The sequence below is a fragment of the Myotis yumanensis genome, unplaced genomic scaffold, assembly GCF_028538775.1.
Source record: "Myotis yumanensis isolate MYYU_CA2020_CCGP unplaced genomic scaffold, mMyoYum1.0.hap1 SCAF_18, whole genome shotgun sequence".
Lineage (NCBI taxonomy): Eukaryota > Metazoa > Chordata > Mammalia > Chiroptera > Vespertilionidae > Myotis > Myotis yumanensis.
The window spans coordinates 8701288-8833141 of record NW_027223769.1 but is presented as its reverse complement, the minus strand read 5'-3'; the positions used below and the strand labels follow the sequence as shown (position 1 = coordinate 8833141).

General features: G+C 48.8%; 5 protein-coding genes across 12 annotated transcripts; 4 read left to right on the top strand and 1 right to left on the bottom strand.

The window, feature by feature from the left end:
• Positions 1-33471: 33471 nt before the first annotated feature.
• On the top strand, positions 33472-69786 carry FXYD3 (FXYD domain containing ion transport regulator 3). Its single transcript, XM_070398851.1, is given in 8 exon segments — positions 33472-33514; positions 66710-66764; positions 67858-67890; positions 68004-68027; positions 68889-68977; positions 68979-69079; positions 69394-69431; positions 69580-69786. Coding segments are annotated over 7 exon segments (348 nt in total). The 5' UTR covers positions 33472-33514; positions 66710-66721; the 3' UTR covers positions 69600-69786.
• Positions 69787-70929: 1143 nt separating this feature from the next.
• LGI4 (leucine rich repeat LGI family member 4) lies at positions 70930-79500 on the bottom strand. The gene is made up of 9 exons (XM_070398850.1): positions 78705-79500; positions 78226-78297; positions 77874-77945; positions 76425-76496; positions 76223-76294; positions 75832-76001; positions 73033-73197; positions 72426-72931; positions 70930-71543 (listed from the first exon to the last, which is right to left on the bottom strand). Exons 1-9 carry the CDS (start codon positions 78881-78883, stop codon positions 71229-71231), a joined length of 1623 nt encoding a protein of 540 aa, XP_070254951.1. The 5' UTR covers positions 78884-79500; the 3' UTR covers positions 70930-71228.
• A 4029-nt stretch (positions 79501-83529) lies between these two features.
• Positions 83530-87499, top strand: FXYD1 (FXYD domain containing ion transport regulator 1). 5 transcript variants are annotated; one of them, XM_070398855.1, is made up of 8 exons: positions 83530-83636; positions 84738-84802; positions 85262-85294; positions 85782-85856; positions 86131-86167; positions 86980-87029; positions 87217-87268; positions 87367-87499. In XM_070398855.1, the coding sequence occupies exons 2-7, from the start codon at positions 84742-84744 to the stop codon at positions 87237-87239; spliced, it is 279 nt and encodes a 92-aa protein (XP_070254956.1). In that variant the 5' UTR covers positions 83530-83636; positions 84738-84741; the 3' UTR covers positions 87240-87268; positions 87367-87499. The 5 variants fall into 5 exon arrangements, with proteins under 5 accessions (XP_070254956.1, XP_070254954.1, XP_070254953.1 ...); XM_070398853.1 differs by lacking the exon at positions 83530-83636 and adding an exon at positions 83735-83756; XM_070398852.1 differs by lacking the exon at positions 83530-83636 and adding an exon at positions 84065-84126.
• Positions 87500-87667: 168 nt separating this feature from the next.
• FXYD7 (FXYD domain containing ion transport regulator 7) lies at positions 87668-95393 on the top strand. Of its 2 annotated transcripts, none has more exons than XM_070398859.1 (6): positions 87668-87820; positions 91304-91333; positions 92936-93010; positions 93160-93193; positions 93395-93435; positions 94987-95393. In XM_070398859.1, the coding sequence occupies exons 1-6, from the start codon at positions 87790-87792 to the stop codon at positions 95007-95009; spliced, it is 234 nt and encodes a 77-aa protein (XP_070254960.1). In that variant the 5' UTR covers positions 87668-87789; the 3' UTR covers positions 95010-95393. The 2 variants fall into 2 exon arrangements, with proteins under 2 accessions (XP_070254960.1, XP_070254959.1); XM_070398858.1 differs by having other exon boundaries at positions 87669-87820; positions 93160-93202.
• A 427-nt stretch (positions 95394-95820) lies between these two features.
• FXYD5 (FXYD domain containing ion transport regulator 5) lies at positions 95821-107730 on the top strand. Of its 3 annotated transcripts, none has more exons than XM_070398512.1 (10): positions 95821-95965; positions 96611-96671; positions 98212-98292; positions 99047-99103; positions 100724-100807; positions 103827-103892; positions 104907-104936; positions 105016-105090; positions 107433-107478; positions 107547-107730. In XM_070398512.1, exons 2-10 carry the CDS (start codon positions 96611-96613, stop codon positions 107650-107652), a joined length of 606 nt encoding a protein of 201 aa, XP_070254613.1. In that variant the 5' UTR covers positions 95821-95965; the 3' UTR covers positions 107653-107730. The 3 variants fall into 3 exon arrangements, with proteins under 3 accessions (XP_070254613.1, XP_070254611.1, XP_070254612.1); XM_070398510.1 differs by having other exon boundaries at positions 95823-95965; positions 100721-100807; XM_070398511.1 differs by lacking the exon at positions 95821-95965 and adding an exon at positions 96256-96318 and having other exon boundaries at positions 100721-100807.
• The last annotated feature ends 24124 nt before the right edge of the window (positions 107731-131854 follow it).

Genomic DNA, 131854 nt, shown 5'->3' with positions numbered 1-131854 from the left:
TTTCCTCGCAAATCTGCTTTACTCTGGGTCAGCTTCACATCCAAGCAGCCTCCCCTACAAGCAGAGACAGAGATGCCCCGCTTCCCCCCCAAAAACAACAAACAACTCTGCGCTTACACACCATAGACCACTTAGTGCCGGTGGGAAGGGAATGCTTCTTTCCCAACAGCCATAGCAAAAAAGCCCCAGGCCTGCTCTCACTGGACAGATCTGGGCCATATGCTCATCCCTTATCAAGTCATGCACACCTGACACATGAGCTGGGAGGGAGGTTTGACCCTCAAGAATTACATGAGTGGGAGTGGGGGGTTCCCAAAGGAAAATGGGTTGCTATTTCCAGAAAAAATGAATGTAGATGCCCAATAAGAAAAAAAGACATCCACCTTTGGCCAACACAGGAAAAGGCCCCGTAGGATGGAGACAGGAGCACCAGGCCCTGTGAGCACAGCCTGAGACCCACCTCTTCCTTCATCCAGGCTGGAGGTTGGGTCCCAGCTTCTGACACCCGCTGTTTTTTCTAGAGCATCTGCCTCTCTTGTGGGGGCCCACCAGGGGGCGCTGCTGCCTCTAAACTGAGAGGAAATTAAGGGCCTTTTTGGTTAGTCTTGCCCACTGTTGCTGAAAACCAGATACTCTGCAGGATAACGCTAATTGAGTGCAGGTTTCCCATAACTTTCAATGGCAACAATTATAATGTTTTGCCCATCAACTACAAGCCCCCAAACAATTTCCTAAAACATTAATCGACACCGGAAAGCACCTCTGAATAACTCACTATCTTGGAAAATGCTCCAAGCATCACTCGCTGCACACCAAACTGTGCATGGTTGATCCCCACCCTGCTTAGTCCATCGGAGCACCCAGGTACCTGTCTGGTTGGCAGAGCTCCACGCATTTTTCCAGATGCCTGCCTGTGGCTGGCAGTCTTGACCATCCTGTTTGAGGTGTAATTGAAGACCTGACTCATGTGGCTTTGTTAGAAATGCATTGAGTTACAGAGCTGTGACTATACACTTTCCTTTGTAATTGTCAGCCGGAAAGTGTACTGTACATATGTTTTATGAAGTTCTGGGACTCAGAGAATATGGCCCACCTGCGGGTTCTGAGCAGACATGATCACGTCCTGGAGCGTCTGAGAGGACACAGTTCAGCTGGCCAGGAAGGAGCGGTCTAGGAGGAGAGGCTGCTGCTCCGTGGGGACTGAAGGGGCCACGACCCTGCCCTGGGGGAGCTGAAGAATGTGGCCCTATTTCAGGGTATCTGTCCGAAGTTTGGGCATTAAAAGTCAATAGGCAGCCTACTAGGAAAATGTCAATCAGGGGGCCCCTGTGGCTTCTGCCAGCATCATTGCTGCCTTGGAGGGGAAAGGGGTGGGGAGATTATGATTCACTCAACAGCCAGTTTCCTTTGTATGCTAGGGGTCAGCAGCCCCAGTTTCTCCTCCTGTTCCCACCAACCTGCCACGTCCCACCCCAGAAGTCCCAAAGAGATTAGAAAAATAATAACAACCACAGGGCTGCTTTGAAGTAGTGCTGGAATTTTGGTCTTCAGAATAATTGCCTATCAAAACTCTCACTTCCATGTCATTGCTGTGCATCTCTGAGCCAGAGCATTTGACCAGTCTTATCTAATTACTGTAACCACATCAGGAACAGCAGCAAGGCTCTGCACTCATTGTTATGTTTATAGCTGAATATTCACTTTCAAATATAGAAAAGCCTCCTGGGTGTAACTTGGATGGAGAGCTCTGTATGCGGTTTATAAGTTGGCATTCTCCAGTCAAATTCAAGGAGAAATGTACAATTATTCTTTCACAACAGCTATTCTGAAAGTAAAATGGCACCATGATTAACAATGATTGTGATGGGCATTCATTTTATATTCAGAAATAATTATTGTGCATGTTCAAATAGTGGTGTGAGTAGGGAATGGATTTTTGTTTCTGCAAAAAAGGAATACTACTTAAATCCTGCAGTTATTAAGTGAGCAGCTGTTCCAGTTCTACTGCTGTATAACAAACCGCCCTAAACTCAGTGATATGAAATAGCAACCATTTATTATGCTCAAGATTATGTAGCTCAGAAAGTCAGACTGAGAGCAGCAGGGGCCGCTTGTCTCTGCTTCGTGATGTCCAGGTCCTCATCTAGGAGACGTAAAGGGCAGAGTGGCTCAGTGAGAAGGGATGGGTTGTGAGCTTCCTTACAAGCCTGGTGTCTGGGCTGGAAGGATCAAAGACTGGGCTCAGTTGGGACTTCCAACTTAGCGTCTGTCCAAGCGGCTTGCGCATCCTCCCAGCGTGGCTGTCCCAGGACATTTGAATTTCTTGCATGGCTCGGCTCCAGAGTGAGCATTCCAGTAAATGCTGCCTTTTGCACCCAGTCTCACTTCTGCTTTACTCTGTGGTTGAAGCAGTCACACACCTGCCCAGACCCAATGAGAGGAGACAGAGACAGACCCCCAACTCTCTACCTGTTGAAAAAATTTTGGCCATGTTTTAGAACTGCTACAGGAACTATTGACTGTGAAGCACGTTGGCAGCTGACAGAAGAGGAATTATACTAAATTATCACTGAAGTGTTCAGCCTGAAAGATTCACCTGCTATAATCCTATATAATAAAAGCCTAATATGCAAATCGACTGAACGGTGGAACCACTGGTGGAATGACTGCTTGCTATGACGCACACTGACCACCAGGGGGGCAGACGCTCAACACAGGAGCTGCCCCTAGCCTGCAGGCCCCAGGCCAGCCAAGGCAGGCGCCAGGCCAGCCAAGGCGGGGGGAGGGGAGGCCCCCCAATCACCCCACCAGTTGCCCTGCAGAAGGAAGCGACCAGCGGTGGTGGGGCAATCAAAGGGGCAGGGCTGGCCAGCGAGTGGTCTGGTGCCACCCCCCAATCACCCCACGGGTCACCCTGCAGATCGGCCCTGATTGCCGGCCAGGCCTAGGGACTCTACCCATGCATGAATTTCATCCATTAGGCCTCTAGTGTGGATAATAAAATTCTGACAGTAATACACGTCTAATACATTTTCTGATTTGTTTGTATATCTTAGAAATTCATTCTTAGATAGTGATATCCATTCAGCTTTGGCCATATCTCTTTAAGTTTAAAAAAATTTTTTTAAATTACAGTGGACATCCAATATTATATTAGTTTCAGGTGTGCAGCATAGTACATTTATATTACTTACAAAGTGATCCCCTTGATAAGTCCTGCACCCATCTGGCATGATATAGTTATTACAACATTATCGACAACATTCCCTGTGCTGTATTTTACATCCCCATGACTAATTTGTAACTATCTATCTTAAAGGTCCCAAGCACAGATCCACTTACTCACAAACATTCACCCTAAGCTCCAGAGAAGTAACATCAGCTGGAAGAGCTGCAGGGACAGCAAGGGTGAAACTGAATTATCTGGCATCAGGGCAAGAGCTGGAAGAGCAGCTCTTCTGGGACAGAAGTGCCATCAGGCACCATTGTTCCTTTGTGGAGATCTCCCCAACACAGCCTGCAGGCCCAGACAGGTGCCAAAATCTGAGCCTCCATTAACCTAACACTGCTCTTGCCCCACCTGGTGATTCTCTGAGACCCCATCCCACCCAATTCAAGTGCACACCAGAGATCTTTCTGAGGCTGCTCCACACAGGTGGCTGTCCTGGGCCCACACTGCAGACTCTCCTAAAATCTCTCGAAGGCCCACAAATCCCAAACAAGCAGCAGCTGGCCTCAGGACACCCTGTACCTCTTGCCAAATGGCCCCAAGCTCAGCACTAGTGCAACCAACCTCCATTCACAGCATAACCACCCCCAGGCACCTTCAAGCCCAGCACAGGCAGCTACCACCAAACTGCAGATCCTTTGTAACCCCTATCAGGTGGCCCTAGGTCAGATACAGGTAGCAGCTGACCTTGACCTGTACCAGAGCCCCTCCCAAGAGGCACCTGAACCACCATACCTGGTGGCCAGCTTCAAACCACACCTGAGCACTACCCAGTTAGTGCCACAAAAAAAACACACACCTAAAGGGTGGACTCAGCAGGCACCAGAGCCCTGCTAAAGCAAGGGGCCAGCCTTCACACAACAGTTTGTCCTCTGTAGTCACAACCAGTCAGCCCACCCATGGATGTGCCAATAGCAATCAAGGCTCCATCACAACAGGAGAGCACACACAACCCACACAAGGGACACCCCTGGAGCACCCATCTCAGGTAAATAGGAAGACTGTGCCACTGGGCCTCACAGGACACCTACTACATAAGGACGCCTGCCAAAACTGGGAGACGTAGCAGATCTACCTAATATGTAGAAACAAACACAGGCAAACAGCCAAAATGAGGAGACAGAGAAACATGTCCCAAATGAAAGAACAAGACAACACTCCGGGGAAGGAACTATACAAAATGGAGGCAAGCAATCTACCAGATGCAGAGTTCAAAACACTGGTTATAAGAATGCTCAATAAACTTAGGGGAAGAATAGATGATCTCAGTGAGAACTTCAACAAAGAGATAGGAAATATTAAAAAAGAAGACAGAATACATAAAAAAGAACCAGTCAGAAATAAGGAATACAATAACTGAAATGAAAGATACATTAGATGGAATCAAAAGCAGATTAGATGAAGCACAGGAACAAATCAGCAATTTGGAATACAAGTTAACAGAAAACACCTAATCAGAATGGTAGAAGGAAAAACAAATGTTTAAATGAGGATAGTTTAAAGGGCCTCTGGGACAACAAAATGTGTATCAAAATGCCCATCATAGGGATACCAGAAGGAGAAGAGAGAGAGCAAGGGATTATTTCTATTTGAAGAAATAATGGCTGAAAACTTTCCTAACCTGGTGAAGAAAATAGACATACAAATTCAGGAAGCACAGAGAATCACAAACAAGGTGAGCCCAAAGAGGCCCACTCTAAATCACATCATAATTAAAATGCCAAAGGTTAAAGAAAAAAGAAGAGATTTTTATTTATTTATTTTTAAATATATTTTTAATTCACTTCAGAGAGGAAGGGAGAGGGAGAGAGAGAGATAGAAACATCAATGATGAGAGAGAATCATTGACTGGCTGCCTCCTGCACGCCCCCTACTGGGTTTTGAGCCCTCAACCCTGGCATGTACCTTTGACCAGAATTGAACCCAGGATCCTTCAGTCTGCAAGCTGACACTCTATTCACTGAGCCAAACCAGCTAGGAAAAAAAAAAAAAAAAAAGAGGGAGATTTTTAAAAGCAGCAAGAGAAAAGCAGTTAGTTACCAACAAAGGAGCTCTTATAAGACTGTTAGCTGATTTCTCAACAGAAACATTGCAGGCCAGAAGGGATTGGCATGAAATATACAAATGACCTATAACCAATTCTACTCTCTCCAGCAAAGCTATAATTTAGAATCAAATAACAGAGATAAAGACATTTCCAGACAAGAAGAAGCTAAAGGACTCAATCATTGCCAAACCAAGAAATGTTAAAAGGAACTTTTAAAGCAGCGGTTCTCAATCTTCTGGCCCTTTAAATACAGTTCCTCGTGTTGTGACCCAACCATAAAATTATTTTTGTTGCTATTTCATAACTGTAATGTTGCTACTGTTATGAATCGTAATGTAAATATCTGATATGCAGGATGGTCTTAGGCGACCCCTGTGAAAGGGTCGTTGGACCGCCAAAGGGGTCGCGACCCACAGGTTGAGAACCGCTGTTTTAAAGAATGAAAGAAAGGAACATAAATAAAATGGGAATAACTATGTACATATCAATAATCACTTTAAATATAAACAGATTAAGTCTCCAATCAAAAGATATAGGATAGGATGTCAGAGGAATGGCAGTGTGATAGGTTACCCTAGTCTCTCTCCTTGAAGTTACAACTATTTGAACAGCTATAATTCAACAAAGGATTCCCTGCTCAACACACAAACACATCTGAGAGATCCGCATATTGAAACATCTTAAGGTGGGTGCGTCAGAACAAGGAGGGAGGAGGAAAGGAAAAAGAGCAGAGATAGGTACTATGGATGCAGTCCAAAGCTCACTGTGAGTCTCAGGAGAGGGGAGGAATCAAGATGCTGCCTGCACTCCCTGCCGCCTAGAGTAGCAAAGAGATAGAGTGAGTATTCCTGCCTGTGTGGTTGGTAGATGCTGTGGCTAAACCCAGTGACCCGGGGAGAGACAAAGTGCAGAGGTGCTGCTGTGGTCGTCCAGTGACTGCCACTGCCAGGCAGGAAAACAAAGCCAACAAACTTGGCTGCCATCCCTCACCCTCCCAGCGCCCCCCTCCCCTCATCCTTCCAGAGCTAGCAGCAGGCACCAAAGAAGCTGCAGAAGTGTGTCAGGCTACAGAGCACATTATCTACAACCTTGGAAAGTGGAGAAAAAGAAGCATTTTCCCCTGAGTGACAATATACTGCAATTCATCCCAGTTATGGGATGGAGATACAGAGGGAAAGCAGCTGAGGCCTGGCAGTCTCCGTTAGTCGGAGTGCAAAGTCACAAATGCACCAGTCAGGCTCTCCCACTTCATCCTGCCCCTACGCATTGTGGTTACACTGCCCGTCTCATCTGGCTGCAGGGGATAGCACTGGGATTTCACAGGCTTGGAACTCCATCACCAACTGCATTGCCCCACAGGGGTAGTCCCCTGAGACAAGGCAACCTGATCACAAAGATGCCCACCTCCCCATGGAATACAGGGTATTTTCCACAACCCTACAGAGATCTGAGAGGCTAGAGCAGTGTAAAAAAAAGAAAGGAAGAAAAAAAAGAAAAGAAATAATTTGCACTTCAGCCCCTCCTTCTGGAATTAAAGAAAGAGCAGATTTCTGTCCCATAAATGCTTAGATAGAAAAATAATCCATCAAATACCATGAATAACCAAAGTAAGGCAGCTAAGAAATTATTTCTTTTAATCTCTAGAAAATAAATGCAAACACATGGAAATATGGGATTTAAATGACAGAGAAAAGATGATTGCAGTTCTGAAAATGTTCAATGAGATATAAGAAAACACAGATAGGCAGTTTAATGAACTCAGAAATAAAATGAACAAAGGGAGTACTTTACCAAGGAGATTGAAACTTAAAAAAAAAAAAAAAGAAATTCTGTAGCTGAAGAACTCAATAGAAGAGATGAAGAATGAACTAGCAAGCTTAGGAAATACTGTAGAGCTGACCAGATGGAGGGAAGAATTAGTGATATTGAAGATATAAATCTAAAATTGATGGAGAAGGAATACTTGAGAGTAAAAAAATTTAAATAATTCAATAAGAACTCTCTGACTCCACCAGAAAGAGCAGTACTATATAATAAAAGCCTAATATGCAAATTGACTGAATGGCAGAATGACTGGTGGAACGATTGGTCACTAAGATGCACACTGACCACCAGGGGGCAGACACTCAATGCAGGAGCTGCTGTCAGCCCACAGGCCCCAGGCCAGCCAAGATGGGTGCCAGCAGGGGCCCCCCCATCGGCCCCGCTGATCGCCCCACAGAGAGAGGCGACTAGCAGCAGAAGGAGGGGCTGGTGAGCGGGTGGCGCCAGGCCGGCCAAGGCAGGTGCCAGTGGGGGCCCCGATCACCCCGCCAGTTGCCCCACAGATAAGCCCTGATCGCCGGCCAGGCCTAGGGACCCTACCCATGCACGAATTTTGTGCATTGAGCCTCTAATATAAGAATAATGGGTATACCAAAGGACAGGAGAGAGAGATTGGCACAGAGAGCCGATTCAAGCAAATAGTTGGCAGAACTTCCCAAACCTATGGAGAAAAGCTAAATCCTCAAATCTAGGAGGAAACAGAACACCTAATTATCTCAATCAAAAAAGCCTTCTCCAAGGCACATTATATTAAAATTGTCAAAAATTAATGAGGGAGATCCAAGATGGTGGTGGATTAGGTGGAAGCTACACTCAAACTGGAATAACAACTTAAGTATTAGAAAATCATCCTGAATAATCAACTGAAGACTATCTGGAGAGAAGCTTTATAACCAAGGACTTGCCGAGGAGGCCACATCGAGATTGGCAGGAGATACGGAGGTACGAGAGGGCTGGCTGGGCCCTCATGGCTGGCAGCTGATGTTCTGGAGGGATTTATCAGCTGTGGGTGATTCCCTCTGAGAAGTGTGGGGTCTAAACCCCATGCTGTGCTCCCCAGCCCAGAGCCCCAGAGTCAGTAATGGCACTCACATAACATCTGGCTGTGAAAAGCAGTGGGGTTTCTGTCCACCAGGGAGAGAAATGCAAGCACCTTCTTAAAGTGCCATGCACATTTCATTCTCAGCCACTCATTTTGGGTACAAGTAGAAGGAGGGCAGAACTGACTAGAGCTGCATGAGGCAAGTATGGGGTTGGTGGCTCTGGGGAAAGAACTGAGAGGGCAGCTGCCAGGATCCCTGTGCCAAGTCATTCCTCCATACTGCAGAAGCCAACTTTCTCAGGCAGAGCATTCCCCTCCATGCAGCATCAGCCTGAGGGGAAGCAATAGTCCCACCCATTGGAATCCCTCTTGCCCTTTCCTGTGGAGCTTACACCCTTTTGAGGAGTACAGCCAGGGACTCTTTAAGAGACTAAGCCTAGCCCTAGCCAGTTTGGCTCAGTGGATAGAATATCGACCTGTGAACTGAAAGGTCCCAGGTTCGATTCCGGTCAAGGGCACATGCCCGGGTTGTGGGCTCGATCCCCAGTGAGGGACTTGCAGGAGGCAGCCAATCCATGATTCTCTCTCATCATGGATGTTTCTATCTCTCTCTTCCTTCCTCTCTGAAATCAATAAAAATATATTTAGAGAGAGAGAGAGAGAGAGAGAAAGAGAGAGAGAGACTAAGCCTATCAGAGAGCCTGCAGACAGAGGCAGATCTCTGAATGCTTTGAGACTTTTGCAGACCTAACTCTGGGCCCAGTGCTAGTAAAAGCTGGCCTTAATGTAAAGCTTGGTCCATGCACCTAGGCCCAGCAGAGGGAACCACAAGCTGTGGATCACTGATAGCTCCAAACAGGTTGCCCAGGGCCAATCACAGACAACATCTGACATTGGCCTACACCAGAGGCCTTCAGAAGAGACTCAGAACCAAGATAGCCAGTGGCCAGCTCCATACAACAATAGAGCAGGATCTAAAAAACTTCATAAGCAGCATATCCACGGAACCCTGCTGAAGCGAATTCTGCTTCATATGATCAGCACCTGCACAGCAGCTTACATGCTGTGTTGGAGGCTGAGCCTCACTGTCAGCCAGGCTGAGGGTCAATCCCACCCACGACTGGGTAAATAGCAATTAAGACTCAATTACAACATAAGGGCCCATACCATGTACATTCTTATAGCATTCAGCTCAGGAGATCAGAGAGACTGAGTTACTGGGTCCAACAGGTCACCTACTACATAAGGCCACCCTACCAAGACTGGAAATTGTAGTAGATCTATCTAATACATAGAAACAAACAGAAAGAGGCAGCCAAAATAGGGAGACAAAGAAACAGGCCCCAAATTAAAGAACAATATAATTTTCCAGAAGAAGAGCTAAACGAAATTGAGGTAAGCAATTTATCAGATGTAGAGTTGAGAGTAATAATTATAAGAATCCTCAACAGTATGAAAACAACAACAACATAGAAGCCATAAAAAAGAACCAGTCAAAAATGAAGAATGCCATATCTGAAATAAAGAATCACTGGAAAGAATAAACATTTAGCTTGATGAAGGAGAGGACCGAATCAGTGATTTGGAAGACAAAGTAGAAAAAAAACACTCAATCAGAGCAGCCAAAGGAAAAATGAATTTGACCTCAAAGGCAAGAGAAAAAAAAAAAAAAAAAAGAATGGGACTATATCAAATGAAAAATCTTCTGTACGGCAAAAGAATCCATCACAAAACAAAAAGGCAGAAGGAGAAGTCATCTGCAAGCAACACATCTGATAATGGGATAATATCCAAAATATATAAAGAACTCATACAGCTCAACAACGATGACAAAAAAATTCAATTAAAAATGGGCAGAAGACCTGAAGAGACAGTTCTCCCCAGAAGACATACAAATGGCCTACAGGTATATGGAAAAAATGCTCAACTTTAATAGTTATGCAAATCAACACTACAATAATACCACCTCATACCTATTAGAATGGCTACTATCAATAAGACAAGTGTTGGAGAGGTGGTGGGAAAAAAGAAACCATGAGCCCTGGCCAGTGTTTCTCCATGGTTAGAGCACCACCCCACACACTGAAGGGTCACCTTTTCGATTCCAGATTCCAGATTCGGTCAAGGGCATAAGTTCAATCCCCAGCCCCATTTGGGGCCTGTTTGAGAGGCAACCAATCAATGTGTTTCTCTTTCTCTGCCTCTCTCTCTCACTCTACCTCTCTCTTTCTCCCCTCCCTTTCACTCTTTCTAAAACTTGAAAAAATGTCCTTGGGTGAGGATTAACAAAAAGAAGAAAAAAAAGAAAGAAAGAAACCTTGATTCACTGCTGGTGAAAATGTAAAGTTGTACAGCCTCTATGAAAAACAGTATGGAGGTTCCTAAAAAAATTAAGAAGAGAGTTAACATATGACCCAGTTACCTCTCTTCGGGAATCCCTACTGGAAGAAATTTAAAAGTATTTATTTGTAAAGTTGTTTGTGCTCCTATATTCATTACAGCACTATTCAATAGCCAAGACATGGAAACAACTAAAGTGTTCTTCAATAGATAATTGGATAAAGAAGATGTGGTACAATGGATTACTACTCAGCCATAAGAAAAAACGAAATACTGTCATTTGCAAAAACCTGGATGGATCTTGAGACTATCATGCTACGTGAAATAATTCAGATGAAAAAGTCAAGAGCCATGTGATTTCACTCAGATGTGGGATATAAAACTGAAAGTAACAAATGAACTAATAAGACAAACAAACAAACAAACAAAAATTCATAGACACTGACAAAGTATGGTGGTTACCAGAGTAAAGGTGGGTGGGGGAGAAGTAAAGGGTAAATGTATGTCGACAAAAGGAGATTTGACTTTGGGTAATAAGCACACAATGCAATATTCAGATGATGTGTTATAGAAATGTATAGTTGAGATCAATATAATTTTATTAATCAGTGTCACCCAATAAAATTAATAAAAATTTTTTTAAATGACACAGGGTAGCTGAATAAGAAAACAAGACCCATACATATGCTGAATACAAGACATCCACCTCAGATCAAAAGACACATAGACTGAAAGTAAAGGGATGGAAAAAGATATTTCATGCAAATGGAAATGAAAAAAAATATCTGGGGTAGGAATACTTATATCAGACAAAATAGACTTTAAAACAAAGGCTATAACAAGAGACAAAGAAAAACAATTTATAATGAAAAAGGGATCAATCCAACAAAAAAATATCCCTGTAAACATTTATGCACCCACGGTAGGAGCACCTACTAGTAAATATATAAACCAAATACTGGCAGACATAAGAGAGATGGACAGTAATATAGCAATTGTAGGAGATGCTAACACCCCTTCAACATCTTCCAGACAGAAAATTAACAAGAAAACAGTGACCTTAAATGAAACACCAGACCAGACACATTTAATTGATACTTTCAGATAATTTCACCCCAAAGCAGCAGAATATACATTCTTTTCAAGCACGCGTGGAACATTTTCCAGGACAGACCACATGTTAGGCTACAAGACAAGTCTCAATAAATTTAAGACAATTAAAATCATATTAAACATTTTCTCTAACTACAATGGGATGGAACTAGAAATCAATTACAAGAAAAAAACTGAAAATACATGGATGCTAAATAACATGCTTTAAATAATGAATGGGTTAACAATGAGATCAAGGAGGAAATAAAAAGATATCTTGAAAGAAATGAAAATGAAAACACAACCCAAAATTTATGGAACTAACAAAAGCAGTTGTAAGAGGGAAATTCATGGTAATACAGGCCAAACTCAAGAAATAAGAAAAATCTCAAATAAACAATATAACCTTATACCTAAGGGAACTAGAAAAAACAACCACAAAGCCCAAAGTGAGTAGAAGGAAACAGATCAAAGCAGAAATAAAATAGTCTAAAAAATTAATACAAAATATCAATGAAACCAAGAGCTGGTTCTTTGAAAAGATAAACAAGATGAATAACCCTTTAACCAGACTCATCAAGAAAAAAAAAGAGAGGACCCAGATAAATAAAATCAGAAATGAAAGAGAAGTAACACCTGACACCACAGAAATACAAAGGATTATAAGAAAATATTATAAATGACTATATACCAATAAATTGAACCATCTGGGAAAAAATGGATAAATTCCTGGAAACATACAGTTTTCCAAGACTAAACCAAGAAGAAACAGAAAATCTGAACAGACTGATTACTACTAATGACACTGAAACAGTAATTAAAAAAAAAAACCTCCCAACAAACAAAAGTCCTGTACTGGATGGTTTCACAGGTGAGTTTTACCAAATATTCAAAGAAGAGTTAACACCTATTCTTCTCAAACGGTGCCAAAAAAGTTAAGAGAAGGGAAGTTTCCCAAGCTTGTTGTACTAGGTCAGCATTACTCTGACTCCAAAACCAGCCAAAGACATTATTTAAAAAAATTAAAAATTATAGGCCAATATCCCAGATAAACATAGATGCAAAAATCCTCAACAAAATAATAGCAAACTGAATTCAGCAATACATTAAAAAGATCATACATGATGATTAAGTTGGACTTATTCCTGGGAGGAAAGGTTGGTTCGATATCCACAAATAAATTAATGTGATACACCACATAAAAAATGAGAAATAAAAATTATATGATCATATCAATTGATGCATAAAGAGAATTTGACAAAACCCAGCACTCATTTATGAAAAAACTCTCAGCAAAGTGGGAATAGAGAGAACATATCTGGACATAATAAAAGCTTTATATGACAAATACACAGCTCACATCATACTCAACAGGGAAATGCTAAAAGTGTTTTCCCTAAGTCCAGGAATAAGCAAGGACGTCCCCTTTCACCACTATTATTCAACACTAGAGGCCCGGTGCACAAAAATTTGTGCACTTGCGGGGGAAGGGGGTTCCTCATTCCATCCTGTGCCCTCTCTCAGTCTGGGACCCCTCGGGAGATAATGACCTGCTGGCTTAGGCCTGCTCCCAGGTGGCAGAGGGCAGGCCCAATCCCTGGATGCAGCCCCTGGTCGGGCTCAGAGCAGGGCCAATTGGGGAGTTGGGGCGCCGCCCCCTGATATGCACAGAGCAGGGCCCATCAGGGGGGTTGGGGCTCCGTACCCTATCACCCACAGAGCAGGGCCCATCAGGGGGTTGGGGAGCTCCCCCCTGTCACACACAGAGCAGGGACCATCAGGGGGTTGAGGAGCTCCCCTCTGTCACTCACAGAGTAGGGCCGATAGGGGAGTTGGGGCACTGCCCCCTGTCACACACAGAGCAGGGCGGATCAGGGGGTTGGGGTGCCGCCACTGTCACACTCAGGGCAGGGCCGATGGGGAGGTTATGGTTCTACCCTGTCACACACAGAGCAGGGCCCGTGGGGCGGGTGGGGGGGGGGCGGAGTTGGGGTGCTGCACCCTGTCACACACAGAGCAGGGCCCGTGGGGGGGTGGGAGTTGGGGCGCCGCACCCTGTCACACACAGAGCAGGGCCGATCAGGGGGTTGGGGCGCAGCCACTGTCACACTCAGGGCAGGGCCGATGGGGAGGTTATGGCTCTACCCTGTCACACACAGAGCAGGGCCTGTGGTGGTGGTGGTGGTGGGGGGGGGTGGTTGGGGCGCCGCACCCTGTCACACACAGAGCAGGGCCGATCAGGGGGTTGGGACGCCACACCCTGTCACACACAGAGCAGGGCCGATCAGGGGGTTTGGGCACTTCCCCCTGTCACGCTGATCCGGTGCCAGAAGGCCTCTCGGCTCCGCTGATCCCGGTGCTGGGAGGCATATTACCCTTTTACTATATAGGCTAGAGGCCAGGAGGCCGGCTGGTTTGCCCTGAAGGGTGTCCTGGATCAGGGTGGGGGTCCCCACTGGGGTGCCTGGCCAGCCTGGATGAGGGGATGATGGCTGTTTGCAGCTGGTCACACACCCTTCAGGGTGGGGGTCCCCACTGGGGTGCCTGGCCAGTCTGGGTGAGGGGCTGAGGGCTGCTTTCAGGCTGGCGGTTGTTGATTGAAGCTCCCAACCGCTCCTTTTTTTAATTTTATTCTGGGCCAGCTTTAGCTCTGGCTCTAGCTCTGAGAGCAGGTATCTGGTTTGTTTCGGTTCTATAATCGAAACAATGTATAACTTCAGCTCTGAGATCCTGGCCTATATTTGTTAGAATGTTTCAAACTGCCAGCTCAGAGGCTGGCAAGTCAGGTGGGGAACGTTGGAGTCTGCAGTCACTGGAGCAAGCAAGCCTCATGTTCGCTTCCAGCTGCCTGGCTGCCGGGCGCCATCTTGGCTGACAGTTAATTTGCATAAGGATATGCTGATTAGCCAATGGGAAGGGTAGCGGTCGTACGCCAATTACCATGTTTCTCTTTTATTAGTGTAGATAGTATTGGAAGTCCTAGCCACAGCAATTAGACAAGAAAGAGAAATAAAAAGCATCCAAATAGAAAATGAAGAAGTAACTGTTTCTTGGAGATGACATGATACTATATACAGAAAACCCTAAAGATTCCACTGAAAACAAACAAACAAAACAAAAACAAAAACAAAAAACTATGAGAACTGACCAATGAATCCAGTAAAGCAGCAAGATATAAAATTAATATTCAAAAATTGGTTGCATTTTTATACACCAATAAAGAACAATCAGAAAGAGAAATCAAGGAAACAATTCTATTTACAATTTCATTAAAGACACTAGGAATAAATTTAACTAAGGAAGTAAAAGACCTGTATTTGGAAAATTACAGGGCATTGAAGAAAAAAAATTGAAGACAGAAAGGTGTATGTATCATGCTCATGGATAGGAAGAATTATTATCGTTCAAATGTCCATACTACCCAAAGCAATCTACAGATTCAAAGCAATCCCTATGAAAATATCAATGGCATTTTTCACAGAACTAGAACAAATAATTTTAAAATTTATGTAGAACCACGAAAACCTTGAATAGCCATAGCAAATTTGAGAAAAAGGAACAAAGTTATCAAACTATACTACCAGGCTATAGCAATCAAAACAGCATGGTACTGACAGATACAGAGATCAATGGAACAGAATACAAAGCTCAGAAATAAACCCACACCAATATGGTCAATTAATCCATGACAAAAGAAGCAAGAGTAAACAATATGGTAAAGATAGTCTCTTCAATAAATGGTGTGAAAACTAGACCAATACATGAAAAAAAAAAAAGAGAGAGAAACTAAACCACATTCTTATACCAAATATAAGAATAGACTCAAAATGAATGAAAGACTTAAATATAGGACCGCAAACCATAAAACTCCTAAAAGAAAACATAGGCAGCACACTCTTCTGACCAGCAACCCCTGAATGACAGATGAACAGATTACTCCAACACAGTTTCACTGTGGGGGAGAGGGCTAAGGCACAGCCTGGTTGATAGCAGCCAGGCAGCCTTGATTGCCTGCCTTGTTAGGCTTTTATTGGAATTTTTATCTTTAGATACAATCAGTAGAGTGAGTAATCTTGGGAGGACACAGGTGTCTGCAGGGTCCTCTAAACAAGGGCACTTACGGATTAAGATAAGGATTCCAGTAAACACCCAGGGTTCTGCACATGCACAGAAAGGTCAAGGAATAATTAGGGGTGCCGCCTTTGACACTCCCCTAAGTCTCCTCTAAGTTAGAATTCCAATAAAAAGGGCAGGTGGCCTTCCACACACTTCCCTCTTATCAGAATGTCCTCCTTACAACTTTCCAGCCAAGTCTCTTGTGCTCCTCAACACTCTTTAACGTTGTTCTTAGTAATATTTTTTGATATATCCCTTGGTCAAAGGAAACAAAATAAAACAATAAACAAATGAGACTGCATCAAACTAAAAACATTTTGCAGAACAACACAAACCATCAACAAAATGAAAAGACAACCTACCAAATGGGAGAACATATTTGTCAAAAATACATCTGATAAGGGGTTAATATCCAAAATTTATATAGAGTTCATACAACTTAACACCAAAAAACCCCCCAAATAATCCAATTAAAAAATGGGCAAAGAATCTGAGTAGACATTTTTCCAAAGAGGACATACAGATGACCAAAAGACATATGAAAAGATGCACAGTGTCAGTAATTATCAGACAAAGGCAAATTAAAACCACAATGAGATACCAGCTTACACCTGTCAGAATGCCTATCATCAATAAGTCAACAAACAGTAAGTGTTGGTGAGAATGTGGAGAAAGGGGTACCCTTATGCACTTTTGGTGGGTTTGCAAATTGGTGCAGCCACTATGGAAAACATTGTGGAGATTTTTCAAATAATTAAAAAATAGAACTACCTTATGACACAGCAATTCTACTCTGGGAATTTATCCAAAAAATTCTAAAGCACTATTTTGAAAAGATATATACATCCCTATGTTCATTGCTGCATTACTTACAATAGCCAAGATATAAAAGCAACCTACATATCCATCAATATTTGATTGGAAAAAGCAGTTGTGGCACTTATATACAATAAAATATTACTCGGCTATAAAAAGAATGAAATTTTACCATGGATAGACCTAGAGGGTATTATGTTGAGTGAAATAAGTCACACAGAGAAAGACAAGTATCATATGATTTCATTTATATGTGGAGTCTAAAAGAACAAAATAAACAGAAACAGACTCATAGATACAGACAACAAAGTGATGGTTGTCAAATGGGAAGTGGTTTGGGGGGTTGGGTCAAAAAGGTGAAGAGATTAAGAAGTAACAAATTGGCACTGGAATGTAAAGTACAGTATTGGGAATATCCTATCTAATAAAAGGGTAATATGCAAATATGATAGCCTGATGGGGAACTGGAAACCGGGGGTGGGTGGTGCCAGACCAAGGCCTCTGCCCTGCCAGTCGCCCCACACACAGAGGCGACCAGGGGTGGAGGAGCCGGAGAGCAGGTGGGAAAGGGCAACCTCTTGGTCCCTCCCCCAGCCCACAGGCTCGATCCCTGGATGGCAAACAGGGGGCGGAGCCAGCTGCCAACAGCCCGGGAAGATGGCCCTGATCGCAGGCCAAGCCTATTTTGTGTGCAGGGCCTCTAGTAGTAAATAATATTGTAATAACTATGTACGGTGCCAGATGGGTATTAGATTTATGGGGGGATCATTTTGTATGTTATATAAATGTCTAACCACTATGCTGTACACCTGACACTAATAAAATAGTGAATGTCAACTGTAATTGAAAATATTAAAATTAAAATGGAAAGAAAAGGTACAGGTAAATACACAGATTAGATAGAATGTCAGCAAAATGAAGCAGGATGAGGGCTGGGGAGTGCTGGAGCAGGGCCATATATTGAAGCCAAGGATGGCCCACGGTGTGTGAGAAGTGCCAAGAGAGAGAACGGAGGGAGCCATGTGGACTGAGTGGGGCATTCAAGGCAGCTGGAACCAGGAAAATGGCCCAGGAAGGGTGCAGTTAATTCCTCCTCCCCAGAACTTTGGGTGCGTAAATCAAGATGAATTTTGAGCTGAAAAAAAAAACACCTCCCCTGGCCCTGGCTGGTTTGGCTCAGTGGATGGAGCATTGGCCTGTGGTCTGAAGGGTTCTGGGTTCGATTCCAGTCAAGGGGACATGCCCGGATTATGGACTTGATCCCCAGTAGGGAGTGTGCAGGAGCCAGCGGATCAATGATATTCTCTCTCTCTCTCTTTTCCTCTCTGAAATCAATAAAAATACATTAAAAACAAACAAACAAAAGCTCCCCTGTTCCATCCCAGAGCATTTCTTCTCTTCTGACTTCCTTTATTAATTCTGAGACTGGGAGGGAGACACTCCCTTCCCCAACACACACACACACACACACACACACACACACACAAGCTTGCTCACCTCCTCAGTAATCTCTTCTCCATTATCTTTCCCCTGAGCTTTGAAACTACAGTCCATTGTTCCCCATCACTCTAGGCATGAAATTTGGCCTTCACACATCTTCCTAAGAGACCCCCAAGTGCTGCTGCTGCTTCTTGTTCAACAGCTCCCTTCACCTCGTACACTCCTTTCCCCTCTAGCTCAGCCAGCTCCTGCCACACTGGCCCCTGCTGTTCCAGATCATTCGTACCGCAGGACTTCTGCATTTGCTGTTCCCTCTCCTGGAATGCTCTTCCCCAGACATCACCTGGCTGGCTCCTTCTCTCATACAGGTTTCAGCTCAGATGTTACCTCCACAGAAAGGTTTTCGTGGCCACCGAACTCAAAGCAGCCCTCGAGGCTCGGCCACTCATTGTTACACAACTCAGTTTCTCAATCTGAAATTATCTTCCTTCTTTTGTTACTAATTTTACTGTAAAGGCTCAGATAATAAATATTTTAGGCTTTCTGGGCAACACTTTTCCACAACTACTTAACTTTTCTGTTGTAGTGCAAGAGCAGCCCAGACAACACAAAAACAAACGAGCTGGGTTATATTAAAATGGTGTTTATGAACACTGAGATTTAAATTTTATATAATTTTCATGCCTCACAAAATGTTATTATTTAAAAAATTTTTTTTCAACCACGTGAAAATGTAAAAACCATTCTGAGCTCTTTTTACTCACACTTTTGATGCCAAATGTGTGATGTTTTCACCCCCAGACCAACCTGTTCTCCAGCTCTGCACATACCAGCTGGTGTCCTCCAGTTCAATTCAGTTCTGACACTAACTACCTGGAGTCCCGGCGTCGGACTCCACAGGTTTAAGGGCTCAGTCCATAGGATAATCCTCACCTCAGATGCCAGTCACAGAACCCACAGCCCCACGGGAAAAAATAATTTTCCTCCAATGTTTTCCCATTGTTGCCTCTATGCTATGATTATACTCACTTTTCTATTTATGTTTGTCAGAACACATGTTTAAAACAACAGAAACACCTCTTAAACCAGTTTAAGAAAGAAAGAAATTTCTTGGTTTACATAACTGAAAACAGTCTGCAGGCACAGCTGGGTCCAAGTGCCCAAACCGCCGTCCAGAGCTTGTCTTCATTTCCGGTCGAACTTCCCTCTGTGGCGGACTCCTCTCCGGGCACTGCTGCCCCACATTGTGAGGATGAAGATGGCTGCCAATGAACACGGAGGGCCTCTTCCGGGAAAATCTCAGGGCTGTTCCTCATTGGTCCAGCTTGAGTCATGTGACCACCTCAAGCAGTCATGTGGACTAGCTGATTGGCCGGGCCTGGGTCATGTGCTGGAAGCTCCTGTGGGTCACCTTCCTGTGAACTACATGGACAGATCGAGGGGTGGTTTCCCAAGGAAATCCAAGGAAAGGAGAATAGGACGCTAAGCAGGATAAACCAAGAAATGTTCATTATTATAGTCCCACCTTTGCTTCTTCACTTAAAAATATTTCACATATATTGGAGCATCTACTGTGTGCTAAGCAACACGGAACCAACCCAACGTGGTCCTGTTTTGAGTCTATGTCTGCTCCTGCACCTCGAATGGGTGCCGGCTTGTCTGGGCTGGAGCGCCCCCTCCAGGCGCAGCCTGGCTTTGGCCTGTGGCTCAGCACAGACCTCCCCTACAACCTCATCCTCAGCCTCAGCAGCCGCATGAGGACCACACGGGTGGGCTCTGCGGCAACTTCAAAGGCAACAGTGACTCCAGGGGTGATGCTGAGGCCCGCACTGCCTTGGAGAAGAAGAGCAAGGTGTCCAGTCTGTAGTGAGGAGGGGCAGACTGTCAGCCGGGAGGCGACCCCCAGGGCCCTGTGCCCTCTGCACAGTGAAATCCACCCAGATCCATATGTATCCAGCTGTGTCAGTTGTTAGGTGGCTCAGGAAGCGGCGTAGAGAACAAAGAGAACCAAACGGTTAAAGAGGAGAAAAGGAAAAGGTTTTAATCTGCGTCCCCGGGAGACCCACGAACCCCAAAGACAGGGCCCGTGGATTTGTGCCCACAGGGAGGGGGGCACTTTGTTTTATACTACGGTTGGGTGAGGGGCGGGGGCATGAACTGAGGAAGTCCCTGCCACAGGGAGTCAGCAGGGTATTCAGGAAGGAGTCAGTATCTGTGTGGGGGTTGTGTGGATTCCAGGGAGAAGCCGGGTATCTGTGTCTGGCACGCTGATCTGTTTGAAATTCCGGGGAGAGTCCATTATCTCATCGCATGTCTGCATGTATCCATCCTGGGCCCTCTCCGACCTAACATCAGTCATCTGTGTCTTACTGGGCACAGTGACCGCATCCCCTGCTTGGCCACAGTCTGTCGGGGTGCAAACGTCACTATTGGGCGCTGGCAGAATTCTTCCTCCTGCGCGGAGTCACGGTCAAGCAGGGTGGGAACTCATCCACGTGCCCCACAGACAGAGACACTTCTGCACTCCCGCGTGCCCTCAGCCACTTCCCACATTTCAAAGCTTGGGGTGGCAGGGCCTCCAGACTCTCCCCAGACTTCAGCGGATGCATGCTGATTGGTACAGAGCCTGTGCTCTGCTGGTGGCTATGTACTTTAATACAGCCCCTGCGCTTACTCGACCCTGCGCTGTTCTCCGCCTTCTGCCAAGTGATCTGGGTGTTCTTTTCCACTCTCAGGAAGCCTGGCCTGAGAGGCCCACCTTCCTAATTTCCGGAGATGCCAACATAATCATCAATAGCTGCTAACACTTACTGAGCATCCTCGCTGTCCCAAGCATGGGGCACAGGGCTCCATAGGCTTGTTGCTGTCACCTCCTAAGAAACACCTTGTGAGTGAGAGACAATGACTGTGTTTATCTCCTCTTACAGTTGGGGAAACTGAGGCTTGAAGAGCTAGTCAGTCATTTGTTCACAGCTAATAAAGGACATTGTGAGACTCGAACCCAAGATTTTCTTTTTCCAGGGATGGAAGAAGTTTTATCATACAACATCCTTCAAGTCTTTCTTTTTTATTCACATAATTCTATAGTCTAGAAATTTTCAAACATAATGTTGTAATGTACCCCGCCAATCACAGAAGGACGCCTCAAGAAGTCGAATTAAAGAGTCACATTTATTGCAATCCGGGACTATGAGGGGCCATTCCCCAAATCTCATAGTCACAAGATGGTCTCAGCTCCAAGGTTATATAGGCAAAAAATCACAAAGGTATTGATTACAAAAAGCAGTTTACAGAAGCAGAATTAAGCATGTTAATTATAGTTTTGGGTCTCGGGGTCAAACACATTATCTAGAGCCCTTGGGTCTGGAATGAGGAACCTAGTTTGCAAAAAGCAGTTTACAGAAGCAGAAACAGCATGTTATCTAAATTACAGTTTTGGGTCTAGAGCCCTCTGACCTTGGGATAACTGTGCTGTCCTTCCCAGGTAAAGGAAAATGTGCTTTTTAAGACCAGTATGACCACAACCCATGGGATATTCACATTACAATCAATAAGGCATTTAATCGAATGGGATGATTTATGTAATTCAGAAAATCAAAATAACCTGTCCATTGTTAAAGCAAATAGGTACATAAGCCAAACAGCAGGGTTAAAGGTAAACTATAGTTTCTACCTGAGATGGTTGCTACCATACTTCAATAAACAAAAGTAGAGAGAATAGTATGACAAATGCTCCTGTATCTATCAGGCAGCTCAACCATGGCCAAGTTGTGGTTAACCTTGTTTTATCCACTCACTCCTCACCTTATTTATTTATGCTTGTAAAGTAAATCCCAGACATTGTGTAAACCTGTAAATACTTCAGCATGAGCCTTTAATAAATTAGGATTTAAAAAAAGATCATGATTTGTTCACACCTAACTAATTGAACAATTATTCCCTGATATCATGAAAAACCTAGTCCACATTCAGACCTTTCTGATGTCCCCAAACATGCTGCTCTCTCCCCTGCAGCACAGCTTTTGCTGACTCCCTGGAGCTTGGATATTAGATGTTTGAAATTTAGGGCTGCAATAGGAACAAGGCACATTTTCTGGGGGCCACCACTCCCTTGCCCAACCAACAGGCACCGAGAGCCTCCAGGGACCATCCCAGGGGTCAGAGTACCCCTAAAACCATGCCCTGCCCTATGTTAGAGTCATTATGAATCTGACCCCGAGGCAGCAGGGAGCCCTCAAAAGCTTTGGAGTCAGGGGAGGAGTGGGACAGTGCTCAGGGAGCTGGAAAGGTATGGACGAGGGGCTGTTTCTGGAATAACAATAGGTCACGTTTACCCTGGACTCATGATGTGCCAGGCACTGCCAGAAAAAATTTATTTTACTTGCTTAGTCCTCAAAACACATCTGAGGCCAGTCCTGAAGAGCCCATGTGAGGGATGGGGGTTGCTGGGCTCTAGAGAGGTGAAGCCACAGGTCAGAGGCAGGCCTGGGATTTGAAGCACTGGGGCAGGGAGCAGGGACATCCGGCGTGCAGATCCTAGGCCTCCTTATCTGTTTCCTTCACCCTGCTCAGCGCACATACCCCAAGCACAGCTGCTGCCTGCTCTGCTGGCCCCCCACTTCCCATGTCTCTGCATCTCCACGCAGTGGCACCGGCACCGGCCCAGTGGTGGCCCTGCCTACTCTCATGGCTGTGCCTGCCTCGAAGTGCACCTGTGATTCCCAGACAGGTGTGTATGCCCCCAGCACCTCAGCTGTGAGCACAGCAGCTACTCCTACTAGGTGAGTGGAGGGCTGGGTCTTGCTCCTGTGAGGGGACCAGGCATCTTGAGGATCAGGAACCCCCAAAACATGCCAGGAATAGGTCCCCAATCCAGGACACCCATATTCAACTGGTGTAGATGGCAGACAGGGGATTTACCAGGTGCTACAGCTCACGTCTGTAGTATTGATGATTTTTACTAAGCTCATTCCCGGTGCTCAGCACTGTGTGCTAAGTGCTTCCTTTTTAAAAAAAAATTTTTTTTTATTGATTTCAGAGAGGAAGGGAGGGGGAGAGAGAGATAGAAACATCGATGATGAGAGAGAATCACTGATTGGCTGCCTCCCGCACGCCCCACATTGGGGATCGAGACTGCGACCTGGGCCTGTGCCCGGACCATGCTTTACTATTGCTGTTGCTAGTGTCCAACATTTAAGTCCTGACCATACTACTATTGCTAATAATAATTTTAAAAAAATGTATTGGGTACTTACTTTGTGTCCATACCTGGGCTTTCTGCTGAGGGAAATAGGTGTCACAGTTTGCTGCCCTCTGAGCCCCACAGAGCATCAGGCACTCCCTGTAGTTGACTCTCAGCATCATCTTCACGCCCATCCTCATGCTGAGTCAGCCCTTGGCCTCTGCTCTTTCCAGTCCAGCTGCCAGGCCCATACTTTTGCCTGCCCCAGGCCTCTGGCATGTCACCAGGTCAGGTCTCTCTCCCTCGCTGGGGCCTGGCTGGGTGAACCTATGCCCAGATGCTGCAGCTGTGACAGACCAGGGCTGTTGGGGAGGTCTGTGGTCTGTGGGGTAGCCAGCTGGGTGGCCTGAGCCCCCTAGACACCTGCATGGCCACTGGAGACACTCATTATATTACCCTTCAGTGGGGCTGTGACTCACTTCCAAGGCACCTGCACCTACCACCTGGCCTATTCCTGTAAGCTGGTTCCCATCACTGGGGACTTCTCCTATCGTGTGGAAGCTTCTAACGGGCATTTCTGCAGCCAGCATGTGTCGTTCTTGTACCATGTGGAGGTGGAGCTCAGCACTAAAGACCATGTGCTTCTGGAAAGAGGGCAATAAGTTCAGGTGAGAAGGCAGAAGGGTAAGCCCTACTCTCAGCCCTGTCCAGGTCAGTCTCTCATCTTATCCTCATCCATTTAAGTCCATGCTGCATCCATCCACCTATCCATCAATCCTTACAACATCCTCCCACTTAATTATTCATCTATCCCTTAATTTTTCAATCCATTTATTCACTTTTCCATCCATTTATTGATCCATTCGTTCCTATACCCCTCCATTCTTCTACTCCTCAATTCATCTACTCCTCCATCAACCTACCCCTCCATTGAAACTCCCTTGCATCACATCATCCGGGGCAACTTCAGTGGTAACCCCAACAATATAGCACACCACATACCATTGATCCCGCCATCCTTTGCATCCATTCCTCCATCTATCCATTCATTCTTCCATCCTTCCACCCATCATCCACCCATCCATCCATCATCCGTACATTCAACAAAACTACTGAACATCAATTTTGTGTCAGGCCCTGTTCTAGACTTTGGGGACATAGCAGAGAACAAAACAGTCAGGTCCCTTCCTCCCTGGAGCCTATTCCATAATAGTGTGAGAAAGACAGTAAAAAATTAACATATAATATATTAGATTGTAATAAGTCCCAGAAAAATAAAACTTGAAAATGCATGCATGTATGGGGTGGGGGGCGGTTATAATTTTAAATGGGATGAGGTTCCCTCTGGCTTTGTGTGGAAACAAATTGTTGGGGGCCAAGGGGGCAGGTAGACTGTTTCAGTGGTACAAGCGGAAAGTGTTGGTGTGGTTGGAATCAGGGGGAGGGTAGTAAGGGATGGGGAGAAATGGTGGGATTCTAAAGTAGTTTGAGAGGATCAGATGTGGGGTGAGAGAGGGCAGGTTCCAGAATGACATAGTTTTTGGTCTCTGCATCCTGTCTGTGCCTGAGATGGAAAAGGTGGGGCAGGGGGTGGGGCTGGGGTAAGATTGGAGCTCAGATTTGGACATGTGGAATTGGACGTGCACCTCAGTGCTCCCTCACTCCCCCTGTACCTGTTGTGGGGTCACGAAGGATTGTGAGGATGGCATTGGGCAGGGGTGGGAGATGTCAGGAGAAGGCAGACCCTGATCTCCCCCACCCCCAGGTGGATGGCCAGGTAGTAGGTCTCCTGGTGCAGCTGGGCACTGAGGCCCATGTGTGTCGGGAGCAGAACCTGGTGCTACTGCAGGTGGGTGCCAGCTCAGGTATGATTCAACAGCCTCAAAAGCTATTCCTGCAGGTGGGGCCTGAGTACCTGGCCACAACCGTGGCTTCTGGGGCAACTTCAGTGGTGACCCCAACAATGACAAGGTGCTGCCCAGCAGGGTGCCAGCCCCCAGTGATGCTGACTTTGGCAACCCAGGACAGCTGGCCTTGGTTAGTGGCCACACTGGGTCAGGCAGGCCTGGGCTGCGGGAACGGCTGGGCTGAGGACAGGCAGCAGGCAAGCAGTCAGAGTCCAAGGACAGACAGGATGAAGCAGGCCGCCAGTAGCAAACATATGGGCTTCTTAGTACAGGTGAGGAAACCGAGGCACAGAGGATTAGTATTTGCCCCATTTCCCACAATAGAAAATGGTAAAATGGGGACTGGAACCCAGGCAGCCTAGCTTCAGAGCACTTGATCTCAAATACTCTGCTCTATCACATCTCAAAGAGGGAGCAGGAAATCCCCACCCTCACAGAAACTGTAGTCTGGAGATGACCAGTGCAGCAGCCATTAACCTCATATGCTATTTAAATGTAAATTAATTTAAATCAAATATCTCATTCCTCAGTCACACTAGCTGCATTTCAAGTGCTCAATAGCCACAGGTGGCTGGTGAGCATAGATTTAGATTTACCCAAGTAGCAAAGGTGGGGTTTGAAGCCAACAAGGCTGATTCCAGAATCCATGTTCTGACAACCACTCTGCTGAGCGATGGTATGAAAGTCATTTGTTACTGTGGGTTGGGGTTTTTATAAGTTTATAAAACTGTGTCTGGGGCTGTCAGGGGCTGGAAGGAGGAGGCTGGCGGGGCTGGCCAGGAGGGAAGGCAAGACAGGAGGCTTGGAGGTGGCCAATGTGAGTCCGCAGTATTCCCCAGCCGCCGCAGGACACTGGAGCACCCAGCCCTGTTGAACTTCTTTGGGCCACTGCATTAGCTCCTGTATCCTACACCTGGGCCTGTGTCTTCGACCTCTGTCCCTAGGGCGTGGGCAACGGCATGCTGTGTACCTCCCTGGAGGCCTACGCCAAGCTCTGCACCCTGCACAGCGTCCACCTGCCGGAGTGGAGAGCCAGCCTGCGAGGCAGTAAGTGCCCCTTCACCTTCTGATGATGACCTCACCCCTTAGCCAGCTAGGATTCCAACATCCCTGGCTGATTGGAGCCCTTCATTCCCAGGGAGACCCAAACCCTGTTCCCTGGGATGGTGACCCAAACTTCACACCAGAAACAGGGTTTCTCTCAGCCTTTTTCTAATCCATCTGCCTGCGCTTGATCTCGAGTTGTCCTAATGGTTCGGTATGTGCCACAATTTTTAAGTGACCCCTGGACATGATATTAATAAACCACATGGAAGAAAAGCATTACTCAGGCACAATGGCGGTTTGGGAAGGGTCCTATGGTCCATCCCTGACCGCTCCCTGCCCTGCACCCATCCTAGTTTTTTCTCCCTCTGACGGAGGGATCCAGGGTTTCAGGGTGGTGGCCCCTGCCCATCTGTTTCCTCCCCCAGGTGTGGCATGTCTAGCCAAAAGCTACTGTGACTTCTGTAGACCACCCTGCCCAGCCACTTGGCCAGCCTTAAGTCCTCAGCAACCTGCCCGTGCATGTGCACAACCGGCTGCTTCTGTCACAAGGGCTTTGCCCTGGAGATGGGCATCTGCACGCTACACACTCACTGTGGCTGCCACTGCAGGGCCACTATCCCTCTGGACACCGTGGTGCTGCCTACAACCACCAATATGTGTGTGTCGTGGGCTTGGACACCTGTTTGAGTGCCACCCTCAAGCTGCGCTGCCCACTCAGGAGGGCTGGGAGTTGCCATGCCATGTGCTACAGGACACTGTGCTCTACAGAGACCCCCACCTGAATACCTTCAATGGGACAAACCACGAGTTTCAGGGCATGGCCAGGAAGTGTTGGCCAGAACATGTTAGTCACACTACACTCCATCATCTGGGCTAAGGTTGGGCTCCAAGAGCCCTTGAGTGCCACATGGACCCATCAGGTGGACATGGACATGGCGGAATGGTGGCTATCACTGTGGGCAGGACAGTTTGGGGTGGTCCAAGTAGGCATCACCCAAGTCTAGTCCTGGGTCTCAGAGAACCCTGATGACAAATGAACATAAATAACAGGCTGACGAAATGGTAGCCCAGTGCATGCCCTTTGGAGAGGGAGAGGTGACCTTAGAACTGGGCCCTGCCCTAGCTGTACATGTTCTGACCTCCTCTGACTGTTTTCCTCTCCAGGGGCTGGAGTCCAGGGACCTCTGGGAAGTTCCCCCTGGAGCCCGTGCTCCCTCCCAACCCCCTTCTAGACCATACTCACGGGATCAGGATTCCCTACCTACAAGGCTCTCATTGAGCATTTTCATGGGAATGGACCATGCAGCCAATGTGCACATGACAAGGCCCCATGGCAGGAGCAGGGGGACCCAGCTGGGCTGAGGAGAGCGGGCAGGTAGTATGAGCAGGGAATACTGCAGTGCGGGCCAAAGCCAGGGACAGCAGGAGGCAGGCCTGGGGCAGCCTCTCCTGGGCACCGTATTCTGTCCAGGAACTCTGAGGACTCAAAATCCTAACTTAACAGCTGGCCTCCAGGGCACTGGGAAGGGCATGCGTCAAGGCAGGAAGATGGAACATATGTCATTTAAGAAGTTGGCAGCTTGAAGACATATGAAATGAGAGCCTCATTGGTGCTCTTGTTGTGGCCTCCAAGTGGAGGGCAAATGGATGTGGGCCCACTAAGGTGTCAGTCGATGCTCTAGCAGGCAATGTGGTGAGGTGGCAAAGTAATGAAGCATGTGGTGCTGGACACGGAAGCCTGAGTACCTTGTCCTATTGGCTTTACATCTCTGTGCCTTGGTTTCCCCAGCTGTACAAAGGGGGATAGTGGTGCTGTTCTCTACTCACACAGAGCACTCCTGTGACTAGATGTGTGGGTTTTCCACACCAAGCAATCCTTCACTTCTCTGTGACACTGGCCGAGTGCCCTACAATTCAGGTCAGTGCTGACTTGACCTAGAGATAGCATCAGGCTCCACAAGTTAAAGGCTCGGTCACTTGAGACTGCCCTGGACTTCTGGTGCCAATCACAAGTGGGGGTCCCCAAGTTATCACAACTCTGTCTGACTTGGCTACAAATTGGAGGTTCCCATGACCCTCTCTTCAGTTTCAATAATCTAATCTAATAAAAGAGAAACATGGTAATTAGCGTACGACCACTACCCTTCCCATTGGCTAATCAGGGCGATATGCAAATTCACTGCCAGCCAAGTTGGCGGTTAACCGCCAACAAGATGGCGGCTAATTTGCATATTGAAGGCAGGGTAGGACAGCGTAAGCCACCATCCAGGCCCCCCGTTTGCCATGGGGTCTGCCGGGGGCTGGAGCCAAGGCAAGCGGTGCTGATCACTGCACCGGAGCCCTCCCCAGCCCACCGGAGACACAGGGCCCACCCCCATGTGCGATCTGGGTGGGGTGGGGGCTGGGGCCAAGGCAAGCGGGTGCCGATCACTTCATCCGCCTACCAGAGACAGGGGCCCACTCCCGTGTGCCATCCGCGGGCGGGGGCTGGGGCCAAGGCAAGTGGTGCCAATCGCTTAGCCCGCCTTCCAGAGACAAGACACAACACGGGGCCAGCGGGGGCTGGGGCGAAGGCAAGCGGTGCTGATCGCCTTGCCTGAGCCCTGCCTGCCCACTGCAGACATGTCCCAATGCGATCCAGGGGTGGGCTGGGGCTGGGGCAATGCAATCTGTGCAGATGCCTCGCCTGAACCCTTGCCTGGCCACTGGAAACATCCCAATGCGATCTGGGGGCGGGCGGGGGCTGGGGCAAGGCAATTGGTGCAGATGCCTCGCCGGAGCCCTCGCTTGCCCACCGGTGGGCGGGCAAGGGCTCCAGCAAGGCAATGGGCACCGCTTGCCTTGCCCCAGCCCCCGCCCACCCCTGGATGGCATTGGGACATGTCTCCAGAGGGCAGGCGAGGGCTCAGGCGAGGCGATCTGCATCCCGCATCCCTCCCTGATTGACCACTGTGATTTCAAGCCAGTGAGGGCTGCCTTCAGGACGGTGCTCCACATCCCTCACCCCCACCCCAGGCCCGAGAGCAGTGCTGGGCAGGGGCACCCAGGGGTTTGGGAATGCAGCACGAGATATGTCCCAATGCGATCAGGGGGCGGGCGGGGGCTGGGAGAATGCAAGCGGTGCAGATTGCCTGGCCGGAGCCCTCACCCGCCCACCGGAGACACAGGGCCCACTCTGAGAGAGAGAGAGAGAGAGAGAGAGAGAGAGAGAGAGAGAGAGAGAGAGAGAGAGAGAGAGAGAGAGAGAGAGAGAGAGAAGTGGAATTTTGCATCCAGCATCCCTCCCTGATTGACCGGCACAAGGGGCTGGCACAACGTGGGCTGCCTTCGGGACGGTGGATGGTGGCCCAGTGGAGAGTGGTTTCTCCATGCATGGTGCCCAGGGATGGCTGTGAGCTGCTGCAATCCCGCCCCATGCTTCAGGGTGGGGCAGAAGGCTCGCAGCCACCAGCACCCTAGGCTGCACCTCCTGTGCCTCAGCCTGCCAGGTTGGCAGGGTCCAGAGCAGGTGAGCTGCTCCCTTCCCCCAGTGGTAGAACAGGGAGGAGAGCGCTGGGTGCAGGGAGGGGACCTCAACTGGGATCCTCCTGGTGTGGGGAAGGGGCCCGGCCTGGGCCCAGTGGGGAGCTTAGGAAGTCTGGCTAAGCAGGCGCTGGTTCATACCAACTCTTACTCTGCCATCTTCCTCCAGCTCTTCAAGCTAGCCCCCCTGCCCCACCTGTCCGGGGCAACGGGCTCTGGGTGACCTCCCTGAGCTCAGACTGTGGACCCAGAGACCTCAAGGAAGAGTGCAGGGGCCGGTGCAGAAGTACCAGGGCAGAGTTGCTTCAGTGTCTCGGTGAAGTTTGCAACTGACCCATGGTGGAAGCCCCAGAGGGGAAAGGCCAGGAGGCATGAATTGCCAGCACTTTAGCCACTTGAAAACAGCTCCACTTGGAATGTGAGGCATTTATATGTTCAGCTGAGAAGTGAGAGGGCTGAACTCCACCATCGCTGGGCTCCTGTCAGTCCAAGGCCCAAGCGTCCACCATGACAAGGAAAGAACAGAGTGAGGGGCCTGGAGGAAGGGAGGACAATTAAAGAAAACCATGTCTAGACTTTCCCCAGCCCTCTCCTTCTTCCTGCTGCCTACAAGAACCCCAGGCCCGGCCACAGTTCTGTCTCTACCTTTTAGTCCCCTATTCTCCAACCACAGAGGAAAGAAATAAGGAAGGAGTCTGTGCTGCCTTCAGAAAGTATCTATATACCTGATCGGTCAGTTGCCTTCCACAGAGGGAGGCCAGACTGTGGCTTAGGCCCACTCCCCACAGGGACATCAGTAGGACATCCTGTGAGGGCTCCCAGACTGTTAGAGGGGGCAGGATGGGCTGAGGGATGCCCCCTGAGTGCACAAATTTTTGTGCACCGGGCCACTAGTTTGTTATAATGGCTCACAGAACTCAGGGAAGCACCTACATTTACTGGTTTGTTATAAAGGCTATTATGAGGGATACAGAAGAACAGCCAGATGGAGAGATACATAGGGTGAGGTCCAGGAGGGTCCCCAATGCAGGAGCTTCTGTCACCATGGAGTCAGGCGTGCTGCCCTCCCAGCACATGGATGTGTTCACCAACCCTGACATGCCCCACACCCTGTATTCAGGGCTTTTTACAGAGACTTCATCACATAGGCACCATCAGTGTTAACTCAAAAGCCCCTCTCCCTCCCCAGAGGATGAGGGTGGGACTGAAAGATCCAGGCTTCTAATCAAGGCCTGGTCTTTCTGGTGGCCAGCCCCCATCCGGGAGCCCACCACACATTACTTCATTAGAACAAAAGACACTCCTATCACCTAGAAAATTCCAAGGGACGTAGGAGCTCTGCATCAGGAACTGGAGTCAGAGACCAAATATCAGAACAGAGGGCTCATAGCAGTCCTGTCACTCAGGAAATTATGCAGATGTTAGGAGCTGAGTGCCAGGAACCAGGGGCGGAGGCAATAGAGCTTATTTCCTAATATGTCACGGGTGTTTACCCGTATGAAGATGAAGAAGTGTAGATTGCCTAGGACAGGATACTTAGTAAGGGCATAAAAGTATTTGACTGAGAAATAAAACGTAACTGCAAAGTCAAACCGGCTTTCTGGCAGTGCCCTGCTGGTGGCAGGCAGAATGAAGAGGCAATCTCTAAAACCCTAAATCTGTTCACAAAGCTCCTTTCTCAGAGCCCTCCCATGGCTCCATCTTCCTCAGAGTAAAACTGTGGCATATGTGACCCCACAAAACCAGCCTCTCTGCCCTTCACTCCTCCCACTCACCCCCACTCATGGTCCTCCAGCCACCATGACCTCTCTGTTGCTCCTTCAAAGCTGCAGGCAGGACCCCCATTCAGGACCTTTGCAGCACTGTCACTTCGGCTGTAACTTGTTCCTTGAGTTGCTCACATAGGTGATGCACTCTCATCCTTGAAGTCTTGGTACAAATGTCACCTCCTTTGAGAAGCCTTCCCTGACCACCCCCAAGAAAGGAGCCACCCTTCCCAGTCTCTATTATAACCCCATTTTCTTTCCTTTAAAGTATATCATCTTTTCTATTGATCACTTCTTTATTTCCTTCTGTCTTCCTCTTGACAGAATAGGAGTTCTCCCAGGGCAAGGACTTCATTTATTTTGTTGAAACATAGATAAAAGTCCCTAGAGAAAGACAGCAAGCCAATATATGGTAGTATCCTATATAATACAGAGTGAATATGCAAATCGACCGTCACTCTGCCACAAAGATGGCGGCACCCACAGTGGAGGGGGGTGTGTGGTTTCCGTAACACAAGATGGCTGCACCCACAGCGGAGGCTGAGCTCCCATAACAAGCAATCAGCAGGGACCTGAGGCTGTGCGCCACCCCCCCCCCCCCCCCAGGGGGGCTTGATGGGGACCTCAGGCCACGCCACCCCCAACCTGGTGCCAGGCCGGGAGACCTCAGGCTGTGCCCCAACACCCGACAGGGCTTGATGGGGGACCTCAAGGTGCACCCCTCACCCCAGTGCTGGACCAGGGGACCTGAGGCTGCACCCCCTTCCTGGTGGAGCTTGATGTGGGACCTCATGCCATGCCCCCCACCCAGCGGGGCTTGATGGGCGACCTCAAGGCATGCCCCCCACCCTGGCACCAGGCCAGGGGATCTGAAGCTGCGCCCCCCATCCAGCGGAGCTTGATAAGGGTGGGACCAGCTGGGTCTGGATCTAGCCCAATGGGGAGGGGCCAGCCAGGTCTGGGTCTCGAGCCATTTTGAGGCACACATGGGTGGGTGAGGACTTGACTCTGGTTCCTGTGGCACGCCCCAGACTCTGACAAGAGGAAGATTTTCATGTACATTTTACTAATTTTCTTTGATCTCTGACACTTCTATTATAGAGAAAGGGCAAATAGCAATATTAAAATATTTCCTCTAATTAATCCCTTTTAATGTACATGAATTTCATGCACTGGGCCACTAGTAATTATTATAATGAGATGTAACTTCTAGTAATACAGTTTGCCCTGGAGAAAAATAAAGAAGGGAAGGAGGTAAGAGAGTGCAGTGGGGTGTTACACTTTAAGACAGGGCAGGCAGGGAAGCACGGGGGCAGAGGCTTGAAGGGGATGAGAAAGGGAGTCATGTAGACACTGGCGGGAAGAGCAACCAGGCAGAGGGAACAGCCAGTGTAAAGGCCCAGAGGTTGGAATGGTGTCCATGTGTAGCTGGAGCACTGCATCCCCTCCTCCCACAGACCTGGGCCTCAGGGGCATCTTCAAGTGCCACCCACTTTTCCCTGGCACCTAGCAGGCATCTGGGCACTCACACATCACCACCTTTGATGGGAAGACTGTTGAAGTCCCAGGCACTTATTGTAAGATCAGAGTCGTTCAAGGAATTAGGCAGACTCAGCGAGCAAGTAAGAGGGGACTTTATTAGAGGGAGTGGGGGGATGGAGCCACAATTGGGGAAGGTTAAGACTCAGCCTCTGCTGTCCTTGGGGTTGAATTTTATGTGCCAAAACCACAAGGGGCGGAGGCTGGGGGATGCAAGTGCTCTAGTCTGATTAGATAGAGTTCGTTATCCTTCAACCGATTAGTGCTGGCCCTGGAGGCTGTGGGTTGTAGGCGGCCTGGCCTTATCATTGGCCGGCTGTCTCGCCCTTGGTGCGGTTGCCTCCTGTTGAGCCGGACAGGCTGACTGCAGGCTGTTCCGCGGAAGGAGGCTGGGGCCACTTTCTCATTCAGGGCTTTCTAGTCCACCTGAGCCACAGTCCTCTGCTGGCCGGTCACTTAGCTTCTGTCTCTACCAAGTCCTTGAGTCCCTTGGCTCATTGGCCCTTTTCAAGGTGGAAGTTGGGAAGAACAAGTCCATCTCAAAGACGTCTATCCAGGCAAACGGGACCCAGACTGTCGGCAGAGAGAGCCGTGACCTGGCTGAGGTAAGCACTCACTGGCCTCTGGAGATCTTGGTTTGTTTGAAGCTACAGGAAACGCATTGGCTCAAGCTAAGTAAAACCATGTGACACATGCCCCAGGGCCGTCATTCTGGGCCCGTGGAACTTCTTTGTATACCAGTTTAGCTTTTCTTGGTTATAAATAACAAAAAACACATTAAAACTCACTCAAATAAGTCAGGTTTCTTTATTACATAACTAAACAATCCATAGTGAAACCGGGCGTGGTTTGAACGGGGTGCTGACTGTTTCTCAGCTTTCTCTTGGTCTGTGGCCTCTTTAGCTTTAGCTCTGTCTTCAGGCTGCCTTTCTTGTGGTGGCAAAGTACTGGAATTTCCAGGTCTCCAATGTGCATTCCCCATCGTCCAAAGCAAACCCCAAATCTTTTCTTCCAATTACTAAACAAAACCCCCGAGCTTCACTTTGATTGGACCCCACTGATCCAGTGTTGTGGCCCAGAGATTGTGTTAAACCAGTGGTTCTCAATCTTCTGGCCCTTTAAATACAGTTCCTCATGTTGTAACCCAACCATAAAATTATTTTCGTTGCTACTTCATAACTGTAATGTTGCTACTGTTATGAATCATAATGTAAATATCTGATATGCAGGATGGTCTTAGGCGACCCCTGTGAAAGGGTCATTTGACTGCCAAAGGGGTCTCTACCCACAGGTTGAGAACCGTTGTCTTAAACAAATCCAGTGTTAGCTTCGGAAGCTGCAGGTGGGAGAGATCCCCCCAACCCACACAGCTGCTCATGGCAAGGACAAGGATTCCCAAACCAGTATTTCTTGTTGCAGAAATTCTGCGAATTTACATTTATTTACAAAGAATGTAAATGCCCAGGAAGACCTGCCCTCTGAGACCTGAGACTTTTGTCTGGAATCCTCTGGGGTGGATGTATTTTCCGCGCTTGAGGTCCCCTGCCTACAAGCATTCCATTGTTAACTGTTGGAATACACAGCCGTGCCCCTCCCACCTCACCCCTTCCAGGAAGGGGACAGCTTTCAGAATTAGTCATGCTGTCAGCTTTCCACACAACAGCCCTATTGAATACAAAGGGCAGCCTGTAGAGTGGGTGCTATTTTTATCCCCATTGCACAGATGGGGAAACTGAGGCCAGGAAGGGAGACTTGCTTCCCCCAGATCACATAGTGAGAAAGTGGTGGAGCTAGAATTTGAATCTAAGCTTTCTGGCTCTGACCTCCTTCCCTCTCCATCTGTGGACTTCATGTGTTCCCTCAAAGTGTGATCTACTTAAGGAGAGTTGGGTACCAGGTTCATCTGTTATGGGGCCTGGGATATAGTAACTCTCAAGAATGGTTTTCATTTATTCACTCAACAAATATTTCCTGAGCATGTACTGTGGACCAGACCCTGTGCTCAGTGCTGGGGACACAGAGGGAATAGAATAGACCAGGTCCCTTGCTCACTGAGCTGGCATTCCAAAGGGGAGAGACAATAAACATGGCCGGTATGTGTATAATTGTATAGTATGTCAGGAGGTGATAGATGCCAGTGCTATGAAAAAAATAAAGGACAGAACAGGATAGAGGGGGGAGGGGTGGTAGATTACAGGTGGAAGCTATGGTTAAATAGAGCGACCAAGGAAAGCGTCATCAGGAAAGTGATGTTCGAGCAAAGCCCTGAAGAAAGGAGATGAAGATGGGACATGGGTACATCTGTGGGAAGAGTAAGTCCCTAGAGGAGGGGCAAGAGCAGATTCTGGAGGCTGGAAGGTAGCTGGGGTGTATGAGGAATAGCAGAGAGGCCAGTGTGGTGAGTGAGCAAGCAAGTGAGAGGCTGAGGGAGAGAAAATGAGGCCAGAGAGGTGACAGACAACCAGCTGGAGGGGGCTTATGGGCCGTGGTGAGGACTTTGGCTTTTTACCAGGAATGAGGCACAGCGAAGAGAGCTGAACCAGGAAGGCCCTGACCTGACTCAGCGGTTCACAGGCTCCCTCTGGCTGTGTGTGGGGAGCAGACTGTAGGGCAGGACAGGAGCAGGGGACTAGGGAGGAGGTGGCTGTAATGTCCAGGAGGCAGGGGATGGAGGCTGGGCCAGGGTGGGGCAGTGGAGGGGGGTGGCAGTGGTTAGTTCTGAAAATATTCTCTGGGGTCTTATTCCCTCTTCCCACCCTGCTGTCTGTTCTTCAGACCCTCAAAGTTATGTGGGGCCCTGCTGTCCTTTGTCCCTCCCCCCCCCCCCCCCCCCCCCCACACACACCCGATGTGAAGGCAGACAAAGTTGGCTTGGAATTCCAACTCTGACCCTTAATTAACCGTGTGACTGACCCCTATGTGCCACAGCTTCCTCCACAGAGAGAATAATTGCTGCCTAGCAGGCAGTGTGTCCTGCAGTTGCATTCACCAGGATTGTTCTTTGAAAATGAGAGAGACTGTTAGCAGTAGGCAAATGACTCAGGGATGCGCAGGCCTGTGGAGCTGGCTCTCACTGGGCACAGCACCTTCTTGGACACGGAGGTGCTGGGAAGGGGGGATGGGGATGCTAAGATGTCAGGGTTCTGGCTGCCAGCAGGCTGCTGGGTCAGTGCCTCCCATGGCCACAGAGCCAAGCTCTCAAAACTGCAGACTCATCTCACTGCCTCTGCAGCCAGGCAGGAGCCTGCCAACCCTAGTGCCAAGCCACAGAGCCTGGGGCCCCTCGGGACAGGGCTGGGCAGCTGAGAGGGAGGCTCCACCACTAGGAAGATGCATAAGGGATCAGGGACTGGAAGTTGATCCAAGAGGAGGAAAAGGTAGACATTTTGGGAGGGTTAGGATTAAAAAGGGAAAAAAAAAAAAAAAATATATATATATATATATATATATATATATATATATTTGCATATAGTATGTATTATATATTTCCTATATATAATACATACTATATGCAAAAATACATTTCCTAAGTTCAATTAAATTATTTAACTTTTAAAATAATAATTTATTCATTTTTAGAGAGAAAGAAAGGGAGAGAGAGGAGGAACATTGCTCTACATTGATCAATTGGCTGCCCCCGACATGCCCCTACCAGGGGTCTGACCAGGAATCAAATCAGCAACCCTTCAGTGCCCAGAACGACACCCAACCAACTGAGCCACACTGGCCAGGGCTGCTTATTTAACTTTTAAGTTACCCAATCCTAAATTTACTTTTCCTCTAATCTTTTATTGTTGTTTTTATCTTGTGGCTTATTATTGATTTTCCCAACTTTCCTTTTAAACTTTGTGAACGATAGAGAAGTTGCATAAACAGTGCAGTGAACCCAAATCCCCTGCACAGAGCTTTGCCAGCTCTTCGTGTTTTGCCTCATTTGCTTTATGTCTCTCTATCTGTATCTGTTTATTATTTTTCTGAATTTCTTGCATCTCAGAAATCTCCTGCTCCTCTTTGTGCAGGCATTTCCAAAGACCATTTTCTCTGTTGTTTGCCTGTCAACATCTTTTCCAGAGAGAGTCACAAAGCACGACCAAGCTTTTCCTTAACTGTGCCTTTTCCTCTGACTGAAACCAGACAATGAATGGGTCTGAGCTGCCTGTCACTACTTGAGCCAATTAAGCAGAGACAGGGTTGAATCATACATGAGCACTTTATTTTGTAACTAGAGGCCTAGTGCATGAATTTGTGCACAGGTGGGGTCTGGCCAGCCCGGCCCCCATCAGGGCAGATCGGGGCTGGGCCTGTCAGGAGGAGGAGATGGCAGAAGATTGACTGGCTGGCCTGCCCAGATTGGGCTGATCAGGGCTGTGCTGGCTGGGGGAAGGGGTCTCGGGTGATTAGGGTTGGGGGGGCCGATTGGTGGTGGGGCCAGCCAGGGGAAAGGGCTGTGGGCAGTGGGCTGGCTGGTCCCACCCAAGAATGGGGTGGGTGGGGGTGCTGATCAGGGGCTAGCGGCCTGGGGGTGCGGCCCTATCCCTGATCAGGGTGGGGGGACCAATCTGGGGTGTAGCCAGTTGGGGGGAGGAGATAAAGAGGTTGGCTGGCCAGCCTTGCCCCCTATTGGGGTGGGGGGGTGTCATCAGGAGCGGGTCGGCCGGGGGGAGGGGTTGCGGGCCTATCATGGTGGAGCAGGCTGATCAGGGTCGCGGCTGGTGGTGGGGGGGAGGGGGAATGGGATTGGGGGAAGGAGGGGGCGTTTGGCCAGCAGGCCCCGTTCTTTCTTGTTCGGGGTCGGGGAGTCTGATCAGGGGCAGGCTGGCAGTGGGGAGGGGCCGAGAGGTTGGCCACCGGCCCCACCCCCTGATCCAGCTGGTTCTCTGGTCACAGTGGATGTCATAGCGACCGGTTGTTAGGTCGTTATGGCTGTTATAGTAGCTGCCTTCTTATATATATAGATATTGCAGGCAACATGGGAGAGCAGCAGGTCATCCACAGAAGTTTGCTCTACCCACCACCCCCATAAGCCAGCTGCTTATATTGGTTAGAAGGACAAAGATTACATAGGTATAATGGTTACAGGTTACAGGCGATGTGGGCTGGGGGTTGCAAAGGGCAGACACCTCCGGGACTTCATTGTTTTGGCAAGAAGGTTGTTAATCTTTCCATGAAGAAGGCAGTTCTCAGATAAGGAGAATGGACCACATTTCGAGGTTAACTCCCAGCCATGTCAGAATGCACTTTCTTTAATCAGAACAAAACAATCGGTTAACAGCATGATTAATATCTCTTATAACTATAGCTAGTCCCCACTATTCTATTTCTCCCTCTTGCCCCTAGCATGACCATGGGCAGACTTGATGACAGTCCTGGAAGTCTTTCCTACAGAGAACCTACCCTGATCAACTCTCCAGTGTCTGTGCTGTAATGGTGGCCACAGGGTTGGAAGGTGGGTCTGAGAAGGGAGATGACCTACCAGGCCTGAGCCATAGCCACTGTGAGTCTCCCTCTTCCTCACTTCCTCTCATGAAGCCTCAAACCAGGGCAAGATGGGGCCTTGGTCACTCCAGGGAGACAGACCTACCCCTCCTAAAACTGCCCCCAAAGGGGAATGAGGTCCAGTTAGGACAGGTCTTCTAAGAGAAGCTGGAGATGCAGCCTGTTTTGTTGAAATATCCCAATGTTTACATGTTAGCAACTATTAATTTTCAACACTTTGTGAACTGAAGGAAACATATAAAATAGTTGGCTTTGGCCCTGGAGCTACTAGTTTGAGATCCTTTGATGGGGAAAATGAGACATTTTGGGGGGCTAGCAATCTGAATCTGTGCCATTAACCTAATACACATACTTATTAGCCTATAGTCTAGCGGCTAGACTCTAGCCACTGCCCCTTTAATTGTCTGGTCCGGCAAGACCTGTTTACTCCCATTTTCGAGAGGCCATAAACCATCCCCTTTGGAGTTATCAGTGCTGGTGCCAGGCCAGGCCTTTAGTTGTGGTCTCAAGGTCCTAGCACATGGGGCTCTTTAAAAACTTGCAAAGGGGACCGGAAAACCCTTATTTGGGAGACAAAGGGGTGAAAAGATATAATAGGGAAAGCTTCCTCCATGTTTTTGCTTAGAATTTGAGAAATCTTCCTCTGAGCCTGCTGGCGTAATAAACAATGTAACTCCATTTTTCTGGGTGTTGCTTGGTTTTTCTCCGGTCTTCTGTAACACCTTGTCTTAGTGAGTGAGGCAGGCTGGAAGGGGGCTGCAGGGTTCCCCCTTGACCCCTATCCCAGTTATGTAGCCTTCCCCCTCCTCCTTCCCTGTAATTCCCACTCATACCCAAGACTCCAAGCCATCCCTCCTTCAGTGATGAGGAAACTGGTCCAGGTCTGTCAGCAAATCTGGTCCTCTATGCCCACCTGCCCTCACCACCCCATCTCAACTCCTGCAAGGCCTCTATGATGATCCGTAGAGGGATAAGAGCACTTTCATTATTTAACAGCTACTTCACGAACACCTGCTATAAGCCAGGCATGGTTCTATAATTTAGATGAAATTCCTTGGGAGTGTTACAGGACCAAGGTTCATGTTGAAAGCAAAATGTGGGGTTTGAATCTGAGTTTGTTGTCTCACAAAATCGAAGAATGAAGTTGTGGACAAAAACAGCTAGCAGAACCAAAGTTTCTTGAGAGAAGCCAGTCCTGGAAAAGGTGCAGCTGGGGTTCAGGCCAGTGTCCAGAGCTTCCGTTCCATGTTGTAGCTGGGTGTACTTCAGCATCCATGCAAATGAAAGTCTACTAGTCCATGTGTGGAGGCCCCATATGGCCATAAGCCACGTGGGTGCAGGGGAGCACCCCCCCTCCCCCAGCTCACATCAGAAAAAAGAGAGAGGAGCACGTGCTTTTTTGTATACATACTTGCTAGCTTCTGATTGGTTCTTTCAAAGAATTCTGCCTTAGTAACATTCTTGGGATTGGTTATGCGCCTCACTGCAAGCTGCCTGTCTTAGCAACATTCATATATTTTAATGTTTATGTCTCCCCTGTGCCCTTCTTTCTCCACCCAGCTGGGTTGCCTTTGTAACTTCCACCAGCTGGGTTCCCCAGTTTTACTTCCTCCCCATTATGGCCCCTGTTCCTGCCTACCTAGCTTCTATCTATCTCCTCAGTGTAACTGCTGCTTCAAAATGTCACTGGAAAGGAACTGGGACTGAGGCAGGTCTGCCCAGCACAGTCTAGAATGTGTGGGTTCTTGACTTCGTTCAGGAAAGATTTCAAGATATGAGTCCAGGTGATTGTGAGAGTATGTTTTTAAAGCTGGGACAGTGAAATAAAGGAAGGTCTTAGGATGGAGAAAGCAGGAACACAGCAATAAGAGTAAGCCCAGGCAGAGCTTCTTTTTGACTCACTAAAAGGTTAGGCAAAAGGAGGATCCTTGGAGATAGGATCAGAGGGTTAGCCAGGGACAAGCTGCTGCTGCCCTCTGCTCCCCGAGTTGCAAGTCTCATCGGAACGCTTAGAGCAGCGGTTCTCAACCTGTGGGTCGTGACCCCTTTGGCGGTCCACCGACCCTTTCACAGGGGTCGCCTAAGACCATCCTGCATATCAGATATTTACATTATGATTCATAACAGTAGCAACATTACAGTTATGAAGTAGCAACGAAAATAATTTTATGGTTGGGTCACAACCTGAGGAACTGTATTTAATGGAACCACTGCCTTAGAGCTTAGGAGAAAGAAAGCAAAGATACACCCTGAGGAAGGATGGGGAGGGAGGCTCAAGGGGAAGCAAGCACTGGCATCCTTTGTCTTAAAGAGGTTTTTTTTCTGTTTTCTAATGGTAGGAATTTTAGGGGAGGTTTCAGGTTTTAGGTGAGGGTCTCAATAGAATATTCATCAGCTTTCTAGGTGTTGTTACAGAGTAGGAAAATTTTTAGGCCTGCTTAATTACCTAGCCACCTCAGCCGCTTGACAGCCTGTGCAAAGTTTCTAGGAACTGAGCTCACACACCTGAGCAACAGCTTACAAAGAACGAACAGATCAACACACCTGAGCATCAGCCTACAAAGAACAGACAGATCAAAATTAAGAATAGTCCTGACCTTTAAGTCACCCAGAAATGAATAACAGGAGGATGATGAATAGCTTGGCTAGAACTACGCAATTAGCTTTTGTAACTTGGCTTTGCTTGCTATGGGAACCTGAACACGGATGTAGTTGTCCCCTTTAAATATTGGACTCTGCAGATGGTCGGGGCCGCTTCTCCCTTGGGCTTCCCGAGTGGAGGAGCGGACACTGGCCAGTCAATAAAGGCTCTCTAAATTTTAATCAGTCTGGAGTTCTGGTCATTCTGTCACTCGTGCTCCACAACAGTGTGTACCTTGATATACTGATGAATAAAAATGAGGGTCATTCTCTGGTCAGTTTTTCCTTCAAAGAATGCCGCTGGAAAGGAACCAGAACCAAGGCGGGTCTGCTCCACATGGTCTTGAATGTGTGAACCATTTGCTCCTAAGTGTCTTTGGTTAGGGAAGATATTGCAATTTATTTATTTATTTTTTACATTTTGTTTTATTGCTTAAAGTATTACAAAGAGTATTACATATGTCTCCTTTTTTTTCTCTCTCCCTTTGACCTTCCCCCGGCCTCCCCTACCCCCCAGTGTCTTGTGTCCATTGGTTGTGCTTATATGCATACATAAAAGTCTTTCGGTTGATCTCTTACCCACCCCCCAATCCTCCCCAGACTTCCCGCTGTAGTTTGACAGTCTGTTTGATGTTGTTCTGCCTCTGTATCTATTTTTGTTTATCAGTTTATAATGGTCTTAATTATCCATAAATGAGGGAGATCATGTGGTATTTTTCTTTCATTGACTGGCTTATTTCACTTAGCATAATGCTCTCCAGCTCCATCCATGCTGTTGCAAATAGTAAGAATTCCTTCTTTTTTACAGCAGCATAGTATTCCATCGTGTAGATGTACCAAAGTTTTCTAATCCATTCATCTGCTGATGGGTACTTAGGCTGTTTCTAAATCTTAGCTATGGTGAATTGTGCTGCTATGAACATAGGGGTGCATATATCCTTTCTGATTGGTGTTTCTGTTTTCTTGGGATATATTCCTAGAAGCGGGATCACTGGGTCAAATGGGAGTTCCATTTTTAACTTTTTGAGGAAACTCCATACTGTCTTCCATAGTGGCTGCACCAGTCTACATTCCCACCAGCAGTGCATGAGAGTTCCTTTTTCTCCTTATCCTCTCCAGCACTTGTCGTTTGTTGATTTGTTGATGATAGCCATTCTGACTGTTATGCCCAGATTTCAAGATTCCCAAGAAGCCACCAGGGAGCCATCCAATCCGATGCAAAAGCAAAGAGTCTTTTATTTTAAGCCCGGGCTTAGCTCCTCTACCTTCCTTACTGACGCAGCAGCAGGTGGCAAAAAGAGAGCAGTCTGCTCGAACCAGGGGTTTCATAGAGGGTTGGAGTAGGGGCGGGAGAGGGGGCTGTGCCCCCCGCCGATTGGCCAGGTGCGAGCTGGTGACCCATTACACAGGATGTGGTCATAGTGATGGCGTGCACTTCCCTTGATTACCATTGGTTAGTCCAGAGAAATGGTGGGTGTGGCTAGCAGAGGCTCCTTCCGAGGGGGAAGGAGCCTTCGCTGAGCACATGGTTCCATACAAAATGGAGGTCCCTTAATGGATGGGAAGCCAGCCACTCGGCTCCCATGCAAGGCCTGCCGCCGTGGGCGTCACCGGGAGGCGGGCCGCCCACCACCCCACCTGGCCCTTGGGTCGCCCGCTGCTCGGCCCGAAAGTGACTCGGAGGCCGAGGAGGGCGGCCCGGGTCCTTTTGGGCGTCCGCGGGCCTGCGCCTATCTGGTCAGGTGCTGCCTCGGCCATGGCTGCCCGTCATCCTCCCTGCCGGATGCCTGCGGGGCCACGTGCCCCACCGGCCCTTTCACTGACAGGTGTGAGATGGTACCTCATTGTTGTTTTGATTTGCATCTCTCAGATGATTAGTGACTTTGAGCATGTTTTCATATGTCTCTTGGCTTTCTGAATGTCTTCTTTTGAAAAGTGCCTATTTAGGTCCTTTGCCCATTTTTTGATTGGATATTGCGATTTATTATCTGGCTGTAAATTGTTCAGCCATTTTTAAACCATTTGTCTCAGTTTTCCTCATTCCACTTGCCAAGGAATTTTCCTCGCTTCTTAATAATCTCCTCAAAAATAAAGGCCAATATTCAATAGGTCAGAGTTTGGAGCAAGGAAAGGTTTATTGATCAAGGCCTAGCTCAAGAGGATAGGAGAAATGATTCTCAAATGAATCTTAAGAGTCTCGACTCCAGGCATCTTCTATTGTTAAGGGAAGGGAGGAGGGGAGAGGCAAGGGGTGGGTGCTTCCCTTACACAGTTAGACAGGGAGGTGTCAAAAGGAATCCAAGGAGCCCTAACCCGTTTGACTCAGTGGATAGAGCATCAGCCTGTGGACTGAAGGGTCCCAGGTTTGACTCTGATCAAGGGCATGTACCTTGGTTGCGGGCACATCCCCAGTAGGAGGTGTGCAGGAGGCAGCTGATCGATGTTTCTCTCTCATCGATGTTTCTAACTCTCTATCCCTCTCCCTTCCTCTCTGTAAAAAACAAAAAAAGGAATCCAAGGAATAGTGGGATATTCCTCAATCCCTTTGGTCCTTTGACCCCCCCCCTTACCCCCCTACACACACACACACACACACACACACACACACACTCCTCTTAAGGCAACGGTTCTCAACCTGAGGGTCACAACCCTTTTGGGGGTTGAACGACCCTTTCACAGGGGTCGCCTAAGACCATCGGAAAACACATATATAATTACATATTGTTTTTGTGATTAATCACTATGCTTTAATTATGTTCAATTTGTAACAATGAAATTGGGGGTCACCACAACATGAGGAACTGTATTAAAGGGTCGCGGCATTAGGAAGGTTGAGAACCACTGTCCTAAGGAGAGTCCTGCGAAGCTTTGAAAAAGTCATTACTTCCGCCTCCCTGTTGCCAGGAAATGGGCTGCACCGAGGCCTCAGGGCGAATTGGGGCGCTGCTGCTGCTGCTGCTGCTGCTGCTGCTGCTGCTGCCCTCTAGGAGGACGGGCTGTGGAGCAGTCGCCTACATGCTGAACCACTGAACCGCCCTTGGGTTCACGTGGCCAGCGCCCGCCTGCAGGGACAGCTGGCAGAACAGGCCTTTAGGAAGTCCCTTCCCCTTGACTGAGTACTAGTTGAAAGGAGTGCCGTGGTAACTGCAATCAAAGGAGGCATGATGCTTCCAGAAAAAGCTCAAGGATAAGTATTGCAAGCAACAGTAGTAGACACTGTTGGATCGGGCTCCCAAGGAAAGGGTGGAGATTCAACAAGTTAGCGTGAAAGTTGGAGATAAAGTTCTTCCAGAATATGGAGGCACCAAAGTAGTTTTAGACGACAGGACTATTTCTTATTTGGACATGGTGACATTCTTAGAAAGTATGTAGACTGAAATAAATCACTATTGAGATGGCATCATGTGACGCTGCCCATTCCACTGAAGTTCTAAAATCTTTCCTCATGTGAGTAATTTCCGTGTCTCTTTTATAATAAACTAATGATAACCACACTAATGACATCCAGTGTCTCTTACAATTTAGTTTCACCGTGCTTAAAAATAAAAAGGAGAGAAAAAATAAAATAAAAGAAAAACAGTCATTACTTTGTGCATATTTCCTCACCCCTCTGCTGACAGGCCACTCAAGCCTCCTGCAGAATTCTTCTAGTTAGTGGCATATCTACAGCAGGAGGCATTCGCCTCAGGCCACCAGAGAGAGGAAGCATTTCCTTCTGTTACTGGAGGAGATGACTTGCCAGCAGGGGAAGCAGAAAATCAAAAAAAGCAAAGAGAAGTTTCCTCAAATATGCTTTTAAAGATAGGTAAATCATAAGGGAACAGAAAAGGCTAAGGGTGGGTATGAGTTTAAATAGGGTGACTGTAGGAAATAGGCCTCTGTGGTCCATCTCCAGTTTAGTCAACTTTTCATGGAAATGGTAACTGAATTTCCCCAGGGCAAACAGAATGGAGGGAGGAGGGAAGAGGATACAAGAACAAAGAACTGTGTAGGTGAACCAGCATCTGGGTGGAAACCCCCCAGGCGCCCAGGATGAAACACCTGCCTCAACTAGATTAGGGGGAGGTGGAGACAACTAGAAAAGGCCTCAGCCCATTTTTTTTAAATGGCCCAGTCAGAGACAATAAGACCTAGACCAAGTGTGAGGAAAACTATTAACCCCATAGTACTCAGCCAATGATGAACTGGAGGAGGGACTCTCCCACCCTAGGGATAGATAACCTGTGATCACTGCTCTGTGTGTGCCTATTCAACCAAACACCCACTCTTTCGAGAATGTTCCAGAAATGGAAAAAGACTGGGACAGAGTGACAATGGGGGTGGGGGTGGGTGGGAGGGGTGGGCCAGGGGGCTGAACACCCTCCCCCTCAGCTAGCCTAGTCTTAGTTTCTAAGATGGGGAACACAAACCAGTACCCCCAGGGCCTGATCCAACCATTGGACATATTTTATTTGGTCTTCAAAGTGTTAAATTTAAAAAGTCGGTTGCCAGTACTTAAAAATCAGGAGATAACATCATAAAAACCAACATTTCCAGCTTCTCTTGGTGAGTGATGACATCAAAGTGTGATAGGCAGTTAGACAGATATGAGCAGAGCAAGAACGATGGGCCAGATACAGAAGGTCATCAGAGTGTGAAGCTCTGGGTGTCTAGCAAAGGGCAGTTGTAGGGTGGGACCTCACCCCCAGGGTGACCGTTCCTCCTCTAGCATATCGCCGGTCATTGGGTTTGGCCCCCCTGACCTTTCCTCCCTAGAGATAACTTCTAGGCCTTAGTTGTAAAGGGTGTCCCAAAATTCACGCAAGAAGTAATTTTGATAGAAAACACAGGTTTATAATTAAAAATTGTAAATTTTTATTGATTAATAAAGTATACAGTATAGGGTTATGTATGGAATAGCACACATAAAAAGTGGATTATCATGTCGCGATAGCGAGCACCATTAACTGTTATTGCCTGAGCAGCCACATTTTCGAAAAATGGTCCTATGATGCCTCCAGCCCCAAATCCGCACCAAACAGTGACACGTTGTGGATGCATTTGTTTCTCAACAATCACTCGTGGATTTTCTGAACCCCAAATGTGACAATTTTGTCGATTAACCAAGCCATCAAGATGAAAATGAGCCTCATTGAAATTCAGCCATATTTATGCAAAACCGTCATGGAAAATTTCAACAAAAGAGTGCATATGTGCCAGCAAAGCTGTGGAGGCCATTTACCTGATATGCTATTCCATACATAACCCTATATTGTATACTTTCTGAATCAATAAAAAATTTACAATTTTTAATTATAAACCTGTGTTTTCTATCAAAATTACTTCTTGCGTGAATTTTGGGACACCCTTTATTTCAGCTCCAGGCCCAGAAAAGCAGCAAAACCAGCCACAGCTGACCTCAGGACCAGCTGCATTGGATAATGAGCCCCTGCCCTAGCATAGACCAATCAATCAATGGACACCTAGACCCTGAAAGGACACACCTGGAAAGCTGCTGAATAGTCTATTAAGATCTTCCCCTGGTGGACATAAGACACTGGGGGGTAGGGGAGGCCATGGGATTGTCGAGGGTGGGGGGAAGGACACATATGTAATACCCTTTGTAATACTTTAAGCAATAAAACAATTAAAAAAAAAAGATAGAGGAGAAACCAAGATGGCGGCATAGGTAAACACCGGAGATTGCTGCTGCAAACAACTGAGAGGCGCCAACATAATCAGGAGGGTCAGAAGGGACAGACGGAGCAAACGGCACCAGGGTAATTAGGAAAGGTCAGAAGGGGCAGATGAAACAAACAACTTTTATGGGGGATAGCTGCAGCCAGGGAGGTTACGGGAGATGGCTGCAGCCCGGGAGGGAACTAAAAAGCAAACGCCTGATAAGAAACCAGACAGGCATTAACTCACTTAGAAAGCCAGATCATTAGTGAAAAATTCCAAACTACATTCCCTCCCCGCCAAAAGCAGATAGGTATGTTGACACGGCGCTAGATCTCCAATGGAATGACCCCAGGTTACTTGCCCTGTTTGCTGAAAGGTATATAACCTGTGTTTAAACTCTTGGTCGGGGCTCACGGCCGCTGCTCTGCCGCGTTCAGAGTGAGTTGTTGTGGGCCCCAACATGTTGGAAGCTAAATAAACCCCTTGCGTTTGCATAGAAAGCGTCTCTTGGTTCTTTGTGACAGCGGCTTGCACCCCGGACTTTACACAACCACTTCAAAAATACAACTAAAAGACGGAAAGAACATCACCCAGAACCACAGGAAGGCTGGCTGAGGAGAGATTCTTCAACTAGAAGGAAAGAGAACAGCATACCGAGGCTCAGAGGAGGCGCAGTGTGGAAAATACAAAGGTACGGAGGTGTGCGAGGAGCCGGCTGGTGGCTGAGGGCGCAGTTGTCGTTTTCAATCAGGAGGGAGTCTCAGACTCTGAGCTCCAGATCCAGGCGAGTCTCTAGGGACTCAGACTCAAACGGGAGAAGCGGGATTGTCTGGCATCAGTTGGAACGTGAGGGCAGCTTTCTCTCCGAGGTTTGCAGCAATTGCTGGGGTTCTGAGAAGCAGAGCCTCTGGGAACGGGACTGAGAGCAGCCATAACCACTCCCTCCACCCGCCCTGTTGATCCCGCCCCGCCCAAGCCCTGCGCAGAGCCATTTGCCGGATAGCCTCAGGCAAAGGCTAGATTAGCACCTCTCCAGAGGACAGAAGTTTTCCCACTTCAGATACAGCTGATTCTCACAGCCAGTCGACCTGGTGGTCAAATCCCTCTAGTATTAACTACAACAATTAAGGCTTAACTAGAACAAGACTGCGCACAAAGACCACAAGGGGGTGCACCAAGAAAGCATAAAAAATTCGGAGACAAAAAAACATGACAGAAATGGAGGATATAGAGCTAAAAAACGCAATTTTGAGGGCTTGCAATAATGTGCTAGAAGCTGCCAATAAACTTGATGAGAGCCTCATGAAATCTAATGAGACCCTCGATGTTGTGATAAAGAACCAACTAGAAATTAAGCATACACTGACTGAAATAAAGAATATTATACAGACACCCAGTAGCAGAACAGAGGAGTGCAAGAATCAAGTCAAAGATTTGAAATGTGAAGAAGCAAAAAACACCCAACCAGAAAAGCAAAATGAAAAAAGAACCCAAAAATACGAAGATAGTGTAAGGAGCCTCTGGGACAGCTTCAAGCGCACCAATATCAGAATTATAGGGGTGCCAGAAGATGAGAGACAGCAAGATATTGAAAACCTATTTGAAGAAATAATGACAGAAAACTTCCCCCACCTGGTGAAAGAAAGGGACTTATAGGTCCAAGAAGCGCAGAGAACCCCAAACAAAAGGAATCCAAAGAGGACCACACCAAGACACATCATCATTAAAATGCCAAGAGCAAAAGACAAAGAGAGAATCTTAAAAGCAGCAAGAGAAAGAGACTCAATTACCTACAAGGGAGTACCCATACGACTGTCAGCTGATTTCTCAACAGAAACTTTGCAGCCAGAAGGGAATGGCAAGAAATATTCAAAGTGCTGAATACCAAGAACCTACAACCAAGATTACTTTATCCAGCAAAGCTATCATCCAGAATTGAAGGTCAGATAAAGAGCTTCACAGATAAGGAAAAGCTAAAGGACTTCATCACCACTAAACCAGTATTATACGAAATGCTGAAAGGCATCTTTTAAGAAGAGGAAGAAGAAGAAAAAGGTAAAGATACAAATTATGAACAACAAACATGCATCTATCAACAAGCGAATCTAAGAATCAAGTGAATAAATAATCTGATGTACAGAATGAACTGTTGATTATAATAGAATCAGGGACATAGAAAGGGAATGGACTGACTATTCTTGGGGGCGGGGGGAGAAGGGGTGTGGGAGATGCGGGAAGAGACTGGACAAAAATCGTGCACCTATGGATGAGGACAGTGGGTGGGGAGTGAGGGCGGAGGGTGGGGCGGGAACTGGGAGGAGGGGAGTTATGGGGGGGAAAAAAAAAGAGGAACAAATGTAATCTGAACAATAAAGATTTAATTAAAAAAAAAAGATAACAGGAATAATGCTGATTCTATTTCCTCTTATATCTCTAGTATCTAAACCAGGACCCAGCATGGGTAATTGTACAATAAAATATTTTTGATTGATTAAATGTACGCTTAAATAAAATTAAAAAAAAGAAAATAAAAAAAAGATCTTCCCCTGGGACCTCCCTAAAAATTTCCATCCTTAAAACCCTGGACCCAGCATGCTCCTCCTCCAGGAGCAAGCCCACACCTTTCCCTTTCCCCTCCCCCTCCCTCGGCCCTCAGGCACATTACCATTACCTTCTTCACTCCCAAGCTCCAAGGGTCCTTCCTTTGCCCCTATAACTTGTTTCCCAAGTCCATTTCTTCCACAAATTACTTCTTCTACCTCTGAGATTTTATAAATATACTAGAGGCCTGGTGCACAAATTCGTGCACCAGTGGGGTTCCTTGGCCTGGCCTGCGGGATCGAACTGAAACCTTCTCCAACATCCCCTGAGGGGCCCCAGATTGCAAGAGGGCACAGGCCAGGCTGAGGGATCCCACCAGTGCACGATGGGGGCCGGGAAGAGATGGGGGAGGTTGGACAGTGGGGAGGAACTGTGGGAGGGCTCCAGGGCGTGTCTGGCCCATCTCACTCAGTCCCAATTGGCCAGACCCCAGCAGCAAGCTAACCTACTGGTCAGAGCGCCTGTCCCCTGGTGGTCAGTGCATGTCATAGTGAGCGGTTGAGCAGCTTTAGCATACCATTAGCATATTACGCTTTGATTGGTTGAATGGACGACTGGACGACCAGACACTTAGCATATTAGGCTTTTATTATATAAGACTAGAGGCCCAGTGCATGAATTCGTGCACAGGTGGGAGACCTTGGCCTGGCCAGCGATCGGGGCTGATTGGGGCCATCTTGCCCAGTCCCAATTGGGGTCGATCAGGGCTGGCCAGAGGGGAGGAGGGACTACAGGAGGTTGGCCTCCTATGGGAGGTTGGTTGTGGGAGCGACTGACTACCAAGGGGCAGCTCCTGCGTTGAGTGTCTGCCCCCTGGTGGTCAGTGTGCATCATAGCTCCAGCTGATCATCTGGTTGTCTGGTGGTAATGGTCACTTAGGCTTTTATATATAGAGAGAGTAGAGGCCCAGTGCATGAATTTGTGCATGGGTGGGGTCTACCAGCCTGCCTCCATGGGGCCATTGGGTCAGGTTGGCTGGGGGGAGGGGCCGTGGGAGGTCGGCTGGCCCCAACCCCAATTGGGGTAGGGGGGCTGATCAGGGGCAGGGCCGGCCAGGGGGAGGGGCTGCGGGCAGTTGGTGTACATCCCACCAGGTTCCCCAAGATCAGGAACTGCATAGGCACCCCCAGAGCACCAGTGGGCATTTTCTTTCCTGTGCTCCCTCAGTCTCCTCCATGAGCTTCGGGGCCACAGGAGGTATGGTGCTTCCTGGGAGTTGTAGTGCGCTTCCTCCACAAAGAGCTCTCCTGTAGACTGGGCTCTGGGTTTCCGAGAACTACACCTCCTGGCGTACCCCGCGCCAGGTGAGCCTTATCTGTCAGCGCAGAGTGGAGGACCCAGGAAGCCGGCTGCAGCAGGAAGAGGGAATGTGCTTGCGCACTAGGCCAGCCTGTCCTGTTTGTCCCAATCATTGTAAACAGGCAGAGGCAGGGCGGGGTAAGAATGGAGTGTCTGAGGCCGGCCAGGGGCACAGTGCAGGAGGAGGCTGTGGCGGCAGTGTGAGCGTGAGGAGGCAGTGGCTGCAGCGCAGGTGGGCGGGCACAGGTTAGTGAGGGGCAGCGGTGGTGTGCAGGGGCCGCAGTGCATCCCCCTCAGGTGCCTGGGGAGCCCTCTCCGCACCTGCCTCACAGTAGCGTCTGTCAGAGAGCCTGTGGAGCTGGTTGGAGTTGGGGGTAGAAGGTGTGGCTGCCCCTAGTGCGGGTTCTTTCAGGCAGGCTTTTCCTCAGTTCTCACCTTCTTTGCTGTGCATTCCTCCCACTTCCCAGCCAGGCCTCCCTCGTGACAGCCACATTTGTAATTTGGTGCTCTTGAGGTCTGAAAGAGCACAGCCAGGAACCGAGCCCCTGCCCCCCTGGGGCTCCAGGCCTCAGGGCAGCTCTTGGGCACCTTGGAGTGGGGGGGGGGGGGGAGGGCTAAACGGGGGCGGGGCCAGCTGGGGGGAGGGGCCTAAGGGAGTTGAGGGGGCCAATCGGGGCTAGATCACACTGGTTGGCTGCCATAGCGTGAGTCATAGCCACCAATCATTCTGGTCGTTCTGGTCATTCCACTGTAATGGTCAGTTGGCTTTTATATATATAGATGTTCCTTATAGTTGAAGGCTTGGCTCTGAATCTTTCCTAGGCTGAACTCAAGCACCAAGTGTTAGGGTCACAGAAGGAGGAATGCATGAGGTAGAAAGTGGTAAAGAATTATGAATTTATTAGATCATCTGGAAAACCAGATGGGCTGAGCCCCAAAATGGTGCTGGCAGTCAGGGACTGGGAGTCAGAGATTTTAAATGACTCTAGATAGGCTTTTTCTGGGCAGAGAATTCTCTGGGTAGGTGCAGATCCTGGGAAAGTCCCAAGGGAAAAGATAGTAGTCTTAGCAAGTGAAATGTGGTCTTATTGAAAGGGAATTTAATGGAATGTCAGTTGTGAAGTGGTCTAAAGGTCAGTTCCCAGGGGACAGGGTATCTGTTCAATTATTTAATCCAACCTGTTAGAAATAAGGTGAGCCCATAAACTAGGGGTCCTGATAGAACACAAAGGATAGTCAGGAGCCAGACAGTAAGGCAAATATCTTTACTTCTGCAGGAATATGTGCAGCCAACACTGGGTCTGGCAGCATGCACACTGAGTGAGTGGTCTGCTTGGGTTTTATCCCTTGACACATGCCATCTGTCCCTCACTCTTGATTGGTCAGAGCTTAGGCACACATTCTTTTGTGATTGGCTAATTTAAAGAAAAAAGGGAGGGGTTGCCCTAACTGGTTTGGCTCAGTGGATAGAGCGTTGGTCTGCGGACTAAAAGGTCCCAGGTTTGATTCCGGTCAAGGGCATGTACCTTGGTTGCAGGCACATACCAGTGGGGGGTGTGCAGGAGGCAGCTGATCCATGTTTCTCTCTCATCAATGTTTCTAACTTTCTATCCCTCTCCCTTCCTCTCTGTAAAAAAATCAATAAAATATTTTTTTTTTAAAAGGGAGGGGTTGACCTTTGCCATTTCAAAATGGTGGTTGCCTACACTCCCTTTTTTGACAGAAAAGATTACTTGTTTATTCTTACAATTCCCCCCTTTTCTTAGGGTGGAAGTCTTTTCTTCAAACTCAGCATTAGCTGACTTCATGCTCTGCAGTATTTAGGAGAAGGAGATCATTTTGCTGTTTGGTCAATGTGGTTTCAATTAACCTTTGGATAAGACCTCTCATACAAGGGATGTTATATCATCCCATTACTGTAACTCCTAACCCGATTATCAAAGAGGTGAATATAGAAACCATCATTCTTTTCCACTTTCTGAACCATTGCTCTAGTTGGAGAAAGGATCCTCAATTCCAGGATTCTCAGTGAACTCATTAGCTAAAGTTGCCAATCCCTGTAGGGCCTTAGTAATGGTTCTGTCTGGAGCTGTGTTGTCAGGAATGAATGTACAACATTGCCCACCCCTCCAAACATTACGCATACTCCTCCTTTTTCTGCCAGAATCATATCCAAGGCCAACCTATTCTCCCACATCATTCTGCTGGTGGCATCTAGTTGTTCAGCTATACCTTTAACTGCATCTCGAGTATAGTTAACAAACCTTTTCTGGTTCTAGTAAATATAATTAATCCAATCCACATTTTTATTGACAGTTGACAACCAGAACAGGACAGAGTCAATCCTACAGTGATCTGATTTCTAGCCTTAAACTCATTTGGCACTCCTCCTGAACCCCAATAGAATCTGTGTAAATACGGGGATCAAAGGAGCCCCCTGGACTCTCTCTCTTCTTCCTAGTCTGTCTGTCCATTGAAAAAGGTTATGATATGCCAAAGTGAAAGGGATAGTCAATTGTATCAGAGCACAAGTTCTGCTCCAGTTGCTGGGCAAGGTCGCAAGTAATGGTCCCCCACAATACCACCAGACATCAGCATGGGATATCGACAGTGCAGAATGATTGACTTCTGAGGATACTCGGCCATTTATGCATCTGGATAAATTTTTCATAAACTCTGAATACTGTCCCCCGCCCCCCCCAAACACACTGAGAGGCAAGAGGTATAGTTTACATCAGAAGATGGGGGCTGAATTGTTTTGGGGACCCTTGCTCTTTACCTCTGTTGGATGGGAACAACAGGGATAAAGTTGTACAGGAAGCGTTTCCCCAGGCGGTTTCTCCTGATACGGGCAAGCATACATTCCATCCCATCAGTGTCTGAGGTCCATCCGAATGGAAATGGGACCCCTTGGGCCTCTAGCCTCCGTGCTGCACAAGTATAACAGTCACTCTTATTTAGGGCACATACAGGATATTTAACCCATTCCACCCAGGCATTTGTTTTCTTATATCCTACTTCTATTTGCAGCTGGTGGCAGTGGTCTAGGGCAGTGGTCAGCAAACTGCACTCGCAAGCCACATGCGGCTCTTTGGTCCCTTGAGTGTGGCTCTTCCACAAAATATCATGTGCGGGCATGCACGTACAGTGCGATTGAAACTTCGTGGCCCATGCGCAGAAGTCGGTATTTTGTGGAAGAGCCACACTCAAGGGGCCAAAGAGCCGCATGTGACTCGAGAGCCGCAGTTTGCCGACCACTGGTCTAGGGCAGTGGTTGGCAAACCACGGCTTGCGAGCCACATATGGCTCTTTGGCCTCTTGAGTGTGGCTCTTCCACAAAATACAAAGAACTGTGGAGCTCGAAATTTGAACGTCTTTGTGCTGGTATAGAAATATTGGAGAAAAACAAATGTGAACTTAGTTCACAGCACAAGTGGTCTGCTTTGAAAGACCTGGAGAAGGAAGACATGTTGATTTTTAACACCTGGAATAGTATTCCTGACTCATATAATCAACTGAAAAAACTAGCGTTTGCTGTTCTTTTCTTATTCGGGTCTACATATTTATGCGAATAATCATTTTCAAGCATGAACCTTATCAAGAATAAATTGAGAAGTCATCTTATTGATGAGAACTTGGAATCGTGCCTAAAATTAAAAACAACAACATACAAACCTGACTTACCCAAACTTTCCAAGGAGATGCAAGGCCATTGTTCACATTAGTGTTTGTCAGTCATTGTCATGATTTAATTTTATGGATATTGTAAGGAATTTAATTTTATCAATAAATAATATCGTTATTAAGTATGATATCAAGTTTTATTCAACGTACCTATAGTTTAACTAAGACTTAGAACTTTAAGTAAAGTTTATTAAGTTAATTTTAGGGAACGTTGTGGAGTGAAAGAAGATGTAGTGTCGAGGATTGAGAAAGGTATGTTGAGATGGTTTGGACATATAGAGAGGATGAACGAAAGGAGATAGACAAAACAAGTATACAAGATGAGTGTGGATGGGAGAGTTGGAAGGGGTTGACCTCAGCGAACGTACCTCAATCAGATTGAGGACGTTTTTAGCAAAGGCCAGCTTAGGAGTACCCTAATTAAGTTAATAACAATGTACCTACCTATATAGTTTAAGTTTAAAAAATTTGGCTCTCAAAAGAAATTTCAATCGTTGTACTATTGATATTTGGCTCTGTTGACTAATGAGTTTGCCGACCACTGGTCTAGGGCTGTGGTTGGCAAACCGCAGCTCGCGAGCCACATGCGGCTCTTTGGCCCCTTGAGTGTGGCTCTTCCACAAAATACCATGTGCGGGCGCGCACGTACAGTGCGATTGAAACTCCATGGCCCACGCGCAGAAGTCGGTATTTTGTGGAAGAGCCACACTCAAGGGGCCAAAGAGATGCATGTGGCTCGCGGGTCGCGGTTTGCCAAGCCGCAGTTTGCTGACCACTGGTCTAGGGGATCTTGTCCTGTAACATCTACTCCTAAATGTAGTCCTAGCCAATCTCTTGGCCTAAAGGCTGAAATATCCAAGTCATTCAAGTTATCTATAATCAATAACTTAACTGGGTAAGCATGATCCTGATTATACACATTTCCCCTGCAATTTGCCAGAGGCCTAAAGCAAATAGACAGCTTAAAGTTTCTTTGGTGTTAACTTCAAGGGGCTATGTCCTGAAATGGCCGTCCAAGATGAGGTGTCTCCACCCAGAGAGGCTGGTGGTACACCCCCAACCCAAGTGGGATGGGTCCAATCTTGTTCTGCAGTCCAAACAGCAGTCTCAGTGGTAACGTAGTCTCCTGGTCGATGGTGATGAGCCAGGAACTCAAGAAGAGGGCTTTGAGCCAGGAGGCCTTCTAATCTGAGAGACATTAAAATAGAAGAGCTAGCCAGTACATAGTTCTTAAGAAATTGTCCCTAGTCTTCGTTGTAGGGAGATCTTGAGGCATACCGGGGCCTATTGGAATCACCTAAAGCCAATTCTAAGTCAAGAAAAAGTTTAACTTCATTTGTCCTTGGGTGTGGTCAGCAAATGACACTAATTGGATTTCTGCTACCTGTCTCCCTGAGTACGTTCATATAAACTTTTTATATGAACTCTTGTTAGGGAGGCAAAATGTAAATCACTTACTCTTAAGTGTCCTTGGTTTATGGAAGATGGGATTTACTAAATAGCTCCAAATTGCTGTTTAACCATCTCAGTTTCCCTATTCCACTTGTCCTGGCTTACTGGGCTGTGTCATTTATATAACTTCCTTTCAACAGTTCTCTTTACAAACATTCCTCAACGTTCACAAACCCTTCCTCATAAATCTTACAACTTTCAGAACCCACTTTCTTTTTCCTTCAAAATGACACCAAGACCATAATTTCTTCCCAATTAGTTAGAATTCTTAACCCTTAGAAACCTTAATTTTTAGGTGACATGTAATTAACATTCCTCAGATTAGCAATACATTCACAATTTTAAGAGATATTTTAAATAAAATACAAGACTTATTATTCATTAACAGATTCAAATCTATCCTCTAGATTCTCCATACATGGCAAACTGAGATTAATATTTCAGTATCCTGGTATTTTAAAATACCTAGATATTTAATAATTTTTTTACCACTTAACCCAGCAAACTCAAAGTTTTAAGTTACTAAAACTTTGGAAGTTACTAAAAGTTTTTGGAAAACTATGTTTAGGCATATGTAACTATTATCATATACACTTAATTTTTTTATATTTACAACAACTTTGAGATTTTAAAGCTAACTATTATTACTCAAGGCATTTTATTGGCAATTTTGTAACAGGGACAACTCACCAGCCTTCAGTAGCTTTAATGTGAAAGTACTATTTTATTTTATTTTTCTTTATAAAAATGGGAGTGACCCTGCCTACCTTCCCCCGCCCCATTGCTATCTCTCCAACTTGCTAGAGGGCACTTCTGCAGATCTGTTCCTCCCAGTGTTAGAGGCAAAAATCTGGAAATTGTACGCCCCTGGGACCGGTAGTCAACTTTGGACCTGGGAGTCAACCTTAGAATGTAGTCCATTCTCATTCAAGACCTGCCTATGATCACAGAAAGGTTAACAACGTTGTTGCCCAAACAATGGAGTCCCACCCCAGCCCACATCACTTACTTCCCTAGGCCTGTAATCCCTACTTCCTCATGTAATCTTTGTCCTTATGTTCATAAACCAGCGAAGAGCAAACCAAGCCCCCAAAAGATAGACAGCAAGCAAAGTAAATTGGTAACCTAAATTACATTACAGACACACAGACAAGAACTCTCACTAGCTAAGAGTTTCAGGCAGCTGATGCCCTGAGAGGGAAAGCGAGAAGAGTCCCCAAGATTAAGAATTCTTGGCAGCTGCTGGACGTTCCTGCAATCTCTGCCACATGTTCAGCCTTGCCACAAATAACTGGGCTGCCCCAAAGTGGGACATGCCCTATCTTTAAATAAATTAAACCAAAAAACAAAGAGACACAAAACAGAAACACTCTTATATACAACTAGAGGCCCGGTGCACGACATTCGTGCACTGGGGGTGTGGGGGTCCCTCAGGCCTACCTGCACCCTCTCCAATCTGGGAGCCCTCAGGAGAGCCCTCTCCAATCTGGGAGTTTCTGTCTGTCTTTGCAATCATATGAGCAAATTGTCTGAGACTCCAACTCAGTTTGGTTTGTTGCTCACAGAATAATAGAGGCATTTTTGTTTTTCTTTGCTTCATTGGTGGAGATTTCCTGGAAGTTTTAGGATATCTTCCCTTTAATTTTTCCTAGACACTCTGATTTTACTTATGTCTCTCATCTTTGCTTTCCCTCCATCCCCACCACAACAGTAACCTGCTCCAGGCTCACTTTGCTCTAGTGCAGTGGTTCTCAACCTTCCTAATGCCGTGACCCTTTAATACAGTTCCTCATGTTGTGGTGACCCCCAACCATAAAATTATTTTCGTTGCTACTTCATAACTGTAATTTTGCTACTGTTATGAATCGTAATGTAAATATCTGATATGCAGGATGTATTTTCATTGTTACAAATTGAACATAATTAAAGCATAGTGATTAATCACAAAAACAATATGTAATTATATATGTGTTTTCCAATGGTCTTAGGCGACCCCTGTGAAAGGGTCAGTTGACCCCCAAAAGGGTGGTGACCCACAGGTTGAGAACCGCTACTCTAGTGTCTAGGACAGTGGTTGGCAAACTCATTCGTCAACAGAGCCAAATATCAACAGTACAACGATTGAAATTTCTTTGGAGAGTCAAATTTTTTAAACTTAAACTATATAAGTTATTAGCTTAATTAGGGTACTCCTAAGATGACCTTTGCTAAAAACGTCCTCAATCTGAGGGGTCGACCTCAGCGAAGGTACCCTCACTTCTTCTAATGCCACTTCTTCAAAATAGACTCGCCCAGGCGAAAACCGACTTCTGCACACGGGCCACGAAGTTTCATTCGCACTGTACATGCACGCCCACATGTGGTATTTTGTGGAAGAGCCACACTCAAAGGGTCAAAGAGCCGCATGTGGCTCGCGAGCTGCAGTTTGCCGACCACTGATATAGGATATTTATAGGTGCACATAACCTGCAGATAAAGCTTCTCATCATGCTCCTTGTCTGTCCAGTCAGGCACCACAGAATGCCCTGTATAAAACACCACCAAAGCAGAGCAATCTTTCTTGTCCCTGGTTTGGGGACTGTCCCCCTCCTCCCTGATCCTCAGCATTTTCCTCAATGGACTATCTGGGGGAATGTATTCCCTAGGCCTAGAATTTTTGTTTCCCATCCTCAGAAAGTCCCTTGTGACTATTCTATGTGTCCTGTGTGCTCAATCCCCCATACTGGAGATTTCTCGCACTTCCCAAGATCCACTTCAACCCTCTCTGGACATTACCCTTGTTGGAGATTAGAACCACAGATTAGAATTCCCCACTCACTTTTTGTTCCAGACACATCCCAGTCACATATACTCAACCTCTGAGGATACCCAACCATCAAGGCAGTCCTTATAGTCCAGTTTTCCACCTTGGCTCATGCATGAGGTTACCTGGTTGCACAGTGCTTGCTTGGGCCCTTCCCACATTGCTGGCTGACTCTCCATTCAGAGCTTGTGGTTGGCCCACCACCTACAACAAAAGTAGTACAGAGGGAAGGTTTTAAGGCTGCCCTGTGTGGCATGTCACCCCACCCCAAAATGGCAGGACTGGGCCACTGCCAGCTCCCACTCTTCTCTCACAGGTGTGCAATACAGAGGCCACAGGGAGCAGTTCTAGAGCCCCAGGAGGCCATACTTATCTGCCCATGGGTCTCTCTGTCCTCATCTTGCCCAGGAAATAGGAACTTGGAATATTGCTGCAACCTCACCTCCCCAACCTGAGACAGGACAGTAAGCCAGTAGAACAAGTAGAATAGGGAAACGGAGACAGATAGCTGAACAAACTGCAGAGCGATTTCCAGCCGATACAGAAGGTTGCCTCCCTAGAAATGACATCTAGTCCTCAGTGTATTTCAGCTCCAGACCCAGAAAAACAGCAAAACCAGGGGGTGACACCAGGACCAGCTACAATGACCCCTGCCCTGACACCGACCAATGGGTGGAGACCATCACCCTGGAGGAGCACACCTAGAAAACTGATGACTATTTTGCTGAAACCCTTCCCTAAAAGAAATAAAGCCAGTGAGAAAGAATAAAGTCTCAAGACAAAGGACCTTGCACATGCTCTCCCTCTGGGGAGCAGTTCCCATCATTCCCTTTCCCCCTGTTTCCCCCACTCTTACAGCCATGCATCTCCTAAACTCTAAGAAACCCCACAAAACTTGCAACCAGAGGAGCAATGGGTAGCAACAGCTCATCCCAGGTTAACCCCTGAACCTGATCCCAAGGCCCCCTTTTCTCTGACTTTCCAGAGAACTAGGGCAGCCCACCCTAGACTCTCCTGTTGCTTCTTCCATGCTAAATCCTTTCATATTATACTGTCCTCAGCTTTAATAAACATTTCCTCATAGTCATCTGGACTCATGTTTGAAATTTTCCCTGCACGAAGTCAAGAACCCACACGCTACCAGCTGGTCTGAGGCAGACCTGCTAAGGGCCAGGTCCCCTTTCCGGTAACAAACCCACCAGCCTGGCCTCTCAGTTTCCACCTGGAAAGGTGGGGAACTGGCCCAATAAGAACCCCTCATGAGTCGGGTGCCTCTGGCTCCCACACCCCAGGCTGCCCATCTGGGGCCTATAAATTTGTCGGGAGCCTATGGAAACATGCACAGACTTAAAAGAAGAGCAATAAAATTATTGAGCCTGAATATTAAAACCAAAATCAATAAAACTTTGAATAGGTGACTATAAAACACCCTATGGCCTTGCTTTTGTATTTTTATTCAGCATTCCTGAAAAGTTTGTGATATTCAGAAACTATTTGTAGGTTTGGTTTTTCTCATTTTGCAAAGATTTCCAGGATACTGAGAAATCGCAGCCAATCACAACTTCAACAGGTTCTTCAGGGCCAAAGGATTTCAAAAGCAAAATGAAGGGGAACTATTTCAAATGACATTATTATCTATACACTATATATATAAACTGTAAAGTTAAGAAACATTCAAACCTATAGAGAATTTTTTGTGAGTTTATTTGAGCCAAACTGTCAACAATTTCTGGAAAGCAAAATTTCAATGAATTGAGATAATGCTCCAGTGAATGGCAGTTTTGCACCTTATTTTCTATATATAGACTAGAGACCTGGTGCACGAAATTTGTGCACTGGAGGGGGGGGTCCCTAGCCCAGCCTGTGCTCTCTTGCAGTCTGGGAGCCCTCAGGGGATGTCCAACTGCTGGCATAGGCCTGTTCCCCCTGGGCCTCTACTGTATATATAAATAAATAAATGGACACACTTTAATACTGTTACCAGACCACCTCAGCCCAGCCTGTAGTGTGTGGGTTCTTGACTTCATAGGAGTCCAAGTGATTTTGAGGGTATGTTTATGAAAGCTGGGGACAAGGAAGGGCTTAAGGTAGAAGAAGCAACAGGAGAGAGCCTAGGTGGGGCTGCTTTGGCTCACTGGCAAGTCAGAGAAAAAGGGGGCCTTGGAGATAGGATCGGGGGTTATCTTGGGACAAGCTGCCATTGCCCATTGCTCCTCTGTTTGCAAGTCTTGTAGAAACCATAAGAGCAGGGGTCCTCAAACTACGGCCCGCGGGCCACACGCAAATACAAATATTGTATTTGTTCCAGTTTTGTTTTTTTACTTCAAATTAAGGTATGTGCAGTGAGCATAGGAATTTGTTCATAGTTTTTTTTTAAACTATAGTCCAGCCCTCCAACGGTCTGAGGGACAGTGAACCGGCCCCCTGTTTAAAAAGTTTGAGGACCCCTGCATTAGAGTATAAGAGAAAGAGAGCAGAGATACACGATTCTGTGGGCAGGAATCCTAGGGGAGTTCTCAGGGGAGGTTCTTAACAGAATATTCATTATTCCAGGTGTGTCCTCAATATGTTGATTCATCAGAATGTGTGTATGGAAAGGACAGGGTTTTTTTCTGGTTAGTTTCATTTTTCAAGAACATCATCAAAGAGGGACTGGGACTCAGGCTAGTCTGTCCCAGAATGGTCTAGATTCTACCTGTGGGTCATGACTCTTTTGGGGGTCGAACGACCCTTTCACAGGGGTCACCTAAATACATCCTGCATATCAGATATTTACATTATGATTCATAACAGTAGCAAAATTACAGGTATGAAGTAGCAATGAACATAATTTTATGGTGGGGGTCACCACAGCATTAGGAGCTGTATTAAAGGGTCGCGGCATTAGGAAGGCTGAAAACCACTGGTCTAGAATGTGTAAACCATTTGCTCCTGAGTGTCCTTGGTTAGGGAAGATAAAGCCTTGTGATTCATTAGCTGGCTGTTCATTGCTCAAATTGTTTGGCCTTATTTAGTTATTTTGTCTGTTTCCTTTATTCCACTTGTCAAAGAAATTCCCTAGCTTCTTAAAATCCTGCCTCAAAATGACTGAAATCAAATCGGCCTGGAAGACTCACCAACAGGATGCAAGAGGCTGCACATACCTCACTCTCTGCACACCCTCCCCAGGTCCCAGTGTGCACACTTTCACCCACCCACAGGGGGTCTCTAGTCCTACCCTCCCGGCCAAAAGCCCCGGCCCCAGTCCAGCTCACTCTTGGACATGGCATGTTCCAGTCCAGCCCTGGGGAAAAGCTATGGTTGGCCTGAGTTGGGTATAAGCCTCATAAACATTTGGATATCCAAATGCAAAATCACAGTGACTAAAGATTCTGGAAGTGAAGTTGGCAGAAATCTCTAATTGGTGGTCTTCCCAGGCTAAAACCAGCCCTCAGATGTGTTCTGTTTGATCTGAATAATTTTTTAAAAATCTGACCCAACTTTTAAGATTAGAACTTCCACATAAAGATTCAGATTTCTGATACCTATTAAAAATAGTAGCAATTGGCTGGACCTGTGTACAGCCTATCCCTTACTTTTTTAAAATTAAACTTTTTTTCAAAGTAGCACATTTTTAGGATATATAAGTGAGTGTCTCTTCCCACCCCATCCTGCAGCCTCTCAATCCCCCTCCCCAGAAGCAATAATATTTTATTCATATACAATATTCACATATAAATTATTTTCCTCTTCATTAATGGCAGCACACTTTGATACGTCTTGTTTTTCTCCCAAGGTGTCTGGGAAGTACTTCTTTACCTGTCCATGTGAGCCTGCTCCAGGCTTTTTGGCAGCTGCCATTTAGACAGGACGATAGTTCTCCTATTTGCTGAGTTGTCCCCATACCTTATAATCTCACGTCTGTCCTGCTGTACTCATTCATGATTCTTGCCTGGCCCCTTTGGCATCTGAGTTTGTAGACCAGTGGTTCTCAACCTTCTGGCCCTTTAAACACAGTTCCTCATGTTGTGATCCAACCATAAAATTATTTTCGTTGCTACTTCATAACTGTAATGTTGCTACTGTTTTGAATCGTATTGTAAATATCTGATATGCAGGATGGTCTTAGGCGACCCCTGTGAAAGGGTCATTTGACCGCCAAAGGGGTCGCGACCCACAGGTTGAGAACCACTGTTGTAGACGGTGGCATAGATGAAGGACAGAGCATGCACCCTCCATCCACCACAGTGCACTCAGGCCTTCTCACTCTGAGATGCCTGTAGTTCCCAGACTTCCCAGCAGGGAGAGACACCACTCCACTCCCAAGACCACCAAAGGGGTCTTCCCAGGGATATTACAATCTTGAACTGTCTGTGCAAGAGATGCTATCTGCCCAGACACAAAGACCCCTTAGCTGGACTGGAATCCCCCTCAGGCCTTCCCTTACTCCGTTTCTATCTCCGCCCACCCCGAATTTCCCACTTTGACTGAGCCCCACCTCCCCGAGTGTCCCCTCCACTTCTTGTAGGGACTGGCCCCTCCTGAATGGGAGTGGGGAGAGGTCTTGTCCTAGTTTAGGGCCTGGGACCGAGAAATTGCCTGAGGGAACCACATGAAGAAACCATACAGCTGGGTGAACATTGCTGCCTCCCTGTCCCTCCCTGCTGAGAAGTGGGGGTCTGTTCTCCCTGCCCCAGCGAATAGCCTCAGCAGAGCCTTGACCTCCAAACCCCTTTTCCCTGGCCTGCACTCCACCCTCTCCCTGGCCTGGTTCCTGCAGCCCTCCTCCCCACCCCTGTGATGGTATTGGGGGTCGCCTGGAGTCCAGCTGGTGGCCAGCACAGAGCCACCCCTTTTCTGGCCCTGCCCCTCCCCATGACCCCAATCCTCTACCAGCCACTCAAAGGAGCCTTGTTCTCTATCCAGCCCCCAGACAAAAGTCTCTCTGTCTAAAAAGGCGGAATTGGGGGGAGGGGGCACCCCATCGGGGACCAAGTGGGGGCATGCACAGACCCCAGCCGGAAGGAATGCCGTGAGGAGGAGGGGCAGGGGAGGAAGGAGGGCGGGCAAAGGAGCTGAGCACGGTGCAGTTGGGTCTTATCCGGAATGGCAGGCAGCCCCCCACTCCAAGGCCTGCTGTTAACCCAGGCTCTCAGCGCTCTTAGGAAGAGCCTGGGCTCCGAAGGTCTGGACCTGGTGCTCAGGAGCCAGTTTCCAGTCTCCCTGGGGCATGAGGGACACAACAGGGGAGGGGTCATGATCTAAGGCCAAGCAGCCCAACCCTCTCCTTGGCCATACCAACATCTTCTATTGACCCTCAAACTAAGTCAACGGCAGCAAGTGGCCTGGAAGAGGACATTAGCTCTCCCGCGATTGAGGCCAATCCCTCCTCCAAGCACAGCACAATTTAAGTAAAAGTAACGGGATACTACACCTCTGCATAGCCCTCCTCCACCCCCTCCCAGACCCCCAGGCCATGCTCTGTTGTTAAAGCCCCTGCACTTTCTCCCTCCAGGTCCCTTTCTGAGGGGCAGGAGATTGGAGAAAGCCCCCTCCCCTAATGTTGGGGTTGGGGATGAGTTCCAGCCCATCCTATTCTCACTGCACCTCACCTCAGTCTTGGACCCCAGGGAGCTCCTGTCAGTGGTGGGGTGGTGGCTGGAGCTGTCCCTTTAAGAGCAGGAATGGAATGGGAACTCCTGTGCTTTAGGCAGTCTGACTTGTTCTCTACCTGCCCAGCGTTGCCCAGGTTTGCTTAGGGCGTGGCAGCTGCAGATAAAGGCAGGACTCAGGCGGAACTACACCATCCACACAGCCTGGGGAGCCACACGGGTGAGAGATGGGGCCCCTTCCCTCCACTGCTCTCTGTTAAAGACCCTAGAACCTCTCCCTTCAAGGTCCTTTTCTGGGGGCGGGAGCAGGAGATTAGAGGAAGCCTTAATGAGATCCTCCTCCCATGATTCTCCTCTGGGGCTGGTGAGCCAACTGGGGAGAGGATAAGGTCTGCAGGTGCGACCGGGTTGTCTGGATAGATCAGGGGCACCTGGGTGGACCAGGACAGGACTGGGGGCATCTGGGCGAACAGGGGTCTGGGGGTACCGGAGCGAATGGAGGTATCTAAGTGGATCATGGATGGTTGGTGGTATCAGAGCAGATAGGGTGACTGGCTAGACTCGACTGTCTAGGGAGTGGGGTCCTGTCGAGAAAACGGAGCTGGAGGTTCCTGAGGAGATGTAAAATGGGGGGCTGGGTGGGAGATTTCAGGGACACGAGGAGTCATTCCTCATGCCTGAAAGGCCTGGCCTCCAGCACCATAGAGGGACAGAGGGGACAGCAGAGGGCAGCCGGCGGAGACAGGACCTCCGTGGCTGGGAAGGAGTGGAAAGGGGTGAGCAGAGCCTCAATCTGCAAAGCCGCCTACCTTTCCAAGCCTCACGCCAGTAACAGTCAGTTCAGGAGCAGCTCAGGGCCTCTTCCAACGACGGCCTGACAGGAAAGAGAAGGGCAGACCCCAGACACCAGCGCTCAGCCAGGCACAGCTGAGACCACTCCAGTCTCCCCTGAGCTGGGGGTGCTGGGTGATGCTCGGGAGGGAGAGTAATGGAGACTTTGCAGCGGGCGGGGCACTCGGAGGATCCCATGGAAAGGGGCATAAGTGCTGAGACTCAGAGTTGCCGCTGACAGAGTAGTTCACACGGGTTACAGGGTTGCGACAGCAAAGTGGGCTAAGCACAGCGCCACCTTCATCTGCTGTGAAGATGACACGCGTGAATGAGCGCGCAGAACTGAGAACAGCGTGCCCGGGTGAACCTCGATGAGCCAGGCTCTTAGCAGTGCTATTAGTCCTGGGGCGGCAAAGCCTCACCAGGTCGCTTTCAACAGCCGCAGACCTTCTACAGGCCTGTCCTGCCCACACACCCTCCCCAGGTCCCCCTAAAACGTTTTGGGCTCCTAAACTCATTAGTAATGCTCCCCAAAACTACAGGCCTCTTCCTGAAATCGAAAGCAGCTCAGGTGGGGGTTCCATGGAGGGACCGAGAAGGAGCGAGATGGGGGTGCTCTCTCCAGTCAAAGGGGCTTTTCACCAGGGTGGGGAGGACATATGTTTTCCCATCAGGAAATGGGGCAGGTAACAGATGGCCTTCAGGGTTGTCGGGATTAGACGAGTGAAACCCAGCAAGGTCACTGGCAGTGCCCGGCACAGGTGGGTCAGAGGAAGTGTAAGCTCTTGCTGTTAAGATTATGACAACCGATGCCTTAGCCGTGGGGCAGGGGCAGGGGCAGGGAGAGGGCAGGGGATGCACAGAGACCGGGTGCTTATCGCAGGCACAGAGGATGGTGGGAGGGTGGACTAACCCTAGACCAAGAGGGGACAGAGGCGTCCTCTTCGTGCTGAGCAGGGCTCCCTGGGGAAGGAGGAAGATCTGCTGCCAGGAGGAGCTTGGCAGGAGGTGGAGTAGGAGCAGGGGCTGGGACCTGGGTGGAGGCAGAACCAGGGGCTGGGGTGGAATGAGCAGGGGTGGGGCAGAAATGGGGGTCAGTGGTTAGGGTGGCACAAAAGATGGAGCTGGGGCTGCAGCCAGGCCAATTCTCCCAAGTCTATCCCACCCGACCCCAGCCTTGTGCTCTACCCGCCACACCCAGCCCTGAGCGGCTTGAATCTACAAAGTCTGGGCAAGGCAGGCAGGCTCCAAGCTGTCTATGGGAGACACTCCTAGGAACTGGGCCTCCTGCCACTTGGCTTCTAACACCCCATTTCCCAAAACACCCCGAGGCCCTGAGAATCCTGAGTTAGGGACAGCTGCTGCAAAGCCAACCCTGGTTTAAATCCCACTTCTGACAAGGCACCTATCAGAGCCTCAGTTTCCCTATCTGTAAAATGGGGTCAACCAGAGGCAGCTTCTATCTTATTTGGTTGCCAGGGTGATTCACTTCAAGCCTCAAGTCCATGTCCAGTGAGTTGTTATTGCTGCTCCCCCATCAGGTCCGAGTTCTCACCTAGCACGCACCGCACTCCTCAGCTCTTGTCTCTCAGCCTTCAGTGCCAACCTTCCTACCCGGGGGTGAGGTGTGTACCTGGGTGGGGCGTGGAGTAGGAGGGGGTTGGGAGCCAGAGGCCCTGCAGGGGCAGGGAGAGGGCAGGGGATGCACAGAGCTAAAGCTGGGCCCTCCCCTCCGCTTCCAGGCCGGCTCCATCATGCAGCAAGTGGCCCTGAGCCTGCTCCTCCTCCTCCTGGCAGGTGAGTGCTGTTCCCGGAAAGGCCGTTCCCTGAGCTGCTCTGCTGAGCGGCAGGCCAGCCTCACAGTGTCCCCTGTGGGGTGGTGACTGTCAGGATAGCATCTCCTTGAGGGAAGAAGTGTTGTGCTGGTGATTTCAAGGGAACACAAACACAGGACCTCTCAGAGCAGCAGCTCAACCGGCTAGAAAGTCTTGTCTTGATGTCTCATTGATGACTTCAAGGAGATGCTCAGCCTTTGCTGTGTCTTCATGCCCCCTAACGCTTTATTACGGGGGTGGGGGGGCAACTGGGAGCTTAGAGGTAATGGAACAAGTTACCGATTGTGCCTCAGTTTCCCTACCTGTAAAATGAGGACAATAACAGCACTTACGTAGAGAGTCACTGTGAGGATGGAAAGAGCTGGCATTTGGAAAGCACTTAAAACAGGGCCTGTACAGAGTAACTATGTACTTGTACTTAAAATATAATTTAAAATTATTAATCTCCCCTTAACAAAGAACGAACAGAGCTTAGGCCCCGGGCTCCGGCAGCCACCGCTTCTAGCCAGAATTGAGTCCTAGTCCTTTGCTTTCATTGTGTTTGTTTTTCCCTGTTACATCAGGCAAGACTATTCCATGTAGGATGGTGATAGAAGATGGCTTTTTAAATAAAGTGTACAAAGTTCATAATTAGCAAGTTGCTTTAAAGAGGAGTGGTGAGCAAACATCAGAACAGGCGGGTGGGATGTGGCCGAGCAGGGAGATGAGCTCCGAGGCTGACGGCACTGACACCGTGTGTCCTGCGGACGAGAACATCGCTCCGTTTCTGGAGGAGGCGTGGAGTAGCCAGGGGTCTGGAAACATCGGGCCAAAGGGTGGCCAAGAGCTACCCGGGTTAAAACCTAGTTCAGGAGGCAAAATGCTGGCGTGGCTCGCAGGTGTGGGCTGAGTGGAGGGCCCACACCTCCGAGATGGGACGTGCTAGTTTGGGGCTGGACCCCTGCACCCTCGGGAGGCAGGGCCTGTCCATCAGGGGGCCTTTCTCCAAGCCCCTGGCCCTGCCAGCTTCACTGAGACCAGCACCCATGTCCTCTCCTTCCTGCTTCTCCCGCCAGGCCTGCCTGCCCTGGACGCCAACGACCCGGAAGGTAAGTCAGACTGTGCTCTTCTACCAGCCTCCCCCCCGCCGCCAAAATTCCCCCTGGACCCCCTGTATTTCAGCTATGCTCCTGGATTTATGTTCTTTTTTCTTTCCTTTCAGATAAAAACAGTCCATTTTACTATGGTAAGAGCTGGTGCCCCTCCCTTCGCTCCTCCTACCCCACCCCTCATACTGTTTTGTGCCGAGGGCCCCACACAATGTTGGGTGAGGGTCTGCTGTGGGTGGAAAGGGGGCAAGGATAGGATTGGACCAGGACATTGGCCAGTAGCCACAGTGGATTCAGGGAACAAGACAGGCCAGCCTGGTCCTCGGGAAGAAGCATGACTATCCAGCAAGGACAGTTTACGAGAAGCAGGGACAGTTACGAGAAGCCACTGTTGTGTTCAAATCAAGTCTGGGAGAGGTTTGACTTGAGAAAACTTCCTGGAGGAGCTGTGCCATTAGACCCAAACCTCCATGGCCTCCAGATTCCACATGATCTGCTCCGTGTCCCTCCTCTGTCCTCCCTCCCCCATCGCTGCTTCTGCTCTGGCCACAATGGCCTCTCTGCTGTGGCGCAGACTCAGCAGGTGCACTCCCTGCCTCCGATCTCTGTCCTTTCTGACCCCTCTGCCTGGATACTTTCTCCCACATGCCACATGCTCCCTCCCTCCTCTCCCCACATCTCTGCTCCAGTGGGGCCCTGCAGAGAGGCCTTCCCTGGCCACTCTCCCTGAAAGAGCTGCCCTCGGGCTTTCTGTTCCCTGGCTCTGCTTCCTTGTCTTCAGACCACGTCTCTCCATCTGACCCTCCGTGAGATCTGTGTCGCTTGCCTGCGTGTTAACTGGCTATGAGCAGAGGAGGGCTGGGCTTGTTCTCTGCACAGCTGTATCCCAGCGCCCAGCACAGCACCGGTGCCCAGTCATCCTTGTTAAGTGGGTGGGGGCTTGGATGAGGAGGACACTGGCTGGCTGACACTGAGGGCTCCCCCTGGGTTTCTCCTAGACTGGCACAGCCTCCGAGTCGGAGGGCTCATCTGTGCAGGGATTCTGTGCGCCATCGGCATCATCGTCGTCATGAGTAAGTGGAGGAGCTGCCAGGGAGTGGGGAGGGCAGGGCTGTGGGTCCCCTCTCTTGACCATTCCCCTCTCCCCAACAGGTGGGAAATGCAAGTGCAAGTTCAGCCAGAAGCCCAGGTGAGCCGGATTCCCAGTGTGTGCCTACCTCGTGCTGGACAGACACCTTCCAGGGGTGAAGCTTTGCAGAAAGGCCCGGTGGCCAGGCTCTGCCCTGGAGATTCCCGCCACTAAGAAAGACGTCCTAGGTTTATTCCTCGGAGCTGAAAATCCCCAAAGGGCCCCAAATCTTGAAATGCTTGGGACCCTGGGGTGGTACAATTCTATGATGGGAAAGAAGCCAGGAAGCCAGGCTGAGGAAAGCTGAGAGTCTTCTAGTCTTGAGGGTGAGGACAAAGAGGCAAACACAGATCTCACCACTTTTCTTTTCCTAGCCACCGACCAGGGGACATCCCACCTCTTGTCACGCCAGGTAAGACAGGAACAGATGGGCCTAAGGAGTACACGGGATGTGAGGCGTGTGTGTGTGTGTGTGTGTGTGTGTGTGTGTGTGTGTGTACGTACTCTGGGGACTAAAATCTCCATCCAGTCTCACAAACTGACCCTATCACCTCTCCCAGGCTCTGCTCATAACTGTTGAGGATGGATCCATGAAAGAACACAGAGGGCCTCTCTCTTTCCCCATGTCCTGGTCTGCATAGGAACCTAACTCCAGGATGGAATCCCCTCCTCTCCTCAGACCGCCTTTCCAGACCCATCTCACTTTCACTGTAAGGGTCTCTTTGTTCAATATTTGATCTAAAGTGAGCTTGCCTCCTGCCCAAGCAGTTGAGACTCTGTATGTGTACTTGGGTAAGATTTGCGGTGGACACGCTCTGGAAGCTGCCACAGAAGCTGGCAGCTGAATCTCTTTGTTGGGAAAAGCCCAAAGGCCTATTCCCTTGGGACCTGGCGAATGGCATGAGGTTTGTCCTCTGCTGCTATGGCCACGGGAGCCACTTGTGCAATTTAACATTTTCTAGTTTAAATGGGGGACATTTTTGAGAGTGAAAGGGAGCTGTAACCAGAGGAAATGCTGGGACACTCGGCTGGACAGTGGGATTATCCTACCAGGATATGAGGACCCAGATAGCTTATGATTGTAATAGTAAGACCCCTTAAGACTCACTCACTGCTGTGACCCCAATTTATTACACAAGACCCTTCCTAATACCCAATGCCTCCGTGAGGCTTTTACGTAATTGCCCATGATAACCCTAATAATATATGATGGCCACCTGGTGTGAGAGCCTCCAATGAGCCTCAAAATCCCTTGAGACTCCCCAAAACCCAATAAGACCTCAAAATGTCCTCAAGAGACACCCCTAAGATGCCTAAAACCCTTCAAAACATCCAAAAAGAGACCCCCCCCCAGGAAGAGACCCACAAGAAACCTGTGTCCTGTCCCTAATAAAGCCCTTATATCCCTCAAACATCCCCCACAATCATGAACCCACACTCCTTAGACAACTCCTAAAGCTTACCAGAGTATGCCAACATGCTCCCCTGGGACCTCCCCCTCTAAAACACTGCTCCTGGGACACTGTCCCCCTCAACCCCCCTTTTCACTCAGGGGACACCCTCTCCCACTGATCCCACAACAACAGCTGGGGCGGGCTCACAGCACATTTATTGAGCTCACACACCTTCGCCTTCACCTCGGTCACTCACTGGAAAGGAGTACCCTGGGCTCCCCGCAAAAACTCCCGCTCTCCCTCCCATTTCCCTCGCATAGCAAGGACGTGCTGGGCTTCCGCCTTGGCAGCAGGCATGCGCACAAGCAACAGAGGAAGTTAGCAAGCCTGGCAGGAAAACCTGCCCAGCAACTGGTAACGTCATAGAGGCGTGCACTAAAAGCGATTGGCCAGATTGAGTTTAGTGGGGAGAGGAAAGCCGTCTCCTCCTGGGTACTTGCACAGGGAGCTGGAGTAGGAGGGGTGGGTTGAGGGGAGGGGGGTGCTTCCAGGCCTCATGGAGCTCTGCACATTACTCCACCATGACTTCTGGATTCCAGTTCCGAGCCCCAGTCTGAGTGCCCAGCATTTGCCCCCAGCCAAGATGTTGCTTAAGATTGGAGGGCAGTTCTTGCCTTGACTTGGCCTGTGGCCAGTATCTCACAGGACCAGCCATAACCCAAATGGGGCCAAGAGGTCAGTCAAGGAGGTGTCCAGAGGCCTAAAACTCCCCATGCCAGCCCCCTCACCAGCCATGTCCAGGATCCCATCCAGTGTCAGGCACTGAGGTCTAACTCGTGAAGCTGGTAGATCTGTGTGGGGCCCTTGAAGCAAGCAGCAAAGAGGAAGTGTCTGCCAGCCATGGCGATGTGGGCAAAGGCCCGGGGGGCCACCAAGGCTGGGGGCCCCAGCTCCTGCAATGGTTCCAGGAGCCCCTTGTCAGGCTCAAGGCGGAAGACCTGGCTGAAGGCGAAGTCACTGCCCAGGATAGCCAGCTGGTCCCTGGCTATGAGCAGTGGCTGGAAGACGTGGGCACCACGTGAAGGAAGTTGCTGCAGCAGGCGGAACATGGAGCCATCCCAGCGCATGACCTGTGAAGTGTGGCGGCTGGTTAGGACTGGGATCCAAGAGGGCCAGGCCTGTTGATAGTCCTCTAGGCTTCAGAGGACTTGGAACAGCTTGTAAATTGAGGCCTGCAGGTCCTTAAACTCCTGTAGCTTTCTTTATAAATGTCATCACCCAGCTGCTCAGGCCACATTCTTGGCCCTTCTCCCCGCCCCCACCCCCCGCCCCCCAACACACACACACACCAACATAGAACTCATCAGTAATGGAATCTGTCAGTTTTACCTACTACGCTATATATTGCTCCAATCTCCTCTGGCCACACTCCAAACCAGCTATAGTCGCCTTTTCCCTGGTCACCTACTCCTGTCCTTGTGCCCACAGTTTGCTCCCCACAGAGACACTCTGTGAACTGAATCAGAGCAGTGACTTCTAGGCTCAGACTCTCTTCCTGGGTACACCTTTCTCTAAAAAGAGTGCTGGAGGGTGTGGGCACCAGCCTGGGGGACTCAGAGTGTGATGCTGTGGTTAAATGTCAGTCCTGGAGTGAGTCAGAGTTACAGAGCCAGAGTTTAGGGTTAGAATCAGAATCTTGGGGCCAGTGTCTATGTTGGGGAATGGGAGTAGTTTAGGGTTAGCAATGCCTTGAGGGGTCACAGTCTTGAAGTCAGTGTCGGGTTGGGGTCAGAATTCAAGGATCAACACATTAGATGGGGTTGGAGTTTGAAGATCAGCCGGTGAGCTTGAGGCAGAGCTGAGGGCAGCGTGCAAAGTGGGGTCAATGCTGAAAGACCAGCCCAGATTGGGTGGTCCCCATTGAAAAGACATTCCTGAGTAGGAGTCAACTGCAGGTCAGAGGTGGCTTGTGGCCTCTGCTCCCACCTCTACCTGGTTGGACCCAGGCTTACCAGGGAGTCCCCGATGTAGCGTGTCAGGCACAGGAACACATCCCCACTGGCCTGGAAGTGGCGTGTGGCGTAGACGTCCTCAGCCTCGGGGATGTCCGTGCGCCTCTCGAAGCGGCCCCCAAACCAGTGGAAGAGCACGGGCCGCTGTGAGGCTGAGGCCAACAGCAGATGAGGCCGGCCGTCCAGCTCAAAGGCCTCAGCATCCGTGTCCCGGTGCCAGGCGTGGAGGCTCTGGCGTGGGTAAAAGCCAGGCCCGTCGCGGCACAGCAGGGTGGTGCTGCCTGCCTTGGAGGCATCGGCCACCACGAAGCAGGGCTGTCCATCCAGCCACAGGAGCTCAGCGTCATTGGGCCTCAGCAGACGCTTTGGGGCCAGGGCCTGAGTCAGGGCCAGGCGCAGGCCGGGACCGGGCCGAGCCCACAGCTGCGAGCCTCCCCACAGGCGGGCAGCCAGCACGAAGAGGCGCAGGCCCAGCACCAGGGGCTTGCAGGACACCACCGAGGGAGCTGTGGGGGAGTCAGGGAGCAAGAGGTAGATCAGGCCAGCTGGGCAGGGCAGCCCCCAGCCCCCGCCCCCCACAGGCAGGAAGATGAGGGGGGGAGCTCACCAGACAGCTCTTCCTCAAGCCGGAAGCGCTGCAGGCCATAGTCCCAGGAAAGAATCAGGCAGCGGCCAGCAAAGGGCTGGGCCAGGACCATGTGGGGCTCCCCCTGGTAGGAGAAAGGTTCCACGCCCAGCGCCGACTCCCCGACCGTCTGGAACCGGGACAGCTCTGGGGATGGCAAGAGAAAGTCAGGCAGGCCCGGGAGACCCCAAAGGTCTTCATCGCTGAGCCTCTGTTTGCACATCTCTGAAATGAGGACCGTCATGGTGTTCATCTCATAGGTACATAGAGTGAAATCTTTTTAATCTATAGCTGTATTAATTCAAAACAACATGATAATACTTTATTTCCTAAGCCTGGTGGCATCATCAAATAACTGCTTAGAAACAGCATGTTGCTGAAACCGGTTTGGCTCAGTGGATAGAGCGTCGGCCTGCGGACTGAAGGTTCCCAGGTTCGATTCCGGTCAAGGGCATGTACCTGGGTTGCAGGCACATCCCCAGTAGGAGATGTGCAGGAGGCAGCTGATCGATGTTTCTCTCTCATCGATGTTTCTAACTCTCTATCTCTCTCCCTTCCTCTCTGTAAAAAATCAATAAAATATATTTAAAAAAAAAAAGAAACAGCATGTTTAATTCATTTAACTTCACAAAATCCCAAGGAGGTACATTCCACTGTTATATCCACTTTACGGATGAGGAAACTAAGGTTAAGAGACACAGGCAGCCAGTTGTCCAGCAAAACCCATCCTTCCCATTTTCCATGAAATAGGACTGGAGGTGGGCACAACCTGCCCAGCTAGAGGCCACATCACCCAGCACCCCCTCAGGACCCCCTCCTGAAGTTAGGTGTGGCCATGTCCAAACCAAGTTTCCAGTGGAACAAGAGCAGAGTGGTGGCTGCAATGCTTGCCTCAAGCGTATGAAGGTGGCTCACCCTGGACTTGGTCTCCTCCCCCTTACTCCCAAGACCTGGCCGATGGACGTGCTACAAGTCAGTGCCAACCATGAAAACCAGGACAACACCCAGATGTGTTGGGAGTGCACATCGCAGGCCCTCTGTCTTCTTTCACTCAGGGTATTTTGAATCTCTTTGCTACAACTTAGCTTTTATGGTAACAGTGCACCCAGGTTGCCCAGCAGAGTGGTGGTGGAACTGAGCAGTTGACTCCGGGTCATACTACTTCACTCGATAGGCCAGGCCTGTTTCTAAGTGCCAGGATTGCAGCAATGACCCAAACTAACCAGGATGCCCACCCCACAGGGCGATCTTTTAAAATGTCCATCAAATGATCACTCCCTGCTCAAGACCCACCATGGCTTCCCACAGCCTCGGTGAAATCCACTCTCCTCTCCGTTGCTCTCAGTGTCCTGTACAGTGAGACTCCTGCACCTTTGACCTCATGTGTCCTTGCTTTCAGTCACTCTCCCAAACCAAACCTGCCTTCCCTTGATCCCCAAGCAGGACAGGCTCTGTGCTGCCTCAGGGCCATTGCACATGCACCCCCCTCTCTGCAATGTCCTTCCCTCTAACCTCAGGTAGCTACATCCAGATCTAATGCCATCTCTTTAGAAACTCTTATCAGATGCCCATGTAAGGTAGGACCCCCCCTTAATTTTCCTCATCACTCCCTGTGTTTATCACAACATGTAACATACATCTATTTGTGCAATGTTTTATTTAATGTTTGTCTCTCCCTTCCTCCCCACAGAACTGCGAGGCCAGGGTCCAGAGTTATCTTGGTCACCACAGTGTGCCCATTGCCTTTCATAGGGCCAGGCACAGAGTGGGCCTTGGTGAATATTTGTTAAATAACTTAATAAAAAATGACCCTTGCCCTAGCCTGTTTGGCTCAGTGGATAGAGTGTTGGCCTGTGGACTAAAGGGTCCCAGGTTTGATTCCCGTCAAGGGCACGTGCCCAGGTTGCGGGCTTAATCCCCATTAGGGGGTGTGCAGGAGGCAGCCGATCAATGATTCTCTCTCATCATTGATATTTCTATCGCTCCCTCTCCCTTCCTCTCTTAAATCAATAAAGAAATATATTTAATATATATATGTGTGTATATATATATATATATATTAAATGACCCTTAAGTTAAATTCTCTTCTTCTATGAGTCCGACAAACCTAAAACATGTCACATTTAGATATGATGATGATGATAATAGTTATTATTATATTAATAGCCTTCAGATTTGAACCCAAATGCCCATTCCTTCAGGAGTATCTGACTCTTGCTCTGGCTCTGGGCTCCCATAGCCCCGGGGGCTCCTCACCTCCCAGCCCTGACCTCTCTGTGCTGCCCCCACCCTGGCCCTGATCATTCCAGGCTCTGCTGTCCTCTGGACTGTGGGCTCTACGAGGACAAGACCCAGGACCATTTCATCACTGCTGTGCTTTCTGCATTGCCCAGTACCCATAACGGCACCAACATATGTTTATGGAAGAGCAAAATGGTCATAGGAAGCATTTTAGAAATGGCCATTTTTATATTAATAAGAGTAACAAGAATGAACATTTATAAGGGCCTCCCATTCCAGGCTCTGTGCCAAATGTTATACAGGCGTGGATACATCACTGAATTCTCACAGCAACCCTGTCACTATTTATTACCTCCATTTTACAGATGAGGAAACTGAGGGTCAGGGAGGTGATGCTGCTTGCTCAGAGTCTCACAGCCAGGAAATGGCAGGAAGCAGGAAGTGAGGTGAACCCCTCAGCCCGGGCCTCTGTCCCCCTGATCTCCCTCCTTCTTCTGGGAACCCCTGCTGTCCCTCCCACTCCACAGGGAAAGCCCCCACCTATGGTTCTGCACTTGAACGTCTTGGGGTTGAGAAGGCGGAGCTGCATGTGGGCCAGGGCGGTGGGGCCGGCGCAGGCCCCGGTCCCCACGCTGGCGTTCACGCTGGGGATCCACTGCAGCAGCCAGAGGACACGGCAGTCACACTGGAACGGGTTCCCACGGAGGTCCCTGGGGCAAGAGGCCGGGGAGGGGCTGCGACCCGGCTTCCACCATCTGGAGGCCACACTCCCCACCCCTCCCCAGGTAAGAGTTCAGGATGGAGCCCCACAGGTGGTGTGAGGAATATGCATCATTGCAGCCGTCCACATTGTGCCTACCAAGAGTGGGCACAGATATCCCCTCCCTCCTCAAACATTCCCACCTCCCCACGCAGCCCCCTTGAGCCTCACACATGAGTCAGGGTCTCCAGGCCTCGGAACAGGAATCTGGGGAGGGCCTCCAGATGGTTATTGGCCAGGCTCCTGGTGGAAGGAGAGAAAGAGGAGGAACCATCAGCAGCTACAAGGACAGCCTATGCTCTGGATGATGGGGTGTGGGGTGCCTGCCAGGTGGGCTGGGGCAGTGGAGGGGTGAGGCCTTGGAGGCACATACAGATGTGTGAGTGAGCGAAGTCCTCTGAGAGCATTCTTAGAGATGGAGCCAATTTCATTGTCCTCGATGAAGCTGTGGAGGGAAAGGGCAGTAAGGGGGAGACCCTCATTTTTTGCTGTGGCCCCACAGTTTTTAGGGAAACTCACCCCATGGAAGCCATACACCACTGGAATGTGCTGAGTTCTCCCCAACACTTGGCGTAATCCCAGGGGAAGCCTCCTCAGAAGCCTCTTCTCACCGAGCTGCCAGCCTACAATCCTGGGGGCCAAGAACCTGACCCTGTGGTCATTACCAGCCTCACAGTGAACACTGCCACCACCGCCCCCTCCTCCCTCCCCCCCCTACTGCCACTGTGATCACCAATACCAGCACCTGTATCACTACCAATACCTCCACGATTATCCATTGTGACCAATACCCATGCCTCTACCATTGTCATCAACCCCAGTATGAATAACTGTATTTATCACTAACACCATACTGTGCCACCACTGTCACTGATACTGCCACCCTCATCACCAACACCAACATCACCACCTACTTCCACAACACCATCATTACCAACTCTGACACCGGCCACACTAATAAGCATCACCAACAATACAGCCGTCATGATCAACACCAAATGACTGCCACCATCATCACCAGCACTGCCACCATTATGACAAGCATTAGCGCTAGCACCAGCATAGCCAACATCACCATTATCCCCCACACTCACCCGTAGCACCACTACTGCAACACTCCACCATCACCACCAAACCAGTACCAACAACATTTTCATTACATCAACACCGACACCAACATCCTACCCACAGCCATCACCCACACCAACACCAACACCAACACTAATACTGGAATTACCGGAGTCCTCTGCACTGATAATGATCCTACCACCAACCCCTCAAACTTCATCATCAGTATCACCATTGGGTCCACCGTTTTTATCAGCGTCACCCCCACTCCATCATCCTCAATAATGCCACTGCTTCCTTGTGAGCAGCAGCAGCAGGATCACCACCAACTCCAGCATCACCAATACCAGCTTTGACATACTGTCGTCACCACCATCACCATCACCACAACCGCTACCATCACTACCAGCTCAGAGTTGTTTCCTATTAATTTGAAACATTTCCTGCCTCCGGCCTCTGTGCACCCTCCCTGGGTGTCCATAAGGCAGGTAGGGCCAGAATAGTCTCAGGTTTCCAGGCTTTGTGTGGATCTTCACACAGTGAAGTGAGGTGTGTAGGCTGAGATGCCACAGCTAAGCAGGAATCCTGACCCCACTCAAGAGGCCAGGCCCTTTGCCCCCCAAGGAGGGATCCTTGTCCAGATATTTCCTCCCCAGGGCAACCAGCCCCTCCCTCCCCCTACTCTGGGAGCACCGAGGGGCCCCTCCTTCCTTCCCCAGGTCCCCATTCTGGCCCAACCACTGGCCACACTCACAGATATTGCAGGTGGGACAGGCCTGCAAATGCATCATCCTCAATCACGGAGAAGGAGTTGAATGTGAAGAGGCTGGCAAGGGAGCAAGAAAGAAAATTTTCCAGAATTGCTGCCCCCTATCTGACATTTTAACCTTGACCCCCACCTTCAGCCCACATGGGCATGGTTTCATACACACACACACACACACACACACACACATATACATATATGTGATTTAAGTATGTGTGTGGCTACAGATGCTTTCACACACACACACACACACATAACACATATGCACATAGTCCCACACGCATGTGCATGAACACCCACTCCCTTGAGCTGGTTGTCAGCTCTGCTGGGCCCCACTCACAGCAGGTGCAGGGATGGCACCCTCCGGAAGCTGCCGGCCTTCAGCTGGGAAACTCCAATCCTGACGAGTGAGCTGGGGACATGGCGATTGTGGGTGAGGAGAAACCCACTGCAGTGCTCCATTCCCATCCCAGTCATCTCCTGCCTGGGACCTGGCATGCCACCATGGCCCAGGTGTCTCTCCCCCACGTCTTCGCAGGGAGACAGGCATTTGCTCGCCTCACTTGGCAAGGATCCCGGTGGCTCTCAGCCCACCCCCTGGCTATCCCTCCTCCCAGGCCCCTGGTGCTGATGCTGCCCTTTGGCATTTCCCTTCGACTCCCCTTCAAATCCAGCAGCCCCCTTTTAGGCATCCCAACATCCTTTGCTGCCCATCTTCCAAGATCCTGACACCCTGTTTCCTTGGCACCCTACCCCCGACCTCTGGGGTACCAGGACTCCCATCCCCACCCTCAGGCCCCCAAAGGGCCTGACACTCACAGTGACAGCAGGGTCGGGGAGAAGCTCTCGGGCAGGTCCGGGGAGCCTTCACACAGAGCACTGTCTTTGGAGCAGGAGCAGCTCAGAGGACATTTTCCCTTTGGGGGTCTCCAGGCTGCCCCGGCCCCCACCTCAGCCAGCAGCAGCAGCAGCAGCAGCAAAATGCCTGCCCCTCCCATGCCCCCTCACCCCTGCGGAGGCACCAGCTCCCCTCTGCCCACCCAGCTCTGCCCAGGCTTCGGCCACTACATCTCCCATGCCAGGCAACCCTCCATTCCGCCAGCTGGCACACTCTGCCCTGGCTTCTCTCTCTTCTTTCTGTTCTCTCTTTCAGTCTGTCTTTCTCCCTGTATCTCTTTGGAGCCCAATTTTCTGTTTATTTCTATTTCCCTGTCTTCTTCCTGTCTCTCTCTCTCTTTCTGTTCTTCTGACTCAGTGAGTTAGCCTATTTCTCTGCTCTGACTCTATTTCTGTCTTTTTCTTTTTTCTCTCTCTGTGTCTGTCTCTCAGTCTATTGGCCTTTCTCTCTGTGTGGTGTGGTGGTGATGGTGGTGGTGATGTGTGTGTGTGTGTGTGTGTGTGTGTGTGTGTGTGTTTTCCTCTGTCTGTCTTTATTTCTTGTCTCTCAACCCCCCTTTCCAGCTCTCTGTGTGTTTCTTCCCTCCTCCCTCACTCCTTCTCCCTGGGGGTTTGGGAAAGGGACACAATGGGCACCGGGTGTGCCCAAAAAGCAGGGTAAGAATGAGGAGGGGGATCAGAGGCCATAGGAAGAGCAGCTCTGGGGAAGGGACTGGATAGCCCCCATGGGAGGGGAGGGGCCACCAAGGGCTGGAGCCTCCCTGGCCACTCCCAGGCAGCCCCCCTCTCCCGCCCCGCCCAGATTTTCCACTCAGGGAATGTGAGGAGGATGCCACCAGGGTGGGGACCAGATGGCTCTGCAGGTAAGAAGGTGAGGAGAGACCACTGAGGGCTGGAGTCACCCTAGTCATTCCCAGAGGGCCCCCTCCCCAGGCTTCAGGAGGGTGCAGTGGACTCTGTTGACAAGCTTGGAGGGGCCAGTTCAGGTCCAGCTGCTCCCTCTGGTGGCCATACTTGGCAGGGCACTGCTCAGCTCAAAATTAACCCCTTGAGTGTTCACCTCCTACTGGGGGTAGGGAGTTAACCCAGGAAAAAATGATGATGATGCCACCCCCTTCTTCAGCGTTGGCTCTGCACCAGGCCCTGTCCTGAAGGCTGATCTATTAGCTCCTCCGACCTCTTCACAACCTTCTGAGGCTGATACTATTGCAGGGCTATCTTACAGAGGGACATGCTGAGGAGAGAAGTCCGGTAATTGGAGGTCTGGATTACCCGGAGAGGGCAGAGGCAGGACTGAGCCCAGGCGCCAGCTCCAGAGCCTCTCCACATGCTCTTGCGTTCTTTCTTTGGAGATCAGAACTCATGGATAGTGGTTATTTTTATTTGGACTAAGCTTTTAGCAATTTGGATAGATTCTGTCCATTAAATAGGAAAAATAAATAAATGGCATTTGTTACCAAATCCCAAATAATAGTAATAATACTTACTGAGCACTTACTGTGTGCCTGTCTCTACATAAAATCACTCAGTCCTCACAACCCTGTGAGGTGTGTAATATTACTAGTTGCAGCTTTACAGACAGGGAAACTGAGGCAGGAGGAGTTTAAATGATTTGTTTCATGGCACTGGATAGATCTGAACCTAACCACTCCCCCTGCCACTGAGTAAACACACAACCTCTCTCCTCCTGCTGCACACATCCAGAAAACTTGGGGAACAAAGGGCTAAACGCTCAGGCAGGATCACATATATCTGGATTCCAGGCTCAGTTCTGTGTGGATTTAGGCAATTAAATCATTCAGTCTCCCTGATCCTCAGTTTTCCCACCTCTCAAATGGGACAATCATGCACCTACTTCCCAGGTGTATAGAACATTGAGTGAGACAATAGAGGCAATGCCACTTGCAGGGTGGGCATTGCCCAGTGGTTGGTGGGCTTGGGGTGGGCCCTGGACCTAAGTGCATACCTGCACCCAAACAGCTGTGTGATTTGAGCAAGGCCCTTCGGTCTTGGTTACCTCAGCTATAAAGGAGGGATATTAAAATTCCTTACAGGGCCTTTAAAAAGATAAAGGACTTAGTGCCAGGGTACAGAGGGGGCACTCATAGCATGTCCAGCCCAGCAAGGACGATGCTGATGGTCACTTATTGTGTGCCAGGCTTTGTTCTAAATGTTTTACATGGATCATTTCTTCCTTTTTTCCCCTCAAATTTATTTTATTGATTTTTTACAGAGAGGAAGGGAAGAGGGAGAGGTTTAGAGAGTTAGAAACATTGATGAGAGAGAAATATCTATCAGCTGCCTCCTGCACACCTCCTACTGGGGTTGTGCCCACAACCAAGGTACATGCCCTTGACCGGAATCAAACCTGGGACCCTTCAGTCCACAGGCTGACACTCTGTACACTGAGCCAAACCGGTTAGGGCTACACGGATCATTTCCGATAATCATTCCAACCTCCCTGTAAGGTGAATACTATTATTATCTCCATTTTACAGAAGAAGAAACTGAGCCACAGAGAGGTTAAGTCATGTGCCCAGCATCACACAGCTAGAAAGTGGCTGAGCCACTCTAATCTGGAGCAGTTGGCCCTAAGAGGGGAGGAAGCTAAGGATTGGCTAGAGCTGGCCAGGTGCCCCCCTCCAGGCTCACCCTCTTGCTCCCTGTCACCCCTCCCCAGTGCCGCATAAACATCAGGGTTATCATTAACCAGGAACTGCTGGTGACCCTGGGGTGCAGGCCCAGGGTGAGCAGAGGCTAAAGGCTCAGAAAGATGGGGATGAGGGAGCCTTTCGAAGCTCTGCAGGTCCTCTGAGGCTGTGTGCACACATGTATGTGTGTGCCAGGCCTATGTCGGTGCCGAGTGTGCGTATGCACAGTTCCCCTGACTCTGTGTCCTGCAGAGCCTGAGGTCTGGGCCTGCTTCTGACCTTTGACTGAAAGGGGAGCAGTTCCTGCCCTTAACCACCAGGGGGACCCCCGGAGAACTACTAGTAGCTCCACTTTGCTCAGCCTAGGTTTGCTCATCTCTAAAATGGGGTTAATAATAAGACAATGTCTGGCCAGAGACTTCTGAGCTTGGCCCGAGGTTACAGTCTGACCTCAGTTATTTCTCCATTTTATAGGATGGGAAGCTGAGGAACAGAGCGGTCAGATGGTCTGCTCAAGTTCACACAACCAGGAATGGCAGAGTCTAGACCTGAGCCCAGATTTCTCTGTCACCAGTGCCTTCTGAATTTGGCCTGCCTATGGGGATGCCAGCTGTGGTGTCTTCCAGGAGATCCTAGAGGCCACATGAGCTCAGGGAAGGGGAAGTTCAGGGTTAAATACGTCAACTCATGCTTGATGGTGTCAATGTGTGAACAAAAGCATGTAGGCCTATTATGTCTGTGACAGTGTGGCCAGCTGTGTGCTTGTTTGCTGGTGCATGAGGTTGTGCTCACAGGTGGTGTGTGTCTGTCTCTGTGGTTATGTGTAAGAGTGGCTGCTTTTCTGGCTGTGTCCTTGACAGTGTTTCTGCTTCTCTGTGTGCCAATGTAAATGTGTGTGTGTCTGTGGGCATGTGTACACAACTTTGTGGACTTCACATCTCTGAGAGCGTACAGGCATGCTGGCTGTGTGCCTATGTCTTTGAGTGTATTTCTGTGTGGCACGTGTGCATTGGTGTGTCAGGATGTCTTCATAAGAGTGTGTATCTTGCCCTGACCGGTTTGGCTCAGTGGATAGAGCGGCAGCCTGCGGACTGAAGGGTCCCAGGTTCGATTTTGGTCAAGGGCATGTACCTTGGTTGTGGGCATATCCCCAGTGGTGGGTGTGCAGGAGGCAGCTGATTGATGTTTCTCTCTCATCGATGTTTCTAACTCTCTATTCCACTCCCTTCCTCTCTGTAAAAAATCAATAAAGTATATTTAAAAAAAAAGAAAGAAATAATCCTTTGCCTAGTTTAAAAAAAAAAAGAGTGTGTATCTTTGTGACCGTGACCGTTTGTAAGCGGGGCTAGGGTGAGCTGTGTCTCTGATTGTGCCTATGTACAGGTATACATCTGAATGAACATGGGTGAGCAAATGTGTTTGTCTTGGTGTTTTGTGACTGGTGTAAGAGGTGCTGGTTGTGTGTGCGTCTTTGGGTTTCTCTATGAGTGTGTTATTCTGTGTGTGTCTGCCTGTTTGTATGTACATACGTACATGTGTTTGTGTGCTTTTTTGCCTGTTTATCTGGGTCTGTGGGTTTCTCTGTGTGTGCGCACAGGCACATTCCTGAGGGACTAAACAGTCAGCAGTGAACAACACCTACACACATTGAAATGTCCCCCAAACAGTCCTGTGCTGCTTGCTGACCGGGGCTCCGAAGAACACTGGAGTCTGGGTCAGTGGGCTCCTCAACACTCAGGCTAGGTGGCCTTCGGCTCCATCTAAGCCCAATTCCCAGGGAACAGCACAGAAAATTATTGACACCCCTCAGTCCAGCTCAGAAGCTGTCTGAGACAGGCCTGAGGCATGTGCGTGCGTGTGCGTGTGCGTGTGCGTGTGCGTGTGCGTGTCTGCAATCCAGTCCTCTCTGCCAGGACCTCCTTTCTCCAGCTTTCCGAAACGTGGCTGTCTACTGTTCCTCTATCTGAGCGGAGAGAGTTAACTTAGCGGGCCAGGGCGGACTGGGCTGGGGGCCGCCCCCTGGCCCCCCTCCAGCACCAGCTCCAGTTACAGCTGCTGGTTGGGGAGGGCATAACTGGGGTGGGGCTGGGAGGGGAGATCGCTGGGGGCGGTGCATCCAGCTCTGGGCCAGGGGGTCCAAAGTGCTTGCCCGGTCACAGCCAGACTTGGGGGCCTGCTTCCAGCAGGGGACAGCCTGATTGGGGTGAGCGTCCCCTACCCCTCCCCTCCCGGCCTCACCCCTCGCCTAGCTGGGCAGCCTATTTTGGGAGCAGGAGTGGCCAGTCCCTGGCTTCCCAGGCAGGCCAAACCTAAGAGAAATGCAGTATGTTTGGGACACTGGCTTGTCCCGGGGGTGGGACTATGGGTGCGCCACTTCTCCCTTCCTTGCTGTTGCCCCCTGGCTGGTGTGGGTTATGGACATTTATGTGTGTACGTTGGGTTGCGTCACTGTTTGGGTGCACTGGAGGCCTAGATGAGGAGTAATATATTCCTGACTGTGTCTCCACCCCATATCCTTCTCCAACTGGAAGTGTAGGGGTACCGGACGGGTGCCGTATCCATTTCAGCCCCAGTGTGTGTGTGTGTGTGTGTGTGTGTGTGTGTGTGTATGCGAGCGCCCCTGCCCTGGCATCTGTCTTTGCCCTGATGTCACTTGCCTGGTGTTGTCCGATTGTGGAAGATGTCCCCCAGAGGTGGGTGGAGGGGATATTTTTCCCTTTTCTCATTGTTCCCAGAAGAGGAGAAGGGGTGGCCTTTTCCCCAGCAGGATTGTGCCTGACCCCAAGGAGGGGAAGGAAGGCTGTTGCCATGGTGGCCTGTACGAGGCAAATTCCTCCAGAGTGAAGTGGGAGATATTTATACCCAGGGTCAGGCAGAGAGCGGCTGTCAGGGCCAGGGCAGCAGAGCTGGGATATTTCGGACACAGCACGGCCGTGGTGGGCAGATGGGCCCTTGGGCATGTTCGTCCCTTGCAGTGTCTATGTCTGTCCATCTGGGTGGAGGGAGGCCTCTCGCTCTCCACTGGAGTGGGTGGGGGAATCTGCGGCCTGCTGTGGGGAGGCCCAGCCTGCAGGAGATCCCCGTGGGCAGTGTGTGTTTCACCCCCGTCCTTGTGGCCATGTGACCCCATTTTGTGGGTTGATTTGGTGACACTGTGTCCTGTGAAGCAGGGGGTGCCCCTGTTACTCAAGGTGCATGCCAAATGCTTTGGAAATTAAGTCCCTCTCCGACTTAACCCCTTGGGTGCAGGCCCCAGTGGTGGGGGAACAAGGGTGCACATTTCCTAACTCTTGGTGTCCCCCAGGACAATGGCATCTCTCGACCACATCTTGGTTCTCTGTGTGAGTCTCCTTGCCATGGCGAGAGCAGGTGAGTCTGGGGAGGCAGCCCACTACCCACCTCAGACCCAGGGTAGCAGGAGTTGGGGAAACCCTGCTAGAGAACCAATTTGGAGACTCCAACCTAAACTGAGTCAGTTGGGGCGCTGGGGAAGTGGGGGTCTCACATGGGGTCCAGTAACAGGCTAGTACGTGGGGGAGGAGGGAGGGTGCCCAGGTCAGGCAAAGGGTGGGATGGTGGCAGGATGATGGGATCAGAGACAACCTATAATGAGATGGGAGCGGGAACAGTTAGGTGCGCCCTACCCCACCCAGGGCAGTGCAGAGAAGGTAGCTAAGACCCAGAGAGGGCGGGTAGCTTGTTCAGGGTCCAACTGTTCCCCAACTCTCAGCCCAGGAAGGTAGAGCCCCCAAAAGGGTCTATTTATGCCCTTCCTTGTCCAAGGAGCCCAGGAAGCATCCAACCCCTGATTTCTTTTTCTCTTTCCAGAAGCTCCACAGGAACATGACCCATTCACCTACGGTGAGGGAGGGGAGCATCTGCCTTTGGGAATTGGGGTAGGGGGGCTGGGTTTGCCTGTCTTGTCCTCATTCTCTCTCTCTCTCTCTCTCTCTCTCTCTCTCTCTCTCTTTCTGTGTGCCTCTGTCTCCCTATTTGATCCCTCTCTGTTTCTCTGCTTCTCTTTCTCCTTTTACTTCTCAGTATCTTGCGGCCCATCCTCTGCTGCTTCCTGCCCTTTCTCCTCTCCCTGTCCCCCTCATCCTCCCCACCATCCCTCCGGCTCCCTTGTTTCCTACGTGCTCCCTGCACTGCCCACCTCCTTCCCTTCCTTCACTCTCCTCTTCCTGATCCATCGCCTCTGTCCTCCCATATCTGCTCCTTTCTGATTGATCTTCTTTCTCCTCTCCTCCTACCCATCCTTCCTCCTCGCTCCCTCCTCCCCATTTTGCCCTTCTCTTATCCTTCTTCCTCCCCTCCCTGCCCTCACCCTCCTCCCTGCTGCCCATAGACTATCAGTCCCTGAGGATCGGAGGCCTCATCATCGCCGGGGTCCTCTTCATTCTGGGAATTCTCATCGTCTTCAGTGAGTTCCCCGACTGCCTCCAGCCCGTCCCCGCCCCGCCCCACCCCGCCTTCAACCCCGCCCTGTCTCCACCTTCTGCCCGCCCTGTTCCTGCCCCGCCCAGGCACTGCCCCATTTTGCCCCACCCCCATCCCATCCTCGACCCCGCCCGCCTGACTCCCGCCCTCGGCCCCGCCCGGCTCCACCCTCGCTAGCACCCCTGGAGCCAGAGCGCCCCTCGGTGCCGCCTCGAGCGGACTCTCAGCCTTGTCTTCCCCCAACTCCCTCCCCACAGGCAGAAAGTGCCGGTGCAAATTCAACCAGCAGCAGAGGTAAGAGGCCCTCCCAGCGCTCAGTCACCTGCTCCCGCGCTACAGGGGCTCTGAGGGCGACGCGGAAGCCCACCCAACCCACAGCCAGAGACCCGTCAGCAAGCACCTACTAGGTGCCACGCCCCTACCCGGGTCCGGGGACCCGGCTGAGCTCCCAGCCCCGGGGGCGGCGGCTGGAGGTGCCAAGTGCTCCCCAAACACAAAGTCGGGAGCGCGGGGCGCGCTGCGAATGTGCCACGGAGGAGTGAGATCACCGCGTGGTGGCCCAGTTTAGCTCGGTCTTGTTGCTCGCTCTTTGATTCGTCGTTAAATAAGAATGCAAAGCCCAGACAATGCGTAAGAGCAAGTACCTTCTCCATGTTAAAACAGTTACAGATGTTATTATAAATAATAGCCAAGACTCACTGGGCGTGTCCCACGTGCCAGAGGCCGTGGCGTTGTATCTTATTCGCCCTCCGCGCCGCCCCTCCGAGTAGCTGCTGTGTTAACCTCGTTTTACAGAGAAAACCGAGGCACAGGAGGTAAAATCACTTGCCCGAGATCACCCAGCTGGAAGAGGCCATCCGAGGCAGTCTGCCCTCAATCCCTGGGTCGCCCGCCCCGCGCCCACTCCCAGTCCTTCCCCGGGAGGTACTCACCGGTGCCCGCAGGAACGCCTCCCGGGGCCCCTGAATTCGGTCGGAGCCCAGCCTGCTCCTTGCCCACCGCGGCCTCAGGGCACACGGGGCTGCGGAACGAGGGCTGCCTCAGAGGGACCTGGGAGTGGCCGCCCCCTCTTCCCATTCCCAGTTCCTCTGCTTCTCTGTTCCCAGGACTGGGGAACCTGACGAAGAGGAGGGAACTTTCCGCAGCTCCATCCGCCGTGAGTGTGGGGAGACTTCGGGTGTTTGGGGGTGCGGGTTGGTTCCAAGAACCGCATTCCTGGCCCTCCCCGGGCGTGTGGAGGATGGGATTGATCTCAAACTGGAGGGCGGGGAATTTCTCTGCTGCTCCCCACTCCACAGGAACCGGGGTACCCTCCTGACACCCGAACTCTGTGTTCCCCTCAGGTCTGTCCAGCCGCAGGCGGTAGAGACACCTGGCGCCATGGAACCCAGCCAGGTCCTGCAGCTCTAAGCTGGGCAGGGCGGGGAGGGGGGGGCGCGAAGGGCTGAGGCAGGGGTTGGGGGCTCTCCTGACTCACCTGTTTCACCCCACAGGATTCCCCTGGCGCCTGATGCCCCGCCCACCGCCCGCGCACCCGCTGCCACCTGGACTGCTCCACTTCCTAGCCCAGACCCCACCGACGCCTCTGCCGCCCCGACTTCCAATAAAACGTGTTTTCTCTCCTGACAGCATTTTGTGGATGTCAGTTCCTCTGTGCGGAAGCCTAGCCAGGCACCCCCTAGAACCCGGCAGGGGGCGCCCCCACCCTTGGGGAAGGGGCGGAGACCTCGGCAGTGGGCGGGGGCGGGGGTGGGGGTGGCCAGGACGGAGGCGGGCTCTCCGGGCCCCCATTGGCTACGGCCCCCCCCAACACCAGGGCTCCCCCATCTCCCCCAGACATCAGTCCATCGGTCTTCCAGCTGCCGCAGCCGTGCCTTCACCGCTTCGGCATCCAGCCTCCCCTGCTCCAGCCCGGCATGGCGACCCCAACCCAGGCCCCCACCAAGGGTGAGCGTCGCCTGGGGAAAGGGTGCAGGGGGGCTCCGGGGTCTTAGAGCTTCGGAGAGAGGATCTGAGGAGCTATCAGTACTGGAAAAGGAGGGGAGGGGGGAAGGGGATGTCCGTTCCTCCCATGGGCGGAGGCCCCTGCAGTGAACCCCTTGGCGCCCCTCTGGGCCTCTTGGGCACCCTCTCCTAGTGGTGTCGCTCCTGTGCGAGACCCGCGGTGGGAGAGCGGCAGTCGGGAGAGAAAGGATGCTCGGACCGGTAGCTATAGCAACGGGGTGGCTGATCCTGCACAGCACAGCATGGTAGTGGACGGCGAAGAGATGGGCTTTGAGGGTGGGAGCTGATGGGTCAGCAGCCACAGAGGTTCTCGCCCTTTTCAGGGTCCCTGAAATGGGTACTGGGGGGGGGGGGGGGTCATATCCCTCTTTTTCCAGCGCTAGCTTCTATGGTGGGAAAGCCCTGGCAGGCAGGTTCAGTGGGAGAGGAGAAAAAGGAATAGACAGGGAGATGGAGGAAGTGACAGATGGAGAGAGATGGAAACTGACTGAGCCTGAAAGAGATAGAAAGGGATCAAGGGAGACAGGAGACCCAGAGTCAGAGACCCAGAAAGACAGATATGAGACTCAGAGAGATTCCAGGAGAGTGAAGGGGAGAGGCAGAGAGAAACAGAGACATGCAGAGAAAGAGAGAAAATCAGAGACAGAGAGAGATAGAGGGAATGAGGCAACTGTGGAGAGGGACGCAGAGAGAAAGACACAGGAGGTGAGAGAGAGAGAGAGACCCAAATCGCCAGAGAGGAATGAAGAGAGGAGGAGGAGCAGCACAGGGTGGGGCCTGATCTACTGCAGCAGCCCCCCTGGGCAGGAATGGGTGACAGGTCCCTCCTTTCCAGCCCTCATTCAGGGGTCTTGTCTGGACTGGGGGGTGCACTTGGTGCACACGGATGCTCCTCCCCACCTCCATCCAACCACAGCGATGTGCATTTCACACCCATTAACCCAGTTATATGCACCGCTTAAACACTCTCTCTCCTAAGAGCCTCCTTTCCTTCCCCGGAGCCTGCCTCTTCAGAGGAGCAGGGGAAGACCGGTTTAACTGAGGGTTGGGGGCAGAGGAAGGGTTCCCAGCGCCCAGAGAGGGCCAGGGGATAAGGCTAGCGGTCCCGAGGAAACCCCACTCCACTCCAATCTTTCCTTCCCTGCCCCCTTTCCCGGCAGGCAGGGGCTGCTGCATGAGCCGTATCTGCAGAATTGGAAGCAGGGCGGGGGTGGGGGGGCCTGCAGAGGCTGGAAACCACCCTGGGGAGAGGGGGCTGGGCTGAGCCGGCAGGCCTGGCGGGAGCCCAGGGCTTCTTTTCATGGAGGTGGTTAGCAGGATCGATGACAGTAGACGGGCCAAGGTGGGAAGACACACGCCTCAGCCCCCGCCCCCCCCCCCCATCTTTTCCCCAGTCACATCATCAGAGGGGGCCACAGGTCTTGGGGAACCCCAGGAGGAAAAGTATGGTGTGTCTTGCAAACTGCTAAAGGAAACTAAATAATGGATTGTTGGGAGGGGAGGGGAGAGAAAGGTGAAGTCTCTCCCCAACCTGTCACAAAGCAGGAGGGAGAGTTGGGGACAAACAGGGAATGCAGGAGACCCACTGGGCCTGGGTCCCTTATTCCTGAGAAGGACCCTCAACTTGGCCAGAAGCCAGCCCTGGGGAGGGGCAACAAAGGGAGGTACAAAGGGAGCAGAGGGAGTCAAGATTGGCTCCAGAGTTAGAAACCCAACCCCTAAGCCTCCCACAGAACCCCACCCGCCTGAGATGCCTGAGCCCACCACCTCTCTTCACTTATCAAGATGCCCCAGTTACCATAGCAACCACCTCCTTCCTCTAGTCTCTGGCAACTGGCCAGGAGTGGTGCACATTCCTTTTCCTGCCTCCTGGCTCCACCCTTAGCTCAGCCTAGCCCTGAGGACCCAGATTGCTGGGGTAGCAGGAACCAGAAGAACTTCCGCATGGAGCACAGGGCAGCCAGGGAAGAACCAAAGAGGATTTTAGGACAGGCACTCACCCAGCGGGTTCCTGATGGTTTGGGTAGGGAGGGTATATGGAAACACAGGCAACAAAAAGCAGGATAATCCAATTGCTCTACCTAAGACTTCCTCTTTGAAGACTGAACAGAGAATGGAGAAGGGTGAACTTGCACATTGTGTGAATCAGTGCTCTTCAGGGTCTTCCCTAGGTGCCACCTGTATTAGTCAGTTTAGGCTAGAGCATTTAGGGCAACAAATAGTACCAAAAATCTCATGGCTTCTGACAACCAAGGTTTATTTCTCACTTATACTATTCATCAATCACAGGTCAGCTGGGGACCTCATTCACCAATGAACACCGGAGCGGTTACCATCCTGAACATTCTTGTCACCAGGTCAAAGTCAACAGGGAGCTCTTGTCTGGGCTCTTAAATGCTCCAGCCTGGAAGTGACGATGACATTTCCACTCACAGTTTATTGACCAGGATTAGCCACATGCCTCCTTCCCCCCACACCAAGGCAGCCATCTCTCCCTGAGCCTGGAAGGGGAAGAACACTAAGGACAACACCTGGCATTGCTGGCACCCCTCCCCTCGAGGTGCCCTAGAATTCTGCCCCAGACACGGCAGACTGTACTAAGAGCTGTCGGAGGGATTCAGGAGCCATTAGATGGGTTCTTGGATGGGAAAGATGTTCTGAGTTCTCCTGAAGGAGAATATAGTTTGGGACAAGGAGAAAAGAAAATCCACACACATACATATTTTATCCACACATTAACATTTATGAAATCAGGGTGAGTTTCCTAATAGATGGGTGTTTCATGTTGTAAAGTTACATACATATTCATGCATAACACATCCAATGGGGAAGCTATTACAAAATCAATTATGAATCTTAAAATCAATAATGCCTTAGAAATAAGTAATATAAACACATTATATATAGCAGAATATAGGGTATATTATAGGACTGCTCCCTGTGCTGGACTTGGTAGCAGAAGCAAGTGGATGAGAGCAGTAGCTGCAGTGGCTGCCTTTTGGAGCTCAGTGACTGAGAGATCTCAGGGAGTGTTCAGGGGAAGCTGACACACTCAGCAGCCCAGTGAGATTGGGGTCTCTTCACCTCCGGCACCATATGCACGTGGGATTATGTATGTGCTTTCAGGGAATGAATCCATCATTTGCAAAAGCCTCCACAAGAGCCTAGGACCAGGGCCTAGGACTGTACAAGGGAAGGTATCAGCCAATGGATTAAGTGGGAGCTGGAATCCATCCTGTGCTTCACTCTTCAAACCTTGTGTCCTTCCATGAAGCTCTATCACCCAGAGCAAGGGGTCTCTCTTTATCTGATTTCTACACAGAAACCATTAGTCCAGTGGCCCTATATGCATCCTCATATATGTTAAGAAACCCAGTGTTGAAATATTTTTTTTCCCTCTCTCTTTCTCTGCCTTCCTTCCTACAGTTCCTCAGGAACCTGACCCATTTCACTATGGTGAGTGGCAGATTCTGTGATAAGAGCACCTGGGGATGGATGATGGCGGCTGCTGATCCCCATGGGTCACTGCTGAAGTGACTTCAGTTGTGGCTGATATGTGCTAGGCTACTAGCCATGGGACCATGTGGGTACAGCTCACAACAGCTGGGCTCATGGAGGGCAGAATCAAACTGGGGTACCTTCTCTGGGCTCCTTCAGGCTTCACCAGGACTCAGGGCTGGTGCATTAGGGTCACCAGAGTAGCAAACAAGTCTGAGGCCAGGCTGCCTGGATTTGAATCCTGGTTTAGCCACTCACTAGCCGTGTTGCCTTGAGCAAGCAACTTTGCCTTTCTGAACCCTTCTGTAAATAAGGGAAAGTAATAGTTCCCACCTATAAGAATTGTGAGAAAGATTTACTTGGATGATGCCATTAAATCATTCCTTCCCACAACATGGAAGCTCAAAGAAGCTACCTCCAGGTCTAGCAGACCCGTTCCCTATTCCCTCTCCCAACAGCCCGCCTGCCCTCTGCCTTCGCTCACTCACACTGTTCCTCCCACAAGCCGAGTGCTTTCCCACCGCAGGATCTTTGCCCTGGCTCTTCCTCTGACAGAAACAGTCCTCCTCTAGCTCGTCACACCGCTGGCGAAGGCTCCTCTTCCTTCTTCAGGCCTCAGTCAATACTGACTGCTCTGCTAGAAGAGGCCCTCCCTAATCCCAAGCAAGAGGAGCCACACCTACACATGGTCACATGACTCAATTTTTGGGTTTGTTTTGCTTAGTGCTTTATCACAATAATAAAGTCAACTCCCTGAGGGCAGAGGCCTGGACCACTGCTGATATAGAGTGGGTGCCCTATAAATTAATATTTCAAAAAATATTTACTGCGGTATAATTAGACAAGAATAATTCTTATGTAGGAAAATAATGGAAAGAACTAGATTAAAGTGTTGCGAAGAGGATGGGAAATTCTAAATAGGACAGCCATAGAAGGTTTGACACTGGAATAAAGCCCAGAAGTTGGTATGGGGGGAGATTTGGGGGAAGATCTTTCAGGTAGAGGAACAGCAAGTGCATAGACCCTGAGGTAGGACCGTGCCTGATATGCTCCAGGAAGAGCAGGGAAACTAGTGTGCCCGGGGTTAGGGGGCTGAGAGGAAGTGGAGTGGGGTGAAGTCTGAGAAGGAACAGAGACCAGATCTTACAGGGCCCTGTGGACTGTGATGAGGACTGGCTTTTACTTGGAGTGCAATAAAAATGGGGAGGGGAAGGGGCAGTTTTGAGGGGAGGAGGACCCTGATCTGACTCAGGTGCTAACAGGATCCCTGTGGCTGGGGTAGGAGGCCACAGAGAAGGTGGCTTGCTGCAGTAGTCCAGAAGGGTGACAATGGTGGACAGGACCAGGGAGGAGGCAGTAGAAGGAGGTCCAGAGGAGGGGGTAAGGGAAGAGAAGACAAGGGGAGCTATGTCATCTTCACCCACTGGAGGAGCCTCCAGCACAGCCTGCAGCATCTCTGAATTTTGGGACCCTGGCTGGGCAATCTGAAGACAGGCTGGGGGCAGGGGGAGGGGTGCTGAGGTGCCACCTCACCTTGATGTCACCCGTTATCTTCCCCAGACTATGACACTGTGCAGACCGTGGGCATGACTCTGGCCACCATATTGTTCCTGCTGGGCATCCTCATCATCATCAGTAAGTGTGTCCCTCTCCTGGAATCTAAAACCCTCAAAGAGGGCCTGACGGCCACCTCCGGTCAGGCCCCAGGCGCAGAGCTCCCCTGCTGGCTCTCGACCAGACCCTTATGTCCTGTCTTCTTGTTCTGTCTATCTCTCTCCTAACAGGCAAGAAGGTGAAGTGCAGGAAGGCGGACTCCAGGTCTGAGAGGTCTGGCAGCAGTGGGGAGAGCGGGGAGAGGGGTGGGAACAGAAGGGCCCAGGGCTAGCCTGTATTCCACATAAACCTATGGCTATTGAGCCTCTTTTTTAAAAAATCAATTAAACATTACATAATTTACTAAGTGATCATCCCAATAAATCTCGAATCCTATGCTTTTCTTTCTCATCTTTGCTTCCACAGCCCAACATGCAAGTCCTGTAAGTCGGAGCTTCCCTCCTCAGGTGAGGGTGAGAAAGTGTGTGGTTCTGGGAGGAGGACAGGTGGGAGCAGGAAAGGGAGTCATTAAAAGGGGAGTTGCACTGTATGTCCCCAAGAATGGGGCCACCAACCCAATGGGTGGACATGAGAGATTCAGTAGGAGCTGAGATCCTGCAGCTCAAAATGTTAAACCGTGGCTCGTCAGTGGGGTGTCAAATGTCCTAGCGTCCACTAAGCCTCCAGACACAAGGACACAAGCTTATAGAAGCAAGGATGAGCTAATTCCCCCGAGTAGAAAGCCAGAAGCCTGGGAAGAGAGGGGGGCCCACATGGGAAAGAACTTCCGCAGTCAGAATAAGACAGAGTTGAGTCCTAGAGAAGCAGAAAGCAGATGTTTTCCAGACTTAATTGTTCAATTTGGAAGATCTAGAATGAAATGCAGGAGAGAAGAGAAGGAGCTGAGGGAGAAAGGGGTGAAGGAAGGAAGGGCTTTTGAATAATAGTATCAAAATAACAAAAGCAGAGAGGTATGGAATGCAGATTTTTAAAAACTAATGTAAGTAGCATGAAACAATGGAAAGGGATAAAGAGCAGAGGGAATTGAGGGTGTGGGGGGGTACAGGAGAGGGTGCGGATGAGGGGGATGGAGGTGGGGGAGGGTGGAATATAGGAGGGATGGGTGCAGAGGGGAGTAGGAAGAATGGGGGTGCTGCAGGGGGAGAGTGGGTGCAGGTGGATGGAAGGTGTAAAGGAAGATGGAGAGAGATGTAGGCCGTGGAGGGGGATAAGCATGTAGAGAAAGATTGTGACTCCTTGGGAGTGTTAATTTTAATTATGTAAAAATATCTTGACCTGTTTTTATTGGACCTGCGTCCTCTCCAGGGATATTTAGAAGAATCAGATGGGAATCTCTCTACCTCTTATAAAGTTCTTGTAACTAAAACGTGGGCTTTGGGGTACTCAACATTTGGGGGGATTTGGTGGCAGATTTCATGAGACTTTCTTTTAATTTCACTTAAAAGCATTAAGGGGACACTCTGTGGATGATTGGCCGGGAGGGGGTGTGGGGGGCGGGGGGAGGCCCTGATGCCTGGGGCCGTTCTAAGGGCATGTGCAGGATTCTGACCCACTCCAGTTGAGTGCCGGTCCCATGTGGGTGGGAGCAGGAGAGCTCCTGCTGTGGCCCCTGTCCGGAGGCCGGAGGCCGGGTGTGGGGAGGGGCAGGCTGGGAGGAGGCTGGGAGCACAGGTGGGAGGCGGAGACTCCCTTTGTGACAGGGGGAAGCCCCCCCCCCCCCCCCCCCCCAGAAGCCCAAGCTGGCCCAGGGAGTGTCCTCATAGGTGTGTTCCCGTCTATGACAGTGTCCTACAGGGCAGGGCAGAGACACACAGGCATCCCTGTATGGCCCACACCGCAGGGAGCGGGAGGCAAGACAACTCCCTGGTGTCTCAAGACTGTCTCAAGACTGTCAGTTCTTGGGGGTCTGGATTCCATGTGGGGGTGAGGGCTCACTGGCTCTGGGGAGGGGATGCTCTAGTCACTGACCTAAACTGTCTCTCTCCCTCTCTCTCCAGCCCCAGGAGGTGGCGGTGTGTAAAGCCAGCCTCGGCACCTCCACTGCTGTCCCTGCCTGAGTGTGGGAGCCCGAGGACCGGGTGGAGGTGGTGGGGACCCCAGCTTTTCGCTGCTGGGAGCGCTCCCCGGAATGAGCCGCCCCACCCACCCCGAGGCTGGAGCCGCTGCACCCTGCTGCCCCTCCCAAGGCCTTGGCTATGACGACCCCCCAAAGAGCCTATCTGCATCCCAGATACAGGGACTCGGGTCTCCAGCTCCTGGAGTCCGAGAGCCCACCCCCTGTCCCTCCGAGTTCCCGGGTACTGCCCCCCTGAACCTCCTCGTCTCCTCCCCAAAGATCCGTTCTCCTGCACCCTCGGTGTCTGTGTCTTGAGCTTAATAAATGTGCATTTGGTTTTTCCCCTGTTCTGTCTGTGTGCTCTCATCTGTGGGGACCAAATGGGGGAGGAGCAAAACTGAACCTGGGGAGCTCTCGCCCAAGTCCCCAAGTGGTCCCTCCTTCCTCTTCCCCAGCGGCCTCCTCCTCTTTCCAGGATTCCCTTCCTCTCCCTCAACTCCTTCTGGGCTGTGCCCTTTCCGTCTCCTCCTCTAGAGACCCCCATAGACTCCCCCCTTCTCGCCAGCCCCCTCCCCAAAAGAACCCCACCCATCCAAGACCCCTAGCCCCAGGCCGGGCGGGTGGAGGTCCCTGCCTGGCTTCTCACCCCTCTCCCCCTCCCGATCACCCGTAGCGTCTCCCCCCTGCAGCTCTCACCCCAGGCTCTAAAGCCAGGAAACCCAAGAGGAAATGACTGAGCCCGTCTGGGTCCCCGCCCGCCCGCCCGCAGGCGCTCTCCTGGCCACACCCTCCGCCTGCACGCAGCCACGGCCGCCGCTGCCCTCTCTCCACGAGGCTGCCGGCTCCGACCCCCAGCTCGGACCTAAGTCTCTCCGCCGACCTTCCTCCACCTTCTCCACTCTGCCCAGGCCCGGGCCCAGGTGAGTAAAGACTGACCTTAGCGGATCCTCTCTGCCCCCATCCATGCTCAGTTCTCCGGCCCGCTCTGCCTTACAGGGGTCCTGGGCTGCCCTGCCCCTCTTCCCCCTGCCGCAGTCTCCCCGGCTCTCCTCTCCCTCTCGGACCATCCCTCCCAGCTCTGCCCAGCATCATGCTCTGTTGTCCCTGCGGGGAGGTCCTGACACTCACTTTTTCCTCTGAGGTCAGGAGCACATTACTCACTCTTCCTCTTTCCCTTCATTGCTGACTCCTGGGCTGGGAGACAGCCCCTGAGGGAGGGAAGGGGCCCCCGGATCTACCCCTGTGCCCCAGGCCCCTCTGGGTGCCCGGCAGGGTCAGTCCTGGTGGGCAAGTGCTTCTCTGCCTCGGGCGTCTGCACAGTGGCTGCTACCTGAAGCCCAGTTTTGTCTGATGTGTCTTGTTTTCTTTGGGGACCTGCAGAGGGAAGAGGGGGTGGCTGCTGGGGATCCCACTTCTGAGACGCTCTTATTAGCCCTGGTAGGGGGGGTCCTTGAAACCAGAAGTACCTGCTCAGGCTGGGGAAGGGGGCTGTAGGGATCCCTGGGGCTGCCCTGGGCCTGCCTCGCTGACATCATGGCTGACCCCGGCTCCTGCTCACCCTATAGATGTCGCCCTCCGGCCGCCTGTATCTCCTCACCATTGTGGGCCTGATTCTCCCCACCAGAGGTAAGGCCCAGCCCTTGTCTCCACCCTGCTCCGGAGCCCCCAGCCCTACCTCGAGGGCCGGGCGGGGTGGGCAGCTAGTGGGTTTGGATGTCCTATCCTGTGTCCTCACCTCCTACTGAGCAGGAAGTGGGGGTCCCAACGAAGGGGCCAAGATTACATTCCTTTTGGACACCTCAGACCTGGGTGGCTGCTTCCAAGTCTGGCCAGAGCCTGTCCTGCTGAGCAGCCTCCATTTCACCTCCCAGAAGAACTGAGTTTGATTTGGCGAGGAGATGGGTGTCGGTTTTCTACTCAGCAGCCAGGAGCCCTGGGCTCCCAGCAGAGCAGCTCGCTGGATGCCCGGGTGATGCACAGTTAGGCAAAGGGGGTGAGCCAGGGCCAGTCCAAGAGCTGGAGATGTCTCCCCTTTGCCTGGAAGTGCTTTCTGAAGGCAGCAGCTATGGTGGCATTGGCAGGTGCGTTCTGCATGGCAGTGTGTGGGAGCTGGCCTTCAGCTTTACTGTATTATATTATACGTGTTGCCCTGCCTGTTTCACAATGAAGAAATAGACTCGGCAAAGGGAAGTGTCTGTGCCAGAGGCTAATGAGTGGAGGGGCTGGGCCCAGTCATGCTGTCTGTCCCAGAACCCAGAGCACACTCTCCACTCACTGCCGCAGCTCTCTTGGATACAATGGTTTTCGTGTATTTCATCAGTCATGCAACAAGTATTCGTTGAGCAGCTACTATATGCCAGATCTTATTGCATGCACTGTGGAAACAGCAGTGTATAAAACAGGGGCTCACATTCTATTTGGGAAAGACAGAAACCCATTGGTAAATTACATAGTATTCTAGAAGGTGATACGTGTTATGGAGAAAAATAGAGGACAGGAATGAGGATTGTTTGAATAAGGTGTTCAGGGAAGACCTTACTAGGAGGTGACATTTGGGCAGACACTTGATGGAGGTGAGGGAATGAGCCAAGCAGGTATGGGGCGGGGGAAATGAGTGAGTCTGGTGAGGAACAGCAGGTAGGCCAGGTGGCTGGGTTGGGTGAACAAGGGGCAGGGTGGGAAAAGGAGAGGTTAGAGTAGTGACAGTAGCGCTAGGGCGAGGCACTGACTGCATGTTAAGCAGTGGGGGAGACTCTTCCCCCCTCCATCTCATTTCACGCTGTCTAAGGTCTGAGAAGTCGATTCAGTCATCCCCACTTTGCAGTCAAGGCTCAGAGTGGGTGACACAGCAAGGGGATGGTTGGGAACAGCATTTGAGATGAGGACCCTGGCTGACTCTAGTGCCTGGGCTAACCCATCTCCCCCATCCCACAAAGATGGGCAAGGAGAGGGGCTGGAGGAAGGGTGTTGGGGCATTAGCATTTCTTAAAACACTTCACGTATTGATACCACCAAAGCTGATCAATCAAAGAGCTGTCTGCTGTTCTACCAGCAGAAGGAGCTTCTGAATTACAAGCCCCGAAAGGCTTCAGAAGGGAGGGTAAGTGGGGGTGTTGGTGAGAGGGACCAGAGCCTACTCCCTGGCTTCTCATCCTTGATTTTTCAGGACAGAGATCCGAGGAGGCCACATCCATTTCTCTAGCAGACTCAACTACTGTGAACATTCATGCCCTGACTCAAACCCCAGGTGAGGAACGAGGGACAGGCCTGGTAAGATCCTATCATTGCAAATAACAATGGCAATACAATTCTCAAACTGGACCAAACAGGTATTTTTGAATTTGTGTCACTGAAAAATCCAGGGATAGACCTTCAGGCGTGGCTTGATCTAGGTTCTCAAATGATGCTATCAGGAACCTATCTTCATCTCTTGGTTCTGTTTTCTCTGTGGTGGCTTCATTCTCAGGCAGAGTCTCCTCTTATAGTGCCAAGATGGCATTCAGAAACCTGGGATTTCCATCCTACCTGCTAAGAATCCGGGGGGAAGAGAATTTTCCCTTCCCCAATCCAGCAAATGTCCCAGAACTGAGTGTCATTGACCAAGCTCAGGTCACATGCCCACCCCTGAGCCTTGTGGCCACAGGCACAGAAAGCTGATTAGCCAGACCTGGGTCTCATGTTCAACCTCCAACAGGGCTGGTGCCAGCCCCCACTGAATTAGGTAGGCTGAGGGTTGGGGAAGGATGGTTCCCCAAAGGAAGTTCCAGGGCTCTTACCAGAGGTGGGTGGATGCTAAGAAGGGGAATGGGAATTGGTGGGAGGGGAGGGCAGGGCCTGAGACAGGGCAGATACTGCCATTGCATTTAGGCAACGAGGAAATGGCTGGATTAATTAAGTCATTTCCATGACATCAACATTGAGTTGCTATGGAAATACTCCTGTACCTCCATTCATGGACCCCCTCACCTCTTCTCTTTTCTCTCCCTGTCTCTGGACTTCAGACGCAGTTCATCCAGAACTCCTGTCCACCCCTCAGACTTCAACCCTGCAGGCTGGTGGTGAGTGGGGCAGCGATACGGGGGGAGGTAGGCCTGGGACCAACATTGTTTCCCCACTTCCCCTGACACTGGGTCTTTGGTTACCCATTTCAGCCCTCCCAACTCTGAATCCCCTGGTTTAATCTGTGGTTGGACAGCCAGCCAACTCATTCACTTCTTTAAAAAAAATCTTTTGGAATCTTGAAAAATAATATGCATGTAGAAAAGTACAAAAAACATAAATGTACAACTTAGCAAATCATTCTGAATTGAACCCCTGTGTAACCACCACCAGGCCAAGGAATAGTTTTGCAAACATCCCAGAAATTCCCTATGTGCCAACCCCATTCACTTCTTCCTTTAATCTCTTTATCTTTTTCCCTTTTTAAAAAATTTTCAAATCATTTTTGAACTTTTTCTTGGAGTCTAACATAATTCAAAAAGTGCTCCCCAATTTTTTCTATTAATGTTTAATGATACAGGTGTATATAAACACATTCTTCTGGGAAGTAATAAAAATGTGGTAGGCAAGACGAAATCCCTTTGTTCATTCCCCATCCTTGTTGTCTCTCCCATCTCGGGGAGGCCCCCACTGTTAGCATGGGGTTGGGTGTAGTCCCCCAATGAGATTGTATCACGTGTGTGTAACCTGGAGGAAATATGCTGATTGGGAGGTATATTTGTGTGAGCTTAAGGATATTATATGATTGTGTTTCTGCAACTGGCCTTTTCTCCCCATGAAATAATGTTTGGAAATTCTTCCCACATCCCCGTGTAGACACTGATCTTGTCCATTTTCACTGCTGAGTTCTCCACAGGCTACCGGTGCACAGTTAATGAATGTATGCACGTCTTTTAAAAATAAGTATTTTTATTGATTTTTAGAGAGAGAGGAAGGGAGAGGGAGAGAGAGAAACATCGATGTGAGAGCAGAAGATCGATTGACCGCCTCCTGCATGCCCCAAACTGGGAATCAAACCTCAGCAATCGGGTCTGTGGCCTGCCTGGGAATTGAACCGGTGACCTTTTGGTGCATGGGATGACACCCAACCAACTGAGCCACACAGGCCAGGGCTCTCTGCACATCTTGATGAGCACCTTGGTCACTTCCATTTTTTTCTGCCACACACAGTGCCACAATGAGAAACCTTGTCCCTTTCCCTTTGATCAAACACAGCACTTATGTGACTGTTTGGGTCTAAATATTTTACCCTTGTTCACTTGCTCAATTTTCACACAATCCCTCAAAGGTAGAAATGATCATTATCCCCACCTTAGAGATAGGGACATGGAAGCTCAGAGTAACTTGCCCAAGTTGTCACAGCATGTCAGTGACATGGCTGGGATCAGGGTCCAGGAACCTGGCTCTAGAGCCCAGCTCTTGCCCACAATACAATGGGGTTAAGGACATGAACACTAAAATTTGTTTTCAAGGCCATTTGGAAATGGCCACATTGATTTGCCTGCCACCAGCAGTTACACGAGTCCCCCTTTCCCACTCCCATAGTGCCACTCGGCTTATGAACGTCTTTGATTTGTGTCAGCGGGACCCGGGGAAGAGGGCCCCTTGCAGTCTGTGGATCCATGCTGCTCATTCACTTGTTTCTTGCCCTCCCCTCCCTGCTCTTCTGACCTCAGTAGAAACACCAACCCAGACGCAGCAACTGAAGGGAGAGACTGTGCTTCTAACCACAGACCCGGGGACGGATGAGAGCAGCACGGAAGGTAGAGCCTTGCACTAGAACAGGAATGTGCAAGTTTTGTTTAATTCTCTTCTAGGTCAGCTTTTCCCCAAGGATACTTCTCAGAGTACCCGTTTGGGGAGTTCTTAATACATCTTCCAAAAACATTTTTTTTTGGTTTGCCCAGCCAGTGTGGCTCAGTGGGATTTTCTGTCAAAGGTGTTGGTGAAACTCTAAGATAAAGTTAATCACGTTTCTTTCTGGCAGGATTTTCCAGAGTCTCAACAAACCTTATTGCAGCGAGTGTCCCCAGAGGGGCATCTAATTTGTGACATTTCCCAAGCCTAATAGACTCAGGATGCTCTTTTGTTCAGGTTCCTTCTCAGGGCTGGGGCCGGGAAATGTGGCTATAGGTGTTTCCCTTGTGTATGTCTTCTTGTTAGAGCAGGAGCTTTTCAAGTGTAAATTACAGAAAACCCAACTAAAATAAAAGCTTACTGGCTGTATATGTTCTGTGAAGTCCAGAGGTACCACTTTCAGGCATGGTTGGATCAAGGAGCTCAAGTCATCATGACAGACTTGCTCCTTCTCTCAGTTGTCTTCATTCTCAAGTGGCTTTCTCCCTCTTGGTGGCAAAGATGGTCCCATAGTTCTAAGTGTAGGTATCAAACTCAGCTAGAGCACAGCTAGGGCACATCTCTTTCTCATCATCTGCACCCCAAGGTCCAGAATTGACTTTCATTAGCACAGCTGGGGTCACATGCCCATGTCTGACCAATGAGAACCTGAGAAAAGGGCTACTCTGATTGGTCAGGCCTGAGTTTTGTGCCCGGACCCTTGGGCTGGAGAACCTGGTCAGCCTTGTCTGAACTGCATAGACCAAGAGTCAGGGAAGAGGTGGTTCCCTTGATACCAGTGAGCAGCAAGTGTTAGCAGAGGTGTGGGGAAGGGGGCTGAGACCAGATGAAGGTGGCCGGTGTGATGCTCCATATTTGAGGAGCAGCCCCTCCTGGAAAGGACCTGTAGCTTGGGCTACTCCTTGGCTGAGATACATCCACGGTGTGCGTTTTGGGCACTGGGCAAGAGCACCACCTCTAAGGCCATGCCATTCCCCTATCACAGTTTTTATAAATGTTAGTTTTCCAGTGATGGCAGTAAACTACCACATTCTGACAGAATCTGTCTATTAAAGCCATTTTATGACAGATGGAAATAAAGGGTCTGGGGGAAGGGAACATCCCCAAGTGGGGTGTAGCAACTCTTTCCACACTTCCCAATTGAGAAAACATCTCCATGTTCCTCATTCACGTGCTGAGTCCTTACTGACCCGAGTTATATGTGCTGTTCCATACTCCTGGTTATGTGCGACCGAAATTCAGCTGAGCCTCAGGGCCACCCAGACCCTGAGCACGGAAGCCCCCAGTGCCTCTCTGCCTCCATCTTTGTTTCTCTTGTGCTGGAGCTTGTCCCCCTCCTTGGCTCCTGTCATCTGCTGGTTCAGAGCTGCCCGGCTTCATTCACCTCGCTTCCACTGAGAATCCCTTCTTGGAATTTGCAAGGTCCCAGGGAAAGGCGAGTCTGGGTCACGTGCTCCCCCTTGTGGCTTGGGTTACAATTGGCTAACAAGATAGCCGGGAAGCCTGAACACCTCCCACCCCCAGCCCAAGGAAGGGGAAGCTGTTCCCAAAAGAATGGAGGAGTGTATGCCAAGTAGATAATAACAGCCAACATTAGCTGAGAGTTTGCTCAGTGCTGGACCCTTTGCTAAGCTTTCATGTATTCACTCAATGCTCATAACCATCACCTTAACCCCATTTTACAGGGAAGAAACTGAGGCCCAGAGAGGTTACTCTGAAAGCCCTAGCCCACAGCCCTAAGTGGCAGAACTAGAATCTGAGCCAGGCTCTGTAGGGCCATGGTGCCTCAGCACCACACGCCACCCAGGCTGTCCCTTACATTTTCTGTCCCTGCTATTAATCTTGCCTACCTCTGTTCAAGGCTTTCCCGAACATGTCAGCATCCTTGGCTGATGGTTCATGTTTTGGGAGTGAGGAGCTTAGTTGGCCTGGGGAGCTCAGGGTTCATGAGGCAGCTTTTCTGCCTGTTGACTTCACACTGGGACATCAGACAGTAGTAGCCATTTCACTGGGACACTTCTCAGTGCCAGAGGGGCAGGTCAAGAGAAGGATCCTCTGGTATTTTCGGCCTGGGAGCAGAGGCGATATTCAAAATGTTTTATAACAAGTGCCTCCAGGCTCTGTAACTGGGCCGGGGTCCTGGGGGCACCCAGCCTGGTTATGACAGATGTTATCCTTTACTTCCTGGGTCTGGGGCCGTCCACAAAGTCCTAGGAGAGGGGTCAGGAGGTTGGAGGGAATCCTATATAATAAAAGGCCAGTGATCATAATGGTGTAATGACCAGAACAACCGATGGACCAGTCGTTATGAGGTGCATTGTCTACCTCTTGGTCCCTCCCTCCAGCCCTCAGGCTCCAATCGCTGGATGGCCAACAGGGAACCATGGCGGGGGGTGGGAACGGGGACTGGGGACTGGCGAGCGTGTGCGGATCTCCCCCCACCCCCTCCACACCCCATCCAAGGCTCTGATCGCTGGATGGTGAACAGGAAACCATGGGGAACCGGGGTGGGTGGTGACTGGGGACTGGCAAGCAGGCAGAAGGCAGGCCTCTTGGTCCCTCCCTCCGGTCCGCAGGCTCTGATGGCTGGATGGCAAACGGGGAACCACGGAGAACCAGGGTGGACAGCAGCCGGGGTGGGACTGGGGATTGGCGAGCGGGCGGAAGATGGCCGTGATCACAGGCTAGGCCTAGGGACCCTAATCGCGCACGATTTCGTTCGCTGGGCCTCTAGTTTCAATATATTCATTATTTACTGGCTTCCGGGGTCGGAGTGGGGGACACATGGGCCTGTTCACTGCATGTGTAGGTGTGGGAAGGGGGTTTCTCACAAAGACACGTTCAGTAATGCCCCTTGTTTCCCTCCACGGCTCTCTCCTGTCCGCCACCATCTTTTGGCCACTCTCTCTGCTGATCCCACTAAAGGCACCACACTCTCCAAGCAGTCTCCAGACAAAGACTTCGCAACAGACCCTGCACACAGGCCTACTGGTCAGTAAGTCCCCAGATTGGAAACAGGCCATTTCCTACTCACTGTGTGTTCTAGCACCTGGAATACTGCCTCAGTAAACATACGTTGGGTGAATACACAACTTCAAGGCTGGCAGAGGGTGGGGACAGGATAGGCACACAATAAATAGATGAATGAATACATAAATGAATGTTGCATGCAAGCCACCCCAAAACTCTGTGACTCAAAATGACAATCATTTATTTAGTTTTTGAGAACTAAACTTGAGTCTGCAATTTGGAAGTTTAATCTGAGCTCAGTGGGTGGTTCTTCTGCTCTCACCTGGATTTATGCATCTGAGATCATTTTGGGGGGTCAGCAAGGAGCTCTGCTTCTAGAGGCACCATGATTCTTCCCCTTGTTCTTCTGTCTTCCACTTCCTGACCAGCCAGCCCCCATGAGCAGATGAAAATGATATGTCCATGCGACACATTCATTCATTTATTTATTAAAAAGATAGTCACCTAGTGCCAGGCACTGCTCTAAGTGCCAGGATACTGCAGTGAACAAAGCAACAAAAATCTTTGCCCTCATAGAGCAGACATTCTAGTGGAGGGAGAGAGACAAAAAAATAATAGCCATATTAATTATATGTCATATGGTTTTAAAGTTGTTATCAAGAAAAATAAAACAGGGTTAAGTTGAGAGAGTGGGATTATTTCTGTAAAGGGCATGGAAGGCCTCTCTGAGGAGTTGAAGGGGACGCATGAGGATATCTGGGGACGCACTCTGGGCAGAGGGAGCAGCCAGTGCCAAGGCCCTGGAGTGGTCTGGCAGGTCATGAGCAGGGCTGGAGCAGATGATGAGGGGAGAGTGAGGAGGTAAAGTTAGGGAGGTAATGGGAGCCAGATTGTGTGCCACCTGAGAACTTTAGGTTTTGTTCTAAGTGCACCAACACTGAGACACAGGTGTCCCCTCTCCCTGATCCTGTCATTTACTGTTTCCTTCACGATCTTTTGCTGAACTTCAACTTGCTCTCTGTCTGTCCCCTGCAGATTCAAGTGAAGACGATCCCTTCTCCTATGGTAAGTTACCCAGGGAGGATTCAAGGGGGAGGAAGGGTTAAGGCCCTCTTACCACACCCCTCCACTTTTCTCTCTGCAGATAATTACACTCTACGGAAACATGGGCTGTTGGTCGCAGCTGTGCTGTTCATCACAGGCATTGTGATCCTCACCAGTGAGAATGGGCGTTGGATGGGAGGGGCACCAAGACTGGGAGGAAGGAGGCCTTGGCGTGGGGGTAGGCCAGGGTGGGGTAGGTTCATGAAGGCCCCTGGGCAAGGCGAATTTAAATGAGGCATATCTCTTAGCTTCATAGCCATACAACCACCACAGAATTCAGTGGCTTAAAATGGCAGCCGTCTACTTAGCTTTCAATTCTGCAATTTGGAAATGTAGGCTGGGCTCAGCTGGGTGGTTCTTCTGGTCGCTGCTGGGTTTATTCATGCATCTGAGGTCAGCAGGGACCTCTGTTTCTGTTGGCACCTTGGTTCTTCACCTCATTGGCCTCGGCTTGTTCATGTGGTGGTGGCGGGATAACTGGATGGTGCAGTATCCAGAACTAGTAGCCATGAGGAGCAGTAATTACACTGGCCTGAAGGGTCGAGAGATAGAACTGTCAGAGAGGTTTGCAGCCCCTGCATCGTTGTAACCCAGTCAGGAGGGAGCAGGATGGAGGGGACCAGATACATAAACCTTTCTCTCCTGTCCTGTTCTCTCCTGCAGTGCCTCCTTGCCACTGCTGAAGGAGAGGGCGAGGGGCTGAGACTTTGGCCTCTCAGGTCAGCCGGCTCCCAGGGCCCAGCATCACATGGGGGAGGGAGCAGAAGGAGACTAACAAGCAGAAAAACTACTTTTAAAAAAAGTTTTTAAAATGCTGCACATTAAATAAAACACTAAGGCCACCCGTTTGCAAGCTCTCAGTTAAACTGTGTAACCTTCACCAAGTTTTATTACCTCTCTTGTCCAACTTTCTCATCAGGAAAATGGGCACATCTTTTTTGTCTTAAGGTGGGAGGCAGAACACCGACAGAATAAAAAGATGGTTCACACGTTAACACGTGTCTGAGCCTCATTGAATCAGGGGTCAAGCAACATGTGTTTATCGATCCTGACTTTGTATCTAGTTCTCTCCCCTGTAGGAAGAGTGAGGCTCGGAGAGTTGGACTGGATCCAGGTCTGTGTGAGGGCAGAGCCTGAATGTTAGTTCTGGGGCCATAAATCGTTCCAGAGACAAATATTTGGGGCACCTACTCTATGCCCAACATGTGCTATGATGCTGGTCTTGCCCTGGGGGAGCTCAGAACTCATAGGGGGATGACAACAGACAAGCAGTAGGTCAGTGCCCGGCATGTAGCGGGTAAATGCACTAATGAGCAGAGTGGACACAGAGAAAGATAATAACCACGAGGAAAATAAAGCCATATGATGTGACTGAGAGGGGAAGGGAGAGTTGCTCTCTCTCAAGAGGTAAAATCAGAACTGATTCCTGAGGATGAGAAAGATGATTAAAAAAACCAAAGAGGTAGAGGGAGGAGCCCCAGGTGCAGTAATGAGCTGAGCATGTGGCAATAACTGTGGAAAGGGGCTGAACAGGCCAGGGATCCGGGAAGTAAGGGTGGTGTCCAGGAGTCCCCTTTGTCTTCTGAAATCCCCTCTCATTCACTGTGGTCCAGCCTCCTGGCCTCCCTGCTGCTCCTTAAGCTCACCTGTTCCTTTCTACCCCAGGGCCTTTGCAATGACTCTTCACTCTGTGTGGAATACCCTTCCTTCAGATGTCCAAGTGGCTCCCCCATCACCTCCTTCAGGTCTTCTGCCTCCTTCCTGGCTTTTTCCTTATAGCTATAGCATGCATCACCTTCTGACTTATCACCGCCTGTACACTTGACTTAGTTTTTTTTTTTTTTAATCCTTACCTGAGGATATGGTTGTTGTTTTTTAAATTGATGAGAGAGAGGGGGAGAGAGAGAGAGAGATGTGAGAGAGAAACATCAATTGGTTGCTTTCCATACATGCCCCAACTGGGGATTGAACCTGCAACCTAGGTATGTGCCCTGATCAGGGATCAAACCTGACATCTTTTGGTGCACTGGATGACACGCCAACCAACTGTCACCCGGTCAGGGCTAGGCCATTGATCTTATTCCTGGTCTCTCCCACTAGAAAGCCAGCTCTACTAGAGCAACTATTCTAGTCATTCTTGTTCCTGGCTGTATTCCCAGGGCCTAGGTCAGTGCCTGGCACATAGTAGGTACACAGTAAACATCTGTGGAATGAATAATACACAAGTTAGGAAGGTTTCCAAAGTGCTCCTCTATGTGTGGGAGAAGGTCCTCCCTTGGGCCCTGCACCAGCTCTTCTCCTATCTGCTTCTCATCACTTGCTCAGAGTTGCCTTGGTGCTTCCCGAGGAGCAAGGTTGATGGGCCTTGTCCTCCAGCATCCAAAGCACACACACACATACACACACAGAAATCAATGTTGTTCCAACTTGTGATTGGATCATTTCCTTCATCCACAGGTGGCAAGTGTAGGCAGTTGCCCCGATTATGCCGGAAGCATAACAGGTGAGCCCATCAGAAATGGGGGCCAATGACCAAGCTGCCACCAGCTTACCATCTCCCTCCCCTCACAGAGCCTACAGAGTCACAAAAGCCCAGCCTGAGAGGGAAGACCCAGATGGAGCCAGAGCCAGGGCCGATGGCCTGAACCCCCTACCTTCCCAACCCTGCCTGCCCTGAGGGCTGTCCAGCTCCCCAGGCACTGCCCTCACGTTGACCATTCTGTCAGAAAATAAGTAAAGCACTGCAATCCTTGTCTATCAATCTCTGGTCATTCATGTCTGGGAGTGGAAGAAAGTGGCAGGAGCTGGGGACAGGCTCCCTGAGGACTAACATGAGGAGGTCACACTGAAAAAACAAGGTAAGAGATATAGTGAATGAAGCCAGCCTGGGGTGAAGCAGGAGGGATGGGGGAAGGGCTGCAGGGATTCTGGTCAGTGCTGGATTCTGCCCATGACAACTTGAGACCGCCGGCCTGGTCCATGCGCAGAGCCTGGTGTCCAATGTCAGCTCACCCCTAACATTGGTAGGTAGCCTTGGTAACTGGGCTAGCACAGTGGAGGTCCCAGCACCATGGTGGCCCCCTTTTCTTCACAGTCTGGGTCTCTCCAGCATGCACACATGAGTGTTGGCCTTACATGAGTGTGGACACCCAGCCTGCATATCTGAGCTTCATCGACACCACCAGCCCACAGATTGGGCTGCCTCTCGATTTAGGGAGTGCCCACCAAGAAGCCACATAGGCCCTGGAGTGAGCTCAGAGAAATTTGGATGGGGAACTGGGTTGCAGGTCCCAGAGCGTGGTTATGTCGAGCACAAGCTCCAGTGGGCACTTCCTGGAGGCTCCGGGGTTCTTCAGCCTGTGAGGAGGGGCTCAACCAGACTAGGCCAGAGCAGGCCTCTGAAGCACAGGGCTTGGGGCAGAGGGCTCTACCCAGGTTTAAGGGTCTTCCTGCCAAAGGAAAGGGATAAGGTCCTGTTCACAGGTGGTTGCATGAGAGGATTTCACAAACCAGGTCACAGCCTATTCATGGATTACAAAGTCAGTTCAGTGGGCTGTGAGTAGCATAAAAAGAAGTAATAAGGTATAAAAGGAAATAGCAGTGTATCAAATAACACACACACACACACACACACACACACACACATATATATATATATCCTCAATTTTTGCTACAATTTCATCCTATCTGTATTATTATTTACTTTTATTTTAATAAATCAACTCACTTTAAAACTTAAGTATGTTTATTTTAAAAACACTATCATGTATGGAAGAAGCACTGCTTCATATAAATAGAACATAGCCAGAAAGATAAATCTAATGAAAACAAACACATATATGTGATATGTATCATAAATATGTGACATATTCCGTATTATGTATATACACATAAATTGTGAATAACACATATATGTGTGATGGATATTGTATGTGATATACATATAGGAATTATACTAAAAATATTTTTGATTGTCAGCTACCAGCAACAGAACAGATGCCTAACCAATCAGGAGGAAATATCACTCATATACATATTATATGTATATTACATATGTACACATACACATACATATGGTCAACTCTCTTTTTAACTTAAATACATTTATTTTAAAAGTTATAATCATATATGGAAAACTAGTACTGCTTGATATAAATAGAAGACAGCCATAAAGATAAACGCAGTGGAAAGTAACAAGCAAAAAGTGCATTTTAGCTGGAAACTGACTTGTTGGCCAAGGGCTCTGAGCCAGGGAGGAGGGACTGCTCAGTTGGAGGGACCATCAATTGTCTGCCCAAAGACACTGCAGAGTTCGGGAGGCCAAGACCGCTCTCACTGCTGACACCAACTGCGTTTGTCCCCAAGGCCACCCTTAGGTTCAATGATTCACTGGAAGGACTCACAGAATTCACTGAGAGCTGTTATACTCTCAGTTAGTTTATTACAGTGACAGGAACCAGGTTAGTATTTGCCAAGAAAAGAGACACTTGGGCTGAGACCAGGAAAGTTCCAAGCACGAAGCTTCCAATTGTCCACTCCCAGTGGGGTCGTGGACAGTGCTACCTTCTGGCAACTGTGTGACAGCTTGCATGAGGTACTGCCAACCAGGGAAGCTCCCGCAAGCCTTGGTCCAGAGCTTTCATGGGAGCTCAGTCACAAAGACATCACAGACCATCCACACGGTCACCTTAGTTTCTAATCCCTTTGGAGGCTGAGCTGGTGCCTATGGCCCACAGACCCCCCCGCCCCCCCCCCCATCAATCCCATGGTTAGAAAAAGCCCCCGGTAAAGAAAGACGCTCTTTAGAGGCAGCGCATTGCAGGGGCGTACCTTCCCGGAGCTGAGGGCAAAAGTCAGACCTCTCTTTGGGTAAGGTTAATTCGTTACTACACAGGGCCTCCCTCCCTCGTATCATCTGATGCATTAAAAGATATTCAAAAGTTATACACTCTCTCATGATGGGATTCAATGTGATTAGTATTTGGGGCCTAAAACCATTTCATGTCCCCCACTGGAGCCCAGCCTGGCCTTGAGTATACACCAGGCTCCAGGGCAGATCAAGGGCAGCGCTGACCCACCGCACGGATGATTGGGGGATTGGCACTCTGGGTTCATTCACCGCTCATTCCATGTTCCCTGGGTGAGATGAAAAGCTAATCCTATGTTTCTCAGGTACCCCTGAGATGGGGTTCTGGATGTGGCTCCAGCTCTGCTAATTAGAGGCCCTCATATGAGATTTAGAAGGTCAAAGAGAACGTCTTTTTGCCTAATTGACTATATTCTGCTGCCGTGTTTGTGAAGGTGATGAGGTGTTCAGTGACACCGTTCCAGTATCCAGTCACTAACCTGTGGGAATTAAGATGCAGTTACACACACACACACACACACACACACACACACACGATATCTAAATGGTCAAGAAACACATGAGAAGATGCTCAGTATTATTAATCATCAGGAAAAATAAATGAAAATCAGAATGAGACACCACCACACACAGAATGGCTAAGATGAAAAAGACTAACAATACCAAGTGTTGAAAGAGGATATGGATCAAGTGGAATTTTCATTCATTGCTGGTCATTGGCCAGAATGGGTGTGGCCTCTGCAAGGGTGTGAAATTTGGGGTATTTAATCACCTAAACCAAGGAGTTCACTCTCTTGGTTGCTCTTGATGTGTTGTGTTTGACTCCTGGCTTGTAAGACTCCTGTTTCCTGTATTCATCATGGGTCCTCATGGGCCCTGTGAACCCCACACACAATAGACTAATGGACTGTAACTAGCCTGATGCTGAACTGGATCTGGCTGCAACACGGAGCGGAAACTAGACACTGGCTTTGCTTCCAGCTCTACTGAAACCCCAGCTACACTTCTATAACTGACTAAGAGAAATGGGACTTTGGAAACCCGGGGATGTAATTCCACACAAATAAAAACCACTCATCCTCCCGTGAGAGTCTCCGAAAATTATTTTCCTCGAGATATCGTAAGGACTCCACCTCCAGCACTCAGAGGGGAAAGGGACACCCCAATTTCCCCGATAACAATGCCACATTCCAGGAAAAAAAAAGAGGAAAGAAGAAAAGAAAAAGGTGGACTCTGGCAGGGTAGTTTAGTTTGTTAGAGCATCATCCTGATACTCCAAGGTTGCAGTTTCAGTCTCTGGTCAGGGAACGTATAAGAAGCAACCGATGAATGCATAAATAAGTGGAACAACAAATTGATCTCTCTCTCTCTCTCTCTCAATCAATCAATAGCCCTAGCCAGTTTGGCTCAGTGGATAAGAGCTTCGGCCTGTGGACTGAAGGGTCCCGGGTTTGAGTCCGGTCAAGGGCACATGCTCCGGTTGTGGGCTCAATTCCCGGTAGAGGGTGTGCAGAAGGCACCGATCAATGGTCCTCTCTCATCATTGATGTTTCTATATCTCTTTCTCTCTCCCCTCCTCTCTGAAATCAATAAACACATATTAAAAAAATAAAAATAAATCAATAAATAAAAACTTTTATAAAAGAAAAAGATGGGAGAAAGGAACCACTAGGTGACTCAGTTCCTTTTGTAGAGTTTCCAAGATGCCCTCCTAAAGACTTCTACTTGCTTCTGATTATCCACCTCTATCTGCAAAAGGAAACTGAGAAATATAGTCTTTCAGCTGAATCCAGGACATCCTGAATGCCATCAGGGAAAATAATACTGGAGTCTGTTCACACCTCCAGGGGACAGAACCCTGAATCTCAGACTTGGGGAAGCACCTAGAGATCTCTCCAGTAGAGCCCCCAGTGCTCTCCGCAGGCTGCATCTGCTGCCCAAACCCCTTCTGGCATAAGACACTTTTTTATGTGAAGTGTCTGAACTGCAGCCTCCTCCTTCACTCTTACGTCAGGGGAGAGATTCTTGCCAAGAGCTAATGGAGTGGCTCCTGTAATGCAGCCAGCCTCCCGGGTACAACAATGACAAGGTTCTTATTCTGGAAGAATTAAAGCCAACTTACATTAACTGAAAGAAGTCTGATTACTCATCTGAAGCTAGATTGTGCTTTTTTTGGGATATTGGGAGGGACCTTCAATGCTTGCTTCAGTAGGTGTGTTTGCTTTAAGGAGGTTGATGAGTCAATGTCCTTCAGCTCCTGCTCGTGGGAGATTAAACAGGATTTGAAACATCAAACATCTTCTAAGTTGGCTTTGTAATGTGTCCACTCATCTAGGTTAAACTACATTTCCCAGAACTCCTCTTCCCATGTCTCTATGCTCATGGTTAGGGAGGGCCACAGAGATGTTCTCTTGGGAGATTTGCTGGGTAGAGGTTGGAGCAGCAGCCTTTTGTGGCTTACACGTAAGATAGCAACTAGGCCTGCAACTGCTGTACTTCCCCCTAGCGCCTCCTTCAGTTTCTCCCCTTCCTGGGCCAGGTGTGTGCTCAGCCCCATCACCAGGGGCCCTGGCTTCAGCAGGACACCTGCACCACCAAGGTAAAAGGCAAAGAGAATAACATAAGGTTTGGTCCATATTCATGGACTCCAGCCTGTGCTTGTGGGGTCCAGATTGCTCTTGATCTCCCCAACCTCACATCATCTTCCCTTCCTCACTGCCTGTCCCGTGGACTTCAAGTTCCAGGATAAGCACAGAATTAACAGCCTCACAGAGACAACTTAACCAGCTCCCACAGCTGTGAAAGGTCAAATTCCTGTAACAAATTGTGTGTGTGAGTGTGTGTTAGCGGTTCTGCTTTGCTGACACAGAATTTGGTCTCAGAGCGACTCCAGAAGAATAGAATCTTAAGGATGAGTTCTGGTTTGTTTGTTTTTTTAATTGGTCCCCTAATCTAATTGGATTTAAAGTCATTAGTGACCCAGTTTCCAGTAGTAAAGGGGACAGATAGTTCATGGCCTGAAGTGGGGAAACAGTTATTCAGATCATTACCAGTAGTTTCCTGTATCAGGTTCTTATAGATGGCAAAGCTCTGAGTGGCCAAGTATTTGCTTCCATAGAACAATTAAGTGAAAATAAAGAGTGTGATGGGGTTGGTTGGCTGCTTCTAACTGTGGTGAAAACTTAGGGAAAGAAAATGGTGAGCTCAGAGCTTTAAATTTCCAGCTCAGGATATATATTGAGGGACTTGAAAACTTCCGTGACTGCTCTGAAAGAAACTGCTTTCCCATGGCCACATGGGTGACAGTTCTGCAAAGCAAACTCAAAGTCCAATCCTGTGGGTGACTGGATTACAGCACAAATGGAACTTCCAGCCTCACAGGGTCTCTTTTTAAAGTTGTGACATTGCTTGGAAAGGAACAGGATCCTGAAAGTTGGGACCGGGACATATGAGAAGATTCTAAGCCTGGACCTAAAACCTCTCAATTCTTCTGAATCTTCTTTGATCATAGAAGCAAACTGCAACCCTAGTTGAAGAGATTGATTTCCTCTTGCCTAAAGAAATGTAATGGCCTTCCCTGAGGTAGTTACCTAGCAAGGCCCTGCAGATTCTTCTCAGGACCTGTTCCCATCATCCCTTCTTGCTTCTAAGACCTATAATTAGGCCCAAGTCTAAACAGAATCCAAAGGAGGAGGTACAAAATATGACCCACACAGAGGTGCAATGTAACATCAAAACAATTGCCAATTTCTGTTTGCCTATTTATATCAACATAAAACTGGAAAATATGTGTGGAAATAAATGTTAAAAGTGTGGAATTAGGTAAAAGAATATAAAGTTAGATCAAGCCAAATTTATTGATATTGCCTCACTAAGCCGAGATTCTGGATTCAATGTTTGAGCTTCAGGGGCTAAGAAAAGCTTTGACAGTTTGTGTGGTTGACTGATATGTGGACCCAAAGGCAACCTATACTAGGTTGAAATGTCAGAAGTGCTTGGTATATTGTAGAGCATGTGTCAGCTACCTTTTCCTATAAAAGGCTAGATAGTAAATGTGTTAAGTTTTACAGGCCAGTGCCAGTTAAAATTATTCAACTCACTCATTGTAGCAGAAAAGCAGCCAGACAATTTATAAATGAATGAGCATGACTGTGTTCCAATAAAAGTTTACAAACATTAAAATTTGAATTTCATGATAAACTTTTACATGTCACAATATTATTCTTTTTTTGATTTTATTTCATTTAAAAAATGTAAAAACCATTTTTAGACTGCAGGCCATACAAAAACAGCTTGTGGGTGGTTATATGCTGACCCCTGCTATAGAAGAAGCTCTCTAAAGGCTTAGAACCTGGGGGACACTATGCTAAATAAAGTGATCTAGGCACAGGAAGACAAATACTGCATGATGGCACTAGTAAGTGGAATCTAAAAATGTCAAACTCATAAAGCAGAGAGTAGATAGGTGGTGGTTGCCAGGGAATTAGGGGTGGATGGGAAAAATGGAGGGATATTGGTCAAAGGGCACAAAGTTTCAGTTATATAAGATAAATAAGCTCTGACATTCTAATGTACAGCACAGTGACTATGGTTAATAATCTACACTAATAAAAGAGAAACATGGTAATTGGCGTACGACCGCTACCCTTCCCATTGGCTAATCATGGGCAATATGCAAATTAGCTGTCAGCAAAGATGGCGGTTAACCGCCAACCAAGATGGCAGCTAATTTGCATATTGCCTGCCCCTCCGCCATCCAGGCCTGCTGTGACCTGAATGGCGGGCGACCCAACCCAGGGCTGGCGGGGCGTGACCGCAGCTGTCCCCTACTGGCCAAGATCCCAACCGGCTCTCCCACCAGCAGACCGGGGCTGGCCTGGCAGCTTTGGCTTCCACTGGCAGTCACACCCCCCAGACCCACTGCTGCCAGCAGACCAAGGCTGGGGAGGCAGAGGCCCCCAACCCGCTCCCCCCGGCAGACTAGGGCTGGGGAGGCGGCTGCTGCAATCACCCGCACTCACACCCCAACCCGCCTGATCGCCCCCGACCCGCTCCCGCTGGCAGACTGGGGCTGGCGGGTTGCCAGGGACCCGCATTCCCGCGGGCAGACCCAGGCTGGCGGGGTGGCTGCGGCGTCTGCCCTCAGTCACGCCCCCAACCCGCAAGAGCGGGTTGGTGGCTTGAGTGCAGACAATCACCCCAAAACCACTCCCGCTGGCAGACCGGGGCTGGCGGATTGCCCTGGACCCGCATTCCCCTGTGTGCACCTGCCCGTGGGATCACAGCCGCGATCACGGAGCAGGATAGGGCGGCCTGCAGCCAGCCCGTGTGCACCTGCCCGTGGGATGCAGCAGCGATCACGGAGCAGGAAAGGGTGGTCTGCAGCCTTTCCCTGTGTGCACCTGCCTGTGGGATCGCAGCCACGATCATGGAGCAGGAAAGGGCGGCCTGCAGCCAGCCCCCCTGTGTGCCTTTCCCTAGGTAGCCCTGGGGAGGGGATTCCACAGTAGGGAAGGGCGCCCCACCCTGGCCACAGCTCAGGGGAGAGTACAACATGCAGTGGAGGCCAGGAGCCTGAGTGATCAACAGAGAGGGGCGCCTGCTTGAAGCCTTCAGGGTGTGGCTGGTGGTAGGCCTCCAGCAGACGCACACACACACACACACAGACACACAGCGCCTACTCTGAGCTTCCAATGTGGTTGGGAGCAGACCACCAGTGGACACACACACCCGGCAACTGCTCGGAGCCTATGTGGCGGGGCTGGGGGCAGGCCCCCAGCAGACACACACACACACACACACACACACACACACACACACACAGGGACATCTGCACCGAGCCTCTGCTGCCAGACTGTGGCCATCAGTAGGACATCCACTGAGGGCTCCCAGACTGAGGGGCAGGCTTGGCTGAGGGAACCCCATCCCCCAGTGCACGAATTTCGTGCACCGGGCCTCTAGTACTGTATATATTATAGTAATACTGAAATTTGCTAAGAGAGTAGATCTTAAGTGTTATTAGCTTGACTTGGTAATCATTTCACAATGTATGCATATACCAAAACACCATGTTGTATACCTTAATTATATACATAATAGAGGCCCGGTGCATGAATTTGTGCACCAGTGGGGTCCAGCCAGCCCTCCCCAATGGGAGCCCATTGGGTCGGGCTGGGGGGGAGGGGCTGGGGGTGGTTGGTTGGCTGGCCCCACCCTTGATCGGGGTGTTGGGGCTGATTGGGGCTGGGCTGGCGGGGGGTGGGGGGGTGGTGATCTGGCTGGTTGGCTGCCACAGTGCGTGTCATAGCCACCGGTTGTTCTGGTCATTCTGCCATTCTGGTTACTGGGCTTTTATATATAGAGATTTTATTTGTCAATTATACCTCAATAAAGCTGAGGGAAAAAAAAACACAGGCTGAGGGATATTGGAACACCAAGTACCTTTGTCATTTAAGATTGCTTATCCACATACACTGGGAGGGTCAAGGGGATGCAGGTGTTTTTCGCTGTGGTGAGAACACCTAAGATCTACTATCTAATAGATAGTCACTATTATTAACTATCATGTAGCTATCAGAAATAAATTCGTGAGGGGAGGTCCCAGCATCCTTGAAGAGCTTTGTGGTGGCTCTTTTTTGTAGATCAGAAATTCTAGTGGAATTGTCCACCATTGAACCGAGATCTCTAAGTACAATAGGTATAATGAGATCCAGGGGGTGGTAGGGATGTGGTGGCACTTATATGCCCAAGATAAGGTGGGCATGGTTACTGCTAGTGAAGTCAAAACAGTATTAAAAATAGAGGTCTTTGGCTTTCATTAATTTATCATGGTAATCTTTTAGAAATGAAATAGATAGGGAGTCTACTAAAGTACTCTGGGTTTATTGAAGGCTGACAACTTCCAGGACAAGGCTTGGGTGGTAAATTTCAGTCAGCTTTGGCTCTTAGCACAGTAGCAGCTACTCATCCCCCAAACCCAGCCCTATGGCAGGCAGCTGTGAATGTATTCCTGGAGCAGCTTGCACTCACCCTCCAGGACCAGGATGGGCAAAAACATCTCGTCCTCCAAATATTAAGGTTCTGTGCTATGGTCACTGATTGCTGCTTCTGATCAAGGAGTTGCAGACCAAACGGCAGGCAGTCAATGATATTGCACCTTCCCCCATGTTGTTAGCCAGCCGAAATGACTTTGAGGAGATTTAAAGGGCTGATGCTCTTTTCCCCCCACCTTTACTTTTCCTCCCCACCCCTTATTTTTAGGAGTTGGATAGTAAACACTAAGGCATTAAAAAACACTCTATATACAGAGAAAATTATAATGTGACAATGAACACCCAGGGTAATGTGCAGGCTCAGAAAAGACCCCAGAAGACCTTAAATTTACACACCAGGCTGCTCCTTGGCACGGAGACAGCCTACAACAATAAAAAAAAAGCAGTAAACAAAACAATAACAAAAAATAGCAAACCTTGAGGATGGGAAAAAATCTGATTTCCTGAGTTACCACGTTTTATATTCAAGTGTCCAGTTTTCAACAAAAATATTCACAAGTCATACAAAGAAACAGGAAAACACAACACATTTGAAGGAAAAAAATAAAGCAACAGAAATTGTCCCTGAAAATTAGGTGGTAGCATATCTAATAGGCAAAGACTGTAAAACAACTGAAAGATGCTCAAACAACTAAAAGTATATGTGAAGAAAGTCAACAAAATGATGCGTGAACAAAATGTAAGTGTCAATCCTATATAATAAAAGCCTAATATGCTAAGTGTCCGGTTGTCCGGTGACGGGTCAACTGTTCAGCCAATCAAAGTGTAATGTGCTAATGATATGTTAAGGTTGCTCAACTGCTTGCTATGACGTGCACTGACCACCAGGGGGCAGACACTCTGACTGGTAGGTTAGCTTGGTGCTGGGGTCTGGCTGATCAGGACTGGGCGAGATGGGGCTGGACATGCCCTGGAGCCCTCTCGTGGTCCTTCCCCAGCCCCGATCATGCAGTGGTGGGGTGCCTTGGCCTGGCCTGCACCCTCTCGCAATCCAGGACACGTTGGGGGATGTCAGAGAGCTGGTTTCGGCCCAATCCTGCAGGCCACTCCCCTCAGGAGGGCACCAGACACAGGGCTCATGGCTGCTGAGTGCTGCTGCAGCAGCGCAAGCCTCTCCTGATCAGGACTGATTGGGTGCGAGCCCTTGGCAGGCACAGTGGTCCAGGATGAGCAGGAGCAGCAGGTAGGAGCTGCAGGCAGCATTGGACTGTGGGTTTTGGCCCTATCCCCACAGGCCACCCCGAGGGATCCCACCCATGCATGAATTCATGCACCGGGCCTCTAGTAAAAATATAAAACCCTAAATGAAACCCAAAAGAAATTCTGGAACTAAAATGTATAATGGCTGAAACAAAAAAATTCACTAGAGGGATTTAATGACAGATTCGAGCAGACAGAAGAATCAGTGAACTTTAAGATAGGACAATGGACATTATTGAGTCTGAGGAACAGAAAGAAAAAGGATTGAAAGTGAACAGAACCTAAGGGACCTATGGAACACCCTCAAGCAGACTAAAATATACATTGAGGGAGTGCTAGAAGGAAAAGACAGAAAGAGGTACAGAGAATATTTAAAGAACTAATGGCTGAAAAGTTACCAAATTTAATGAAAGATGCTATATAATAAAAGCCTAATATGCAAATCGACCGAACAGCAGAACGACTGGCGGAACGACCAGTCACTATGACATTCACTGATCACCAGGGGGCAGATGCTCAATGCAGGAGCTTCCCCCAGCCTGCAAGCCCCAGGCCAGCCAAAGCGGGTGCTAGCAGGCCCCCCCCCCCCCCCCAATCACCCCACCAGTTGCCCCACTGATCTGTCCCAATTGCTGGTCAGGCCTAGGGACCCTATCTATTCACAAGTTTTGTGCACTGGGCCTCTAGTATAAATATAAACATCCAAGAAGCTCAGCAAACTCCGAGTAAGATGAACTCAAAGAGACATGGCAGCACATCATAATCAAACTTTCAAAAACCAAAGGAAAAAAGAATCTTAAAAGCACCAAGAGAGAAGTGACTCGTCACATATAAGAGCTCCTCAATAATATTATCAGGAAATTTCTCATAAGAAACTTGGGAAGACAGAAGGCAATGAGCTGATAAATTCATAGTGCTAAAAGACAAACATGTCAACCAAGAAGTCTATATCCAGTAATTGTCTTTCAAAAGTGAGAAATTAAGACATTCTTAGATTTTAAAAAAAAGCTAAGGGAGTTCATTTCCATTAGATATACCCTGTAACAAATGCTTAAGGAGGTTCTGCAAGATGTAATAAAATACACTAGACAGTAACTGGAAGCCATATGAAGAAGTAACGATCTCAATAAAGCTAAAATATATGGTGAGATTCTGCACCCAATTCTGGCATGTGGGTTTTTTTAGCCCAACACCAAGTAATTCTTCAACACCAATTGTGTCCTACAATTCAACAATTCTGACACTATCTACCCAAAGTTAGCATCAGATTCCTCAGGTTAAGGGCTCAATCCTACAAGACTGCTCTCCCTTCGGATGCCAATTGCAATCCAGATTGTGCTTATGATCTACTGGCTATAAATTGGAGGTTCCAACAACCCCCTTTTATGTCCAGTTAGTTTTCTAGAGTGGCTCACATAACTTAGAGAAACATTTTACATACTAGATTATGGATTTACTAGAGGCCCAGCACATGGATTCATGCACTGGTGGGGTCCCTCGGCCTGGCCTGCACCCTCTCACAATCCAGGACCCCTCAGGGGATGTTGGACTGCCAGTTTCAGCCCTATCCCTGCAGGCCAGGCCAAGGGACCCCACCGGTGCACAAATCCATGCACCAGGCCTCTAGTATGCATATAAGATCTTTGGTTAATCTCTTCCCACCCTCTCCCCTCCCCGCTTCCCTCTGAGATACAACAGTCTGTTCCATGTTTCCATGCCTGTGTGTTGTGCGTCTGCCCCTGGTGGTCAGTGCACGTCATAGCTACTGGTCAACTGGTTGAATGGTTGAATGGTCCAACTGTCAGATGGTCACTTAGGATTTTATATGTATATAGACTAGAGGCCTGGTGCACAAAAATTTGTGCACTTGGGCGGGGGGGGGGGGTCCCCTCAGCCCGGCCTGTGCCCATTTGCAGTCCAGGACCCCTTGGGGGATGTCCACCTGTTGACTTAGGCCCACTCCCCGGGGGATCAGGCCTAAGCTTGCAGTCAGACATCCTTCTGGCAGCCAGGGAGCCCTCCAGGAATGTCCAACTAAAGGCTTAGGCCCCCAAGGGAGCTGTGATGAGGAAGCTGGGGTGACAGAGGAGCCACACTGTCCCGCCGCCCTGGGTCAGTTTGCACACGGGACTCCCGGGCAGGCCGGCCGATCGCTGCTGCCCCGCCCGGCCTCCCCGGGTCGGGTCGCACACGGGATGCCCGCCACCCCCGGTTGCAGATAGCAGGCCCGGATGCCGGCAGGGCAGGCGGGTTGGTGCTGACCTGTCCTGCCTGCAGTATGCAAATTAGCCGCCATTTTGTTGGCGGTTAATTTGCATATCACACTGATTAGCCAATGGGAGGCATAGTGAAGGTATGGTCAATTACCATGTTTGTCTATTATTAGATAGGATTATAAAAGGATATAACTCAGGAACAGCAAGGTGGAAGAGATGCATAGGGCAAGGTATAGGGGAAGGGTGCAAAGCTTCCATGTCCTCTTTGAGTGTGCCACTCTTCCCAAATCTCCATGTGTTCTCCAACTCAGAAGCTCTATGAACCCTGTCCTTTTGTTTTTTTATGGAGACTTCATTAGATAGGCATTACTGATTAAATCAGTGTTCCCTCTTCCATCCCAGGAGTGTAGTGAGAAATCCCTACTCTTAACCATATGGTTGGTTGCACTGGCAACCAGCCCCCATTCTTAGACACTTTCCAAAAGTTTCCTCATTAAAATAACAAAAGACAACTTTATCACTCTCATCACAGAAAATTCCAAGGGTTTTAGAAGTTCTGTGCCAGAAATGGGGACAGAGACCATGCATATATTTATTATTATAAATCACAATGTCACGTGTGGGCAAATAAAAAGCTACTACTATTATTATTATTTTTTAAATAAATCTTTATTGTTCAGATTACAGTTGTTCCTCTTTTTTCTCCTCATAGCTCCCCTCCACTTGGTTCCCACCCCACCGCATACCCTTACCCTCCCCCTCATTGTCCTCATCCATAGGTGTTCAATTTTTGTCCAGTCTCTTCCTGCACCCCCACACCCCCATCCCCCCCAAGAATTGTCAGTCCACTTCCTTTCTATGCCCCTGATTCTATTATATTCACAAGTTTATTCTGTTAATCAGATTTTTTATTCACTTGATTTTTAGATTCACTTGTTGATAGATATGTATTTGTTGTCACTTTGTTGTTCATAATTTTTATCTTTACCTTTTTCTTCTTCTTCCTCTTCTTAAAGAATACCCTTCAGCATTTCATATAATACTGGTTTGGTGGTGATGAACTCCTTTAGCTTTATCTTATCTGTGAAGCTCTCCAGCTGACTTCCAATTCTAAATGATAGTTTTGCTGGGTAGAGTAATCTTGGTTGTAGGTTCTTGCTATTCATCACTTTGAATATTTCTTGCCACTCCCTTCCGGCCTGCATAGCTTCTGTTGAGAAATCAGCTGACAGTCATATGGGGTACTCCCTTATAGGTAACTAACTGTTTTTCTCTTGCTGGTTTTAAGATTCTCTGTCTTTTGCCCTTGACATTTTAATTATGATGTGTCTTGTAATGATACTCTTTGGACTCCTTTTGTTTGGGGTTCTCTGTGCTTCCTGGACTTGTAAGTCTATTTCTTTCACCAGGTAGGGTAAATTTTCTGTCATTATTTCTTCAAATAGGTTTTTAATATCTTGCTCTCTCCTTCTGGCACCCCCATAATTCAGATGTTGGTACACTTGAAGTTGTCCCAGAGACTCCTTACACTATCTTCATATTTTTGGATTCTTTTTTCTTTTTGTTTTTCCGGTTGGGTGTTTTTTGCTTCTTTGTATTTCAAATCTTTGACTTGATTCTTGGGATCCTCTAGTCTGCTGTTGGATCTCTGTATATTATTCTTTATTTCAGTCAGTGTATGCTTAATTTCTGATTGGTTCTTTTTCATATCCTTGAGGGTCTCACTAAATTTCTCAGAGGTTTCTAGAAGATTCTTGAGTAACCTTATAACCATGGTTTTGAACTCTATATTCAGTAGTTTGCTTGCCTCCATTTCTTTCATTTGTGACCTGTTTCTTTGTCTCCTCATTTTGGCTGCTTCCCTGTGTTGATAGAGTGGCTTTCTGTGCTAGGTGTCCTATAGGGCCCAGTGGCTCAGCCTCCTTAAAGAGTGAGGTGGACACTCTTGGTGCACCCCTTTCTAGGCTATGTGCACAGTCTTGTTGTAGTTAAGCCTTGATTGCTTAACTGGAAGGATTTGACCTCCAGGCAATTGGCTGTGAGGACCAGTTGTGTCTACAATGGGAGAACTGCTGTGCTGGAGACACCCTTATGGGGCAGGACTTGCTTCAGTGGGGCTTTGGTGCTCACTGAGTCTGCCCCCTGAGTGTGTTCCTTATGGATCTGAAGAGTTGTAATCTGGTATGGTCTCACTCTGACCACTGGGTACACTGGCTCTTGGATCTCCAAGGAGGTGCAAAGTAAACCACTGCCTTTGGCCACCCAGCAGGAGCTACAGAGAGATCTGCAGATTCCTCCTCTTTGTTTGGGGTTTGGAGGTGCCCAGATGAGGCCCAGCTGTAAAGCAATGCAGGCTGCTGTGGAGCCTTAGGCCTTCTTTTGGAAGCTTTGGGGCTCTCTGATCCAGCTGCAGTTTGTTAGGTTTTAGATTGCAAAAGGCAAGGCCATTCATATACAAAAGCCTCTGGGCACAGCTTGGGTGGGGTTGTAAATTGGGTGGGGCGGGGTCTCAGGGAATCACCAGGACGGAGCAAACAGCAATGGTTGCCCATCAGTCCTTCCCCGGAGAGGTCCCTGGGTCTCTATGTCCCCCGGCCCCATGCAGGCACAATGATCGCTGCAAGCACCTCTGAGAGAAAGCCTCCCTCGTTTTGGCCTAATGCCAGACAGTCCAGTTTCTCTTCGTATGAGTCTGGGTCTTCAGAGTCTTGCCTGGAACTGGAGTTCAGAGCAATCAAGAGCTTGTCTCTCCCTACCGATTGAAAAAGACCACAGTGTACCCAGTTGCCAGCCCGTTTTGCGTGCCTCCGTACCTCCGCTCTTCCGCACCTCTGCACCTCCTACCAGTCTCAATGAGCTTTTCTCTTTCCTTCTAGTTGTTGAACTTCCACTCAGCCAGCCTTCCCATGGTTCTGGATGATATCGGTTTTGTCTTTTAGTTGCAGTTTTGATGCAGTTGTGCGAGGCAGCAAGTTCAGGTGTTTACCTATGCCACCATCTTGGTTCCTCCACTAATATTATTTTAATAATGATTTGTAACTGCACTTTTTGTATTCCATATGATCTAAATGACTAATACATTTTAAAAAGTAATCTAAAAGCTAGTATTATTGCAGCTTTTGATTGTAACTTTACATTTTGTTTTCTACATAATGTAAGAGACTAATGTATAAAATTATAGTTTGTTCATCAGTAACCAAAAGAAATAGAGTTTTGTTATGTTATTGAAATTAAGCTGGTATAGATTCAAATTAAAGTATTATAACTTTAGGATGTTAAATATAATTCCCATTGTAAACACAAAGAAAATAGCTATAGCACATACACAAAGAAAATGAGATTTAAACACTTCCTTATTTTAAAAAAATCAACTTAACACAGAAGAAGGCAGTAATGCAGGAAATGAGAGACTAAAAACTATAAGATATTTGGAAATTTAAAAGGAAAATGGTAAAAGTAATTCCCTCCTTATTAGCAATTACTTTAAATGTAAATGAATTAAATGCTCCTATTAAAAGACAGAGATTGAGCCTGACCAGTGTTTCTCAGTGGTTGAGCATCAATCTATGACCAGGAGGTCATGGTTCAATTCACAGACAGGACACATGCTCAGGTTGTGGGCTCCATCCCCAGTAGGGGGTATGCAGGAGGCAGCTGATCAATGATTCTCTCTCACCATTGATGTTTCTATCTCTCTCTCCCTCTCCCTTCCTCTCTGAAATCAATAAAAAAAAATTTTTTTAAAAGACAGAGATTGGCAGAATGAATAAAAACATGTTGTTTACAACAGATTCGTTTTAGATCCAAAGATACAAATAGATTGAAAGTGAAATGGTGGGAAAATATATTCCATCAAATAGTAACCAAAAGAGAGTGTGTGGCTATAATAATAGCAGACAAAATAGAGTTTAAATAAAATATTTACGAGACAAAAAATATATTATATATTAATAGAAATTCAATACAAGATGTTACAATAATTATAAACCTTTATAAACCTAAACAGATCATGCAAAAATATGAAGCAAAAACAGAATTTAAGTTTCTACAATAATAGTTGAAGGATTCAATATCCCCTTCTCAATAATAAATAGAACAACCAGACAAAAGATAAGTGAGGTAATAGAGGACTTAATACAATAAACCACCTGGATCTAACAGGCATGTATAATACCTTACCCAATGTATTATAAGCATACATATTCTTCTTAAGAATTCTTAAGAATAGCATACATAATCTTCTCGAGGACACACAGACATTTTCCAGGATATACCATTCATAAAAAGAATATATATGCTTATAATACATTAAAAATAGATACCCTACAAAGTACCCTCTCTGACCACAATGAGATGAAGTTAGAAATCAATCACAAAAGTAAAACTAAAAAAATTCAAAAAATTTTGGAAAATAAACAATACACTAAAAAAAAAAATCAATGGATCAAAGAAAGATTACAAGGAAACTACAAAATACTCCCAGATGAGTGAAAATAAAAGCACAAGGTACCAAAACTTATGGGATGCAGCAACAGTAGTGCTTAGAGGGAAATTTATAGCTACAAATGTTTACATCAAACGTAAGAAAGATTGCAAATCAACAACCTAACTTTACAATTTAAGATACTATAGAGAGCAGAACAAACTAAACCCAAAGCTAGCAGAAGAAAGGAAAAATAAAGATTAGAGTAGAGATTAACAAAATAGTTAATAGAAAAACAGAGAAAAATCAGTGAAACCAATAATTGAAAAGATTAATAAAATTGCCTTTAAGAAAAAAAGAGAAAACTCAAATTTAAAAAATCAAAGTGAAAGTGAGAACATTATTACTAATTCTACACAATTAAAAATGATTATAGGAGTACTGTGAATAATTATATACCAACAAATTGGATAATCTATATGAAATGGAAAATGCCTTAAAACACAAAACGTTACAAGACTAAATCATGATGAAATAGAAAATCTGAATAGACCTATAATAGCATGGAGATTGAATCAGGAATAAAAAATCTCCCCCAAAAAGAAAAGTTCTAGACCTGATGGCTTCACTGGTGAATCCCACTGTTAACAAAAGAAATTCCAAATCTAAAGAAATGTTTAAAAAGTTTATTTAAGTCAAATGTTGAGGGTTGTACCCAGAAGCAAAACCTCAAAGGACTGAGAAAATGCTCTGAAGAATAGCAGTTTTACAGTTTATTTTCCACATTAGAATGTGTAAGGAGAAGATACAAGGCAGATGTGAAATCCATTGGTGGTAGAGTAAGAACGCAGGAGAAAGTAAAGTGGGGACATCTCTGGGATTTCATAACAAGTCAAATGGAGAGACACTTTTTCTTTTTTACATTGGTGGGTGCAGGATAATTAACATTTGGTATACATAGTTTATAGCGATAAGTGGGTAAAAAAAAACAATGAAGAATGTTGGAGTTGTCTGGTCCTGGTGTCAAGGTGTTTCTCTCCGTAGGTCTGGAGATCATTCTCAATTCTAAGATTATCTTAGATGCACAAAAACAGTGGATATGGCTTGCTCAAGGTAAACATCAATGTATCATATGGCCTTAGGATGTGAATTCCTATTATGACCTACTCAGTGAGGAATTTTTGTGATTGGAACATTGCATGGCTACTTTCAGTTATTGAGCTTGTAGGGTCTGCCAGGTAGCCCCTTTTTCTTTCACATTACCAAACATTTAAAATATGTCCTATCTCATTCTATGAGGCCAGCATAAGCCTGATATCAAACCTAGACAAAGACACTACAAGAGAAGAAAACTAGAGACCAATGCCCTTTATGAACACCAATTTAAAATTCTCAACAAAATACTAGCAAACTGAATTCAGTAGTACTGGTATATTAAAAGAATTTTGTACTATTTTTATTCCTGGAATGCAAGAAGGGCTCAACATACAAAAATCAACCAATGTAATGCAGTGCATAAACAGAATTAAAAAAACAAAACACCATGATTATCTTAACTGATGCAGAAAAAGCACCAACAGAATTCAATATTCTTTTTTTTTAAAAGATGAATTTTTTTTTTCTTTTTAAAAAATTGATTTTAGAGAGAGGTAGGGAGAGAGAGAGACATTGATGTGTGTGAGAGAAACATTGATCAGCTGCCCCTGCATGTGCCCTGACCAGGGATCGAACCTGCCACCTTTTGATGTATGGGACAATGCTCCAATCAAATGAGTCACGCCAGCCAGGGCAATGTTCTCTTATGATTAAAAACAAAAACAAAAACACCACTTAATAAACTAGAAATAGTACTCCATTTTAAGTTATTCGTTACAATTTTGACTATATCTTTGAATAATTTTTAGTGATAACTCTGGGGATTAAAAATGCATACTGAACTTTTCACAGTGTATTTAGAAACAAAATTTTACTACTTGAAACCTTACCACTAATAGGTGCCTTTACCTTCTCCCTTTATGTTATAGTTGTTATAAATTATATTTACACTAATTAATAATTCCATCAACAATATTACTTTTTTCCTTTCACCTATCAAACATTTTAGAGAACTCAAATGGAGAAAAATTTATTCTATTTATTTAGATAGTTATTATTCCTGCTTCTCTCCTTTATTCCTAAGGTTCCAAGCTTCCTTCTGGTATCATTTCCCTTCTGTCTAAAACATTTCCTTTAGCAATTCTTATAGAGTAGTTCTGATGGCTATGAATTTTCTTAGTTTCCTTTAATCTAAGAATATTTTTATTTCATCTTCATTTATGAAAGATATTTTCACTAAATATAAAATTGTGGGTTGATAGTTCTTTTTTTTTTTTTCCCCCAGAACTTTAAAATATTGAATTACTTCCTTCTGGCCTCCATGGTTTCTGATGAGAAATCTTCCATCATTTGAGTTGTTATTTACACATAGGTAATGCATTGCTTCCCTTTGGTTTCTTTCAAGATTTTTTTTCTCTGGCCTTAGTTGGTTTGGCTCAGTGGATAGAGCATCAGCCTGCAGACTGAAGAATCCCAGGTTCAATTCTGGTCAAGGGCACATTCCTGGGTTGTTAGCTCAATCCTCAGTAAGGGGCGTGCAGGAGGTAGCCAGTCGATGATTCTCTCTCATCATTGATGTTTCTATCTCTCTCTGTTGCAGATAAGCTGCCAGGTGGCACGGGAGAATTAATCAATCGGGCACTCAAGAGGATATTCAGAAAAGTAGCCTTTATTGCAGATTGCGCTAGTGCCCTGACTCAGGGGGTCAGTCTCCAAATCCTGAGTGATGAATTTGGACGAAGCTTTCCTTTTATACCCTTAGTCTCTTTGTCCCCCAAATATGGATCAGGCTTCTAGACTTTTCGAGGGCTTTGCAGCCCCCCACCCCCACCTCCCCGCCATGTGAGTTGGGATGGGGGAAGTGAGATCACACTCAGAGGCTTGTCAGCACTGGCGCCAGCCCCTCTGGGGTTGTATATGGTTCATGGTTTATGGCCTCTGTAAAATGGGAGTATTCTGGGAAACAGGTCCTGGAAGGCAGGATAGGCTTCACAGATAAGAATGGAGTTTATCGGCAAGCAAGAGTGTGCATCAGTAGGCAGGATACTGGCACAGATTCAGATAGCTAGCCCCACAAGTCTTATTTTCTCTTTCATCTCCCTTCCACTCTGAAATCAATAAAAATATATTTAAAATATACTCATCAATTGGCTGCCTCCTGCATGTGCCCCACTAGGGACCAAGCCCACAATCCAGGCATGTGCCCTTGACCAGAATTGAACCTGGGACCCCTCAGTCCACAGACTGATGCTCTATTCACTGAGCCAAACCAGCTAGGGTAATATATATATTTCTCTCTCTCTCTCTCTCTCTCTCTCTCTCTCTTTCTCCCTCTCTCTACTTTGGTTTTAGTATTTGATTATGATTTGTCTATGCATGGATTTCTTTGGTTTTAACCTATTTTGGGATTTACTCAACTTCTTGAATCTGTGAGTTTATGTTTTTTTGCCAAACTAAAAATTTTTCAGCCATTATTTCTTCATACATTAAAAAAATTTTTTTTCAGCACTGTGCTCTTACCCTTCTGGGACACAAATGTTAGAACTCTTGCAGTCATCCTACAGGTTTCTAAAGCTCTATTCATTTTTAAAAGTCTTCGTTCCCTCCACAGTACAAATTGGATAATTTCTGATGATATACCTTTAAGTTTACTGACTCCCTTCTATCATGTCCCTATTGAGTCCATCAGTGAATTTTTTATTTTAGTTATGTTGTGTTTTTTAGTTGCAAAATTTCCCTTTTCTTGATATATCCTATTTCTTTGCTGATACCTTTTAGTTTAATATCTGTTTCAAGAATGTTTATAATTGCTCTTTGAGCACTTTTACAAAAGCCGATTTAAATTATTTTTCATATAATTCCAACATTTGTACTGTTGCAAAAAATATCTATTGATTGTGTTTTCCCATGAGAGTTAAGGTTTGGTGAATTATTCATATGCCAAGTATTTTGAATTGTATCCTGCACAGTATGAATATTATATTATGACACTCTGTGTCTTGTTTAAATGCTATGAAGATTGCTGATATTTTCTTGTTTTAGCAGTCAATTGACCCAGGTAAATTCATTTTGCAAATTCCTATCTGCCTTCTATAATCTGTGGTTCCAATGTCAGTTCAGTTTTTGAAGAATTTGCAATGCTATTCTGATCTGTTTCATTTATTGTCACCTCGTTGTCAGTCTGGGCAGAAGTCTAACCATTAACTCAGTTCTCAAAGTTTTTGCTATGTTGACTAAGGTCAGCTGAACCCAGGAGGTTTTTGACCTTGGGGTCACTTTCCCAAGCCCTTTTCTCTTGGTACCTTCTTGGTACTTTCTGATTCTCTGAGCTCCCCTTTTAGATCCTCCAGCTATAAACTGGCCACTTCTATGATTGTATCAGGTCTAGGACCAAGAGATAAGGCAACAAAGAAGGTAGAGGGGGGGGGGGGGGGAGGGGGGGAGGGGGAAGGGGGAGGGGGGAGGGGGAAGCAATAAGGATTGGCGGTGCCCTCCTGGAGCCAGGGCTCCACTGAATGAAGAGAAAGGTCTCTCTCCGTCACAGTTTTGCCTTCTACTGCCCGCTCCTACTGCCAGGTACTGTTGCTGTCATGGTGTAACCACAAAGGAAAGTAGGCAAAGGAGCAAATGGGCAGTTTGCAGATATGCAAAAGGGCTGGGGATCTTCAAAGGGCTGGCATTCTGATTTCTGTAACAAATCTTTGTTAATCTTTCCATGATAATAGGCAGCTCCAAATGGGGAGTAAGGGCTGCATCTCCAGGTCAGCTCCCAGGTCCCCCGTGCGGCTGGCAGCCAGGGTAGAATGTGCCTTCTTTAATCAGAATAAAACAACCATGGTTAACAGAGCATGATTAATATTTTTTACAACACTAGTTAGTTCCCTAACATTCTATTTCTGCTCCTTTTCAATTGCTCACTGTGGGCTTGCCTGCAAGAGAGAAAGGAGAGAAACGAAAATTTCCCACTCTCTCTGAGCTATAGGAATTCCCTCTCCTGCTTCTGGAATCAAGCTTCTCCTAGATTTCTCTCTGTCTGCACCAAAATGCTCCCTTCTGGGTTCTGGACTGTGTTGAGTTCAGGTCAGGAGATACAGGGGAAAAAATGAAATTGTAAACTCACCATTGATTCAAATCTCATCAAATATCCATGACCCAATGAGGTGGTTGCTGAGGGCAAAGTGAACATGGAGTGACATCTTAGTGCACTCTTAGTCCATTCGGCTGCTATAACAAAATATCAGAGACTGGGTAGCTCATAAGCAACAGAAATTTATTTCTCACAGTGGTACATTGAATTCTTATGTCCTTCTCCAGTCCACCTACTGCAATTACTTTTCAGGATCTTCAAATAGGTAGGCCACGTATTCTGTCCAGATTTTATCTTGTTTGTTTGTTTGTTTTCTGTACAGATTTTAGAATTGTGATCAATGGGAAAGAAAGGGTGGCACGAACTTTTGAACATTTTATACAGTGCTGGCTATGGGGCAGCATCCTGACTGATACAGCCACCAAATTCGTGCAACTGCAGAGCCAGACTTTTTTCATTTTGGGCTGAAAGCTGCCCCACTATAATTGCCCCCTAAACACCCTCATTCTGCCCTCTACAGTCACGGGTAAATTGGTTTTATCTCCCTCATGTCAAGACCTGCAGATGCTAGAAGCCCCGTGTCTTTTCTCCACCACCAAGCCCTGGTTCTCCCACTGCCCCTTGTTAAATATTATGGTTTCCCTTATCATCTCTTCCAGGTGTGGGCTGATCAGCTACCACAATCACCTCCTTACGCTGCCTCAAAGCTCACCTTAAGCTAAAGAAAAACCATACTGTTAGGTCGCCGAAGGAGGAATGCATGAGGCCAGAATGGTGAGGGATTATGAATTTATTTGATCATCCCCACACCAGGTGGCTGAGCCTGGATGGCTCCAGCACCCAGTGACAGGAGTCAGTGGTTTTAAAAGGACTTTTGGCGGGCTTTTTTTTGGGGGGGGGGGGTAGTTTCCTCTGTGCAGGTCGGATTCTGGGAAGTCCAGAGGGAAGAGATAATTGTCTTAGCAAGTGGGCTGTGGTCTAGACAAGTGGAATGTCCATTGTGAAGTGGCCTAAAGGTCAGTTCCCAGCGGAGGGCATAGAGTCAATTGTTCAATCAAACCTAACACATATGTGCTCCTTACTTCACTGCTTTTAAATAAAATCAGTTCCAGTGTGCCAGCAAAATGCTTTTTGCTCAGTATGGTGACGTCTGACCTACTAGAGGTTGAATTTTAAAATGCAAGTTTTCATCATTAATGAAAAGCACACCAGGAAGAGACGGAGGTGTCCTCTCTCCCCTGCAGCTGTGTACAACCTGTATCATAAATCTAGTTTACGGAGTCTGATGGGAGAAGCTGTGAGAGTGGGCATTATACAGTGCTGGCAGAACATCTCCTACACAGCATGGGAGCAGCCTTGTATGACTTGCTCTGGCATGAAAAACAAATGATCCCCCACCCCCCGCCCCCACCATCCCCCACCCCCACCCCCACCACAGGACCTGCTGGCCCACATCTTCCAGCCTCTCCTCCCATCTCTCACTCTGCTCCCACTTGCTCCCTACTTCAGCTACATGGCTCAGACTCACCATTCTCTTTCTTGATGCAGGGGTTTTGCACATGCTATTCCTTCTCCCTGAAGTACTTTTCCCTGCATTTTTTAAAATCTAGTTAAATCCTCTCATCATTCAAGTCTCTGCTCAGGTTTTCTGTTCCCAGAGAAGCCTTCTCGGACCCCCAATATATGTTATTGTGGATTCCTGTACCTTTCCTTGATAGCATTTATCATCTCTACTTTTACATTTGTGGTTATTTCAGTAAGCTGTGCCCCCTCCCCCTTTAGAACATAAGCTCCGTCAGGCAGGGCAGGAACCAGGTCTTGGTCACTGCTGACCCGTAGTATGCTCATGAATGTTTAACAACTGGCTACAGGGTAAGGTGGGGGAGAGAGGATTAGCTGATTTACAGCATTTGCTGATTTCCATGTTGTAAATCTTGTA

What these genes read in the sequence shown, in the direction of transcription:
- FXYD7 (XM_070398858.1), top strand. Translation starts at nt 87,790, where the DNA reads ATGGCGACCCCAACCCAGGCCCCCACCAAGG. An exon ending in ACCTGACCCATTTCACTATG is followed by an intron (nt 91,334 to 92,935) that starts GTGAGTGGCAGA and finishes TATCTTCCCCAG; the next exon opens with ACTATGACACTGTGCAGACC. An exon ending in GCGGACTCCAGGTCTGAGAG is followed by an intron (nt 93,203 to 93,394) that starts GTCTGGCAGCAG and finishes TTGCTTCCACAG; the next exon opens with CCCAACATGCAAGTCCTGTA.
- FXYD1 (XM_070398852.1), top strand. Translation starts at nt 84,080, where the DNA reads ATGTCACTTGCCTGGTGTTGTCCGATTGTGGAAGATGTCCCCCAGAG. An exon ending in ACATGACCCATTCACCTACG is followed by an intron (nt 85,295 to 85,781) that starts GTGAGGGAGGGG and finishes TGCTGCCCATAG; the next exon opens with ACTATCAGTCCCTGAGGATC. An exon ending in TTTCCGCAGCTCCATCCGCC is followed by an intron (nt 87,030 to 87,216) that starts GTGAGTGTGGGG and finishes TGTTCCCCTCAG; the next exon opens with GTCTGTCCAGCCGCAGGCGG.
- LGI4 (XM_070398850.1), bottom strand. Translation starts at nt 78,883, where the DNA reads ATGGGAGGGGCAGGCATTTTGCTGCTGCTGCTGCTGCTGCTGGCTGAG. An exon ending in CTGTCCCACCTGCAATATCT is followed by an intron (nt 76,497 to 77,873) that starts GTGAGTGTGGCC and finishes TTCCCTCCACAG; the next exon opens with CTTCATCGAGGACAATGAAA. An exon ending in GCTACATCGGGGACTCCCTG is followed by an intron (nt 71,544 to 72,425) that starts GTAAGCCTGGGT and finishes CACACTTCACAG; the next exon opens with GTCATGCGCTGGGATGGCTC.
- FXYD5 (XM_070398510.1), top strand. Translation starts at nt 96,611, where the DNA reads ATGTCGCCCTCCGGCCGCCTGTATCTCCTCACCATTGTGGGCCTGATT. An exon ending in TTCAACCCTGCAGGCTGGTG is followed by an intron (nt 99,104 to 100,720) that starts GTGAGTGGGGCA and finishes TTCTGACCTCAG; the next exon opens with TAGAAACACCAACCCAGACG. An exon ending in AGACGATCCCTTCTCCTATG is followed by an intron (nt 104,937 to 105,015) that starts GTAAGTTACCCA and finishes TTCTCTCTGCAG; the next exon opens with ATAATTACACTCTACGGAAA.